Raw genomic sequence first — 118,946 nt, forward strand, 5'->3', positions numbered from 1 at the left:
GTTGGGCATGATTTTTATTTATGGCCAGAAACCATTGGGAAAGAAGGAGTTGGCAATAGCAACCTGAATGGCATTCTACTTCTGACTAAATGTGCAGAGCATAATCTTATTACAAACACACTCTTTCACCAAAAAGATAAATTTAAAACATCATGGAAGCATCCTCGGTTGAAGCACTGGCATCTCCTGGATTATGTAATTGTCCGTGCCAGAGATCATCATGATGTACTCCTCGCTAGGGCCATGACGAGTGCTGATGACTGCTGGACAGATCACCCATTAATTTGATCGACTATGGCCATTAATACTGTTCCTCAATGTAGGCTCCAAGAAAGAAAACCAAGGTGTAAAATGAACATCCACGCCCTTGAAGTTCCTATTAAGCGAGCTTGCTTTCAACAACTCTCAAGAAACATCTACCTACAGAACTCCCTGAAAATGTCGAGGAACACTGGATTACATTGAAGACATCCATTATTGCAGCATGTGAACAAACTATTGGATATCAAATGAAGAAACATCAGGACTGGTTTGATGAGAATTATAGTGAGACTGAACACATCATTGACAAGAAAAGGAAAGCCTTCCAGATATGTCAAAAAGACATTAACTGTGCTGCTAGGAAAAACATCTATGCCAGTGCAAAGGCTGAGGTCCAAAGAAGAACTAGAGAACTTAAGAATGCCTGGTGGATAAAGAAAGCTCAAGAAATCCAGCATTTTGCAGATGCTCATGATGCACGGGCCTTTTTTAATGCCACAAAGGCCATCTACAGGCCAACAAATTATGGTACAAATCCCTTACATTCAATAGATGGTACCAAACTTCTAAAGGATAAAGAATCTATTGCACTGCATTGGAAAGAGTATTACCACAACCTCCTTAATCATAACTCTTACGTGGCTGGTGAGATCTTCTCGCAAATCCCACAACGACAAATTAGAAATGAGCTTGCAGTATCCCCTAATTTGGATGAAGTCAGTAAAGCCATCAATCAAATGAAGAATAACAAAGCTAGTGGACTTGATGGGATTCCTGCTGAAGTATTTAAAGAAGGTGGGCCTGAACTTACACAACAACTTCATAAGCTCATCGAAAAAATCTGGATGAGGGAGGAGATCCTGGAAGACTTTAGGGATGCCATAATTATCACTCTTTTCAAAAAGGGTGATAGAACAGATTGTGGGAACTACCAAGGCATCTCTCTTCTATCTACCACAGGTAAAATCCTTGCAAGGATCCTCGCAAATTGCCTCCTACCTTTCTCAGAAGACATCCTCCCTGAATCCCAAAATGGTTTCCACCCTTCCAGGGGGACAGTGGACATGATCTTCACTGCACGACAGCTTCAAGAAAAATGCAGGGAGCAAAACTGACCTCTGTATATGGCATTTATTGATCTGACTAAAGCCTTTGATACTGTAAATCGAATTGCTCCCTGGACCATCCTTCTGAAAATTGGATGCCCTGATAAATTTGTGAATATTTTGTGACTCCCCCATGACAACATGACAGCGACAATTTTGGAAAACAATGGCTCTCAAAGTGATCCATTCAAAGTGGGATCAGGCATCAAACAGGGATGCAGCATTGCTCTGACCTTATTTGCTATTTTCATTGCCATGATTCTACACCTTGTTGAGGGAAAACTTTCCACTGGTGTGGAAATCACATATCGAACATATGGAAAGCTTTTTAATCTCAGTAGGCTGAAAGCAAAAAGTAAAGTAATTACAACCTCTGTTGTAGAATTTCAATATGTTGATGATGATGTAGTCTCCACACATTCAGAGGAAGATCTGAAGCATATGAAAAGCTTGGCCTCTCAACATCAAAAAAACCAAAATGCTTCATCAGCAAGTGCTAACCAATCCCTCTGTAGCACCATCAATCCAGCTTAATGGTGTGGTGCTGGAGAATGTCGATCACTTTTCTTATCTTGGCAGCCATCTCTCTGTAAAAGCTGACATCGACGCTGAAATTCAGCATTGTCTGAGCTCTGCAAGTGCCTCATTCTCCCAAATGAAGCATAAAGTGTTCAAGGATCGGGATATTTGCAGGGAGACCAAAATGCTTATTTACAAAGCCATTGTACTACCGATCTTACTGTACACCTGTGAAACATGGACCATCTATAAACGCCATTCCCAACTTCTTGAAAGATTCCACCAATGCTGCCTCCAGAAAATTCTGCAAATTACTTTGGAAGATAGGCGGACTAATGTTAGCGTATTGGAAGAAGCAAAGACTACCAGTGATGAAACAATGATCCTCCAACATCAACTTCGCTGGACCGGCCATGTTGTTCAAATGCCTGATCACAGTCTTCCAAAGTAGCTACTTTACTCCAAACTTAAGGATGGAAAACGAAATATCGGTGGACAGCAAAAGAGGCTTAAAGATGTTCTCAAAGCTAATCTAAAAAAATGTAACATGAGCATCGAGAAGTGGGAAGCTTTGGCCCATGAGCATCCCAATTGGAGGTCGGCTATTATCAAAGGTGCTACGGACTTTAAAGAAGCACAAGTACAGGGCAAAAGGGACAAACGAGCTAAGCGGAAGGCACGTCAAGCAAATCCTCATCGTGACCATCTTCGATCTGGAAACCTATGTCCTCACTGTGGGAGGCCGTGTGGATCCAGAATTGGCCTCCACAGTCACTTACAGACCCACCGCTAAAGACCTTACCCTGGAAGACAACCTTACCCGGCCACGAGTGATCGCCAATGAATGAATGAATGAAATGAATGAATGATGTAGTGAAATGGCACCACCTACAAACAAGAGTTGAATCTGGGAGCGTGCAGCTTCCTTTGACTCAGATGCGAATGGCATCCACATTTTAATAATAAACCTACAATGCATAAGAGCCCAGTTAAAAGTACAATAAGACTATTTACAGCCAGAAACTATCTATTGGAAGCGTTCATTAATTGTTATAGTGATTTAACATTGGAAAACAAATCACCATATGGAAACAGCCGCATATCTCAATCGTATGGGGAATGCTACACTTGCAAAAGAACTTATTATCACTCCTGCCAAGGACAGTATATTTATAACAAGATCTGAGGAAGACATTTAGTCGAAATGGATTTGTATCTACCAGTGTGCTGTTATACATGACTACTTTATAATCTGTTACGTATGGACGTCATCGCATTTGCATATTTATATTATCATTACTGAGTTCAATACAGAGCCTTTTGTATATATGGTGGGTCTCTATTATTATTATTATTGTTGTTGTAATCATTAATCAAGTTAGTCAATCTCTGTGAAGTCCCTTTTTACTCATTTTCTGGTGGCAAATCAGAGTCTGCACAAGCATATGCATCCAAAAAGCAATCACCATGTTCCTAGTAGGGTTGGCATGGGTCTTTATTATTATTGTTATTATTGTAAACCATATATTGATGGCACCCAAATCCTAAACACTGAGCAACCTTTTTCAGCAGTTTCATGCTGATAGTAGCAAGGGTTTGTCATCTTTTGTTCTGTCTTAGGCTCTAAGATATCATGCCTGTTGCAGATTATGTCTATTCACAGGGAAATGTGCACAATTCCCTCTTCATGAATGGATTATGGGCACATTCTTCATGAGGCCTGGTGAATATGCAGTAGGGCTAGTTGTTATATGCGAATGCTCAAATGAGATTACCACACATGCAACTGGGAGGGGAAAAGGTGAGCCTAAAGGAATATGAAATGATGAATTTCTGCATTTCATCTCCCTTTGTGTTGACAAAATGCAGCTTGTGAATCATGGGATAAAGACAATATTATTCACTAATAGGCAAAAATCCTTGCAGTTTAAGAACATACTTATAGCCAACAGATATTGCTATCAAACTTTAAAAAGCAGGGAAATAGGGCAGCTATAGTGAATGCACCAGAGAAGCAGGAGATGTGACCTCTCTGAGATATTGTACTACTCTACAAATTTGTAAAAATGCAAACACAATTTGGTCTTTCACATTTGCATGTTTCTTAAGTTCAGTGGGATTTACTCCCGTGCAATCATGCTTAGGATAGGGTAAAACTGACCATGGAGAGGGAGGCCTGGAGTGGGCAGGGGAGGAAGAAGAAAGAAGAGGGGAGGAGAGGAGGGGAAACACAGGTCTGATCATTTGCATGCTTATTGAGTTCAGTGCAATCATGGCTAGGATAGGTAAAACTGACCTTGGGAGAGGAGGACGGGGAGGGGTAAGGAGGAGATTGGAAGGGGAGGGGTGAAGGAAGGGGGAGGGAAGGGGCAAAAGGGAGGTGATGGGAGGAGGAGGGGAGAGCAGGCTTGATCATTTGTATGTTTATTGAGTTCAATGGGATTTACTCCCGCACAATCATGTATGAAAATGAAATGGGTTGTCTTCAAGTTGATTCTGACTTATGGTGACACTATGAATAGAGTTTTCATGGAAAGCAGTATTCAGAGGTGGTTTAGCATTGCCTTCCTCTGAGGCTGAGAGGCAGTGACTGGCCCAAGGTCACCCAGTGATCTTCATGACTGTGTGGGGATTGGAACTCTGGTCTCCCAGGTCTGTAGTCCTAGGACAGGTAAAAATGACCATGGGGAAGGAGGAGGGGGAGGATGGATTTCAGGATTTTCTCACCTTTTTATTCTATAGCAGGCACCTGTAGCCTCCAACCCAAATCTAAACCAAAGCTGTCCCTGGCTACATCCACACCAAACTGTTATTTCACTTGAGGCAATCATGGCTTCTCCCAAAGAATCCTGGGAAGTTTAGCTAGTGAAGGGTGCTGAGAGTTGCTAGGAGATGCCCTGTTCCCGTCACAGAGCTTCAAGCCGAGTTGCTGACTGTTAAACCACTCTGGCCATTGGAGCTCTGTCAGGGGAATAGGAGTCTCAACCCACTGTTTCCCATTCACATAGTTGGCATTCCTAGCAAAAGGTTTAGTTTTGTTGTTTCCTTGTGGCCCCGCCCCCAAATTTGCATGTTTAATCCCTCTGGAGTATTGCTAATGGAGAAGGGGAGGGTTTTTTATTGCATTGTTTCTTGGCAACTGCATGCTAAAGTGGGGAACAGCCCCCCCTTTTTAGTACTTATGAAATGAAATATTTAGTGGAAGTGTATGTGTGTGTGCGCCTTCTGCAGCCTCAAGCGAATGCCAGTTCCTTATTTACTCAACTATTTGATCTGATCTCAGGATTGATGTTGGAGTCTCCCAAACTTTTAATATTGGGAGACTTCAACATTCATGTAGACTCTCCTTCACTGCGATCAGCCCAAGATTTTCTGACCATGATGTCTACTTTGGGTTTACAACAACTAGTGCAGGCCTCAACTCATATTGCAGGCCACACTCTTGATCTTATCTTTCAGTCACACCTAGACATAAATGACTTTCTAATAGATAATATTGTGATCTCTCCATTGTTATGGTTGGACCACCATCTGATCCAATTTAAGTTATCAGCAACGTTCTCTTCTTTTAGGACTATGTCCTCTACCAAACTATATCGCCCTAGAAGATTATTAGACCCAGATACGTTTATAGCCAGGCTTCAGAACCATGTAAGTCCCTCTATGGGAGAGCCAATTGATACCTTGATCAACTCGTGGAATAGTAGGATGACTGAAACAGTGGATGCAATGGCTCCTCTCCACCCATTGAAGATAGCTAGACTTAAATCTGCCCCTTGGTTTTCAGAAGACCTATTAAAAATGAAATGCGCTTATCGGCATTTAGAAAGGCGGTGGCAAAAGACAAAGAGCCCTTTTGACCGAACACATGCCAAGAAATCTGCCAAAATCTATGCTTCTGCTAGACTTGCAGCTCAAAGATCCTTCTATTCGATGGCAATTGCCTCAGCAGGAAACCAACCGAAAGAACTTTTTCGTATAGTGAATGGTCTTTTGCATCCATCCCAACCGACTTCCCATTCAGTCTATTCCCAGGCTCGCTGCCAAGAATTTGCTACCTTCTTCGAAGACAAGGTGGATCAGGTTCGTTCTTCCTTAGATCATACTGAAGTAACAGAGGTAACTAACATCATATCAGATACGTTCTGCCCCCTTTCATATTCTACCTTTCGACCTGTTCTCCCAGATGATATTCCTCAGCTTTTAAGTAGAATGAATCCAATGACCTGTTTACTCGATCCATGTCCATCTTGGCTTATAAAAACATCCAAAGCAGAATTAGCAAGTTGGCTCAGCATAATTGTTAACTCTTCCCTTCAACAAGGCCGCTTACCTGAATGCTTGAAAGAAGCCATTGTTACACCATTATTGAAAAAACCTTCTCTTGATCCCACATTGTTAAACAATTTTCGCCCAGTATCCAACCTGCCTTTCCTGAGCAAAGTCATCGAAAGAGTTGTAGCTACACAGATTCAAATGTTTATTGATACCACCGATTGCTACGACGCTTTTCAATCAGGTTTTAGGCCAAATCATGGGACAGAAACGGCCTTAGTCGCACTAGTTGATGATCTTCGGCTAGAACTAGATAGGGGCAATTTGTCCCTACTAGTTCTATTAGATCTATCAGCCGCTTTCGATACTATCAATCATGACATCCTTTTGGATCGTCTCTTTGAAATAGGACTAAATGGCACGATTTTACAGTGGCTTCGCTCCATCTTGGAAGGCAGGCTTCAGAAAGTTGCCCTCGGGGATTATTTTTCAGAGCCCTGGCCACTATGATATGGCGTCCCGCAGGGCTCTGTCCTATCCCTGATGTTATTTAACATTTATATGCGACCTTTAGGTAAGATCATTCAAAAATTTGGGATTCATTACCATCAGTATGCGGACGATACACAGCTCTACTGCTCTTTCCCTCCAAATGCTAAAGAAGCTGTTCGTCCCCTTAAGCAATGCCTCACGGCAGTGCAGAATTGGATGACCAGAAACAAACTGAAGTTCAATCCAGAAAAGACAGAGGTCATCTTTATTGGAAAAAGTCCCCCCCAAGAAGTCGGAACTCTGCCATCATTGGATGGAGTATTACTCCCTCTGAAAATGCAAGTCCGCAGCTTGGGCATAATTTTGGACTCAACCCTGACCTTAGAACCTCAGATTGCAGCTGTCTCCAAAGCTGCATTTACCAAACTAAAGCTAGTCCGTCAACTTCGACCGTTCTTAGGAATGTCTGATTTAAGAAAAGTAACTCAGGCCCTAGTAACTTCGCGGTTAGATTACTGTAACTCCTTGTATGTTGGACTTCCAGCTAGATCACTTCGACCGCTTAAGTTGGTACAAAGAGCAACAGCAAGGATGATCATGAGAACTGGCCCTCGGGTCCATACTACGCCTCTTCTCTATCACCTACATTGGCTCCCCATAGGATTTCGTCACCAGTTTAAGATATTGGTTCTAACATTTAAAGTTCTACATGGTCTGGCACCTGTATATTTAGCGAATCGTCTTTCTAAATTTAAATCTTCTCATCCTGTGAGATCGGCTACCGAATTTACCCTTAATGTTCCATCAACTTTCACCATCTGCCAAACGGCCACTAGAAAGAAAGCTTTTTCAGTTGTAGCTCCCACTTTTTGGAACAATTTACCGCTTGAGATACGGCTCTCTCCCTCTCTCATGGACTTTCGCCGTCGGACCAAAACTTTTTTATTTCAACAAGCTTTTAATGTTTAAATTGATTTCCTAGTAGTAACTTTGTTTTAATGTATTATATTTTTGTGTATGGTTGTATTGGTTATATCTATTGTTTACCGCTCTGAATTTGGATTTTTCCGAACTAGAGCGGGATATAAATCTGCAAATAAATAAATAAATAAATTTACTCAGAAGTAAGCTTCAACAGGGCTTCCCTTCCTCTCAGGGCTCATCACTGATAACCATAGAGAGGTTCCTCCCAACAGATAGAGCATCGAAGTTGTTAGTTTTTATGCACTCCGGGCTAGCCCTTGCTACTAAACATCAGCATGAAATTGCTGAAAAAGGTTGCTCAGGGTTTAGGATTTTGGTGCTGTCAATATGTGATTTACAATAATAATAATAATACAGACCCATGCCAACCCTACTAGGAACATGGTGATTTTTAGAACTTTTTTTTAGAACTTTTTCTACTCATCTTTTGTTGTACCTTGTGGAATGTCAAAATAAGGGTCAAGAACTCACAAAGTCCTTCCTCTTTTTTGGTTGACACATGGATAGATGAGATCTGCGTGTGCCCAGAGGCCATCCTCAAGGGAGGGTACCAGGGTAAGGATTGGCATAAAGGGGTCACAAGGTCCAATGTATATATTCACTAACAGGCAAAAAACCTTGCGGTTTAAGAATGTACCTATAGCCCACAGCTATTTCTATCAAACTTTAAAAAGCAGGGAAATTGGGCAGCTATAGTGAATGCACCAGGGGAGCAGGAGACCTGACCTCCTCTCCGAGATATTAGACTGCCCTACAAATTGGTCAAAATGCAAACGCCATTTGGGTTGGTCTTTCACAGTCCAATCCACTTGCTGTGTAGTTTGGAAGGATTTGGTAACATGTGCCTCTGAGCATATGGTGAGTGGTGGCAACACCTACAATCAGCCCAAATAACAGAAACAAGAGATTTGCTGTGCTGATCTTGTTTTAGCAGGGATGAAGCAACAATATTAAGAAAGTTGATATAGTTCAGATAGTCACTTTAAATAGTCACTTTATGAATCGGTGGGAACAGAGAGGAAGAGACTATTGGCGACAAAAACTTAAGAAGAACATGACTGGGTACTTTGCATTGTTAAAGACATTTATTTCAGTACCTGAAGTACCTTAAGGGCTGTCACATGTTCCGGTTCCGGTTGGATCAGGCGAGACTTTCTTTTGGCTCAGTTTGTATCTTACTTATCTATTTTCCTATTCATTCCTCCTACCTAACTACTCCAGTTTTAGTTTCATTTCTAGTTCTGGAGCTCTTTTTTTAAATTGAAGACAAAGAGCCAAAGGATAAAGGAACAGCAATTACAAAGCGGTCTTCTGCCGACGAGTGTTTGTCTCCGGCAGCTTGAATCAACTCACTTAACTATATTTTTTCCTGTGCTTAAACATCATTGCCAAGAATGGTGCTTACAAGGAATGAGAGGAAAGCTTTAGGTCTTCCTCCCCCTTCTGAGAGCTTGCCAGGAAAAGATAAGTTAAAGATGAAATGAAAAGAAACACGGCCGGGTCTCTCTCCCTCCTCACAACAACTTGATACATCTCATCCTATGTTAAAGGGGCAGCAGAAAATAACAGACTTTTTTACTCCTGCCCCTTCTTCTTCTCCTGAAAAGGACAGTTGGCTAGCCCCTTCTACACCTACTGACTGGCACCTGCCACTTAAAGGAGTGTTTTATAACCCTAAGCACGATCAGCCAGCCATGAATCTGGCTGATGAACTAGCGCTGGCTGAAAACTCTACTTCAATTGAAGACCTGGCATCATATAAAAGAACAAATAGCCTTGGAAGACCTCCAGATATCCCCATACAAAATTATGCTGGCGGCACTTGCCATCATGAAGATACAGCTATTCCGTACTCTCCACATTTACAAATCCCTTCTCTCAACTGAGGAGGGAAAGCCTAGCAGTAATACACAGATTCAGTGTGAGGTTACAACCTCTAGTCATCTTCTCTCAGTGGATGAATTAAAGGACTTCCCCCTAAAAGGCTGGCTGCTCATGCTGACAACGGACTTGGAGTGTCTAAAGGCCTATATGAATGAATGTAACTCCTTATTAACCACATTAGTCACTTCCTGCGGCATTACACAGAATTCTGACTCAGTTACCCTACAGGGGAACCAGGCAAAGTCTGGTGCTATTACGAAGCGTAACCAACAAAAAACCTCCAAGAAAAAAAAGAGACGCCCGGTTTTCCATCTAAAAAAAAGTAAAAATATGAAGACTCAAAAATCTTCCCAGAAATCTGGGATGAATTTTAAGAGACTCTTTAACTTGTTAGAAATTCCATCTGAGACGAGAGTCTCTAAAGCAAATATACCCCATGCAAAACATCCAAATAAAAAGCACTCAAAAGTACTCAAAGAAGCAGAAACAATTGATGATACAAGTTCACATGAGGGGGAGAAATCGCCGGATACTCTCTCACCAATTCACTCGTTGTACATTCCTCAACAGGACCCATGGCAAGACACTTTACGAATCTCGCAGACAAAACAAAAAATAATGGCTTCATCCCTACATCCCCGATGGAATCTTGTACTAATAAGGAATAAGCTAGTCTTTGAAAATTATCCCAAACCGTGGGGCTATATTACTCCTTCGCAGAGGAAACATCATCTGATAGACATCTTAGATAAGACAATAATACCAATTTCAAATATGAAAATATTTACTCACGACATCAAGCAAATAGATTCCTTCATTTCGACAACATAAGGGCTCGGGCAGTGGTTACCTTTTTATCCCATGAAACAGCGAAGTATATTTGGCTTAATAAAGATCTATTATCCAGAATGGATATAAATATCCTCCGTTTTTTTGAAAATACAGTGCCGCCACCGGCCCTAAAAATAAAATATTTGGATAATGCTCATAGGAGCCAAACTACACACGCTCGACAAGAAGCGACACCCTTGATTGACCTGGATTTCCAAGAAGTGGGAACTACTTCTAATCCTCATACACAGCCAAATCATCAATTGAACATACCTAATTTATATGAAGAGTACGCATCTCCGATGATATCCCCGACACTAAATGGCATGATGGTTCCGATGTTCGATTTGGGTCTGGGACCTCTATATCAGGAGACTGAGGTGGTGGTGGAGAACGGCGCTAACACTCGTCCATCATTACGTGGCTGCCATCCACTGGAGGTCCCTATGCGGCTGGAGGGTCCGCTCGACGGCTCCCTGGAGGAGGAAGAACAGTCTTTATTACAGTCTTTTGGCCTTTTACCCGGGAATGAATGGAATAAAATACTAGACAGATTAGTCCAACTCTCATTACAACTCTCAACTATCCATGAATGTGCAGAGGCGGCCTCGTCCCCTAATGCAGGAAATTCCTTGGGAGGAAAAGATGTCTCTAAAAAACACCTTATAAAAGGTCATCATACAAACCCCACACACATCTGGCCCCCCATATCATCGGCACAGACAGAATCATTGGGGACAGACTGACAACTTCAAATCCTCTCCTGGAACATCAAGGGCTGGAAAAATAAAGACAGTAAAGAGGATTTATACTCTTTTTTACATCAATTTAAGATCATCTGCCTCCAAGAAACCTGGATAACAAATGATACACCGATCCTTCTACCGGGTTTTTGGACTTTTTCTATTCCTGCGGTTAAACAAAATATGTATGGCAGAGGCAGCGGTGGTTTATGTATGTTTATTTCAGATGATTTTCCGGTAGATATTCAAACCTTAGCACCTCCATGTGATCACTGTATCCAAGGCCTGAGGTTTACTAGCCCCGTTTTGGGTGCTTTCATTATTATAAACGTTTACTTTCCTCCACAAGTGGCTAGGACTCTAATACCTAACAATATCTGGGACCAATTATCAGAGTTTCTAACCCTATTGGAACATCAATATCCCACTTCTAAGGTGATCCTCTATTGGGATTTCAATGCCCGGTTAGGTTCTGGCTGTCCGGATGGCCCTTCTACAAATCACGGTCCAACCAGCCCTTTCCTTTTAGGGGCCAGGATCTCCCAAGATCAGATATTAAATAATCAAGGTTTGAGGCTGATGGAGTTAATCTTCGCACACCAGTTATTTTGCCTACACGGGTCATACTTAGATCAAACCAATGGCCCCATTACATATTTCTCTAATCATGGAGCCAGCGTGATAGATTTCACGCTGGTCTCAAACTCAGTAATCTCAAGGGTCCACAGTTTTCTGGTATTAGATAGAATCAAGAGCGACCATTTTCCATCGTTAACAATTTTAAAATTGAGCCATTCGCTGAACCTCCCGGCTTTACCGTCCTTGGTAGACCTTCAGGTAGCGGACCGCAGAGTACGCTGGTCTCCAAATTTACAACTTTCTACTCTACAATTACTTGAGAACACCAGTTTAACTGAAGTTAGACAAGCAGTAATTGACTCGAAAATAGACCCTATTAAGGCCTATCAACAGATAACAGCTCTGCTCAAACCTACGCTAACTAAAAAAGCTTCTCTCAATACCGTGTGCTCTAGGAGGGAGACTTGGTTTGACAACGAATGCAAAGTAGCTAAACGTCAACTTATCAAATTTTCACGTAACACGATAAGGGTCCCAAACACCCTCAGACATAACCAACTTATCAAGATGCGCTCTTCATATAAAACACTAATCAGACAAAAAAAGGCATTACATGCGACAACCCAATGGCAGCGACTCCACCAAGCTTGGTTGGAGGGCAACGACCGTCTGTTCTGGTCTATGATTGCTTCCGGGTCCGAGTCGTACACCCAATTCACATCTAGCCAAATCTCTCCCTCAGTGTGGCAGGAACATTTTTCAAAACTATACGCCGTTACGGGTGAATCTAACATCTTACTCTCAATAGACACCGAGATCAATGATCCTTACTGGCCTCCGGTAACATCATCAAATGTCAGAACTCTCATTTCCTCACTAAAAAAGGGAAAGGCCCCGGGAGAAGATATGCTCCCACCTGAACTCTTTTTAGATCTCCCTGACTGGTGGGTCCCTATTCTGGCTAAACTTTTTACCAAGATCAATAATACAGGTATAATGCCAGAAGGCTGGAAACAAAGTATAGTTATCCCCATTTATAAAAAAGGGAAGAAAGACGATCCAAATAACTACCGGCCCATCAGTCTGTTAGATATAGGGGCAAAGCTATATAGCAAGTACCTTCTCCTAAAACTGGAAGAATGGGAAGCAGAAAACTCTATCATTTTTCCAGAACAAGTAGGATTTCGGAAAGGCCAATCGACCATAGACCACTGCGCTACTCTTTACGTTCTGGCTAGACAGTCTGTGATGGGCCCTACTAAACATCTTTACGCCGCTTTTGTAGATTTAGCTGCAGCGTTTGACTCAATTGACAGAGACCATCTATGGTCCAAGTTGGCTCGAACTAACATCGACAAACGTCTTCTTTACCTAATTAAGGAAATGTATTCTAACAACACTCTTAAAATTAGAGTAGGTATCTACTTGACTGACCCGATAAAAGTCAAAAAAGGAGTCAAACAAGGTTGCCTATTGGCGCCCATTTTATTTAACCTATATTTGAATGATATAATACCCGAACTGCAAGGCCCAAAATTTTTTCCTCCATCTGCTGGAAATAAGATTTCCATGTTACTTTACGCAGATGACATGACCCTCCTTTCTCTCACTCCTATTGGTCTAAGAAGGCTATTGGTAAATCTAAACTCCTTTTGTAAAAATGAAGGCCTTCAAATCAACTACAGGAAAACAAAGATAATGGTTTTCGGTAAAAATTTTCGAAAACACAAATGGTCCATGGGATCCCAGCCGATAGAGCAATGTCGCTCTTTCAAGTATCTGGGAATTCACTTCCAAGACACTTTAGCTTGGAAAAGTCACATCTCTGCTATCAAATTAACGGCAGCTAGTGCGATAGGGACACTACTCAAATTTTACAGGACGGCAGGGGGATATTTGGTGGCTCCCGCCCTAAAAATCCATCAAAGCAAGATCTTACCACAGATCATTTATGGGGCGGCAGTTTGGGGATGGTCAAGTTATACACTTTCCTCACTAGAAGTTATCCAAAATAACTTCCTTAGATGCCTTTTACATCTGCCCCCCGGCACACCTGCAGCACATTTGAGAGCCGAAACTGGCTTACCTCCAGTTTTGGCCCGAACACATGTACTCTTACTACGATATTGGGCAACCCTGGCACACTCGCCCTCAAGGAGTTTGGCAAGAAGCTGCCTTGAAGCGGTATTAACAGACCCCCATTGGATCCAAAAATTCCAGACGGTTTATTCGTATTATCATATTCCGACACACTCAGTCTCGGCTCTTTATAGGTTTAATATCCAAGACCATATTGTGAGACACAGCACGTGGTTAGACAGAATGACAATTTCAAACTCCAAATTTTCCAGGTGGTATCGCCTTTTTAAATACGATCATAAAATGGCAAATTATTTAATGAGTCAATTCCCGCTACAGTTACGATATGCCTTAACAGCACTGAGATTTCAAACAATGCTAAATGCTATGCTAACCGGACGTTATCAACAGTCCCTGTATGAACAGCGTCTCTGCATTTGTCGAACTGGAAAAGTGGAAGATCTCCCCCACTATCTATTTGAATGCCCGATATATATGCATCCTAGAACTAAGTTCCTGGACATATTAATAAATCGCTCAGGCCCCGGTAATGATGAGCAGCTTATTACTTTTCTCTTAGCAGATAATGATTATTGGATTTCATACTATGTGGCACATTATGCCATCGCAGCACAAAAACTGAGGGCTAAATATTTAAATACACAGCCATCCTAGAATTTTAAGCATTTTAATTATGGCCTGTCTATGACCTTTTGATAGGCTTTTATTCTAAAAGTTTATTGTTATATCTCTGTAACAAATACAAATTTTATATCTGTGTACCATAATAGATGTTCTTCTTTTTCTTAATATTTTAATTCTCGATTTTGTATGTATGTATGTTGCGATGGCCTAAGGCTGGCAATAAATGATGATGATGATGATGAAGGGCTGTCACATAGAGGAGGGTACAGATTTGTTCTCTGCTGCCCCAGAGGGTAGGACTAGGTCTAATGGTTTTAAGTTGCAGGAGCGTAGATTCAGATTGGACATTAGAAGGAACTTCTTGACAGTAAGGGCAGTTCGGCAATGGAACCGACTGCCTAGGGAGGTGGTGGGATCCCCTTCCCTGGATGTCTTCAAGCAGAGGCTGGACAGCTATCTGCGGGAGATGCTCTAGCTGTGGATTTCCTGCTGTGAGTGGGGGGTTGGACTTGATGGCCTACAAGGCCCCTTCCAACTCTAGGATTCTATGATTCTATGATTCATGCTAGCATATACAGATGACAGTAGGTATTTTGAATGAGTAGGTTTCTTCTCCTTTTTAGGTTCTGGGATGTTGCTAACAATCGGCCAAGACACAAAGGTGCTGCAGGAAAAGACACTCCAAACTGCGTTATGACATCCAGGAGATGTACACACGCAACAGAGTGTTGGTCCGACATTTTTTGCCATGACAGAAAACGGTGCATTTGCAAGTTGAAGCCTGAGGAAAAGTGGATGAAATGATTGGACATCAACTCGTCAATCTTACTTCCCTGAGGCTGGCAAAGAGATAGTGCTTCACAACCGCAAAGACTTAGATGGACACCAAAATAAAGTGTGGAAGAGTTCAGTCATAGCCCACTTTCTTACTGTATCTACCTGCTAACATTATTATTATTATTATTAACATCGCCTGCCCTTCACCCATAGGTCCCAGGACGGGTTAAAGAAATTTAAAATACAGTATTAAAAACAGTTAAAATACATTACATTCACAAGAATAGGGTAGGTCCTAGAATCGTAGAATATGAGCGGTGGAAGGGGCCTATAAGGCCATGTGGTCCAACCCCCTGCTCAATGGAGGAATCCAAATTAAAGCATCCCTGACAGATGGCTGCCCAGCTGCCTCTTGAATGCCTCCAGTGTTGGAGAACCCACCACCTCCCTAGGTCATTGGTTCCATTGTCAGATTGCTATAACAGTTAGGGCATTTTTCCTGATGTTCAGCTGAAATCAGGCTTCCTACAAAGAACTGCAATGACACATAACAACAACAACATTCCATGTCCTGCACTCTGGGACAATCGAGAAGAGATCCCAGCCCTCCTCTGCATGGCAACCTTTCAAGTATTTGAAGAGTGCTATCATGTCTCCCCTCAGTCTTCTCTTCTCAAGGCTAACTTGCCCAGTTCTTTCAGTCTCTCCTCACAGGGCTTTGTTTCCAGTCCTCTGATCATCCTCATTGCCCTCCTCTGAAGCCGTTCCAGTTTGTCTGCATCCTTCTTAAAGTGTAGTGTCCAGAACTGGACACAGTACTCAAATGAGGCCTAGCCAGTGCCAAATAGAGAAGAACTAGTAGTTCATGCAATTTGGAGATGTTAATTCAGCCTAAATGCTGCTTATTATGCATACATTTCTTGCATGATTGGCCAAAAAAAAATATTCCAAAGTGTTCACATTGTGGACAAAAAGGAGGATGTTATAGATGCAAGTGTAAAGACTCATGAAATAATCTGCACGCTGCCTAATGTAGGCTGCTCAGAAGTGTAAGACAGAGCTTTCCAGAAAGACAGTACAGAAATGTCTATAAAGGGGTTAAATCTGTGTCCAGGACTGCCAAGGTCAGCTCAGAGCAGATGCGGCTGGCGAAGGGCAGTGCCATGTATATATCCTTGAAACCGAAAGCGCAAGAGTGTGGGGGTGTTGAGGTGTTGTTAGGAGTAAGGAGAAGCCAGGAGTGCGTTTATGTCTGTTACCTTCAAGTCAGTAAAAGACTCTTAAACCTATACCGGACTTTGTCTATTTGTCTTGGGCACACTGCTGGTCTGGGCACAACTGGGTACAACCGGTGCTGGGCATACGCTGGAATCACCGCCACGACAGGGGTTATGGGCCCAGCCTAGCCCAGCATAGAGGCCAGATTAAGCCCAGAATAGTTCTGAAGAGAACTCAGGAGTCCGGAGCAAAGAAGCAAGCAGGCCAGAAGCTTGGGAGAAGCGGTAACATGGCTGAGTGCTTGAGCAAGAGAGAGGACGGAGAAGTGTGCTGTGGAGGATGGCAGTTTCACTTTCGGCCGGCATGCCTCTGGAGAGGCTCACTGAATGTAATTATTCAAGCTGGAGACTTAGAATGCAGGCTTTCCTAACAAAAGAAGATTTATGGCAAGTAATCGAAGAAGACCCACCGGGAGCTCCGCAGCAAGCGTGGATACGCATGGATGAAAAGGCAAGAGCTTTTATTATATTGGCTTTGGATGACTCTCAATTGTTACACGTGAAAGAACGACCAACAGCAAAACTCATGTGGACAGCTTTGAATGAAGTTCATGTGAAACAGACAGCCAGTAGCAAAATATACTTAGCGCGTAAACTTTATCAAATGCAACTGGCAAAAGGCAAAACAATGTCTGAGCATTTATTGGAATTACAAAGACTGTTTGCAGAGCTGCAGGAGGGGAATGTAGAGCACACACAGTTGCAAAGAGTTTATATCATCTTATCAACATTGGACTCAACTTGGGATCCATTAGTAAGTTCTTTAGAAGCGATACAAGATGCACATCTGACAACAGATTATGTTTCAGGCAAACTTCTCCAGGAATGGGAGAGGAGAAATGAAGACAAGAAAACAGAGACAAAAGGAAAGAAGACTTCAAACTTCAAGGAAACAGAAGCAAGATCGTTTGGACTTAAAGCTTGTTATTATTGTGGTTCGAAAACACATCTACAGAGAGACTGTGCAGCGAAGCGGAGAGAACGAGGCTGGAAGCCTAAAAGTGTGAAGCTGGTGAGTGCTGGGACAAGGAAGCCGGAAAGCTGTGAGAACAGAGACAGTGATTTATGGGTGGTGGATTCGGGGGCTACCCATAGCTTAATAAAGGACAGAACTTTGTTCAGAACGTCAAATTCCGTGAAAGAAGTTATTGTGTTGGCGGATGGCACACACAGAGAGGTGTTGGGCAAAGGTACAGTGAAACTCAGTGTATTAAATACAATTATGACAGATGTATTGTATGTACCTGGTTTGGAGTGTAACATAATGTCTGTAAAGAAACTAAACGAAATGGGATATACTGTAACATTTAAACAAGGCATGTGTGAGATACAGAAAGGAGACAAAATCTGTATGCAGGGGTTTATGAAAGATTCACTGTTCTGTGTTCAGTTCAAACACGCAGGTTGTGCTGCTATGAGTGCTAACAGAAAGCCTCATGACAACTGCGTTCATCTATGGCACAGAAAGTTGGGACATGCTAATTTTGGGACAATAATGAAAACTCCCAGTAATAGTATAGATGTGACACTGAAGGAGTGTGACAAACATGTTGATTGTGATGTGTGCAAACAAACCAAAGCCACAGTGGCTCCTATAAACAAAGAAGCAGAGTGTAAAACAAACGCACCATACCAGATGATTCATGTCGATTTAGCAGGTCCGTTTCAGAGTTCACAAGGAGGTGCAAAGTATTTTATGGTGATTGTGGATGACTTTACTAGGTATTGCACCATATATCTGCTTAAGAATAAAGATGAAGCAGAGGGGAAACTAAAGCAGTTTGTGCAAAAGGTGGAAGTGCAACATGGTGTCACAATACAAAGAATACGCTCTGATCAAGGGGGAGAGTTTACTGGAAAGTCCCTAGAACAATATTTAACAAAGAAGGGAATAGAACAAAATTTCACTGCACCATTTTCACCATTTCAAAATGGAATTGCAGAGAGGAAAAACAGGTCACTTCAAGATGCGACGAGAGCCATGTTGAGAGATTCAGAATTGTCAAATGCGTTTTGGGGAGAGTGCATGTTGTATGCCACATACATTGAGAACAGGCTATACCACAGAGCACTGAACATGACACCTTATGAGAAGCTAACAGGGAAGAAACTGAGACTTAGGCACATTGCAAGGTTTGGGGCCAGGTGCTGGGTTCACATACCCAAAGGGAAAAGACACGGCAAACTAGCTCAAAGGGCACACAGAGGAAATGTGCTCGGATTTCAGAACGCATACTACAGAGTGTGGATACCAAGTCAGAGAAAGGTGGTAATGAGTAGAAGCATTGACGTACATGAGCAAGACTGGGATCAAAACACATATGTTGAGCTAAACAATTCACATGAGACAACCACAGAACATGAGTTAGAGCAGGAGGTAAAAGAAGAAGAACCTGTTACTGAAGTGGATAGGGAAAACACTGAGGCAGCTGTGACATTGAGACGCTCTGAAAGAGCAAACTTGGGGAAACCACCGGAGAGGTTTCAAATTGGCACAATCAGAAATAAAGAAACAAATAAATACACAGAAATGTATGATGAGGACACGTTGTATCTGGATTGTGTGAAACCTAAAAGTCTGTAATGATTGTAACTCTGTAAAGCAATGTATAATCATGTATTGTTAGTGCCAATGACTGTCTTTATGGAAAAGGTGGGAGCTATAGGCTGCTCAGAAGTGTAAGACAGAGTTTTCCAGAAAGACAGTACAGAAATGTCTATAAAAGGGTTAAATCTGTGTCCAGGACTGCCAAGGTCAGCTCACAGCAGATGCGGCTGGCGAAGGGCAGTGCCATGTATATATCCTTGAAACCGAAAGCGCAAGAGTGTGGGGGTGTTGAGGTGTTGTTAGGAGTAAGGAGAAGCCAGGAGTGCGTTTATGTCTGTTACCTTCAAGTCAGTAAAAGACTCTTAAACCTATACCGGACTTTGTCTATTTGTCTTGGGCACACTGCTGGTCTGGGCACAACTGGGTACAACCGGTGCTGGGCATACGCTGGAATCACTGCCACTACACCTAATTATATCTCCCCCGCTGCATTTCTGCTTCATGAATAATGGATGCTCCACAGTGGGAAGGAGAGCCTGGCTGGGAGTCCAGAGTATATGAGTTCAAATCCCTGCTTGTGTCTCCTCGGTGTCAAGGGCCAGCTAAAGATCACCCCCACAAGGAGTGGCTCAGGGGCAGGGCCAGCTCCAGGAATGCCGGGGCCCTTCGGCATCAGCCTGCCCCAGGCCCCTCCGCTCCCCTTCCGTGATCCGTGGTAGGAGCCGTGCTGCAGATCGCAAGACAGTCCAGAGCTTTCGAGCCACCCGCCGAGCCACCTGCCATGCCTGCCATCCCCCCTTCACCTACCTTGCTCTGCTGTTCTTTGTGGCTGCGCGCGCTGCGTGCGCAGGGTTGCCATCAAACAAGATGGCAACTGAGGTTTTTGTAAGGGACTGAAGCCTCTGCCCCATCTTGGTTGATGGCACACAGCGCACGCATTGCTGCCATCAACCAAGATGGCGGTAGAGGCTTCAGTCCTTTACTGAAACCTCGGCTGCCATCTTAATTGATGGCAACCCTGCGCGTGCAATATGCACAGCTGCAAAGAACAGCAGAGCAAGGTATGTGAAGCGGGGGCATGGCAGGCAGCTCGGCGGGCAGCTCCTATCCTGCAATCCGCGGCATGGAAGGGGAGCAGAGGGCCCCTCAGGAGCTCCTGTAGCTCCAGGGCCCTCGGGCCAGTGCCCAACCTGGCCGCCCTTTAGAACTGGCCATGCTCAGGGGTTACGTGCCCTGTCACCTGTGCAGCCGTGGGCAAGCTGCAGAGTCCCAAGGAGCCCAGTTGCCCCTCAGCTGGCACTTGCGGACAAGGAAGGGGTTGGCTTGTGCAGCTGTGGCAAGCTGAGCAGGCCCTAGCCAGCTGGGGAGGACTAGCCTCAGAGGGAGGCAATGGTAAACCCCCTCTGGATACCGCTTACCATGAAATCCCTGTTCATAGGGTCGCCGTAAGTCGGGATCGACTTGAAGGCAGTCCATTTCATTTTCAACCATAATTGCACAGAAATAAATCCCATTGAACTCAAAAAGTATGCAAATGATCAAACCCACCTTCCCTCCTCCCCCCTCATATCCCCTCCCTCTTGTCTCTTCCCTCCCCCTTCCTTCACCCCTCCCTTCCCCTCCCCATCCCTCTGCAATCCCCTCCTTCCGCCTCCTCCTCCTCTCCTCCCTCCCCCTCCTCCACCCTCATGGTCAATTTTACCTGTCCTAGGACTATGACCTGTGAGACCAGGGTTCAAATCCCCACACAGCCGTGAAGCTCACTGGGTGACCTTGGGCCAGTCACTGCCTCTCAGCCTCAGAGGGAGGCAATGGCAAACCACCTCTGAATACCACTTACCATGAACACCCTATTCGTAGGGTCGCCGTAAGTCAGAATCAACTTGAAGGCAGTCCATTTCCTTTTTCCATTTACACAAAGTCACAAGTGTGCCAAGAGACTAATTGGCAGATGAAACGTGCAGGCTTGGAACCCTGCAGCTTACACAGGGAACAGCATGCAAGGGCACCACTGGAAAACAGCTGCCACCCCCACTAGGAAAAAGCCCCTCCGGGGAAGCTGGGGAAAGTACAGGAACACCGGAAGCAGCCTTCTACTGAGCCAGGCCATCTGAGCTAGGCCATCTCTCCCAGTGTCTATTCTATGATTCTATTGTTTATGAAGCAGCTCTTCAGGGGTTAAGACTCAAGGTTCTCTCCCTGTCCTTATTGGAGATGCCAGGGATTGAAACGGGCCTTCTGCGTGCAAAGCTGGGGCTCTAGCACTGGACTGGAGCCCTTCTGAGGAGAAAGTGAATGCTTACTTCCAGTGGTGTCAAGAATCACACGCCCATCTCCACCCTCAAGGCGGCTGTGGAAGGAAAAATGTTCCAGAGCAATAGATTGTGCTCCAAAGGACAGAGTTTATTGATCAATAATAACAAAGGCCAGTAGCCCTAGTGGGAGAGCCAGTTCTCATGAACTTCACTCTGCCAGCACCAGGTAATACACAGACTTTTATAATGATACATACGTCATTATACAGCCATGAGAGTGGCTGTATACTATAGCCAGTAGGGATTTTTCGCGTTCTACCATGTTAAACGAAAATACCCCACACAGACCTTTCTGGTGTTTTGTATAGTCCCAATTCAAAATAAAAACTTACAAGTCTTATACGGTTGGATTCAGAATCGCTTGCTCTACAACTCTGAAAGTTTTCTGGTGATACACAACCCCCCCCCACGGAGAATTCCAAGGTTAAAGTCAAAAACAGGAGAGAAAAAAACAAGAAGCCGCATTCCAAGTGCTGAAGGCCAGGGTAAAGAGGTGCTGTGATGCCCCTGTAATGTTTGTTTAATATGTATGGTAAGTGTTGGTTTTGTAGGTTAAATACAGAAAGTAGAGTGAGTTGGGGGGGGAGTACATGTGATGGAATGTTGAGGAATGCTGTGTTGTGATTCGTTGAGGGTCTGGGTGGTTGAAGGGATATATGGGAGAATGACAGTTGGTCCAGACAGTTCGGTTCTGGTTTTAGGTTGAAGAGGGTGAGGGGTGGATGTGTACTTAGACGGGTAGTGAGGCAGGTTTAGGACTAAAGTATATGAAGTTAGAGAAACTATAATATGTTGAAGATCATTTATATGTAACCACACACATGACAACTGAATTCAAAGTAATCTTGCTTATTCCCAGTGTTATTTAATAAATCTGTTAGGTTAAACAACACGCCTGATCCTTGGCTGGGTTCATTCAGAGGAGAAGGGTGGGCAGAGCAAAAACCAAAGCTGGAACCAGTATCTATGGTGGCAGCGCTGTATGGTTAGTGTATCAGTAGCAGGTATCCAAAGGCAACCCAGGGCTGTAGTCTTTAAAGACAGAAAGATAAGGGGGGAGGCGTTGTGGCCTGAAAGTTACCTAGACACTTAATAGCAATCTGTTAAAAGAGGAGACTAAGGCAAAGTCTCAGGGCAGCATTGCTTTACAGGATGTCAGGCAGTGATGCCTAGTGGTGGGTTTGTGGGAGATCCATGCCGGGGGCAGTGCAAGAGAGGAGGTCTTCAGAGCTTGGAAAAGTTACTTTTTTGAACTACAAGTCCCATCAGCCCAATCCAGTGGCCATGCTGGCTGGGGCTGATGGGAGTTGTAGTTCAAAAAAGTAACTTTTCCAAGCTGACAGGTGCATCTTTAGCATTCACCAAAAACTGTTTAGCAAAGGTGCCCAACAGACCTATGTAGGGAGGGAATTCTACAACTTAAGCCACCGTTCCCCAAAACTCTGAGGGTGACGGAACTACCAAGAAGGCCCTCTCTGCTGATCTTAACCTCTGAGATGGTCTGTAGGCAAGGAGGCGGTCTTTCAGATCTTTGAGGCCTAAGTCATTTAGGGCTTTAAATATTAACATGAGCATCTTGAACTGGGCCTGGAAACAAGCTGGCAACCAATGCAGCTGTTTAAAAACAGGGTTTATATGCGTTCAAAAAGGAACCCTCAGCAGTAATCTGACTGCTGCATTTCCGACCAGCTGAAATTTGCATGTTGTTTTCTTCAAGGGCTGCCTCACATAGAGTGCATTGCAGTCATCCAGTCTGGAAGTTACCAGAGCATGGAGTACTGTGGCCAAATCATCCGAAAGGGGCAGAAGCTGGCAAACCAGCTGTAGCTGGAAATAGGCACTCCCACTCACCAAAGCCACCTGAGCCTCTAGTGACAATGCTGAATCCAGCAATACTCCCAAGCTGTAAACCTGCTCCTTCTAGGGGAATGCAGCCTCATCCAGAACAGGCCATTTTCACATCTCCTGGACTTGAGAACTTGGAACACATAACACCTCTGTCTTTTCAGGATTCAGTTTCAGTTTCTTGGCCCACATCCAAGGCCAGTTCTAAAGGGCGGCCAGGTGGGGCACTGGCCCAAGGGCCCCGCAGCTACAGGAGCCCGTGAGGGGCCCCTGAAGGCCCCTCTGGTCCCCTTCTGTGATCCGCGTCAGGAGCTGCAGATCGCAGGACAGGAGGAGCTTCCCAGCCACCTGCCATCCCCCCCACTTCACCTACCTTTCTCTACTGTTCTTTGCGGCTGCGCGCACTGCATGCACAGGGTTGCCATCAATAAAGATGGCGGCCGAGGTTTCCGTAAGGGACTGAAGCCTCTGCCGCCATCTTGGTTGATGGCAGCAATGCACGCGCTGTGTGCCATCAACCAAGATGGGGCAGAGGCTTCAGTCCTTTACGGAAACCTTGGCTGTCATCTTTATTGATGGCAACACTGCGCGAACAGCAGAGCAAGGTAGGTGAAGCGGGGGAGATGGTGGATGGCTCGGAAGCTCCTGTCTTGCCATCCGCAGCATGGCTCGTGCCACGGATTGTGGAAGGGGAGCGGAGGGGCCTGGGGCAGGCTGATGCCCAAGGGCCCAGCATTCCTGGAGCTGGCCCTGCCCACATCCACCCCATCCACCCCTGTCTAGCACCTCAGTTGCCTCTCCCAATTGAGATGTAACAGAGAGACAGAGCTGAGTGCCATCTGCATATTGGCAATTCCTCACTTCAAAACTCCTAATGACTGCATTTGTTTCCTTACTCTGGACTTCTTGTTTCTAGATTGTCCTTCTGATTTTGATGGTATATGTTACAAGGTCTGAAAAAGACTTTCCAGTTAGGAACACAGCTGTCTCCTTCCTGAAGCTTTCAGGGCAGCAATGTCTTCTTAGTCTGTGGGCAGCAGTTAAATCTACTAGTTAAACTATAGGCAGCAAAATAGCTAAGAGAAACTACTTTTATTTAGTTGAATTACAGCTACTACATGAAAAGGAGCTCAAACCCCATAGTAGGGGCCTATGTGTGTGCCCACATACTTTGGAACTTGCTTTAATTTCCCAACCTTTGGGACCCCAGAAGTTGCTGAACTACAATTCCCATAATTCCTGACCATTGGCTATGTTGGCTGGGGCTGATGTACATCACCCCAGAGTAATCATAATCAGACTCACCTCTGAGATTAGGAAGAATATCCTGCAGGTTTGGGAGGGGATGCGGGTCAGTGCAATATCCAGATGGCCCAATTTAGAAATTCACTGACAAAATTCACAAAAAGCAATCTCTATAAATAATACCAGCATTTTTATCCATTCCTCTGAATTAAAGATATTCTGGGCTTAAGATAGAGAAGGGGCTTTAGAAGCAGATCCACACTCCTGTTTTGGAAATACTCTGAACAATACTCTGGAATTACCTGTGGCTCTGATCAACCTGCCCTATCCTCCCCTCTCAGCAGCCGCTGCTCCTTTTAATGACCGAATGCAAGGAAATGGACAATACAGAGTTTGTTGCAAGACATACACCAGTCATCCACCATTTCTTGTCCCAGTCCAGTTCACAAAAATAAATGCAAAATGATTAAATAAAAAATAGATATTTATTATAAAAAGAGACCTACACTGTGTCCATTCTTGCTTGCTTGCTCTCTCTAGCAAGGCCACAAAATAAATACCAAGCAAAACGCAACAAAAACTTTCAAAGTAAGAAACACTCTCTGTTGCTTCTCTGATTACCAAAACATGCTAAAAGCTATGTGAACACCTGGCCTTTAAGGAAACAGCTCTGAGTATGGTCAGAACAGATGCATGATCACAAGCTGAACATGAGCCAACAGTGTGATAAAGAAAGGGGATCCCAGAGAATGCAGTAATTATTGAACTATTGCCTTAATATCCCATGCAAGTAAAGTAATGCTCAAGATTCTACAACAAAGGCTCTTGCCATATATGGAGCAAGAAATGCCAGACATGCAAGCTGGATTTAAAAAGGGAAGAGGCACCAGAGATCATATCGCAAACATACGTTGGATAATGGAACAGACCAAGGAATTTCAGAAGAAAATCACCCTTTGCTTTATAGACTACAGCAAAGCCTTTGACTGTGTAGATCATGAAAAACTATGGAATGCTTTAAAAGAAATGGGGGTGCCACAGCATCTGATTGTCCTGATGCGCAACCTATACTCTGGACAAGAGGCTACTGTAAGGACAGACTATGGAGAAACCGATGGGTTCCCCATCGGAAAGGGTGTGAGATGGGTGTATTTTATCACCCTATTTATTTAATCTATACGCAGAACATATCATACAGAAAGCAGGATTGGACCAGGAAGAAGGAGGTGTGAAAATTGGAGGGAGAAACATCAATAATTTAAGATATGCAGACAATACCATACTCTTAGCAGAAACCAGTAATGATTTGAAATGAATGCTGATGAAAGTTAAAGAGGAAAGCACAAAAGCAGGACTACAGCTGAATGTCAAAAAGACTAAAGTAATGACAACAGAAGATTTATGTAACTTTACAGTTGACAATGAGGACATTGAACTTGTCAAGGATTATCAATACCTTGGCACAGTCATTAACCAAAATGGAGACAATAGTCAAGAAATCAGAAGAAGGCTAGGACTGGGTAGGGTAGCTGTGAGAGAACTAGGAAAGGTCCTCAAATGCAATGATGTATCACTGAACACCAAAGTCAGGATCATTCAGACCGTGGTATTCCCGCTCTCCATGTATGGATGGGAAAGTTGGACAGTGAAAAAGGAGGATAGGAGAAAAATCAACTCATTTGAAATGTGGTGTTGGAGGAGAGCTTTGCGGATACCATGGACTGTGAAAAAGACAAATAATTGGGTGTTAGAACAAATTAAACCAGAACTGTCACTAGAAGCTGAAATGATGAAACTGAGGTTATCATACTTTGGACACATCATGAGAAGACAGGATTCACTAGAAAAGACAATCATGCTGGGAAAAACAGCAGGGAGTAGAAAAAGAGGAAGGCCAAACAAGAGATGGATTGATTCCATAAAGGAAGCCACAGACCTGAACGTACAAGATCTGAACAGGGTGGTTCATGACAGATGCTCTTGGAGGTCGCCGATTCATAGGGTCGCCACAAGTCGTAGTCGACTTGGAGGCACATAACAACAACAAACAGAACTATAGTTTCCAAATTGTGTGAAGTATTGGTTCCCCTCTATTCAACACTGGTTAGACCTCATCTTGAGTACTGTGTCCAGTTGTGGACACTGCACTTTAAGAAGGGTGCAGATAAACTGGAACTCATTCAGAGGAGGGCAACACCTCTGGACCCATTGGTTTGTGACAACTACTGACTGGTTGCAAATACCCCCTTTTTAGGGAAGGTGATTGTGAGGGTTGTGGTGCAGCAATTGCAAGTACTCTTGGATGAAACAGATTATTTTGACCCATCCCAGTCTGGGTTCAGGCCCGATTATGGGACTGAATCAGCCTTGGTTGCCCTGATGGATGACCTTTATCGGGACGATCCTGATGAAAATTGTCTCTGATGCTGCTATTGAGATTAGGGGAAAAGTACATTGGTATGTTGAGGTTTGATTAGCGATACAGTTTAAGCTGGTGAAAGACGCTACAAATCCATCCCCCCCCATCAAACAGTGGAGTCCAGCAAATAATGAGATGGAGTCCACAACCTGACCTTAGGAAATAACAGCTGCAGCTGCAGACACCTCAGCTCTACCCCTCCACCAGCAAGAAGAGAAGGTCATCTAGGGCAAGCATCTGGGTGATGCATCTGAGAATCTGGGTGGTGGCTACTTCTGCTTCTGGAGCAGTGCACCCTCCCCTGCCTTTCTGTTATCTGGAACTGTGTTGGCAGTAGGGGTGGAAAGATCTGACAGTTTTGCTTCTCTCTGTTTTTCATTTTTCCAATCTTAAATTCAATTTCTCCACATTTCTTATTTATTTCTTATTTGATATATATCCCACCCTTCCTCCCAGCAGGGGCCCAGCAGCATTTTGTGATTTTTTTTTAAAAAAAGATCCTCATGAAAATTCCTCAGCATTTTGATCCTGATTTCTTCTAACAAACTCATATTTGTAGGCAGTTTGGAAAAATTTACACATTTTTGCAAGCAATTTCTCCCAAGGTAATACACTTATTACATTCCACAACATTGAATTAAAAATACCCCTCTACCATTCTGATGCTTCCCATAAGCTCATTTCAACACCAAAACCTTACAAAACTTATAGTCCTGAACTCAGAACAACCTTCTAAGTTTTCATGGCGATACACAAAACAGTCAGAGAGAATCGAAAGTTCAAAGTGTAAAACAAGAGAGAAAAAGCATTCCTCTGTTGGACTTTTTTCTGCCAGAGTTCTCATAATTTCTTGAAATTAATTAAACATCAGCCACGTTCACAGAGTACCTATAATGTAATACATACCGTCTTCTTCTGCAGTTTAAAAGTAAAAAAAAAAAAAATGCCTGGCTGATTTTTAATTAATTTAAGAAATTTTGCATTGACCTGAATGATAATGTCGGGCATGCTCAGTAAGAACCAACTGTCAGTGTTCTAAAAGCCAGGCTCCCAGCTGCTTGGCTTGCCTAATCAGGGGGCCACACCCACACCCGACCTTTATTTCACTTTAGACAGTCCTGGCTTTCCCCAAAGAATCCTGGGAAGTATAGTTTGTGAAGGGTGCTGAGAGTTGTTAGGAGACTTCTATTCCCCTGACAGAGACACTCACCATATTCTCAGAGGCACATGTTACCAAATTCTTTCAAGCTACACAGGAAGTGGATTGGACTGTGAAACATCCACCCAAATTGTGTTTGCATTTTGACTAATTTGTAGGGCAGTCCAGTATCTCAGAGAGGAGGTCAGGTCTCCTGCTCCCCTGGTGCATTCACTATAGCTGCCCATTTCCCCTGCTTTTTAGATGGAAATATCTGTTGGCTATAGGTATGTTCGGAAACCGCAAGAGTTTTTTACCTAGTAGTGAATTAAAAAATAAAACTGTAATAACTTTCTTTTTGCAGGGCTGGGGGAAGCAATATAGTAGATTTGGACTAAAGATTTTCCTGGGTTGATGCTTTCTGTGGTATGCTGATTGGGCATGGCAGGCAGCCAATCAGGACATAGCATGTGTTGAACGGGAGGAGTTCCTAGAATGTAGAATGCTCTACATCACAAGGAAGGCAGTTCCTGCCATCGGGAGGATGAAACAACCGCAAAAAGAAACTGAGGCAGAGAGGAGGTATCAGACACCAAGGTATCCAAACAAGGGCAAGACTGTTGGATGGAATACTGTCCCTATGTGGAAAGGCTATTGTATCTGGGGATTTTTAGTTCAGAAAATGGGCACTTAAGGCTGTGGTCCTATGGCCCCTGGGGGAGCATCAGTTTTCCATGTCCAAAGTAAAAGACAGAGGCCCAACCTCAGAGAGGGAAATTTGATATTGCATCCCTGCTGCTGCCATCAAAGATTCAATGTTGCTAGGCCTAAAAATGCAACACTGTTTGGGAGAGGTTGTGCAGCGGGGGGGAACCACTAGAAGGCTTGGATCCAAATGATCCAATCCCTTCTCAATCTCCCGACACACTCCCAATCCTGGAATAAATTTATGCCAGCTCAAGAGTTGGTGTAAATCCATCCCATTCATTTCCCTACCATTATTTCCGACATGAAGGAAATAGCTTGGAAAACAAAAAAAATCAAATGGAAAAAAAATCAAATGGTGGAGGGGTGCAAGAATCTGGAGGACAGTTCAGGAGAGCTCGAGGATGATCAGGGGACTGGAAACAAAACCCTCTGAGGAGAGACTAAAAGAACTGGGCACGTTTAGCCTGGAGAAGATTGAGGGGAGATATGATAGCACTCTTCAAGGATATGAAAGGTTGTCACACAGTGGGGGGCTGGGGTCTCTTCTCGATCATCCCAGAGGGCAGGACACAGAATAATGGGCTCAAGTTGCAGGAAGCCAGATTTGGAGTCAACATCAGGAAAAACATCATGTTAGAGCCATACGACAATGGAGCCAATGACCTAGGGAGGTGGTGGGCTCTCCAACACTGGAGCCATTCAAGAGGCAGCTGGACAGCCACCTGTCGGGTACGCTTTCATTTGGATTCGTGCATTGAGCAGGGGGTTGGACTGGATGGCCTTATAGTCCCTTTCCAACTCTACTATTCTGTCAGTGGCATACAGTGCCAGAACCACCCTTGGGGGATGAAAAGCACAGGAAATTCCTCTCATGTGAGCATCCTTGTGCAGCTGTAGCAATGGGTAAGAGCTGCTGCAATCGCCCTACTGTATTTTGGTGAAATCCACGCTGCCCATTATGGAATTGGTTGCACAGCACATGCTAATGGGCACTAGCTCAAATGGCATTGAGCTGTAACCCAGAAGACTCCAGGTGGCACATTAGCAGAGCTTGGAAAAGTTACTTTTTTGAACTACAACTCCCATCAGCCCCAGCCAGTGCAATGCTGGCTGGGGCTGATGGGAGTTGTAGTTCAAAAAAAGTAACTTTTCCAAGCTCTGAGACAGTAGAAAGTTTCTCTGCATCTCTAGTTTGGATACAAGATGGGTTCATACCCAATAGTGCACTCATGTAAGGATGTCTGTGCAAGGGGAGTTCCTGCCCTCTGCTCACCTCTGCAACCACCAATGTCCCCCAGGAAAGCTTCCCCTGTGGGTCAAAAGGTGATTAAGAAAGGCCTAGTATGTCGGACAGATGGCAGCAGGGAGAACTGCAAAGCAAGGACAATTGGTTGGAGGCAAATTGCCTTTCTCAGACCTTGCCTGAGGGTCCACTCACGCCAACCGGAGGCTTCTTCAGGGTGCTACTGTGGAGACAAAAGGCACAGGAAATTCCCCTCATGTGGGCACCCTTGTACAACTGCAGCAGTGGATTAGAGCTCATCTATTCTAATTGCCCTGCTCTTTTGGGGGCAAAAGTTTCAAAGAGGCAGGCATTATTTTGAGGGGGAGGGTGAAATCCATATGTAGTTTGTGCTATATGAAGTAGCCCATCCATCTTCTCTCTCAGTGGGGATGATGCCATGCCATGGTGGCATCACTGGAGAATAAGATGGATGCCCCTACCAACTGCCCCCAGAAATGGCCCTGCAAAGTGAGGGAGGCTGAAGTTTCTCTCAATCCTACATTCAACCCACTGTGTTTTTAAATAAGGCACATCTTGGATGTTAAGTACTGCAGTTGAAGAACCCACCGCACTTCTCTTTAAACACCAGACCTTCAGAAGACCAGATGAGATGAGGCCCCAATAAAACAAACTCATAAAATGGCGAAGGAAGGTAAGTGGCTTCATGCTTTTATTTCCTCTTCAGAGGAATACAGAGGATTGTGGCCACAGTTCATGCGTGGGGGTGAGGTGGGGTGGAGGTGCTGTGTGGCTCCCTACTTCTCCTTCCTTCCTTCCTTCCTTCCTTCCTTCCTTCCTTCCTTCCTTCCTTCCTTCCTTCCTTCCTTCCTTCCTTCCTTCCCTTTTGTCCAGGAAGTGGGAGAGTGAGGCACATGTCAGAGAGTTAATCCTGGGCTGCTCTACTCCATTTCCCTGTGAAGAATGTGGCAGGGGATTTCACCAGTCTTCGAGCTGTCTTCCCTCTCTTCTAGAGATGGGAGAGAATTCCATGGAAGATTGGACCTGGCGCTGGATTCTTCTCCAGTTTGTATCTTCACTAGCTTTGCAGAGCATTCTGGTTTGCTGCAAACTTTAGTGGCTGTTCCCCAATACTGGATTTTTTTTTTTTTTTAAATGTATGAATGAATGAATGAATGAATTTATTTCGGTCATGGACCAGCCCCCCAAAATGTATGCAGTTTTCACTACTGTACAATTTTCTGCAATCAGAAAATATAATGCATTTTTGTATGTTATTTTCACAGCCAACTTGGTCCTCTACTGGGAGGAAGGGTGGGATATAACAACAACAACAACCATTTTTAGAAACACTTTCTCCTAATATACATGTTTGTAAACATGGTTTGGTTGGAAAACTGCAGCACAAAATTCAGACAAGTGCAAATTTTGAAGAATGTCTCTGTTTTGGTTCTCACATTGTTTTGCAAAGTGTGAATCTGAGATTCAGCTTTAAATGCAAACTGAATTGAATTTCTCCCCTATCTCTAGCTGAGGAGACTCCTGGGTAGCATTCAGCAGGGCTCAGGCACCAGAATACAAGAGCAACTCACCAACACAACCACCACAAAGTAGGAGGCAATATCAGATTGTGTGTTTAACTGCCCCTTCACTCTGAGTGCTCTGCAGGGATGTCTGGTAATCTTGCTCCCTGCCTGCAGAAGAAAATCATGACATGGATGTCAGGGACTTGGAGTTGGATTCCTCTTCTTCAGGTGGGGGAGGCGATGACTCTGAACCAGAAGGGGAAGGGTACACAGGGACAGCCTCAGAGGTGCTGTCCCCAGGTGAACCTGTGGGGTGAGTGCCCCCCAGCCCAAGGATGTGGCATTGACACCCTCTGGCTCCACTGTAGAAGACTGCGGAAGACTGGAGGCTTGCCCACTCCATCACTGTAGGAGGCTACCAGAGAAGGCTGAGTCCCTTTAAGTAGAACAGCTGTTTTGTAGCACAGGTGATGATAGTCATTACGGACCACCACCAAGGGCTACTGTTATAACATGTTTTAGAGTGCTTTTGGTGTTTGCTGCCTTCGGCTCCTTTTGGGAGGAAGGGCAGGATATAAATTTAATAAGCAAACAAACAAATGAAAGAGATATGAAAGGGCTTGTGGTTTTACCTTGTACCTTGCTGGAGCAACTTCAGAGGCTGATGCTTCCCAGAGCCTAGCCTTGTGTCCAGCCTGAAATTCACTGTCCTGCATCCCGGCTGAACCTTGTCCCACTGCAGAGCAGGACAATAGCCAAATAAGTATGCACCTAGCCTTAGAAAGGAGAGCAGTGTGAAGTAGGCAAAATATAAAAATATAAAATAAAAGACGCCCGCAAGGCCAATCATGGCTTGCCCACAAAATGAACAGTCAGCCCCCAGAAACAACAACCTGCTCGTGCCACATCGCTGGTAGGTGAGCTGCTGCGCTGACAGAAAGAGACCATGTGGAAGTTGTGCCAGCCAATAAATAGGGGCACACACACACCCTGGCTAGTCAGTGCAAAAGAACCTGCCCCCCTACCCCATGAGGAAGTCTCACCACTCCATCCCTATTTGCCTGTGAGGATATTTGATTGTTGGCGTGTTGTTTTTCTTTGTCCATTTTTTGTATTATTTAGTTTTTGCTGCTTTGGGCTCCTTTGGCAGGGAGAGCAGGTTCCCAATCTATAAATAAATATACTGTACATTGCTTTGCATGGATTATCATGTTTGCTGGGATAAGCAAGCTTGCATGTCCCTTTGATAGGGAGATGTCCCTTCTAGCTAGAATTGGGGGACATCTCTATGCTTGATGTAACTTCCTTCCATGATGTAACTTCCTTCCTTTGGAGGCCCACTGTGGATTGTTTGCAAGGCACTTTGAGGGTAAAGTTGCTCGCCTCTCGAGCAGTCTTGATGCCCATCCACATCTTCTGTAGTCCCCAATGAGGTGTCCAGTGCAACATCTGCTGCAACTTCTTGGGAACGGTTTCAGTTGATGCGGCCTGATGATGTGGACAAGGTGCTTGTGATGATGCGACCAGCAACGTGTCCTCTTGACCCTTGCCCTTCTTGGCTTATTATAGCTTGCCGAGGGGGGTTGACCGAGTGGATCCAGGGTGTGGTCAACGCATCATTGTGGGAGGGAGTGGTTCCAGCCACCTTGAAAGAGGCGGTGATCCGACCACTCCTGAAAAAGCCCACCCTGGACCCATTGGTTTGTGAGAACTACTGACTGGTTGCAAATACCCCCTTCTTAGGGAAGGTGATTGAGAGGGTGAAACAGATTATTTTGACCCATCCCAGTCTGGGTTCAGGCCTGGTTATGGGACTGAACTGGCCTTGTTCTCCCTGATGGATGACCTTTATCGGGAGAAGGACAGGGGGAGTGCAACCCTGTTATTCTTACTTGATCTCTCAGTGGCTTTTGGTACCATTGACCATCGTATCCTTCTGGGCCGACTTGGTGAGATGGGTATTGGGGGCACTGTTTTACAGTGGTTCCGATCCTATCTCCAAGGTTGCTCTCAGAGAATAGCATTGGGTGTGTAATATTTACAAGTCTTGAAATGAACCACAAATGCAGGTTAGAAGGAACAAACTTTACTTAACAGTGTGTGCAGCATAACCAAGAGCTCTGCTTTCATTTTCCAACTGGTCCCATCCCCAACTGATTCCCCATACAACTGTATCTAATTCTCTTGAGTTCCTACTCAGATTACATCTCCCTTTTTTTTATAAAGACAAAAAAAATAGAAACTACTATCTATATCGAATTGGTTTTCTGATCACTCTGCCTCTTGATGTAGTAATAGGTAACTCAGAGTCCAAAATCTTTTCTGGCATATCACTGGCACTTTGTGCTACAGCTGTTCCACTTTTGTCTGGAGACTCTGATAGGTCTACCTCTGATGGAGGTGCAGTTGCAGTCTCAGTAGTCTCATTCATTTTTGGTTCACAACTTGGAGTGCTTTGAAGATCTCTTCTGTTCCTTCAGTAGACAGCTAAATCATTAGTCTGAACTGAATACGATCTTGGAGTCATGTTTTGTCCAGACACTCTCGCTGGTTTCCACACTCCATTTTGCCGAACATTAACAGAATCACCAACCTGCAAAGGTGGTAAAGGCTTTGAACCTTTGCCAAAGTAAAGTTTCTGTTTTTCTTGTCTTCTCTTCAGATGTGTCTGTATGTCACCTTTTACCTGCTGAGGTAGTAACAATGGTGCTGAGGTAGGCAACCTGGTTCTTAAACGTCTCCCCATTAAAAGTTGTGCAGGTGAGGCTGTATCTACTGTAGGCATATTTCTGCAATCCAATAAACTAAGATAAGGATCTGTGTTATTCAGACTAGATTTCTTAAGAATCCTCTTTACTGTTTGGATCGCTCTTTCTGCCATTCCATTTCATTGAGGAAATAGTGGGCTGGATGTTGTGTGAACAAAGTCCCAATCTTTGGCAAACATTTTAAAGTCTCTAGAGCAAAATTGAGGGCCATTATCACTGACAACCTTTTCAGGTATACCATGTCTTGCAAATATAGATTTGCAGTGTAAAATTACTGACCTACTTGTAGTGTCCTCAAGCAAACATATTTCCATATATTTTGAATAATAATAAACCAAAAGTAGATAGTCACTTTTTTGAAATTCAAACAAGTCCATTCCTAGCTTCTGCCAAGGTCTTCTTGGAATTTCATGAGGTAACATTGATTCTTTTTGGTTTTTATTTCCAAAGGTTTGACATGTGGTACATGACAGTACCAATTCTTCAATTTGGGCACACATACCTGGCCAATATACAGCTTCTCGTGCCCGCTTTTTACATAATTCTACATCCAGATGACTCTCATGTATAATATTCAATATCTCTTTCCTCAAATCTTGTGGTACTATGATTCTGTCACTTTTAAAAATGAGTCCATCATGAACACTTAATTCCTCTCTGTAATTCCAATAAACATGTATACACTCTGGAACTTCTACTCTTCTTTCTGGCCACCCCTGCAAAATGGCATTTTTCAGGATTTGCAAAATGCTATCATTTTCAGTAGCCACCTGACATTCTTTCAGTTTTGATTTGGAGATTGGTAAATAAGATAACATGAGGTTAACAGAACCTCAGCTTCTTCAGAACTTATTCCTTCACCCTGTTCAAGATATGCCCTGGGCAGGGTATCAGCAATTATTAATTCTTTGCCTGGTCTATAGTGCACTTGTAATTGATATTTCTGCAGTGTTAACTGCCATCTTTGGATTCTTGGAGGTGCATTATGCAAAAGTTTTCTGAAAATTGCCTCCAATTGTTTGTGGTCTGTTTCCACAGTCACTTTTTTGCCATAGAGAAATTGATGGAATCTTGTGCATCCAAACACTATTGCCAACATTTCCTTTTCTATTTGAGCATAGTTCTGTTGGGCCGCAGTCATTGCTTTCGAAGCATATGCAACAAGTGCACCTCTTTGCAACAGTACACCCCCTAAGCCTGTAGAACTAGTGTACACTGACAGAGTTACAGGTTCTTTCACATTATAATATTTCAAAACAGGAGTTTTTGTTAATAGTTCTTTCAAATGTGTGAATGCTGTTTCATGAACTGACATCCAGCAAAATTCAACATCTTGGGCCAACAGCTGTCTTAAAGGGGTTGTTACTGTTGACAAATTTGGGATAAACTTTGCTAGGTAAGTCACCATTCCTAGAAATCTGTGAAGATCGGCTTTGTTACTTGGGCTGGGCATTTCAGTGATGGCCTCTATTTTAGATGAATCAGGTTTTAGCCCTTCTTTGGTTAAGATGTGTCCTAGATATTTTATTTCAGTCATGGCAAATTTGCATTTCACTTTGTTCAATTTCAGATTCCTCTCTCAGAACCTGTCCAGAACTCTCTTCAGTCTCTTATTATGTTCCTGTTTGGTCTTCCCCCCAAACCAGGATATCATCTATGTAGCATGTGACTCCATCAATACCCTCAAATGTCTGTTGGATCATCCTCTGATAGACCTCAGGAGCTGAAGACATACCAAATGGCATTATTGAAATCGGTACCTGCCAAAAGGTGTATTAAATGCACATAGCCTGAAACTGTTGTCATCTAGCTGAATTTGCCAGAATCCACTACTGGCATCAAGAACAGTAAACAATTCTGCTTCTGCTAGCTTACTGGTAATTTCTTCTACAGTAGGCAATTGAAAATGTTCTCTTAAAATTGCTTTGTTCATATCTCTTGGATCTAAACATATTCTTATCTGGTCCCGGCCATGCTTGTCTACAACCACAATTGAATTTACCTACTCTGTAGGTTCTTTTACCTTAATTATGACTTTTAATTGCTCCATACGAGTCAGTTCCTTTTGGACTTTATCCCTTAGTGCCACTGGAACCTTCCGAGGTGCATGAATTACAGGTGGAACCTGTGAGTTGATTTTGATTTTTTAAGCCTTCAAATACATCTTTGTATTCAACTGCAATATCCCATTGATCTACTGGAACTCTTTTCATTAAATTAACTCTTTGCACCAAATTTAAATTAGTCACAGCCCAGAAACCGAGTACAGCTTGTGCATCAAAGTCTACTCTCTGAAATTCCAACTCAGCTCTTTGATCTTTATATTTGCAATCCAGGTTACATTTACGAGACACATGTAGTCTTTCTCCAGAGTAGGTTATTAATCTGGCATTTGAATGCTGAAGTGGTTCAGCTTGCAAGGCTTTGTATGTTTTTAGCCTGTGCTCCTGTGTCAGTCTTAAAGGTCACATACTTGTGATCATTTATGAGAAGATCCATACACCATTCATCTTTCAGAGCTGTAGAATTCAATGTGCCAATGAAGAAATCATGAGCATTTTTAGTTGTATCTGCTACTGAGAACATTTGTCTGCCTTGCAGTTTTCTGTCTCTAGTTTTACACATTTTAGCAAAATGATTAAGTTTGCCCCATCTTCTGCATTCTTTCCCATATGCAGGACAAACATTTATGTCATGATGACTGATACCACACTTGTAGCAGGCCTTTGCTGCTGCTACAGGCCTCTGTGGCATTTCCTTTTCTTGGGGGCTGGTAGTCGTGCCAGGGCTCCATTTGCTCTGAGGCTGGCTTACTTTTGGGTTTTCAAAGGTACATTTGCCCTGTAAGGCATCCATTTGTTTTTCTGGTCCCCCAAAATCTTTCATCTGTTTTGCAGTCACTTCTTCTGCCCTGCATATATTCACTGCACACTCAAGGGTTAAATCACTCTTTCTCAGTAACGTGGCTCTCAATCTGTCTTTCTGAATGCCACACACTATGCGATCCTTAATGAGAGAATCACACAGCTCCCCAAATTCACAGGTCTGAGCCAAAAGCTTCAGATCAGTCACATATTGGTCTATCTTTTCTCCTTCACTCTGTATTCTAGTGAAGAACCTGTGCCTTTCATAAGTAACATTTCTTCTGGGCACACAATAAGCTTCAAATTTATTCATCAAAACTTGAATTTTATTTTTATCTGCATCATCATCAAACTGGAAAGTATTAAATACCTCTCTTGCTTCTTCACCTGCCACATGCAGAAATAATGCTGACTGGAGTCTCTCATCTTTCTTATCTGCTCCACTTGCAATGCAGTACTATTCAAACCCTTGCTTCCATCTTATCCAGTTCTCTGCTGCATTTCCTTCGAACACCAGCGGAGGCTTCAACTGGTCCATTTTTCACTGTCTTATGTTTTTAGGTAGTCTTCTGACACCATGTAATATTTGCATGAGTTGAAATGAACCACAAATGCAGGTTAGAAGGAACAAACTTTATTTCACAGTGTGTTGCTGCATAACCAAAAGCTCTGTTTTCATTTTCCAACTGGTCCCATCCCCAACTGATTCCCCATACAACCGTATCTAATTCTCTTGAGTTCCTACTCACATTACAGGGTGACTGTCTTTCAGCCCCCTGGCAGCTGTACTGTGGTGTGCTGCAGGATGCCATCTTGTCCCCCATGCTGTTTAACATCTATATGAAGCCCTTGGGAGCAGTCATCAGGAGCTTTGGGGCGAGGTGTCAGCAGTATGCTTTTTTTTTTCAATAATTTTTATTCAGATTTTCATAAAACATACAAGACAAAATCATAAAACATTCAAAGACAAAAAACAAAATCAAAAATAGTTAAACAAAAAGAAAAAAAAATAAAAAATAAAAAATAAAGAGTAAAATATTGACTTCCCATTTGTCAAAGATCAAATCAGTTATAAGTCTATAATATATAACAATCCTGTCTCTTAAGTCATATTATAAAATCACTTTCCTCCAGTAGTTATCTTACTTAATCATCAAATCTCATAAACATTACTTTATTCTTTCCACAAAAAGTCAAAGAGAGGTTTCAATTCTTTAAGAAATATATCTATCAATTTTTTTTTCCAGATAAGCATATCGATTAATCCATCTCATTACTAATTATGATAATCTTGTTGTCATAACCATAGTCAAAATAAACATTTCAATTAATCCATCACATCAGAATCTGTTAGGTTCAGTAATTTCAGTAGCCATTGTTCTATTATCCCTATTAGTTCCATTTTCCATCTTCCATCTTCAGTAGTTTTGTTAAGTCCAGTAATTTCAGTATCCAATCTTCCATTATCAGTATTCCATAATAATCTTGCTGTCAAAGCCATAGTCATATAGTAAGAGTCTGATGGGAATTACCTCTATCCCAAATATTTTCTTGCCATCCATTCTGAATAGGTTGCTGAAATACTGCTGTAAAATCATATCTCTGTTCTTTTTTTCAAAATACACTGGGTCATCTCTTGAAAGTTTTTCCATTGTCACATGGCTGCAGTTAATTCCATAGATTTTCTCTATATTGGGCTCCATCACATCATTCCAGTCCAGAAGATTATCCATGCCATTGATAACTTTATCTCTAGAATCTTCATTAATTTCTTCAGAGATAACATTGAGTTCCAAACAATAGATTTTATTTCTAAAGTCCATAGACTCCAAATCTTGTTCCTGTTCCACGTTTGTTCCAATCTCCGGGATCTCCTCTCTCACAGGGACCCCTGTTCCAGTCTCCAGGGTCTCCTCTCTCACAGGGACCCCTGTTCCAGTCTCCAGGGTCTCCTCTCTCACAAGGACCCCTATGTCTTTAATCTCCTGTGTCTCCAAACAATAAATTTTGTTTCTAAAGTCCATAGACTCCAAATCTTTTTCCTGTTCCACGTTTGTTCCAATCTCCGGGGTCTCCTCTCTCACAGGGACCCCTTCCAGGGTCACCTCTCTCACAGGGACCCCTATATCTTTAATCTCCTGCTTCATTTTACTCAATTCAATTTTCAGCTCCTTACAACCCTGTCGCAGGTTTTGTTTCGTTATCTCAATCTCATCCATTATTTTCTGAAACATAGTTATTTCCAGCTTCTCAGTCACTTTCTTAATTGCCATTTTAAAAGAAAAATATAGGAAAACCACTTCTTATTTCAGCAACAATTGGGTTAATACTCCAAACTTGGTGACATCACAGTATAAACAGAGCAGACAGCCTTATCTCTCCATGCTTAAGTAAACAAAATGCAGTTCCCAGGATCGAAACAATTAATGGCGGTCGTCAGAAAACAGATTCGTCAAAATAAAATAGACCAAAAAGAGAGTAGTCTCAGACAATATAATATTCTTCAAAATAAAAATCTGGAATAGAAATCCCTCTTCTGTGTATATCTTTAGAATGCAAATCCAGGACAGCTTTTTGCAACAAAAACAGAGATAAGCTATTAATTAGTGAGTAGCAGAGAGAAGTTATGGCTCCCCAGTGAGATGTCAAAAACCGATCAATCTGGCAAATCTCTTTTAAACAGCAACAATTTAAGTCAAGTAAAAGAAAAATATAGAAAGAAGGGTGCTTGCCTGTTAGTGCGTTCTCTCTTAAAAGATAAGATGAACGTTCGCTTTTCCAGATAGAGCTTGTTGTTAAAAATCCGTCCCACCTTCGTCGGCTGGACCTCGTCCCATAAATTAATGAGATCTGGTCGTCCCAACAAAAATAGGCTTTGAGGTTAATCTCTTCGTTTCTCCCTACCCGGGAGAAGTTTAATCAGTCAAAAAAAGAAAAAATCTGACTGATATATCTGAATAAGCTTCTTTTGAGGCAGGAGCCCGTCTCAAAAGCAGGCACAGGCTAAGTCACCCTTCCCGGAAGTCTGGTGTCAGCAGTATGCTGATGATACCCAGCTCTATTTCTCCGTAACATCTGAATCGGGAGAGGTCGTGCAAGCCCTGGACCGCTGCCTGGACTCGGTGGTGGGCTGGATGAGGGTCAATAAACTGAGTCTGAATTCTAGCAAGACGGAGGCACTGTGGGTTGGTGGTTCCTGAGTTCGGATAATTGGTCAGTTGTCTGCTTTGGATGGGGTCATACTCCCTCTGAAAGAGCAGGTCCGTAGCCTGGGGGTGCTCCTGGATCCATCTTTGTCGCTAGAGGCCCAGGTGACCTCAGTGGCTAGGAGTGCCTTTTACCAGCTTTGGCTGATAAGACAGCTGCAGCCGTTTCAGGACCGAGATAGCCTGACCACTGTTGTCCAAGCACTGGTAACCTCCAGGTTGGATTACTGTAATGTGCTCTATGTGGTGCTGCCCTTGAGGTTGGTCCAGAAGCTGCAGCTGGTGCAAAATGCAGTGGCAAGACTGCTCACTGGGGCAGGGTATCACCAACATGTCACCCTGCTGCTGAAAGAATTGCACTGGCTGCCCATTTGCTACCAGGTGAAGTTCAAGGTTCTAGTTTTGGTGTACAAAGCCCTATACAGCTCAGGACCAGTATACCTGAAAGACCGTCTTACCCCTTATATGCCCAGTCAATCTCTGCACTCTGCAGGTGAGGGCATCCTGCAGATACCATCTTATCAGGAGGTTCGTTCTGCACAATATAAGAAACGGACCTTTAGTGTGGTGGCACCTACCCTGTGGAATTCCGTCCCCTTAAATATTAGGCAGGCGCCATCTCTGCTATCTTTTTGGCGCCCTTTGAAGACTTTCCTCTTTCAACAAGCCTTTTAGGTTGAGACCTATCCCAGTCTGTGTCTGTCTTAGAATTGCTTAATATGTTTTTAATAATGTTTTTAACCCTTTTTAAAGTTGTTTTTTAAAAATGTTTTTAACGCTATTTTGTTTTAATGTATTTTAAGATCTGTTTTTATGATGTTTTAAAGTGTTTTTAGCATCTTTGTTTGCCGCCCTGGGCTCCTCCTGGGAGGAAGGGCAGGATACAAATAAATAAATAAATAAAGGGTGGGGTTATTTTGTTCTCTTCCTCTTTCTTTGTTAAGGGATATTGATCTCTTTTGCATAATTCTCCATTAAGCTCAGGAGAGAGAAGCATAGGCTTCTCTCAAGATGACTATAACCATGGACTAAGACTACTACCTATGTCTACCTAAGCATCCTGAACATATGAAAGGTCATGAGTAAACATTCTTTATACTTTTTTATCTAAGAAGACTGTCTCTGTTGTTTATTTCATTTAACTAGTGTGCATGAGAGGAAGGTGGGACTGTTTATTCTCAATTCTGTTGTTGCATATATACTTTACTAAGGAATAGGACTATAAACTGTTTCTATTCTATTTGAACCAAACAGTGTTTGTGTTATTTACGCTGCTTTTTTTTCCTGCTCAGTGAAAAAAGGAGCTGAAAAAGTGCCAGCAAAGGGAACTGGAACAGCAACAGTGAAGGAACTGGAAAAACCTGCAAAAGTAGTTCGAATCCAGAGGTTCTTCTGGCGGAGGAAAATTGCCCCAAACCCAGCAGAGCCGGGAGCAGGAGCCCCGTTAAGTGTGGAGGGTCTGTAGGCTGAACAGCCATAATTTATTTTTGTATACAGGGGAAAAGCAGAGAAAAGGGAAGTTGATGGAGAGGCAGAGATATGATGGGGATGGGCAGACTAAGGTGAAAGGCTAGCAAAGCTATTTGGGCCCAGACATTGAATGAAGCCCGATGGAGGGATCTGGACTGGTGAAATGGGACCTTGGGGTCTTGATAGATACTTCAGTGAAGAGGTCAACCCGGTGGGCAGCAGCTGTGAAAAAGGCAAATCCCATGCTAGGGATCATTAGGAAAGGGTTTGGAAATGAAATTGCCAATATTATCATGCCGTTGTATAAATCTATGTGGCACCCACATTTGGAACATTGTGTATGGTTCTGGTCATGTCACCTGATTCTGTTTCCTGACTCCTAACTGAGCAGAGCAGAGGGAGCTGTCTCAGCTGGTCCACAGGAGAGGAGATACAAGCAAACTAGCTTTCAGAGCGAGCAAACAGAGAGAGCAAACAGGAATTTGACAAAGGAGCTGTAGCAAGGAAAAGAAAAAGGCCAAGAGGGCTCTGAAGCTGTGTGCTCTGAAGCCATGTGCTCTAAGCCATGTGCTCTGAAGGGCTCCATAGCAGCTTGATTGGAAGGGGTGTGGCCTGATAGCTATTGGCTTAAGGGCATGGCCTGAGAACTGCTGAGGGCAACAAGCAGTAGCTGTGTGTGCTGGGACTTTCATTCTGTTTCCTGACTCCTAACTGAGCAGAGGAGAGAGAGCTATCTCAGCTGGTTCACAGAAGAGGAGATATAAGGAAGCCAGCTTTCAGAGAGCAAGTGCACAGAGTGAGCGAACAGGGAGAGCAAACAGGAGTTTGGCAAAGGAGTTTGACAGGGAAGGTCCCTAAAAAAAAAATTAATTCTTCTTGTACAGTGCACCACATACCAGTGGCACTCTCAAGTTTACCCTGAAGTAGGACAAAGCACAGGCCACTCCAAAACAAGTAGTTAGAAAGAAACAAAAGGTAGAAGAGAATATGAACGGGAAGGATACTCCAGTGGTTGTGACCTACAAGGTGTGTGCCATGTTTGTTTTCTTGCCTGAGACCAACATGGCGTACACGTGCAACAAGTAACTGTTGGAAGAAAAAGTGAGAGGCCTGGAACGGTGGGTGGCCACACTGAGGACTATAAGAGAAGATGAAGAGTTCTTAGACAGAATGCTGCAACAACAGCAGCAAAGAGAAGTGGAGGTGGAAGAACAACAGCATGAGGTAGCAAAAGAGGAGACTACTTTGGAGAGGAACAACAAAGTAGAGGAAACACCATGGGAAAGGGTGACAGTTATGAGCAGAAGAGCTAGAAGACACCCTTCACCAGTGGAACTATGGAACCACTTTCAACCACTCGAGGATGAGACTAGAGAACAGCCTGTGGTGGAAGAATTACAGGAGACCCCATGTGACAATGAGCAAGAGGCTGAAGCTGAATCAAGCAGGGACAATGAAGCCACACCCCACAACAAGAAGAGAAGAGTACTAATAGTGGGAGACTCTCTATACGTGGGATTGAAACCCAAGTATGCTGAGATGATGCGTGGACTCGCCAGGTATTATGTCTACCACGAGGACTGATTAGAGATGTGACGGAAGGGTTGCCATCACTCATCAAGCCCACCGACAGATATCCCTTTCTCCTCATCCATGTGGGAACAAATGATACTGCCAAAAGGAGATATGAATAAATCACATCAGACCTTGAAGCTCTGGGAAGGAAACTCAAGAACTTTGGGGCCCAGATAGTTTTTTTCATCCATCCTTCCAGTACTTAGAAGAGGAGTAGAAAGGGAAAGGGTAATACATCGTGTGAATGAATGGCTACAAAGGTGGTGGAAATGTGAGAAATTTGAATTCTGGGACCATGGGCTATACTTCCTGGAAGATGGACTGCTGGCAAGTGATGGGTTGCATCTCACAAGGACTGAGAAGAATGTGTTTGGCCACAGCATGGAGAAGTTCAGCAGGAGGGCTTTAAACTGAATCCTAAGGGGGAGGGAGACGTAAACTTGGTGGTAACGACTGATGAAGGCTTGTGCACAGTAATGGGAACAGAGAGATCGGCTCTAATAGGGCCTAGTAACAGTCCTCAGAAAAAAGTAGTAAGGAAGCCAAGCCATAATTCACATGGTCTTCGATGTCTGTATACTAATGTGCAGAGCATGGGAAACAAGCAGGACGAACTTGAACTCTTAATACAGGAGGGAAATTACAACTTGATAGGTATAACTGAAACTTGGTGGGAAGACTTCCATGACTGAAATACAGCAACTGAAGCATATAACTTGTTCAAAAAGAACAGAAAGAATAAAAAGGGAGGTGGAGTCACGCTATATGTTAAAAATATATATCCCTGCACAGAAATACAGGTAGATGAGCTTGCTACCTCCACCGAGAGTATCTGGATTAAAATTAATGGGGCAAGCAATAAAAGGGATGTGGTGCTTGGAGTATACTACCGACCACCCAATCAAGGAGAAGACGAGAATGTAACTTTTGAAAAGCAAATTGCCAATGTTTCAAGGAGGAATGATGTAGTAGTAATGGGGTAGTTTAATTATCTAAATATCTGTTGGGAGACAAATTCTGCCAAACATGGACCCTCCAAGAAATTTCTGACTTGTGTTGGAGATAACTTCCTTCTACAGAAAGTCAAGGAAAAAACCAGAGGATCAGCTATCCTGGACTTGATTCTAACCAATAAAGATGATTTGGTGGATGATGTGGCAGTTACGGGAACTCTGAGGGAAAATGATTACACCATACTTGAATTATTGATTTTAACAGAAGAAAAAACTGAGAATAGCCATACGTGCACCCTGGACTTCAGGAAAGCTGATTTTAATAAACTCAGAACAATTGTAAGTACAGTTCTATGGCAAGTGACCCTAATGAGAAAAGGAGTCCAAGATGGGTGGGAGTTGCTAAAAGAAGGAAATTCTAAAAGTGCAATGGCAAGCAATTCCAACAAGGAAAAAAGGGGGAAAACAGAAGAAGAAGCCAGTGTGGCTTCATAAGAAGCTTCGAGATGACCTGAAAACAAAAAAGGACACATACAGGAAGTGGAAAGAAGGCCAGGCCACGAAGGAAGAGTACAGGCAGGTATCACGGAATTGCAGGGATGGCGTCAGGAAGGCTAAAGCTGAGAATGAGCTGAGGCTAGTGAGGGATGCTAAAAGCAACAAAAAAGCTTTCTTCAGGTATGTCTATAGTAAAAAAAGAGAAAAGAAATGGCACAGCTATTCAATGAGGATGGCAAAATGATAACAGATGACAAGGAAAAGGCAGAAATCCTCAATTCCTACTTTGGCTCAGTCTTCTTCCAAAAAAGGGAGCTTGAGACTGATAGGCAAACAGTCAAGGAATACCTAATCACTTTGAAAGAGTTCAGATCGGCAGGGCCCGATAAACTGCATCCTAGAGTATTGAAGGAATCGGCTGAAGAACTCTCAGAACCGCTGTCTATTATCTTTGCGAAATCATGGAGGACTGGTGAAGTGCCGGTTGATTGGAGGAGAGCTAATGTTGTCTCTATCTTCAAAAAGGGCAAGAAGGAGGAACTGGGGAACTATAGACCAGTCAGCCTAACATCAATCCTGGAAAAACTCTGGAGCAGATGATAAAGTAGTCAATCTGCAAGCACCTTGAAAACAATACAGTGATTACTAGGAGCCAACATGGATTTATGAAGAACAAATCCTGCCAAACTAATCTTATCTCATTTTTTGATTGGGTAACCTCTCTGGTATACTGTGGGAATCCTGTGGGCATAATATATCTCAGCTTCAGCAAAGCTTTTGACAAAGTGCCCCATGATATTCTGATTAGCAAGCTAGCTAAATGTGGGCTGGATGGAACAACTATCAGGTGGATCCACAGTTGGCTCCAGAATCGTACTCAAAGAGTGCTTATCAATGGTTCCTTCTCACAGTAATGTGAGGGGTACCACAGGGCTTGGTCCTGGGCGCAGTGCTCTTCAACATTTTTATTAATGACTTGGATGACGAGATACAGAGCATGCTTATCAAATTTGCAGATGATAGAAAATTGGGGGGGGGGCATAGCTAATACCGTGGAAGACAGAAACAAAATTGAAAGGGACCTTGATAGGCTGGAGCATTGGGCTGAAAACAACAGAATGAAATTCAACAGGGATAAATGCAAAGTTCTACACTGAGGGAAAAGAAACCAAATGCACAGTTATAAGATGGGGGATACTTGGCTCAGCAATACGACATGTGAGAAGGATCTTGGAATTGTCGTTGATCACAAGCTGAATATGAGCCAACAGTGCGATATGGCTGCAAAAAAGGCAAAAGCTATATTAGGCTGCATTAACAGAAGTACAGTTTCCAAATCGTGTGAAGTATTAGTTCCTCTCTATTCAGCACTGGTTAGGTCTCCTCTTGAGTGCTGCATCCAGTTCTGATCTCCACACTTCAAGAAGGATGCAGACAAACTGGAACAGGTTCAGAGGAGGGCAACAAGGATGATCAGGGGATTGGAAACAAAGCCCTATGAGGAGAGACTGAAAGAACTGGGCATATTTAGCTTGGAGAAGAGAAGACTGAGGGGAGATATGATAGCACTGTTCAAGTACTTGAAAGGTTGTTACACAGAGGAGGGCCGGGATCTCTTCTCGGTCGTCCGAGAGTGCAGGACCCGGAATAATGGGCTCAAGTTGCAGGAAGCCAGGTTTCGACCGAACATCAGGAAAAAACTTTCTAAATGTTAGAGCCATATGACAATGGAACCAATTACCTAGAGAGGTAGTGGGCTCTCTGACACTGGAGGCATTTAAGAGGCAGCTGGACAGCCATCTGTCGGGAAAGCTTTGATTTGGATTCCTGCATTGAGCAGGGGGTTGGACTTGATGGCCTTATAGTCCCCTTCCAACTCTACTATTCTATGATTCTATGATTTTATGAAAAGGAATATTGTAGAGCTGGAAAGTGTTCAGCAAAGGGCAACCAGAATGATCGAGAGGATGGAGCAACTCCTCCATGAGGAAAGATTGCAGCATTTGGGGCTTTTTAGTTTGGAGTAAGGGCGAGTCAGAGGTGATGTGATGGAAGTGTATAAAATTATGCAGGACATGGAGAAAGTGGATAGAGAAAAGCCTTTACCCCTTTCTCATGACACTAGAACTCATGGACATCCAAAGAAGCTGAATGTTGGGATTCAGGACAGACAAAAGAAAGTCCTTCTTCACACAGCATGCAATTAAGCTATGGAAGTAGCTCCCAAAGGAGGCCATGATGACCACCAACTTGGATGGCTTTAAAAGGGGGTTGGACAAAGACTTGGAGGATAAATATGTCAGCGGCTACTAAACCTCCACTGTCAGAGCCACTTTGCTTCTGAATGCAAGTTGCTTAGAATCACAGGTGGGGAGAGCTGCTGTTGCTCCCAGGCCATGCTTGTGGGCTTCTCATCGGGACATCTGGCTGGCCACTGTGAGAACAGGAAAATGGACTGCCTTCAAGTCGATCCTGACTTATGGCTTCCCTATGAATAGGGTGTTCATGGTAAGTGGTATTCAGAGAGGGTTTAGCATTGCCTCCCTCTGAGGCTAGTCCTCCCCAGCTGGCTAGGACCTGCTCAGCTTGCCACAGCTGCACAAGCCAGCCCCTTCCTTGTCCGCCACTGCCAGCTGGGGGTCAACTGGGCTCCTTGGGACTATGCCGCTTACCCACGGCTGCACAGGTGGCAGGGCACGTCACCCCTGAGCCACTCCCTGTGGGGTGATCTTTAGCTGGCCCTTGACACCCAGGAGACATGAGCGGGGATTTGAACTCACAGACTCTGGACTCCCAGCCTTTGGCCTGATCCAGCAGTCAGGCTCTTCTAAATTTTTAGGAGCAAAGACCTGGGCTTTGACACAGACGGTGTGAAATCCACACTGCTAGTTTTAGTACTCCAGGCATTCCTCAGGTTGTGATTTCTCCTGAAGATCCAGACTCTGCACTATCAAGCACGGCTAAGGATTTGTAAGACGGGGTCTTCTCTCTCTCTTGTGACCAGACAGGGAGCATTGGCAGATAAGTGCCAGCAACATACAATGGTTTCATGCCAGTTTTCTCTATCCCCTTAACCTCCCAAGGGTCCAGCCCCATAGCAGTTGATAGGGGAGAGTTCAACAACCCCTCAAGCGGAGGAGGTTGGCTATTGCTTGTTGATCTAAGTAGGTTGCCATAATATGTGAAAGTGTAATTTACTGGGATGACAGTGGGATGTTGGCTATTGATGGTTAATTTTTTTTTCTTTCCTCTTCTCTTTCAAGCAAGGGCCTTTAATCAGGGAGAAGGAATCCTCTCTTTTCCATTTGCTCTCTATGTTGCCATGATGGTGCTTGCGGCCTGCATTTTGGTCGCAGTTGCTATGGTCTTTATGTGTAAGTAACATTTTCTGCAACTACAACAACAGCAGCCTTCAGACTTAGTTTGCTCTACTTCAGTCTAGGGGTGGTATCTGTTGGCCAGTGCTAATTCAGGCAGGCCTATGGGATTCTTGGGGCGGGCTAGGTTTTTATACTGTACTAATTGAAAGATGGTTTTAGATGAATTGATGTTTATGTTTGATTGTTGATTGTCTATTGTGTTATATTGTATATTACATTGTTGTAAGTTGCCCAGAGTGTCCGTTAAGTCGGACAGATGGGCGACTAACAAATAAAATTTTATTATTATTATTATTATTAATTCAGAAACATTCTGTCCACCTAACAGACTGGTATCCATTTGTTCTTTGTCCGCTAGTCACTGCTTTTACTGTTCTGTTTTTTCCCCTCACAAAAAATATTGATATTAATATTGATCTTTTTTAAAGGAAATATTGATAAAATTATAATTCTTAGGTTGCATTCAGACAGCAGTTTGTTCCATTTTCTCAGTGTATCCTTACCTGATAATTTCCACATTTTATTTGCTCTTTCACGTTATGTTAAAGGCACTTCTGGAAATCTAGTGAAATCTAGTGGAAGTTTTGTGCTCATTTCCATATCAGTGGCATCTGGAAAAAAATTGTTTGCAACCCTATTAACCCCCAAAATCATGCATGCCATCAACCAAGATGGTGGCAGAGGCTTCAGCGCCTTACGGAAACCTCAGCTGCCATCTTGATTGATGGCGACCCTGCGTGCGCAGTGCACGCAGCCACAAAAAACAGCAGAGAAAGGTAGGTGAAGCGGGGGGATAGCGGGGGGATGGCAGGCAGCTCAGAAGCTCCTGTCCTGGGACCCGGCATGCCTGGAGCCAGCCCTGGGAGGGGATAGGAGGGAAGAGGAAGGGAAGGTTTGATCATTTGCATGCTTTTTGAGTTCAGTGGGCTTTACTCCTGTGCAATCATGCTTAGGATAGGTAAAAGTGACCTGGGGGGAGGGGCAGGGAGGGGAGCAGAAGGGCAGGAAGTGGAGAGGAGTGGAGTGGAGGGGGAGGGGAAGAGTTTGGGTGGGTGGGCACTGGGCAGAGGGGAAGTCCCTTTCCTTTCCAAAAAGAAAACACTGTGAACAGTATCATTCTTTTTCAGGGTTTCCCCCAACTTTTTGTTCTACAGCAGGTAGATGCAGTCTCCCACCCAAATTCAAACCAAAGCTGTCCCTGGCCACATCCACACCAGACTTTGATTTCACTTGAGACAGACATGGCTTCTCCCAAAAAAATCCTGGGAAGCGTAGTTAGTGAAGGGTGCTGAGAGTTGCTAGAAGATGCCCTGTTCCCCTCACAGACCTTAAATCAGATCAGCTGACTGTTAAACCACTCTGGCCACTGGAGCTCTGTCAGAGGAATAGGAATCTCCTCTCAGGAGACTTTCCCTATCTTGGCAGCCATCTCTCTGTAGAAACTGACATCAATGCTGAAATTCAACATCATCTGAGCTCTGTGAGTGCCACATTCTCCCAAATGAAGCACAGAGTGCTTGTGGATCAGGATATTTTCAGAGAGACAAAAATGCTTATTTACAAAGCCATTGTACTACCAACTTTACTGTACGCCTGTGAAACGTGGACCATTTATAAACACCACTCCCAACTTCTTGAAAGATTCCACCAATGCTGCCTTCGGAAAATTCTGCAAATTACTTGGGAAGACAGACGGACTAATGTTAGCATTTTGGAAGAAGCAAAGACCACCAGTGTTGAAACATGATCCTCCAACATCAACTTCGCTGGATTGCCTACCGGCCATGCTGTTTGAATGCCTGACCACCATCTTCCAAAGCAGCTACTTTACTCCCAACTTAAGGATGGAAAATGAAATATCGGTGGACAGCAAAAGAGGTTTAAAGATGTTCTTAAAGCTAATCTAAAAAAATATAACATGAGCATTGAGAACTGGGAAGTCTTGGCCCATGAGCGTCCCAAATGGAGGTCGGCTATTATCAAAGGTGCTATGGATTTTGAAGAAGCACAAGTACAGGGCAAACGGGACAAACGAGCTCAGCGGAAGGCACACCAAACAAATCCTCATCGCGACCACCTTCCATCTGGAAACCTATGTCCTCACTGTGGGAGGCTGTGTGGATCCAGAATTGGCCTCTACAGTCACTTATGGACGCACTGTTAAAGACCTTATCTTGGAAGACAATCTTACTCAGCCACGAGTGATTGCCTATGAAAAATGATGACTACCAACAACTACTCTGTGTGTGTGTGCATGTGTGAGTGTGTGTGAGAGAGAGAGTTACCACTGTTAAATAAATTACTATTGCTGTCTGCCCTCAATTTACTTTATACCACCACCACCCATAATACATTTGTTAGTATTTAAGGTGCCACAGGACTCTTAGTTGTTTTGGCTGCAACAGATTAACATTACTACCACCCCTCCCACTCTCCAGAAATAACAATCTGAAGAAGGAGAAGGTGGCATGCATTCTCTTCTTTGACTCTGAGCCATCCCACTGAAGCTCAATGCAGGACTTTGGCTGGTCCATGACCGAAATAAATTCATTCATTCATTCAATGCAGGGCTAATGCTTGGGGGAGGCCCTTGATTCAAACTCCACACTAGTGCTTGCTGTGGGGCAGGGTGTGTCTGTGCGCGCAACAGGCTTGTCATGACTAATACCAGAACATTTCTTTTTTAATTTATTTTTTCTCTTGCTTCTCCATTAGATAACCATGAAATTACAAAAAGAAACGTATTTCAAGCGGGAGTGAATGACATTTCAGACTATGTGGCCAGGCTATATCCAGAATTCCAGAAATTGGGCGGTAAGCAATGCATTACAGTCAGAGTGCTCAGCGTGCCCCACACCCCCTGCCCACCAATTTGTCAGAATTCCCTGATGTCCCTATCCCTATCTCTATTCAACCATGGCCATGCATGCAATAATAATAATAATAAATCTTTAAAATCCTTCCAGGAAGTGACTGTACCTATGGGGGCAGACATATTTTTCTTGCATACAATGACCTCTACACTGGAGGTGGGCAGAAGGTAGATATGAATCTTCAGATAGATTCTCTGGGTATTTTGCAGTAGATCAGCAAGGGTTTCCTGACTCCCAATTATTTAACAATAGCAACAACACAAAGAACCCATTCCCATCCCAAATTATACTGAAAAAAATGAAGAAAGCTGGGAGTGGGGGTAAGCAAGAGTAGATTTAAGGGGTGGTACACCATGCTAGTCCTACTCAGAATAGACCCTTTGAAGTTAATTGTCACATCTTAGGTTCATTATTTTAATGGGTCTACTCTGAGTAGACTTAGATGACTGCAATGATTTCAGTTCTCATACTAAGACAAACAAATTCTTAGCTTCAGTAGTATATGTCTCTTTCACTTGGCTCTGGTTGATAGATCTCTGGATTCTACCCATCAGTACAATTGTTCCACAGTGTCTTTGCCATTGTTGTGGAGCACAAAAAAAGCCTGCTGGATCAGGCCAATGGGCCATCTAGTCCAGCATCCCACTCTCACAGGGGCCAGCCAGATACCCAAGGGAAGTCTGAAAGCAGGACCTGAGAACAAAACTACTCTCCCCTCCTGCGGCTTCCAACAACTGACATTTAGAAAAATGCTGCCTCTGACCAGGGGGCAGAGCACAACCATCATGGCTAACAGCCATTGATAGAATTATCCTCCATGAATTTGTCTAATACTCTTCTAAAGCCACCCACGTTGGTGGTGATCACTGGCTTTTGTGGGAGTGAATTCCATAGTTTAACTATGTGCTGTGTGAAGGAGGACTTTCTTTTGTCTCTCCTGAATCTTCCAGTATTCAGCTTCATTGGATGTCCATGAGTTGTAGTGTTATGAGAGAGGGAGAAAAGCTTTTCTCTATCCACTTTCTCGATGCCATGCATAATTTTAGACACTTCTACCATGTCACCTCTTAGTAGGGATGGGATCCATTGGTTGGTGCCAGTTCATATGCATTTCATCAACAGGCTGGTATTGAATCATAGAATCATAGAATAGTAGAGTTGGAAGGGGCCTACAAGGCCATCAAGCCCAACCCCCTGCTCAATGCAGGAGTCCAAATCAAAGCATTCCTGACAGATGGCTGTCCAGCTGCCTTTTGAATGCTTCCAGTGTAGGAGAGCCCACCACCACCTCTCTAGGTCATTGGTTCCATTGTTGTATGGCTCTAACAGTTAGGAAGTTTTTCCTGATGTCCAGTCAAAATCTGGCTTCCTGCAACTTGAGCCCATTATTCCGGGTCCTGCACTCTGGGATGATTGAGAAGAGATCCCGGCCCTCCTCTGTGTGACAACCTTTCATGTACTTGAAGAGTGCTATCATCATATCTCTCCTCATTCTTCTCTTCTCAAGGCTAAACATGACCAGTTCTTACAGTCTCTCCTCATAGGGCTTTGTTTCCAGTCCCCTGATCATCCTTGTTGCCCTCCTCTGAACCTGTTCCAGTTTGTCTGCATCCTTCTTGAAGTGTGGAGATCAGAACTGGATGCAGCATTCAAGATAAGGCCTAAACAGTGCTGAATAGAGGGAAACTAATACTTCATGCGATTTGGAAACTATACTTCTGTTAATGCAGCCTAATATAGTATTTGCCTTTTCTGCAGCCACATTGCACTGTTGGTTCATATTCAGCTTGTGATCAACGACAATTCCAAGATCCTGTCACATGTCGTATTGCTGAGCCAAGTATCCCCCATCTTATAACTGCATTTGGTTTCTTCTTCCTACATGTAGAACTTTGCATTTATCCCTGTTGAATTTTATTCTGTTATTTTCAGCCCAATGCTCCAGCCTATCAAGGTCCCTTTCAATTTTGTTTCTCTCTTCCACGGTATTAGCTGTGCCCCTCAATTCTGTATCATCTGCAAATTTGATAAGCATGCTCTGTACTTCCTCATCCAAATCGTTAATAAAAATGTTGAAGAGCACTGGGCCCAGGACCAAGCCCTGTGGTACCCCACTCGTTACTTCCATCCAGTTTGAGAAGGAACGATTGATAAGCACTCATTGAGTACGATTCTGGAGCCAACTGTACAATATCCTTTTTGAGGTGAGGCAACCACAACTGTACATAGTAGTCCAAATGCGGTGACGCCATTGATTTGTGTAATGGAACTAAGATATCGGCCTTTCCTAATGATCCCTAGCATGGAATTTGCATTCCTTTTCAAGCACGGATTCAGCAGATTAAGGCAAATAATCAAGTCAGTGTCTTCCCCCTGCTGCTTACAATCAACACCCCATTCCCCTGCTTCAGTTGCAATTGACATCAGTGAAAGGGTATACACATTTGAAGAGCTCACAAAGTAGATTGATAAAAGTATCACCCACATTATTGATGATTTGAAAGTGAATTTTTTTAAAAAAGTATCAGAAAAAAAGAAGAATGAATCAGAAACCAGGCGCGGAGAGTTGCTACTTCAAAATTCTCTCTGCAAAGATAGGGACTATTAGAAATAATAATTAATCCAATGTCATATTTGATTATTGCAGAAACAGAGCCCATTACTAGTTCAGACCCCATGAGCATATATGTGAAATTAAGATTTTTTGGCTCAATATGCATAACTTTACACTTGCTTACATTGAGTTGCATTTGCCATTTTACCATCCATTCAGTCTGGAGAGGTCCTTTTGAAACACTTAGCAATCCCTTTTTGTTTTAACAAGCCGGAACAATTTAATATCATCAGCAAACTTGGCCACCTCACTGCTCAGCCTAACTCCAGATCATTGATGAACAAAAGCACAGGATAGCCCAATACCGATCCTTGGGGGACTCCACTTTCTACATCCCTCCATTGGGAGAATTGTCCATTTTTTCCTACTCTCTGTTTCCTAGCCAATACCTGATCCACAAGAGGGCCTCTCCTCTTATTCCATGATTGCTAAACTTAATCTGGAGTCTTTTGTGAGATACTTTATCAATTTTTTTTGAACGTTTAAGTACACAGTATCAACTGAATCACCCCCATCTGAATGCTTATTGAGGCTCTCAAAGAACTGCAATAGATTAGTGAGACAGGACTTACCCTTGCAGAAACCATGCTGGTTCTGTTTCAGCAATGCTGGTTCTTCTATATGCTTGATTATATAGTCTTTAACAATACTTTCCACCAATTTTCCCCATAACAGATCTTAAGCTAACCAGCCTGTAATTTCTGGGATCCCCCTGGAAATTTTTTTAAAGGTTGGTGTTACGTTACCCAGTTTTCAGTACTCAGAAATGTAGGCTGATCTTAGAGATAAGTTACATATCACAAATTTTATATTTGAGTTCTTTGAGAACTCTCATGTGAATGCCATCAGGACTCCGCAACAAGTCAATTTTTATTTCATTTATTAGACCTAGAACTTCATACTTTGTCGCTATTATCTGCCTCAGTTCCTCAGACTTCATTCCAGCAAAGGGTAGTTCAGGCACAGGCATTTGCCTTTTGTCTTTCACTGTAAATACTTATTCAAAGAATTCATTCAGCTTCTTTGTAATCTCCTTATCCTCCTTTAGCACACCGTTGACTCCCCAGTCATCAGAGGGTGCAACTGCCTTCCTAGACAGTCTGCTAACTATTAATATATTTAAATATTTTGTTGTTGGTGGTGGTCTTTATGGTTTTGGCAATGTGCTCCTCAAATTTGTTTTTAAGCATTCCGTGTTGTCTGCTTGCATTTCGTTTGACAGATTTTGTGTTCCTTTTTGTTTTTCTCATTTTGACAAGAGTTCTACATTTTGAAGGAAGCCTTCTTGTCTCTAATAGCATCTTTGACTCTACTCATGCACCATACTGGCATCACCTTTCCTGGTCTGTGGTATCCACTCCAGTTGAGCTTCTAATACTGTGTTTTTAAACAACTCCCAAAGTAGTTTGGAGTGATTTGACCCTCTTGACTTCCTTTTTACCAGTCCCCTCATTTTGGGGAAGTTTCTTCGTTTGAAGTCAAATGTGATTGTGTTGGATTTTCTTGGCAATTGACCATTTGCATACATGTTTAATAGCTCTATGGTCACTTCTCCCAGTTGGTTCAATAACACTTATCTCTTGTGCAGGGTCATTGTCCCTTTGGTCGGTTCCATGACCAATGGTTCTTCTAGGGCAGTCGTTTAGGGTATCTAGAAATTTTGCTTCTTTGTTATTTATTTATTATTTATTTTATTATTTCAATTTATATACCGCCCTTAGCAAAATAGCAAAATTGTGACTGGAACACATGTGTAGCCAGTCTCCGTCAGGGTAGTTTAAGTCACCCATTACCGCAACATTTCCTAGCTTGGTTGCTTTCTCGTTTTCATTTTTTTATCTCAAATCTCCCTCAGCATTTTGGTCAGGGGGAACAATAGAATGTCCCCAGTACAAAATTACTGTTTGGGCCCAGTATCACCACCCACAAAGATTCTGTGGAGGAGTCTGCCAATTTGGAGGTTTCTAGCTTGCTGGATTCAATGTACTCTTTCACATATGGAACAACAACACCTCCAATACATCTTTCCCTGTCCTTCCGATATAGCTTATATCCAGGGATAACGGTGACCCGCGGATTTCTGCATTCCACCCGGTTTCCTTAAGCTCACTACATCAGTGCTGTCCTCTAAGACCAAGCACTCCAGTTCTCCCATCTTGACTCAGAGGCTTCTAGCATCAGCATGTAAACACTCGTACACAGTGTCTTCGGCACTTCTGGACTGGCCTGCGGTACTTTTGCCTCTCAGAATTAGTATCCTGTGCCCCAGCACTCACAATGCCTAGTTTTATTACTACCCCATTTAAATTTCCATCATTTTTTTTGTCTTTATCCTGGGGGGAGATTTGTTCTGAACCAGCCCCCTCCTTAGCTCTTGTTGGTTTCTCCCCCCAATCAGTTTAAAAGCTGCTCTGCCACCCTTTTTTATTTTAACTGCCAGCAGTTTGGTTCCGTCCTGGTTTAAATAGAGGCCATCCCTTTTGTACAGGCCTGGCTTGTACCAAAATGTTCCCCAGGAGCTAACAAATCCATACCCCACCCTCCCACACCATTGTTTCATCCACACATTGAGGCTACAAAGCTGTGCCTGTCTAGCTGGTCCTGACTGCAGAACCAGAAGCATATCAGAGAAAGCTACTGTGGAGGTCCTGGTTTTCAGCACCCTACCTAGCAACCTAAATGTTGCTTCCAGGACTTCACAACTACATTTCCCCATGCCAATGGTGCCAACCTGCACCACGACCACTGACTCCTCCCTAGCACTATCTACCAGGCTATCTAGACAACGGGTGACATCTGCAACTTTGGCACCGGGCAGGCAAATCACCCTGCAGTCTGCACGCCCATCACATACCCCACCCACTATCTGTGTTCCTAATGATCACCCACTATCAGGATCCTTCCACATACACCCCCAAGAAGTATCCTCAACATGAGAGGATAGCTGCTTATCCTTCAAAGATTGGGTCCCTTCTAAGGGATTGTTTCCCTCTTCCTCACAGCAATACTTTCCTTCCCCAAGTCCCTCATTTTCCATGATAGCAGGGGAGCTATTGTCCTGGGAGTGGGACACAGCTATAATGTCCCTGAAGGCCTCATCTGCCAACCTCTCTGCCTCTCTCAGCTTTTCTAGGTCAGCTACCTTGGCCTCAAGGAAACAGACATCCCAGACATCCAGGCGCTCACTACACCAAGAACACACCTCTGACTTCTGTCCAATAGGCAGATAACTGTGCATGTGACAGACAGTGCAAAACACTGTAGAGGGTCTTGCTACCCTAGTGACCTGCCTGAGATGAAACAGGAGAGTTGGCCGCTAGAGTGCAGGTGGCGTAAATCTCAGGCTGAACTAGGGATGGGCGAGAAATTTGATTCAGTTCACATTTCAAGCCGGATCTATCGAATTTGTACGTTCCAAAACAAAATGAGAACCAAAAAAACCAGCCGTCCTTTGGAATTTGCACTAATCGGAATTTGGAATGTAGTCTGCCAACCAAGCAATGTTTGCAAGCACGCATATGTAAGGGGAAAGTATGCATAAAAATGAACATGACTGCAAATAAGATATAAAAAAGGATTGCATGATGATAAATTGCTTGCAAAAATGTGTTTATTAGGAGAAATTCACACTAATATGCTGGGGAATTTTCATGAGGATTTAAAAAAAAACTGCAAATTGCTGCCAAAATGTGAACAACTGAATTTAAGATTGGAAAAATGAGAAACTCCTTCCATCCCTAGTCTGAACCTGACCAAACATGTGAGGGCACATTGTCATGCCTACCACATGGCAGTGGCAAGAGAGCTTACTTCTCTGCCACCGCTGTGTCCCACAGAACTTTTCTGAGTAATGAATGGCCTTTTGTCACCTGGGCAGGACACTGTTTCTCTGACATCCTTGGCAGCGTGTTGTAACAACTTTAGGGACACAGTCACTCAGATCTGGACAGTGTTGGAAGCCACAGTTAGAGCATGTCCAGTGGACACATCATGTGTGCTCCCTGTTTCATCTGTACTGGATTAGTTTCGATTATTGAGGCCTGAGGATAAGTTGCTTAAAGAAGTGAGGCTGCCCATCTTCCCACTTGGTCCTTGCCCATTTGGGCTTCTTAGAGCTCTCTGTGGGGGGTTGACTAGGAGTGTCCAGGGAGTGATCAATGCTTCACTGGAAGAGGGCAAGGTGCCTTTCACTTTAAAGGAGGTCATGGTGTGCCCTCTCCTTAAGAGGAGCCCTCTGCACCCAGAAGTGTTGAACAACTAATGCCCAGTGGCAAATGTCCCCCCCCTTTGGGGGCATGTGCTTGAGAAGGTGGTGGTAGTCCAAGAATGTCCTCAATGGCAGAACAGGCAGAGGATAACAATGTGTATGTTACAACAGCTGTGAAGGCGGATGAAGGCTACAGCAGATAAAATACTTCCAATTGTTGTGGTATCCCATGCCATTGGATCAAAGCCTTTTTCTGTCAAGATTGTGTGTTGATCGTCATGCACCGATCTCCCCACACAAAACAAATTCATGCACAGGTATCTTCCAAGCAATCTTGGAAGACAATCTTACTTGGCCACAAGTGATCACCAACCAACCAACCAACCAGTCCAGCTTCAGGCATGCTTAGCAGCTTGGAGGAAACTAATTACTTGAATGTGGTCTGGTATCGCTTTGAGCCCCATCATGGCACTGAAATTGCCTTGTCAGATGGGGGGGAGCATGGCCCTGCTCAGTTGTTCTTGATCTCTCAGTGGCTTTTGATATTGTTGACCACAGTATCATTCTGGAACATCTCAGGGAGGTGCAGATTGGGGCAATGTGCTTTGTTGGTTCTGCCCCTGCCGTCAGGGCCATTTCAAGAAAGAAGCTGCTAGGGCTGCACACTAGATTCTGGGAAACTGGGACAATTTGGACATTTTGGGGCTCAGAGGATCTGGGTTCAGACAGCCATGGATCACTATGGGTCAGATTGGATGACCCAGAGCAATCCGGAACAGAGGGTGGGGCATCAGGCAGGAAGGGGAAGCATCCATGGCTCTCCTTCATGCCTGAGTGTTGCCCCATAAGATCACTGCTTCCACTCATCAGTTGATGAGTTGAGGGAGTGATTGTACAGGGTGGTGCTTTGCAAGGCGATGTTGATTTGCAATATGCTTTCCTGCAGGAGAGTGCCTTGCAAACCACCATCCCACACAACTCCACTCTGAGTCGTGGCACCCCTCCCAGCCATATGTTTAATCACTCCAAGTTGAATGGCTCCAAGCTGGAGCAGCTGGTCCCCGGGTTAACCCAGGGTGGGTTGGCCTGATGCCCCTGTGACGCCCTTCCCTGGCTCTCCCTGTCAGGTTCCTACCTGCGCGTGGCTACTGCCTGTCACTAGGCACCACCAGGGACTCCACCAGTCCGGACTGTCATTTATTTTATTTTTTCTCTCCCCGCTCTAGCACAGATCTCAACAGATCCCCCTGCTAGGCAACCACCAGTCACATCCTAATACTAGTATTCCCAGAGACTCTGAATACTGGTATTGTTATTCTCTTCACCGCTGCCACCATTTGTTACAGTTCCCCTTCAGCCTTGGTCATTACCTTACCCTCCCTTCTGGTCTGTGAAACCCCAGCCAAGGATCAGGCCTTTGGTAAACCAAATTAAGTATTTATTAAAGATAACAAAGCTAACAAGATTAACAAGATTTCTTCTTAAGGCACATAAGCATATGGTTTTACTCAATACTAATCCGAACTCCACCCCCCTCCTTCTCCACTCTCTCCTGGCAAACCACTCTCTCAAACCCACCAAACAACCCACTCTTTCTCTTCTCCCCCCAGATTCCACTCTCACTCTTCCTTTTATACGTTCAGCCATTTTAAACACTCAGCCAATCATCTCGCATTCTACTGCCCATTCACTCCCCCTCCTCTTTCACTCCACTTACCATGTATCTTCTAAACAACCAACACTTACCATATATACATTAATATAGGAACATCACAGCCCCCACCAGATTGGAGCCATGGGGTGGAATGGAGGGGTGTCTTTGCACAGCCCGAGAAGCTGCTCTTTTATTGTGGGTCCACCTTGTATCTATTTTATGTCTTATATTGTAAACCACATGGGAATATATTTGTTCTGAAGACTGGCACAGATTTTTTTTAAAAAAATTATCATGGGACAGAAATGGCTTTTTAATATATGTCATTGGCTGTTGGAGATTTCCCTGGCTTGAATTGTTGCAATCTTTTTAGATATTCACAGACTGGAGGCAGCTATGAATTTATCATTAAAGGTCGCTGAAGCAGAGCAAGCCAATAAAGAACTGCAAGAAGCAATTGGTAAGTTACTCTTAGACTGGAAGTAGGAGTATGCAGGGGGAGCCCACCCCGAGTCTGCAGCACCTATGGAAAAGCCCCTCCCACTAGGGATGGAAAGATGTATCAGTTTTCGCTTTCTCCGTTTCTCATTTTTTCAATCTTAAATTCAGTTCTCCACATTTCTGCAGCAATTTGTGAAAATTCTGCATTTTAGTGTGAATTTCTTCTAATCAACACATTTTTGTAGGTAGTTCTGACTAATGTACACATTCTTGCAAACAGTTTCTCATCATGTAATGCAGTTTTGGGTGTCATTTTCACTCATATATTCATTTTTATGCACGCTTTCCCTTAACATATGTATTTTTGTAAACATGGTTTAGTTGGTGAACTGCGTTGCAAAATTTGAGTAAGTTGAATTCCGAAGGATGGCTGTGTTTTGGTTTCTTTTTTAAATCTTTATTAGGAAATTAATAATATAAGACAAAGAAGAATCCTTACTAGGATAGAGAAAGGCAAGATTATAGCCAGCAAACCAGTACAGGGTTATAATTGTATCATTGATTTTAAAAATCCACTAGTGTAGTGGTTAGAGTGTTGGACTACGACCTGGGAGACCAGGGTTCGAATCCCCACACACCCATGAAGCTCACTGGGTGACCTTGGGCCAGTCACTGCCTCTCAGCCTCAGAGGAAGGCAATGGCAAACCCCCTCTGAATACCGCTTACCATGAAAACCCTATTCATAGGGTTGCCGTAAGTCGGGATCGACTTGAAGGCAGTCCATTTCAATTTTCATTAAAAAAAGTGCAGTTATCATTTATTTCATAACAGTAAATATAGAGATACCAAAATCACATTAAAGGGAAAATGAGAGAGGGAATATCTATAGAGAAATAAATTATAAAAATTACAAACACAGTCATGATGTTAGGTATAAGAGCATTATACGGTTCTCTGGTATATAAGAATTAAATGTCCACCATATAACAACAAGGTCCTCAGGGACAGCTTTACCCCTTTGCATTTTCAGGTAACTTTTCTGAGACTGCAAAAAAATGTTTATTATACCTTGTTTCTATGCTCAAATTATGTGCTTCCAGTACTGAAATATCACTAACCGCAACAAACATAAAAAATGTTAAATCCTTCGGCTGTAACTCCTGAGGTGGCTCAGAAAATATAAAAAGAAGAGAGAAATCCAGATCTTATGGAATACTGACTTGCAGAATAGACCCAATTTCATGAATAACCTTTTCTATTTGTTTGTCCATTTGTTCGGTTTATTTATTTATTTATTTATTTATTTATTTATATCCTGCCCTTCCTCCCAGCAGCAGCCCAGGGTGGTAATTCTGGACCATTGGGCAGGACCACCAAAGATGGAAATACGTGCCTCATTCTCCACAACATCTCCAACAAAAGGAGTTAGTAGATTGAGTAATATTATTTATTTATTTATTTATTTATTTATTTATTTATTTATTTATTACATTTTTAGACCGCCCTATAGCAATAAGCTCCCAGGGCGGTGTACAGCATAATAAAACAGGTTAAAATACAAGTGGATGTAAATACAATACACAATAAAACATAATTAAAAATTTTCAATTTTCAATTTTCAATTCAAATTTTAATTTTTTTTTTAAATGCCTGGGCAAAGAGGTAGGACTTTACCTGGCGCCGAAAAGATAACAAAGAAGGCGCCAGGCATATCTCGTCAGGGAGGGCGTTCCATAGTTCGGGGGCCACCACTGAGAAGGCCCTAGCTCTAGTTATCATTCTCCGTGCCTCCCTATGCATTGGGACACGGAGAAGGGCCTTTGACGTCGAGCGCAGCGACCGGGTAGGTACATAGCGGGAGAGGCGTTCCGCCAGGTATTGCGGTCCGATGCCATTAAGGGCTTTATAGGTAAGAACCAACACTTTGAATCTGGCCCAGAAACATATTGGTAGCCAGTGCAGCTGGGCCAGGACAGGAGTTATATGGTCAGATGTTTTAGTCCCAGTAAAAACTCTGGATGCAGCATTCTGCACCAGCTGAAGTTTCCGAACCGTCTTCAGAGGTAACCCTACGTAGAGTGCATTACAGTAGTCCAATCTAGAGGTTACCAGAGCATGGATAACTGGCGAGGTTCTCCCTATCCAGATAGGGTCGTAGTTGGGCTACCAGCCAAAGCTGGTAGAATGCATTCTGTGCCACCGAGGCTACTTGAGCCTCCAGTGACAGGAACGGATCTAATAAGACCCCCAAACTACGGACTTGCTCCTTTAGGGGGAGTGTAACCCCATCTAGGGCAGGTCGGACGTCAACCATCTGGACAGAGAGCCCCTCCACCAACAGCATCTCAGTCTTGTCAGGATTGAGTCTCAGTTTATTAGCTCTCATCCAGTCCATTATCGCGGCCAGGCAGTGGTTTAGTACATTAACAGCCTCACCTGAAGAAGATGAAAAGGAGAAGTAGAGCTGTGTATCATCAGCATATTGCTGGAAACGCACTCCAAATCTCCTAATGACCTCGCCCAGCGGCTTCATATAGATATTAAAGAGCATGGGGGACAGAACTGAACCCTGTGGGACCCCATATTGGAGTATTCAGGGACTCGAGTAATGCTCCCCAAGCACCAACTTCTGGAGACGATTCTCGAGGTAGGAGCACAGCCACTGCCAAGCAGTGCCTCCAACTCCTAAGTCCGCAAGACGTCCCAGAAGGATACCATGGTCGATGGTATCAAAAGCCGCTGAGAGATCAAGGAGAACCAACAGAGTTACACTCCCTCTGTCTTTCTCCCGACAGAGGTCATCATACAGGGCGACCAAGGCTGTTTCTGTACCAAACCCAATCTAACCAGAGTATAATACCATTGGTGAAATTTTTTAAGGGAGTTCTTTCTAAGATCGGCAGAATAGGGACAAATGTCTGGTTGTCCAAACACGGCTCCAAGAATGTTGATCAATCTCCGTCCTTATATCAAATTCCCATTGTGATCTTAAAGCTGAGGTGGGGGAGAATGTCAGTCCCAACAAGATGTAATAAATGTTTGACCCTAAGCCCTTGTAAGGTTTGTTGGACCATCACCACCACCACCATCAGCATTCAAATGCTGTTAAGGATCAGAATGCTTGATCCATGTGAGCTTTGTCAGAAGTCAAATAGTCAATTTTGGGGGGCAGTCCTTTAATTTTTCTCTTAATTGCATGGGATTTCCATGATGAAAATCATCTCCCAATCTAAGTAAGGTTCTTACTTTCTAAAAACTTCTATCCATAAAACAAACCTCTATCCATAAAACAAAATGAAGGACAGTGCATTATAGGGAGGAGTGGGGAAATTGCAGGAGAGAAATGTTTTTGCCACCGCTTCCACACTAGAAGACTGCAATGCAAAAAAGGATTATCTAGATTCATTAAGAGACAGTGAGGGATGAGAAGAGGCAGAACAGCTCTAAATTCCACCTTTCCTCATCCCTCCATCTTCATCCTGGCTTAAGGCTTTCAAGTGTCAAACCTACGTATGTGGGCTGGATGGAACAACTATCAGGTGGATCCACAGTTGGCTTCAGTATTGTACTCAAAGAGTGCTTATCAATGGTTCCTTCTCAAACTGGGTGGACGTAACGAGTAGGGTACCACAGGGCTTGGTCCTGGGCCCAGTGCTCTTCAACATTTTTATTAACGACTTGGATGAGCAGGTACAGAGCATGCTTATCAAATTTGCCAATGATACAGAATTGGGGGGCACAGCTAATACCGTGGAAGATGGAAACAAAATTCAAAGGGAAATGTAATGGGAAAAACCACAAGGTGGAATTCTCCCTTCCCTCTGCACAACTTTTAATGATACAGAAGACCTCTTGGTTGCCACGCCCAGCCTCCAAAAGGTCTTCTGTTGCAAAAGGTCACAGTGTTGCAAGAACACCTGCACTTGGCTGACTTCTGTTCTCCTAAAGATACAGGATCAGTCTTAGGCCATGAACCTGGCAACCCTAGCTCGGACTGATTATCCCAGGCTAGAAATTCCACATTCCACAAGTGCCTGGAATTACCCATCTCCAGCATGTCCTAAGGTATGTTTATGGGCCTCAGCTCTGGGGAAGAGGGAGGCCAGGCGGTGTCAGTGGAGGTGAGTCAAGAGCTTGAGGTCAGGAGGAGGCTATCCCCCTAAATCCTGTTTGCAAGCATTCAAGCAGTGGGAATCCCGTATGCAAGCCTCGCTTTTTAAATGTTGAGGGCATCTTCTTTTGTATATGTTAGCACTGGAGTTATATGCTGGCAAAAATGGAAGGGTAGCAGAATCCCTTTAAGAAAACAATAAACTGGCCTTTGTTAAAGGAAATGCATGTTTGATAGGAAAGATCCCTAGTTCTAGCTAACTAAGGTGAAGATTAGGGATGGGTGAGAAATTCAATTCAGTTTGCATTTCAAGCTGAAACTATTAATTATTAATTCATTCATTTATATCCCACTCTTCCTCCCAGTAGGAGGAATCAAATTTACATTTCCAAAACAATGTGAAAATGGAAACACAGCCATCCTTTAAAATGTGCAGATATCCAAATTATGCAATGCAATTTTGCCAACCAAATAATATTTACAAAAATGCATTTACAAAAATGAATAAAAATGAACATATGTTATTTATTTATTTATTGTATTTCTATACTGCCCCATAACCGAAGCTCTCTGGGCGGTTTACAGTACCTAAAAACACAAAAAAAACACATATACAAATTTAAAACACATCTTTTAAAAACAATTTAAAACACAATTTAAACATTTAAAACAATTTTAAAAACACATGCTAAAATGCCTGGGAGAAAAGGAAAGTTTTGACCTGGCACCAAAAAGGTAACAGTGATGGCGCCAGGCACACCTTGTCAAGAAGAACATTCCATAATTTGGGGGCCACCACTGAGAAGGCCCTCTCCCTTGTTGCCACCCTCCGAGCTTCCCTTGGAGTAGGCACCCGGAGGAGGGCCTTAGATGTTGAGCAGAGTGTATGGGTTGGTTTGTATCGGGAAAGGTGTTCCATCAGGTATTGTGGTCCCAAGCCGTGTAAGGCTTTATAGGTTAAAACCAGCACCTTGAATCGAGCTTGGAAACATACAGGCAGCCAATGCAAGCAGGCCAGAATTGGTTTTATATGTTCGGACCGTCTGGTCCCTGTTACCAATCTGGCTGCTGGATTTTGCACAAGCTGCAGTTTCCGAACCGTCTTCAAAGGCAGCCCCACGTAGAGTGCATTGCAGTAATCTAACTTGGAGGTTACCAGAGCATGGACAACTAAAGCCAGGTTATCCCTGTCCAGATAGGGGTGCAGCTGGGCCACCAACCAAAGCTGGTAGAAGGCACTCCGTGCCACCGAGGCTACCTGAGCCTCAAGTGACAGAGATGGTCCTAGGAGAACCCCCAAGCTATGAACCTGCTCCTTCGGGGGAGTGCAACCCCATCCAGGACAGGTTGGACATCCACCATCCGGTCAGAAGAACCACCCACTAGCAGCATCTCAGTCTTCTCTGGATTGAGCCTCAGTTTATTAGTCCTCATCCAGTCCATTGTCGCAGCCAGGCACCGGTTCAGCACATTGACAGCCTTACCTGAAGAAGATGAAAAGGAGAAATAGAGCTGCGTGTCATCAGCATACTGATGGCAATGCACTCCAAAGCTCTGGATGACCGCACCCAACAGTTTCATGTAGATGTTGAACAGCATGGGGGACAGAACTGACCCCTGTGGAACCCCATAGTGGAGAGTCCAGGGTGCTGAGCAATGTTCCCCAAGCACCACCTTCTGGAGGTGACCTGCCAAGTAGGAATGGAACCACTGCCATGCAATCCCTCCCACTCCCAACTCCCCCTGTCTCCCCAGAAGGATACCATGGTCGATGGTATCGAAAGCCGCTGAGAGATCAAGGAGAATCAACAGAGTCACACTCCCCCTGTCTCTCTCCCGACAAAGGCACAGGGCGACCAAGGCTGTTTCCGTGCCAAAACCAAATTATATTAGTGAAAATAACATGCAAACTCCATTTTATGTTGGGAAATTTATTATTTTATTTATTTATTTATTTATTTATTTCATACCCTGCCTTTCTTTTCATGATAGAAACCCGAGGCGGCTTACAAATGGTTCCCAGGTGGTTTCCCATCCAGGCACTGACCAGACCTGACCCTGCTTAGTTTCATCAGGGTATGGCCTCATGTGCCTTCAGACCATAGCCTGGGGCCAAATGGCTTGCAAAAATGTGTACATTAGTCAAAACTGACTACAAAAATGTGTTTATTAGGAGAAAATCACACTAAAATGCTGGGGGGGGGAATTGAGATTTTTTTTTTAAAAAAAAATAGCAAATAGCTGCAGAAATGTGGAAAAATGAATTTAAGACGGGAAAAATGAGAAACTGAGAACTGAAACTGACAGATCTTTCTATCCCTAGTGGAGATGTGACAAGGCATGCTTGTTCCTGCATTTCAGGAGAAGAGAGATTCAAAAGGTCTCCTCTCCAAGGGGAGGAGTGAAACAAGAGAGAGAGATGGAGTAGGAAGTGAGGCCAGCAATTCTAAAAGAATCAGTCTAGCACTGGAAGGTAGAACACACAGGTTAGAAGGGGGAGGACAATCTAGGAAGCATGGAGGTTCCTCCCTCTGTCTACCCTGTCCCATGCAGACCCTTCAGTGCAAGCTGAGGTGCAGCACAACACTTCCAATGTAATAGGCCCCAACATTCCAAATCAGTTTGCAAGCCTTTCTTAAAAGAATTAGCCATGGACAGGTCTAGGGTTGCCAGGTTCAAGACCTGAGACTGATCCTGTATCTTTAGGAGAAAAGAAAGTCAGCCAAGTACAGGTGTTCTTGCAACCCTGTAATGGGAAAAACCACAAGGTGGAATTCTCCCTTCCCCCTCCACAACTTTTAAAAGTACAGAAGACATCTTGGTTGCCAAGCCCAGCCTCCCAGAGGTCTTCTGCATCTTTAAAAGTTGTGCAGGGAGAAGGGAGAATTCCACCTTGTGGTTTTTCCCATTACAGCATTGCCAGAACACCTGCACTTGGCTGACTTTCTTTTCTCCTAAAGATACAGGATCAGCCTCAGGGATTGAACCTGGCAACCCTAGCCAGGTCTAGTTTTACTGCAGACCTGGCAGAGCTAACGTGTACCTCAATTTGTGCTTGGTACTTTTTGTTAGCGGAGAACCAGTCAGAACCAGTAAAGAAAGTAATACCAGATGCCTTCGGCAACTTCTGTTAGGAAGAACTTTATTTGCAGCACACAAATAAGTCCTTGGAATAAGCTGATAAACAAACGTATGCAACAACACCACATCGACATAGACTCCTTCACCCCCACACATACTGCTGCCTGCTTCCCACATTTATAGGCCCCTAATTGGTTCAGACAATCTTCTGCAGCTGTGTGACATTTACAACCTGAGCCTTTGCTTTAGGCTCTGCGGTAACCCTTTCTTCCCCTGCTTTCCTTGGGGATCGAAAACTGCAAGTCATTCTACTTGTAACATTCCCCCACCTTTTGATTCGTGAGGAATGCAGATCTTACATATTTTGTAATAGTTATACAATGACTATGTTACATACATACACATATTTACATTTCAGTGTAATCCCAGGTCAGATATGATCTTTCTGTGCCTGTCCTCTGGCAGAGGTTTCGTTAGTACATCAGCTAACATATCATTAGTATCACAATGTTTCATTGTGATTAATCCTTGTTTGACACAGTCTTGCACGTGATGAAACCGAGTACTTATGTGCTTTCTGCGTTTCGTGTGGTTTTCTGACTGTGCTAAATAAATACATGCTTGATTGTCTTCAAACATCACATATGTTTTTTTCAACAGACACAGACACGTCTTTGAACAGCAGTTCATACCATAGCAGTTCTGTACATGCACTTGAGAGGCTGATGTATTCAGCCTCTGTGCTGGAGATAGCGACCATGGTTTGTTTTCTTCTTACTGTGCAGTCCTTACGCAGATGTTTGTCAGAACCGCATCTGTAGCATTTCTTTAACGTGCTGTCTTTCATGTCGCCCTTCCCTTTTCCCGGACCTGCAGCGGCGGCTTGCATGGTGCTTGCTTCTGTCCTTCTCTGCCACTCTTGCAGAAGTTTCTTGGAAACATATGCCATTGTCAGTTCTTTATCTGGCATGGCTTCTAGCGCAGAAACCACGGCTTCATATGAGTTATTTAACTAAGAAAGCAGTACATATACTTGTTGTTGATCAGAGTAATTAACATCTCTGTCTTGTAATTGAGCAAACAAGTTACGTACAGTCTGTAAGTGATCGTGCATGCTCACACCTTCCTGCAAACGGGTTTGGAACAGTCTCCTTGCTAGCAATACTTTGCTGCCTGCAGTAGTTGTTACATGCACTTTCTGGAGCGCTTCCCAGACATCCCAGGCTGTTTCTTTGTCTCTTACATTTAACAGTTGAGCGTCTTGCACTCCCAATATTATAGTGGTTTTTGCCCTTTGATCTTGGCGTTGCCACTCCTCCGTGGGGTTAAGTGGAGCATCTGCCTCAACGACATGCCATAAATCTTCTCGGAGTAGAAGCATATGCATTTTTACCTTCCAGCTTGCGTAGTTGGAGTCATTGAGACGCTCCAGAGGCATTCCAGATGCGTAGGGAATCGCCATCCTTGCCTCTCTCACCAGGAGCTTGATGGTGTCTTACTTTTCAGCTTGCTGGCTTACTGGTTGTTCTGGTTCAGGCGTTTAGTAAGTCTGGGCCCATAACCCTTTGTTAGCGGAGAACCAGTCAGAACCAGTAAAGAAAGTAATACCAGACGCCTTTGGCAACTTCTGTTAGGAAGAACTTTATTTGCAGCACACAAATAAGTCCTTGGAATAAGCTGATAAACAAACGTACGCAACAACACCACATAGACTCCTTCACCCCCACACATACTGCTGCCTGCTTCCCACATTTATAGGCCCCTAATTGGTTCAGACAGTCTCCTGCAGCTGTGTGACATTTACAACCTGAGCCTTTGCTTTAGGCTCTGCGTTAACCCTTTCTTCCCCTGTTTTCCTTGGGGATCGAAAACTGCAAGTCATTCTACTTGTAACACTTTTGGCTATCTGTATAAATTTATTAGAAAACTGGCTCCAAAGCTTTCAATGGATGCAAAAAACTAGAAACAATGAAGGAAATGACTGCTACTCAGAGAAAACTAAATATGTTCATTATTAGCAGAAACAATTTGGAGAATTGGATAATATTGCAAACTTTCTTTCTTCTCGACATATCCTGTTATTGGGATACGCTGGAATATAACGTAACCTCAGTATGTCATACCTTTCACTTTATAAATAATGTTTCCAACTCTGCATACAGACTAGCTTCTACTAACTGCCCTCTTTTGCTTTGTCTCTTTTATTCCTGGCGTGGCTGAAAGACGACATTTTGCAAAGGCTTAAGGAGCACTGGTCGTTGAATAATCAGATGTTATACTTATTTGATAACATGAAACTACCACGGACTTGGCACGAATGTGTGGATTACTGTGTGATGAAAACCAGTGAATTGATTAGTATTGAAAGTAAAGAAGAGGAGGTGGGTTGAACGCCGGAATTCATAAAAGGCAGAGTTAACCCTTCACAGTGTGATGGCCTGATAGCCTTTGGGTGTCTACAGTGGCCAATATTGCAGAAGGGAGATAGTTAAATCTAGCCCTGGAGAAGACTTGGTGATACTTAGGGGATGGTCAAATTATCCAAATATCTAGCATATCTAGGATACTCAAAAGTCAAGCCAAAATGGATTGGGGAACAAATTCTACGAGCATTTGATATAGAATATTGAAATTCCATATGCTTAATGGGGTGATCTAAAATAAATTTAGCACCACTATAATCTTGGTGCAGAAATAATCCATGGATATGGTTAATGAATGCCTTGCACTAATAAAAGAGCCCTGCAGCAATCTCTCCATCGCTTGTCAGTTGATACTGGATGGCTCTTGTCCTCCGTGAGCATCAGGCAGTCAGTCACAGGGTCACATGTACAAGGCGAGAGAGGTACAAAGACTTAGGATGTTTTCCAGCATATCTGTTATGACAGAGGAGAGGCAGGACTAGTCCCAAAGTAGCATTGGTTCCCACAAAACGGCACACACACCCCATGCTCCCCTGACTGCACATTGCCTCCCACTTGAAAATGGAATATTCTGTTTCTTTCTCTGGACAAGTTCACAAATTAAGGTCAAGACTCTTTATTTACCTCTCTTGGGGTGTGTGTGTGCAGGATAAAATGCTCCCTAAAATTTGGAGTGAGGATGTGAAAGTCTGTGTGTGGTGGAGAGGGACCTCCTTTTTGATATGGTGATCTGAGGAGGGCTTCATTGTCTTTCTTACTTAAAAGCAAAAAAAAATGGCTAGGCTGCTCTGCAACTGAGTGCCTTGAAAATGGAGCCCAGAATTAGACTACAATGCTATGCACCCCTCCGAAGTTTGCCCCCCCCATGAAGACAGAGGGCATTTCAGGACTTTCTGGGGAAAGACCAGACTGGTGCCAGGCATGACTGGTTTACATCTCAACAGCCCCTCCTGGTACAGATGGTGTGGGGCTTAAATAGGCCCGCCTCCCCACTTACCTCCTGTAGCAGTTGCCACACCTTAGGCACTGTGTGCATATGCTTGCCATCACCCAAGATGGTGGCAGGGGTGTCAACCCCTTAGCGATGCCCCCACCATCATTTTTGGTGATGGCAGGCACGCTTGCACAGCACACTGGACATGTGCGTTGATGTGTTAACGCGACAGGTAGGTGAGGCGGCCTCCCACACTCTCTATTGGGGTGTGCCTGGGAGCTCCAGCTCTGCGAGAGCTTGGCCACGTAGCCCAACACGGATTGCAGAACGGGAGGTCCACCCTCCCACCCGAAGGAGGACCTCCCGCTGGGCCACAGTGGCTCTCAGCCAAGGCCCAATCTGGCCACCCACTGGTGCTGGGCCTTCAAAAGACAACAGTTATACGACTTAAAGGTCAGGGATGTCGGTGCTAGGGAGTCTGGGGGCTTTGCCTTCTTTTAAAAACACACACAAACAGCCTGCATAAGTGGCAGCCACAACCCTGAGCACTTTGTTAATGTTGCTATAAAGGCACTTAGGATCAATGCTCAGTCGTTCCCAAACCTTTCCCCCCACGGTCATGGACCACTTGAAAATTGCTCAAGGTCCTGGTGGACCACTTAATGATTTTTCTGTCTGTTGTAGCAATTGTCATGCGATGTGCTAGATTACAGATGTGAAGGCATGGAACAATCCCAGAAAAACTCAGGAAAAAGACTTTTTTCCCCCCATTCCCCATCCTCATTCCCCCCCCCCCGGGCCTTCACATCTCTATACTAGACACTGTATAATTTTTGTATTACAATTTGAATTCCAAGAATTCAAACTATAATAAAACAATAAAATATAATGAATAAAATGACATTATTGCAGAGCATGAGCAGAGTACCTTTCCTTAATGACTGGAAATGGACTGCCTTCAAGTCGATCCCGACTTATGGCAACCCTATGAATAGGGTGTTCATGGTAAGCAGTATTCAGAGGTGGTTTCCCATTGCCTCCCTCTGAGGCTGAGAGGCAGTGACTGGCCCAAGGTCTTCCAGTGAGCTTCATCACTATGTGGGTATCCGGGGAGGGTTAATCGATATAATTGTAATGCCTCCTACCCAGTTTTAATATTGTTGTTGTAGATCTATTGTTTTTATTGTATTACTGTATTTTATTAATTGTATTTTAATAATTTTGTAAGTCGCCTAGAGTGGCCATTGGCCAGATAGGCGACGAAGAAATTGAATTTATTATTATTATTATTATGTGGGGATTTGAACCCTAGTCTCCCAGGCTGCAGTCCAACACTCTAACCACATCTTAAAAAGCAATTTCAACAAAGATGCAGACTGGGATAAAGTCTCTACTTAAGAGGCTTGTTGAAAGAGGAAGGTCTTCAGTAGGCGCCGAAAAGATAACAGAGATGGAGCCTGTCGAACATTTAAGGAGAGCAAATTCCAAAGAGTAGATACCACTACACTAAAGGTCCATTTCCTACGTTGAGTGGAACGGACTCCTGATAAGATGGTATGTGCAGCAGGCTCTCACCTGCAGAGCATAGTGATTGACTAGGTATATTAAGGGTAAGATGATCTTTTAGGTATCCTGGTCCCAAGCTGTATAGGGCTTTGTACACCAAAACCAGAAACTTGAACTTAGTTTGGTAGCTAATAGGCAATGAATTCCATAGTTTAACTATGTGCTGCTGTTAGAAAACTTTTAGTTATCCTGAATCTTCCAATTCCCTGCCCATCATGGCTGGTAAAATCTAGTAAAAGGGGACTGACTGGATGGGTCCAAGGAGTGGTCAATATCTTGATGCGGGAGGGGGTTATGGCCAACATCTTGAAAGAAGAGGTGGTGCATCCCCTCTTGAAGACGTCCTCCCTGGATTCAGAGGTTTTAGAAAACTACTGTCCATTCTCTAACATTCCTTTCCTTGGCCAGGTGATTGAGAGGGTGGAGGCCAGACAGCGGAAGGTAAGAGGAAGCAGATGATCTAGATCTATTCCATTCTGTTTTCAGGCCCATTTTTGGCACCAAAACAGACTTGGTTGCCCTGATTGATGAGGTTTAACAGGAGAGAGAGAGAGGAGGGGGAGTATGACCCTATTTATTTTCCTTGATCTCTTAGCAGCTTTTGACACCATTGGCTATGGTCTTTTTCTAGAGTGGAGTGACTCAAGGAGGTGACCGTTGGAAGTATTGCATTCTCACTTCCGGGAAGGGTGACTTCGCTTGTGCCTGCTTTTGAGACGGGCTCCCGCCTCAAAAGAAGCTTATTCAGATATAAATCAGTCAGAACATTTTTTATTTTGACTGATGAAATTTCTCCCGGGCAGGGAGAAACGTAGAGATCAACCTCAAAAGCCTGTTTTTGTTGGGAGGACTGGATTTCATTAATTTATGAGAAAAGGTCCAGCCAGCAATGCCGGACGGACTTCCGAACAAGCTCTATCTGTTTAATGCGATACGTTTATCTTTTCTTCAAAGAGAAAACAGACTAACAGGCAAGCACCCTTCTTTCTATTATTTTTTTTACTTGGTTTAAATTGTTGCAGCAAAAAGAGATTTGTCAAATTAATCAGCTTTAAAGAGCTTCTGGGTGAGCTATAACTCTTCTCTGTTATTCACGAAATTAACAGCTTATCTCTGTTTCTATTGCAAAAAGCTGTCCTGGAAGTGCATTCTAAAGATATAAACAGAAGAGGGATTTCTATTCCGAGGAACATTGTATTGTCTGGGACTATTCTCTTTTTGGTCTATTTTATTTTGACGAATCTGCTTCTTCACGACGCCACTAACTGTTTTGATGCTGGGAACTAAATTTGTTTTGTATTCTTGAACATAGAGAGATAAGGCAGGCTGCTCTGTTTATACTGTGATGTCATCAAGCCTGGAATATTAACCCAATTGTTGCTGAAATAAGAAGTGGTTCTTCTTTATTTTTGTTTTGTTTTGTTTTCGTGGTTTTAAAAATGGCAATCAAGAAAGTGGCTGAGAATCTGGAAGTAATTATGTTTCAGAAAATAATGGATGAGATTGAGATAACGAAACAAACCCTGCGACAGGGCAGTAAGGAGCTGAAAATTGAACTGAGCAAAATGACGCAGGAGCTTAAAGAAATAGGGGATCCTGTGAGAGAGGAGAATGAGATCAGAGATGAGAAAAGAAAAAATAAAGGGAAGATACAAGCCCTGGAGATTGGAACAAATGTGGAATTGGAAAAAGATCTGGAGTTTATGGATATTAGAAATAAAATCTACTGTTTGGAATTTAACGTTATCTCTGAAGAAATTAATGAAGATATTAGAGATAAAGTTATCAATGGCTTGGATAATCTTCTGGACTGGAATGACGTGATGGAGCTTGATATAGAGAAAATCTATGGAATTAACAGCAGCCATGTGACAATGGAAAAACTCTCAAGAGATGAGCCAGTGCATTTTGTAAAAAAGAAGAACACAGATATGACTTTACAACAATATTTCAGCAACTTATTCAGAATTGATGGCAAGAAAATATTTGGGATAGAGGAAATTCCCATCAGACTCTTATTATATGACTATGGCTATGACAGCAAGATTATTATGGAATACTGATAATGGAAGATTGGACACTGAAATTACTGGACTTAACAGGACTATTGAAGATGGAAGATGGAATTAATAGGGATAATGGAATAATGGCTATTGAAATTATTGGACCTAACAGATTTTGATGAGATGGATTAATCGATATGTTTATTTGGACTATGGTTATGACAATAAGATTATTATTATTATTAACGAGATGGATTAATCGACATGTTTATTTGGAGAAAAATTGATAGATATATTTCTTAAAGAATTGAAACCTCTCTTTGACTTTTTGTGGAAAGAATAAAGTAATGTTTATGAGATTTGATGATTAATTAAGATAACTACTGGAGGAAAGTGATTTTATAATATAATTTAAGAGACAGGATTGTTATATATTGTAGACCTATAACTGATTTGATCTGCGACAAATGGGAAGTCAACATTTTATTTTTTTGTTTAATCATTTTTGTTTTGTTTTGTTTTTTGTCTTTGAATGTTTTATGATTTTGTTTTGTATGTTTTATGAAAATTTGAATAAAAATTATTGTAAAAAAAAAAAAAAGGAAGTATTGCATTCTACTGGTTCCACTCCTACCTGAAAGGTTACTACCAGAAAGTAGTACTAGGAGATAGTTTCTCAGCTCCATGGCTTTGGGCTGTGGGGTCCCACAAGGGTCCATTCTGTTTCCTGTGCTGTTTGACATAAGACACTAATATATCCTGGTAGGAAGCACAGGAGTGAGGAGAGAGGCTTCTATGTTTCTGTATGACTTCCCCTGCCCCTTTGGTTCTGTGAGTGCTTACCAGTTGGAGCTCTACCTGCTAGCAGAATATCTGGGCAGGGGTGCGTGTGCATGTGTGTGTTTGTTTCCCCAAGCCGCTGAGTCCTTAACACCTCTGGCTTGAGGAAGCCATTCCAAGAATTGTGTGGGAGGTGCTGGCTAGTCCAAGGTCTTCATGGGAAGAGCTGCAGTTGCTGGTATTGTTTGATTGTTGGCATTGTTTTTTTGCCCATGTTTGCATGTTGGTGGTCCCAGGACTGGTCAAGGTGTGAGGCTGGCTCAGTCCTGGGGGTTTGTTGCCCCTGAGTGAGAGACTCAGGGCAGAGTTTGGTTGTTTCCCAGGTGAGAGGTGGATAATCACTTGAGCAAATTGATATCATTGTTGGCAACTGTCCCCTTCTTATTGCCTGTGCTGTGATTGTTGTGAGAGCCTGGAGTGGTTGTGTTTTGGGGTAGGGAGTGCTGAAAGAGGTGTGTGGAAGGAAACAGAACAAGGAGGGTATATGGAAAGTAGTTATCCCAGTCATTGGGGCCTTGGAGGCATGACAACACTAAATTGTTCAGGGTCATTAAAACAAAAAGGGATTGTGAAGAGCTCCAAAAAGATCTCTCCAAACTGAGTGAATGGGCGGAAAAATGGCAAATGCAATTCAATATAAACAAGTATAAAATTATGCATATTGGAGCAAAAAATCTTAATTTCACATATACGCTCATGGGGTCTGAACTGGCGGTGACCGACCAGGAGAGAGACCTCGGGGTTGTAGTGGGCAGCACGATGAAAATGTCGACCCAGTGTGCGGCAGGTGTGAAAAAGGCAAATTCCATGCTAGCGATAATTAGGAAAGGTATTGAAAATAAAACAGTCGATATCATAATGCCGTTGTATAAATCTATGGTGCGGCTGCATTTGGAATACTGTGTACAGTTCTGGTCGCCTCATCTCAAAAAGGATATTCTAGAGTTGGAAAAGGTTCAGAAGAGGGCAACCAGAATGATCAAGGGGATGGATCGACTCCCTTACGAGGAAAGGTTGCAGCATTTGGGGCTTTTTAGTTTAGAGAAAAGGCGGGTCAGAGGAGACATGATAGAAGTGTATAAAATTATGCATGGCATTGAGAAAGTGGATAGAGAAAAGTTTTTCTCCCTCTCTCATAATACTAGAACTCGTGGACATTCAAAGAAGCTGAATGTTGGAAGATTCAGGACAGACAAAAGGAAGTACTTCTTTACTCAGCGCATAGTTAAACTATGGAATTTGCTCCCACAAGATGCAGTAATGGCCACCAGCTTGGACGGCTTTAAAAGAAGATTAGACCAATTCATGGAGGACAGGGCTATCAATGGCTACTAGCCATGATGGCTGTGCTCTGCCACCCTAGTCAGAGGCAGCATGCTTCTGAAAACCAGTTGCCGGAAGCCTCAGGAGGGGAGAGTGTTCTTGCTCTCGGGTCCTGCTTGCGGGCTTCCCCCAGGCACCTGGTTGGCCACTGTGAGAACAGGATGCTGGACTAGATGGGCCACTGGCCTGATCCAGCAGGCTCTTCTTATGCTCTTATGTTCTTAAGGGGGTGTTACAGACACTTTCCCATGGATCAGATGCACTGAATGCACCAGCAGCTGTGCATTCAGCATAGTAGTCCCAAGCCTGTGGAACTTCCTCCCAGTTGAGATTAGACAGGCTCCCTGCTTGTTGAACTTCAGTCACATCGCTAAGACTTTCTTCTTCCAGAAGGTATTTTACGTAATCTTTGGTTTCATGATGATTTTATTCTTCTTCTTTTTGGATGTATGGCTTGTTTTATGTATACAGCTTAGAAATGCAAATGTTTAAGGGGTATATAAATGTTTTAAATAAATAAACCATGAACAAAATCGATATAAAAATCATCCAAACTGTACTATTTAACATCTATATGAAACCATTGCCATCTAGAGATCTGGCGCATGGTGTCATCAGCATGCTAGTGCAGAATGTGGCCTGCTAGGCTGGTAAGTGGGCCAGTTCAGTGGGTCCATGTGTCGCAGGTCCTAAAAGTGCTGCATTGGCTGCCAGTGAGCTACTGGGCCCACAGCAAGGTGTTGGTAAAGGTAAAGGTGTCCCCGCACTTGTAGTGCGAGTCGTTTCCGACTCTTAGGGTGACGTCTTGCGACGTTTACTAGGCAGACCGTACATATGGGGTGGGATTGCCAGTTCCGTCCCCGGCCTTTCTTTACCCCCCAGCATATGCCGGGTACTCATTTTACCGACCACGGATGGATGGAAGGCTGAGTGGACCTCGACCCCTTTTACCGGAGATTCGACTTCCTCCTTCCGTTGGAATCGAACTCTGGCCGCGAGCAGAGCTTCGGCTGCGTTAGCGCCGCTTGCCACTCTGCGCCACGGAGCATATAAAGCCCTAAAAAGCTTGGGACTCAAGTGCCAAAAGACCACCTTTCTCAGTGACAACCATCTCGGAGCTGACAACCAATGAGTGAGGCCTTGGTAGCATCACCATTGAGGGCTGCCTGGTGAGCATCAACCTGTGACAAGGCCTTTTTAGCGGCATTTCCTGCAGGTGCATCTGCCTCCCTCATTATTGACTTCTAGGAGAAATTTAAAAACATTCCTGTTCACCCAGGCATTTGATGGCTGAAAGACAGTGTTCCTGGCCACCCGGCAATCACTGGTTGAAACAATTTTTTAAACTGTTTTAGAATATTGTAACAGCTTTTAGAATATTACTGATGTGTTTGCTGCTGTGTGGTGTTTTGGGGAACAGCAACAACACTCAGCTTTATTGGATGGCCCCAAGTCCATAATTTCCACACCTCTATCATGTCCCCCCGACTCACTTTTTTCTGAACTAAAAAGCCTCAGACTTTTGAAGGCTCAAGTACACAATGTCTATTGGATTACGCCTATCCACTTGCTTACTGACACTCTAAAAAAAACTATGTTAGTGGGTCATAGCTCAGTGGTACAGCACTAGCAAGTGATTTCCTGCATCCCCCTGTATCCCTTAAAAAAAACCCTGGTGTTCAATTGGCCATTTTGCAGTTCTCAGGTAGAGATGTCAACCTTAAGGACAAGTTCCATGTTTTTGTTAGAAGTTCATTAAGAACTCCATGTGAATACGTACTCAGTTCAGTCAGTTTTAAATGTGCCAATAAGTCACAGAATTATATCTTATTTGAATACAAACCTTGTGAACACAAACCTTTGGAAAAGAGATGCCAGCAGACAAGAAGAGATGTTAAAAAAGAATTTGAGGAGGACATTGCTAAAAATATAAAGACCAACAATAACTAAATACTTAAATACATTAATAGAAGGAGACTAGCTAGGGAGCTGGTTGGACCCTTGGGTGACCATGGTGTGCTGCAGAGGATAAGGAGATTGCAGAGAAGCTAAATAAATTACTTGCATTTGTCTTCACAGTGGAAGACACAGGGCAGACCCTTGTGCTCGAAACTTTCACAGGAAAGGAGTCTGATGTGCTAGGGCCAATGCTGGTGACAAGATGAAGTCCTAGGCCTAACAGAGAAATTAAAAACAGACAAATCACCAGGCCTGGATAATATCCACCTGGGCATTCTTAAAGAATTCTAATACAAAATTGCTGATGTTGTAACAATAATATGTAACTTGAGCCTTCATATCTGAAAACTTGAAAGTCCCATTGTAACACCATTTTTTTTTTTTTACAGGGACCCAGGGATCTTAGAAAGTACAGACTGGGTAGCTCTGTTCTGGGAAAACTGTTGGAAAGCATTGTTAAAGATAAAATAACCAAGCATATCAAAGAACAAGCCTTGCTGAACCTTGAGATAATAGCTTGATTAAGATGTTGATCCAGTGTGTGTCATCAGCTGTGAAAAGGGCAAATTTCATGCTAAGGATCTTTGGGGAAAGGGATTGAAAAGAAAACTGGCAATATCATAATGCCTTTATACCTATCGATGATGCAACCACACTTAGAATACTGTGCACAGTTCTGTCATCTCACCTCAAAAGAGATACAGTAGAAGTGGGAAAGGTTCAGAAAGGGGCAGCCAAGTTAGGTCTTTTTAGTTTATAGAAAATGCAAGTAAGAAGGGGCGTGACAGAGGTGTGTAAGATTATGCATAGTGTGGAGAAAGTGGACAGAGAGAAGTTTTTCTCCCTCTCTCATAATATTAGAACTTGTGGGCACCAATGAAGCTGAATGTTGGAAGATTCAGGGCAGAGATAAGAAATGACTTATTCACACATTGCTTCTACGAGAGGTGGTGATGGCCAGCCACCTGAATGGCTTTAAAAGATGTTTAAAGAAATTCATGGAGGATAAGGCTACTAGCCATTATGGCTATGTTCTGCCTCCACTGTTGGAGGCAATGTGCTTCTGAAGACCAGTTGCTGGGAACTGCAGGTGGAGAAAGTGCTCTTGTGCTCATATCCTGCTTGTGGGCCTCCCATAGGCATTTGGTGGCCACTGTGAGAACAAAGTGCTGGACTAGATGGGCCTTTCCTGTTTTAACAGCCATTGTCTCCTACAGCACAAGGAAGATCATGATCCCACTGGAAACTCCACGCTGGAGTCTTCAGAACCAGAGGACAGCAACGTGAACTTAGGCTGGGGGGGGGTGCTAGCAAAATGGGCTTCTCTGGTGTGAGTGGTGCATAGGGCTGTGCATGGACACATGAAGGTGGTTTTCCCAGGGTGAGGCTCATCCATTGCTCTGTGGATGTGCTGTTGTTGTTGTTATGTGCCTTCAAGTCGACTGCGACTTATGGCAACCCTATGAATCAGCAACCTCCAACAGCACCTGTCGTAAACCTCCCAGTCTTGTAAGTTCAGGTCTGTGGCTTCCTTTATGGAATCAATCCATCTCTTGTTTGGCCTTCCTCTTTTTCTACTCCCTTCTGGTTTTCCCAGCATTATTGTCTCTTCACTGTCCAACTTTCACATCCATGCATAGAGATTGGGAATACCATGGTCTGAATGATCCTGACTTTATTGTTCAGTGACACATCTTTGCATTTGAGGACCTTTTCTAATTCTCTCATAGCTGCCCTCCCCAGTCCTAGCCTTCTTCTGATTTCTTGACTATTGTCTCCATTTTGGTTAATGACTGTGCCGAGGTATTGATAATCCTTGACAAGTTCAATGTACTCATTGTCAACTATAAAGTTACATAAATCTTCTGTTGTCATTACTTTAGTCTTCTTGACGTTCAGCTGTAGTCCTGCTTTTGTGCTTTCCTCTTTAACTTTCATCAGCATTCATTTCAAATCATTACTGGTTTCTGCTAAGAGTATGGTATCATCTGCATATCTTAAATTATTGATATTTCTCCCTCCAATTTTCACACCTCCTTCATCTTGGTCCAATCCCGCTTTCCATATGATATGTTCTGTGGATAGATTAAACAATAGGGTGATAAAATGCATCCCTATCTCACACCCTTTCCAAGTGGGAACCAATCAGTTTCTCCATATTCTGTCCTTACAGTAGCCTCTTGTCCAGAGTATAGGTTGCACATCAAGACAATCAGATGCTGTGGCACCCCCATTTCTTTAAAAGCATTCCATAGTTTTTCATGATCTACACAGTCAAAGGCTTTGCTGTAATCTATAAAACACAGGGTGATTTTCTTCTGAAATTCCTTGGTCCATTCCATTATCCAACATATGTTTGCGATATGATCTCTGGTGGCTCTTCCCTTTCTAAATCCAGCTTGGACGTCTGGCATTTCTCACTCCATATATGGTAAGAGCCTTTGTTGTAGAATCTTGAGCATTATTTTACTTGCATGGGATATTAAGGCAGTAGTTCTATAATTACTGCATTCCCTGGGATCCCCTTTCTTTGCAATTGGGATGTATATGGAACACTTCCAGTGTGTGGGCCATTGTTTAGTTTTCCATATTTCTTGACAAATATTTGTCAAAATTTGGACAGATTCAGTCTCAGTAGCTTGTAGCAACTCTATTGGTATGCCATCTATTCCTGGTGATTTGTTTCTTCCAAGTATTTTAAGAGCAGCTTTACCTCACATTCTAAAATTTCTGGATCTTCATCATACAGTTCCTCCGTGAATGAATCTGTCATCCTTGCATCTCTTTTATAGAGTTCTTCTGTGTATTGCTTCATATCTAAAATGGCGGCTTGAGAGGACGCAAGAGCTGGAGCTCTGTAAGTCAAGCTCCATAAGCCAAGGTTTTTAACAGTTTTAACATCTTTTAAATTGTTCCATCACCTTTTGCATCTTTTACATCTGTTGGGGGCCACATGTGTGAAGTGGAGCAGCCCTCACCCCCCTTTTTTTAAATCGCTGAAGTATCTTCTCTACCTGCAGCGTCGGGACGGGTGTGACGGCGGGGCAATGGAGGAGTGCTGTGGAGGTGGGTGCTGTGGGGAGAGGCCGGAGTTGGTGTGGCCGGCCCCCTGTGGTGGCTGGAGAGTGGTTGGAGAGTGCGGTGAGGAGTGGCCCGGTGGTGGTAGGAAGGGTGCCGTGGAGGAGCGGTCCAGCGGCTGTGAGAGAGCCGCGGGGGACGACCGAGCCGAGAGAACATCAATCTGACGGCAGTTGGGGAGTGGCGGTGAGAGAGCCGCGAGAAACAGCCGATGGCGGTGGCGGTGGCGGCGGAGTTGTGAAAGCGCCACCGAGGAGTGACCCAAGGAGTGGAGCCGCCGAGGAGGAGCAGCCCAGCAGCGACGGTGGTGGCGGCAATGAGAGAACGCCGCCGAGGAGTGGCCCAGTGATGGCGAGAGATCGCCGAAGAGGAGCGGCCCGGCGGCGACGAGAGAGCGCCGCGGAGAAACGGCCCGGCGGTGGCGGGAAAACGTGGATGTCGACTGGGGCCGGAGAGGCCGTGGGAAGTGCCAGACCGGCGGCAGTTAGGAGGTGCTGTGGGAGGGTGGCTGGCATTTGGGTGTGGCCTGCCTCCCCGCCCAGGTGCAGGACAGTGGGCCCAGTGATAGTGGGGGCGCTGTGGGATGAGGTTGAGGTGTGGGCAAGGCCCTGGGCCATTGAGGGTGATCTTGTGAAGGCATTTTGGCTTGGCGGGCCTTGTCCTGCACCTCCCAGCAGCAGTGGTTGATCTGCCGCCGGATTGCTATTGCCTGCTGGCCCTCTGGGGCTTGTGTGAGGGGAAGCTGAGGGAAGGAGAGCTGCCGGTGCGCTCAACTGGAGCGCCTGGTGGAATGGAGTTGGAAGGGGAGGGGTTAATAACAGTTTTAGAATTCTGTGTGGGCCGTTAGGGCTGGGTGATTCTGTTGAGGCCTGGACGGGAGGGGGCTATGTGCATAGCAGAGAGAGTTCCGGTGGGGAGGGTGGGAGGCCACGACATTCAGAGGCTAGGCGGCAGATGCCGGAAAGGTGCTAGGGGCAGGCCAGGCCAGTTTTGGGGAACAAGAGATAGATGCATAATATCCATCCCCTGTTCCAGGCCTGCTCATGACCCGAAGATAACTGGGGGATGTACAGCTCCAGCCAATCTTCGACTGCTGTTGTGTAATGCCAGGTCTGTGGTACAGAAAACATCTCTCATCCATGACATGATCATGGATGAGAACGCAGACCTGATATGCATTACAGAGACATGGCTGGACGAGGCCTCAGCTCCTGCGCTTGGGGCCATGTGTCCAGCCGGTTTCCAGTACGCGCAGCAGCCGAGGATTGGTAGGCGGGGAGGGGGAGTGGCAGTTATCTATCGGGGGTCCTTGATTTTTGCCAGACCCCCCCTCCACGAGACCAAGTTTGTTGATTGCATGTACTGGAGGTTGGGCCCTAAGGGCAGTCTAGGGATTCTCCTTGTGTACCGCCCGCCCCGCTGCACAGCTGACTCCCTGACCGAGGTGCTGGAGGTGATCTCGGCTGTGCGGGTTCTTTCCCCCAACCTTTTGGTTCTGGGGGATTTTAACCTGCATGCCGAGACGGATCTCATAGGAGCCCCTCGGGGTTTCATGGAAACCATGACTTCCTGGGAACTGCACCTTAGTAATTGTGGGCCCACCCATGTAGCTGGTCATGCTCTCGACCTTGTGTTTGTCTCTGGAGGGGGTGGTAGTGCTCTGAAAATGGGGGCTATTTCTTCAAACCCCGTGTCATGGTCAGATCACTATCTGGTGAAAATGGACCTCTTATTGCCACACACCCTCCGCAGGGGACAGGAACCGATTCGGATGGTCCGCCCCAGATGCCTGATGGAGCCAATTGGATTCCTGAATGCGCTGGGAGATTTGGAGCTGTCTGAAGGCCGCCCAGTCGAAACCTTGGTGACAGAGTGGAATAGGGAGCTCATCGGGGCAATAGACCGGGTGGCTCCGAAACGTCCTCTCCCCCTGAATAGAACTCAGACAGCACCATGGTATACACCACGGTTGCGGGGGCTGAGGCAGAAGGTGAGACGACTAGAATGCCGGTGGCGGAAGTCTCGCTCCGAGGACGATCGGACACTGGTTAGAGCAGCAATAGCAGCCTACCAAGTGGCAACAAAGGCAGCAAAGAAGGGCTTCTTTGCTGCCTCTATTGCATCCGCAGAATGTTGTCCCAGGAGGTTGTTCCAAGTGGTCCGAAGCCTGGTCGGTCCAGCTGCCCAGGAACCCATGGAGCACTCTAAAGCCTCCTGTGACGCATTTGCAAAACATTTTGCTGATAAAATCGATTGCCTGAAGAGCATAATTCCACACGCCGTGGACACAGGAAGCGGGCCAGAGGCGATCAGTTGCGATCCGGTCCAGTGCGATCGGTTTCAGCCTCTTCCCTCTGAGGAAGTGGACAAGGTGCTCTCTACTGTGAGACCGACCACTTGTTTGTTTGACCCTTGCCCCACGTGGCTCATTGTGGGCTGCAAAGAGAGACTGAGCGAAGGGATCATGGCGGTGGTAAATGCTTCCTTGGAAGAAGGTGCATTGCCATCTGCCCTCAAGGAGGCGGTAATAAAGCCCATCTTGAAAAAACCCTCCTTGGATCCCCAAGATTTAAACAACTTTCGCCCAGTCTCCAATTTACCATTCTTGGGCAAGGTGATCGAACGTGTAGTGGCCAAACAGCTACAGACACACTTGGAGGAAACAGATTACTTAGATCCATTCCAATCGGGCTTCAGGACTGGATATGGAACTGAAACAGCCTTGGTCGCTCTGGTGGATGATTTAAGGAGGGCGTTGGATAGGGGGGAACACTCCTTCCTCATCCTCCTGGATCTCTCAGCGGCTTTCGATACCGTTGACCACGGTATCCTCCTGGATCGCCTGGAGGGAATGGGAATTGGGGGGACTGTTTTACGGTGGTTCCGTTCTTATCTCTCTGACAGGCACCAGAGGGTGGCATTGGGAGAGGAGGTTTCAGACCCTTGGCCTCTCAATTGTGGTGTGCCACAGGGTTCTATCCTCTCTCCCATGCTGTTTAACATCTATGTAAAGCCGCTGGGAGCTATCATCAGGAGATTTGGGTTGCAGTGTCACCAATATGCGGATGACACTCAGCTCTATCTCTCATTTAAGTTCTCACCGGAGTTGGCTGTGGAGACTATTTCCAAGTGCCTGGAGTCTGTAAGTGAATGGATGGGAGGAAACAGGCTGAAACTGAACCCTGACAAGACCGAGGTACTGCTTGTGGGAGATAAGAGAAGGATAGGAGATATTGACCTGACGCTGAACGGGGTTAGATTGCCCCTGAAGGACCAGGTTCGCAGCCTCGGGGTCATTTTTGACTCTCAGCTGTCCATGGAGGCTCAGGTGTCAGTGGTGAGCCGGGCAGCTTGGTATCAATTACGTCTGATACAGAGGCTGCGACCCTACCTTCCGGTCCATCTGCTCCCATGGTTGGTGCATGCCCTGGTCTCCTCTCGCTTAGACTACTGTAATGCGCTCTACATGGGGCTACCCTTGAAGACGGTCCGGAAATTACAACTGGTACAGAATGCGGCGGCACGGTTGATTAAAAACAGCCGCCGCCGGTATCATATCACCCCAGTGCTGGAAGATCTGCACTGGCTACCAGTTGTGTACCGAGCCCAATTCAAGGTGTTGGTGTTAACCTTTAAAGCCCTATACGGTGTCGGTCCAGTTTATCTGAAGGAGCGCCTCCAGCATCACCAAATATGCCACCTGACGAGATCAGCCTCACAAGACCTTCTCTCAGTCCCACCAGTTAAGACAGCTAGGCTGGTGCGGACCAGAGAGAGGGCAACCTCAGTTGTGGCCCCCACCCTCTGGAATTCTCTGCCATACGACCTTCGCCAGGCCCCCTCCTTGGTAGGTTTCCGCCAAGGATTGAAAACTTGGTTGTTTCAGCGGGCATACAAGTCTCCTAGATAATTTTAGTTTACAGTGTATAGATGTAGGTTGGTGGATTATAATTGTTTTATATGTTAAAACTGTATTATATGTTGTATTTTTAATTATGTACGCCGCCTAGAGTGGCCGTTCATTCGGCCAGATAGGCGGCCTAAAAATAAATTTTTATTATTGTTATTATTATCTTTCTTTTATTTCATCTTGGTCATTCAGTATGTTCCCCTGTTGATTATTCAACATCCCTACTTGTGGTTTAAATTTCCATTTCAGTTGTCTAATCTTTTGGAATAGGGCTCTTGTTCTTCCCTTTTTGTTGTCCTCTTCTATTTCGATACAACAGCTATTGTCATAGTTGTTTGGCTCTATGTCCCGAACCAACAGGCCACTCGATGCTTGTTGCTCGGAGAACACAGAGATGTACGTTTTCCCAGCGAGCCTGGCTAGTAGGACAGCAAGAAATCACTCCAGCACACTTCGGCTTTGTGCAAACAAAACAAACTTTATCTGAGCGCCAAACAAAGCAGTCACCAACGTTTACTTCTTTCTTTCTTTCCCCCCCCCACAGTCTGAACTCTGTGCTTGTGCTTTATAGCCAAGCCCTTTGATGCAGTACAGCTGTGTGACCTTCACACATTTACAGTGCGTAATCAACCCATTCCCAACACGGGGAATGACTCAGCATCTCGAGCCAACAATAGTTCTCTTTGTCCCTACATACTAGCAGAGCTTGGAAGATTAGTTTTAAAAAGTAATGAATTACAGTTACGGTTACATGGCCCTCCAAAAGTAGTAATTACCATTACAATTACAATTGCTCTGAAAGTAACTGATTACTTTACTTTTACTCAAAAGTAATCGCTACAATTACATTTCAGTTACTTTTTAAAAAAATACGCCTACAAGGTGCTGGCCTTGGCTGCTGCACATCTAAGTAGTCTAAAACAACATTAAAAATAAGCACACACACAGAGGGTAGTAGAATTTTTTCCCATAAGATTAACAGAATGGCATAACAGAATCTCACATCCCCTCACCCCACCCCCAGCAATGATGATACCCCAACACACATATTTTTTGTATATATATATTGCCTCCTGCTCTTTTCTCCTGCCACTCCTGTCAATTTTTAAACAATTGTTTTCTCCACCTAGTCTCGCTCTCCACCTCCTCCCTCATCGCCTCCTAAGCACCCACAAAGCATGAAGGAAGAGCAATGCTGCACAGAAGCCCAATTTGAAGCACATGATTTTTATTCACAAATCAGAGGAGCAGAAGACTTCCCCTGCTCCCCCCCCCCCAAGTAATGTGCAAAAGTAATGCTGGAAACATTATAATTACTCCTCAAAAGTAATGAAGTTACTACTCATTCTATTACCAGGAAAATGTAATGAAGTTACCCACTCATTACTCAAAAAAGTAATAAATTACAAGTAATTCATTACTTGTAACTAGTTACTTCCAAGCTCTGCGTACTAGTCATTGTATAGTTGCATTTAGGGTTCTGACCGTGTTTCTATCTCCTTTTGCTTTTGCTTTCCTTCTCTCTTTAACCATTTTAAGAGTTTCTTCAGACATCCATTGAGGTCTTTCTCTCTTTTTAACAAGAGGTATTGTCTTTTTGCATTCTTCCCTGATAATGTCTTCTTCTGGTTCCCTGTCAATAAAGCCTCAAATCTGTTCCTTATTTGATCTTATTTCTTCTGGGATGTTATTTAAATTGTATTTTGGTGTTGTGATTGCTTTGTTCTTCTTTGTTCTTCTTCTTTAGCTTTACTCTGATTTTAGATATGACCAGTTTATGATCTGTACCGCAGTCTGCTCCTGGTCTTGTTTTCGCAGAAAGTATGGAACTTCTCCATCTTCTGCTACCAATTATGTAATCAATTTGATTCCTATATTGACCATTTGGTGATGTCCACATGCACAGTCGTATTTTCAGTTGCTCAAAAAATGTGTTCACAAGAAACAAATTATTGGCTTCACAGAATTCAATGTCTTTCTCCTGCTTCGTTTCTGTCTCCTAGGCCCCCTTTCCCCACAATTCCTAATTCTTCTCTGTTCCCTACTTTTGCATTCCAGTCCCCCATGATTATCAGCACATCTTGTTTTGGTGTGGGATCAATTTCTTCCTGTACTTCTGCATAAAATCTCTCCAATTTCTCTTCTTCTGCATTTGCTGTTGGAGCATAGACTTGGATGATGGTTATGTTAATAGGTTTCCCGTTAAATCTCATTGATATCACTCGCTCAGACCTTGCGTTGTAGCTCCTAATTGCTTTTGCTACATCACTTCTCACTGTTAAAGCAATCCCGTTTCTTCTCAATTTCTCATTTCCTGCTTGACTGCATAATTTGTGGACCCAGTCTGTAACTCTGGATCAGAAACCAATTATGTCTGGACCACCCCAGATCTGTGGAAAATACAAATTTTTCAAAATCCCATTGACTTGCTTTGGGAAACCGAAATGACAATAACTTTATTGTCCTTCCGTCGGCAGGCAAAGACTTTTTTATCCCAACAGGCTTTTAGAATAAAAGGTGGTTAGGACACTTCATTGCTGCATTGTCTATTGCTTAATTGCACTATTTTAATTTCTTTTATTTATTTTAAGTGGATGTTAAATGTTTTAATCTTGCTAATGGTTTAATCTTATTTTAATGTAGAATTTTGAATGTTTTAATCATATATATTTATGTTTGTTGTAAGCCGCCCTGAGTTCCACTTGGAAAAAGGGCGGGGTATAAATAAAGATAATAAATAAAATAAATAAATAAACTTTCTTGTTTTTTCACATAGGGCCCATGATATTTGCAGACATGCTAGCCTTTAGCGATGGGGGTTAACCCCGTCAAGTTGCAGACATGTAGCTCTGAGGGGCCCTTTGTGCTACACCCCTTCAAAGTTTGCTTTTATAAAACAGATTTTTTAAAAACTGCACTGATGTATGGAGGAAAACTAAGATACAAAGAACAAACATTTTTTTAAAAAAATAAGGATGGGATTGGGATTGATTAAGAATGGAAAACAGACAGGTATAAGTCTGGATAGGATACTGTGAAGAAAACAAAGCACAAGCTGAACAAATGCCGCCAAACTCTTAGAGACATAATTTACCAAAGAATTCTGCGTGTTCAGACTTCACCATTCCTCCCTCCTGCCCCCAAGCACCATCCCTTGGTGTAGAGCAGCCTTTCCCAACCAGTGTGCCTCCAGATGTTGTTGGACCACAACTCCCATCAGCCTCAGCCAGCATTGCCAATGGTCAGGAAAGATGGGAATTGTGGTCCAACAACATCTGGAGACACACTGGTTGGGAAAGGCTGGTGTAGAGTGTTGGGTGGAGTGAGATTCTAGCCCCGAGGCTCTCCATGAACAAATCCAGCCCCTCTGTCTCCACCCTGGTGTTCTCCTTATATGATGTTATGATTAATCATTGCAACAGTTTGGAGACAGTCCGTCTGGCTTTCTGAGAGACTGAGCTACAGATTGGCACAAATCACTCTGTAGCAATTTATAGCTGCCTCACCCTGGTCCAGGCAGAACCCAAATCAACCTGATTCAATTTGGGATTTGGCTGAATCTCGTGCACAGCCATACTGGTAGGTCCTATCACCTTCCATGATTTGTGTGTGTACAGGAGCCTTTCTTCAGACAGTTTAATGAAAGATGCATACTTCAGGGGCAATGTCTGCGACTGTGATGTACACACACACATTATATCCTCATTAAATGTTTGTAGGGACTATTGTCTCCTTGGGGAAGGGAGATTATCTGGAAAACCTTTAAGAGGAAAATACAGTAACTATTTTCTGATTGTCCTCTACAGATGTATGTGGAATCGGAACTCATAGGCGAAGGGAATGATTACTGGATTGGATTATATAAGAAGAGCAAGAGCTGGTTATGGATTGATATAAACAATCCTCTGAACATTTTGTAAGTCTGTGCACAAATTTCTTCTAGGTCCCAGATATAGGACTTTCTTATACATTTCATGTTGTTCTTTTCTAAGAGCTGCTTGTGTTCTTTTGTGTACTATGAATCTAAGATCCACTACTGGATTTGGTTTCCAGAAAATCTGGGCTTTCATTTTGAACGTTAAAAAGAGCTTGTAGAAGACTAGGATTGTGTTGTACAACTACACTTGTCTGTTCTCAGGGCATGAATTGCAATCCTTCTCAGAAGCAGAGTCGGGAGAGGAGGAGGCAGTGCCTTAAGAGACATTACCACTGCTCCTGGACCATCCAGGCCAAAATATATGACCTTGCCCAACCCCACTAGCTCAGAGGACACCCCTTCTATGCAGGCCTCACTACCTCCACAGCATAGGAGTCAGTGACTGCAGAATAGGCCAATGGCCCTTCAAACAACAGATAGTTCCTATAAGCCCTATCCCCTCCTAACAAGTCATCAGGACAGTTAGCCTTCAGAAGGCTGAAGCTTGCTGCATGAAGCAACAGCTCACTCTAGAAGAGTTCTTTGCCAATCTTCACACAGGGAACTCTCCAGGGTTATGAGCAGTAGTTTATTTTTTGCCCTGCTCTGCCCTTTGTTGATTTGTCCCTACACCCGGGAAGAAGACTCTGGTCACAAGCACTGGAATGATGTTATATTTATTTAAATATAACACACTTTTTTTTTGGAGAACTTGCAGGCCAAAACAACCAAATTAAGCAAATGCAAACCATCCAGGCAGGTGAGGCCTTTAACTAACTCTGATGGGGGAACGAGCCCCCCCCCAGCTCCCGGGGGATGTAACCAGCCACCAGCTCAGGCTCCCCAGCCAAGAATGAGGAGGAAAGCCTCCCTGCTTGCTAGGTGCACCCAACCTACGCAACTGGACCCCACTCTACTGGCATTCACCCCAATGCACAAGCCAGTCCACAAGGGGCACCCCAAGTCTAACCCAGGCAACAAACATCAAGTGATTCCTAGAGGGTGCCCAAACCCAAAATGCCTCAGTACACCAATTTTTTACACACACCCCAACCTCATCACCTGTCTGGACTCCATGCCATAAGCAAGGCACCACACCCTCATTACAGCCAATTCAATTAAGCCCCACAGTATGGGGTAGGCAAAACAAAGGGGAGGCTAAGCACACCTCCCCCCCAAATTCCTACTCAGCCCCTAAACGGTGACTAGACAAGCTCATACGGAAAAGGTGGGAGGGTGTGCTCATCCAACAAGTGAAGAGGCAGGGCTGGCTTTTAAGCCTTCTCCCTGCCCCACCCAGGATTGGCCAGCAGGCCCCACGTGACCTCCCTCCCCTCCTGGGGAAAAACCACCCAAGTCCTCTTTCAAAAGGAGGTGGTTGGAGGCAAACACCCTCCTGCATAAACGGGAATGTTATTAGTTTAGACTCAGTGGCTTTGTATGCAGAAAGTCTCAGGTTCAGTCTTCAGGTATAGTGTTGGGAGCTCAGAGAGAACCCAGTCTGAAGTCCTGGGGAGTTGCTGTCAGTCAGTGCAAGCAATACTGTGCTAGAAGGATCAATGCTCTGACTCAGTACACGGCATGCTTCTAAGGATCCAGTCGTTGCTTTTCCTTACCTTGCCAATTCACAGCTCATGTGCCAGTAGGGTTGCCAGGTCCATGGCCTGAGACTGATTCTGTATCTCTAGGAGAAGAGAAAGTCAGCCAAGTGCAGGTGTTCTTGCAACCCTGTAATGGGAAAAACCACAAGGTGGAAATCTCCCTCCCCCCTGCACAACTTTTAAAGAAACAGAAGACCTCTTAATTGCCAGGCCCGGCCTTCTAGAGGTCTTCTGTATCCTTAAAAGTTGTGCAGGGGGAAGGGAGAATTCCACCTTGTGGTTTTTCCCATTACAGTGTTGAAAGAACGCCTGCATTTGGCTGACTTTCTCTTCTCCTAAAGATACAGGATCAGTCTCAGGCCATGGACCTGGCAACCCTATGTGCCAGTGTTAAGTGGGTGTTCTTGAATTAGTCTTTGGATTTTCTCCTTAGCAAGGTGACGGCATTATGAATTCTGAAGAAAACAAAGCAAAACCAAGTAAAATGGCAATATAGCACCTGCTCTTTGTGGGCAATGGCTGGCTGCTGGATCACTGTGTAGGTCTTGCAAAGCAGTTCCCACCTGACAGCTAGCTGCCCACCCTGAGCACAGAGCTAGTGAAAACCTTTGTGCTGAGGTTCCTAAGTGCATTTGGCAAGTGGATGGGACAATATGCCTGTCAATCATCTGACTTCATGTGATTGACATGTGGTTTGTCCCATCCACCTTGGGGTGGGGTCAGGTAAGGTTCTGGCCCGTGGAAGCCAAAAAGGTTCCCCTCTTGTGTTCGACTGTGTCTTTGAAGTTTGCTATAGTTGATGGTTCTGCAGGCATACCAGGCCCCAGATTAACAGCATGCCCACCCCTGGGAACCCTTACTTAGACATGACTTCTGGACTCGCCTTACCTGAGCCTTACTTTTCATGGCATAACAACTCTGTTCCAACTGTAAGCAGGACTCCATCTGCCCCTGCCCCCTGAAGGACCCCAGCTGAAGGGAAGACAGGACAACATCAGCAGCAGATGACACAGAAAGACATTTAGTATTTGATAATCATGGGGTCACTTTTTATGTGTAGTGCATATGGTAATGGCCACCAAGATGACCACCACTGCAAAAATGATAATACTCATTGTTTTGCTATCTATCGGACTGATTTTATTGTGTAAGGTCTCATTGTATCATCCCTCATCATAGTCTAGCAACATATGGAGGGCCACAGGTTCCCTTCCCTGATCTATAGGAGACTGCAAGCTAAACATGAGTGAGTAGTATGATGCCATGGCTACAAAGACTAATGCAGTTCTAGGATGTCTCAACAGTAGTGTCCAGATCACAAGAGGTGATGGAACAACTCTATTCCACTTTGGTCAGACCTCACTGTGCAGTATTGTGTCCAGTTTATAAAGGTTATTGACAAACTGGCATGCTCCAGAGCAGGCCAGCAAAGATGATGAAGGGCCTGGAGACCACATTATAAGAGGAAATGCGAAGAAGTTGGGTATGATTAGCTTGAAGAAGAGATGGATAAGAGGTGATAAAATAATCGTCTTCAAATACATGGTGGTGTGTCCTGTAGATGGTGGAACAAATTTGTTTTCTGTGGCTCAAGAGTATAAGACCTGAACCAATAACTTCAAATCATGAGAAAAAGTATTGACATTAAACATTAGGAAGAGGACTTCCTGGTTGTATGATCTGTTCAACAGTGGAACAGACTGCCTTGGAAGATGGACCCTTTTTTGTTAATCGTTTTTAAGTAGAGGCTGGAAACTGCAGGAGGGGAGAGTGCTCTTGTGCTCAGGTCCTGCTTGTGAGCTTCCCTTTGGGGCACCTGGTTGGCCACCATGAGAACAGGATGCGGCACTAGGTGTGGCACTGGCCTGATCCAGCAGGCTCTTCTGATGTTCTTATAGCTAGCTATCAGGGATGCTGTGCCGGTGGCTTTCCTGCATTTTCAGGTGATTCAACTAGATGACAGGAGTTTATGGTATTATATGTAAGTTAGTGTTGTAGACTAGGAGCAGATATGGTTATGTGAACCCTCTGAAAGTGATGCTTGAAGAAATTGATATACTTTTGCACATAATAAACAGCAAAGGGGACCCAGAGACATCGTCTCAAATGAAAGAAGACTTTCACAGGTAAAGTGAAACATACAGACTGCCCAAAACAAAATTAGAATGTTAAAAACATTTCCTTAAAATTTTCCTGGGAACCAGATTTGATGGGTTGTACCTGGTGATTGTCAGGCCCAGGATGAGATTCAGGAACCAGACCAGAGGTTGTAAGTAATTCGTGTTTTATTAGGGTAATGTCCAAGCATAGACTGTGTCTTCTCATGAAGCGATACAGGGATACAGGTCCTGCGGCATTGGGAGAAAGTTGACAGAGCAAGGGACTTCTTCCCGCCTGTTCTTTAAGAAGGGGCCAAACGGGCACGCAATCTTTCGCTCCTCCTTAACTGCCCCTCAGGTACTGCCCGCCTTCCCCCCCTTCTCTCCTGTCTTTTCAGCTGTCTGCGTGTGCGCGGTGAGGGGGGAAGCATCACCCCCTCCTCTTCTGAAGTTTCCGATTCCAGGATGGGGGATAGGGGAGGGGCTGATGGTAAACTGCCTCCCCGCTTTTCTGCTGTGGGCAGCCCTCCCTCTTCCCCCTCTTGCTCTGAGCTTCGCAGAAGGGGAGGCGTGAGAATGTCCAGGGAGGATTCCGAAACTTCAAAGCCCTCAGGCTCCCCGTTGCTAGGCGACCCTATCACTGGCATTTCCTCTGTTTCGTCTTCACTCCAAAGGGGGGAAGTTCCTCCCCCTCCCCTCTGCCATCCATAGGAATCCTCTTGTTCCAACTCCCCGGGACCCCAGCTCGGCCTCCTGACACCATCCCCTCTCCCAAGCTGTGCCCCCTCCCCCTATCTGGCTTGGGACGGTGGGGAAAACGTTGATGGAAAAGTTTTACCAAATCTGGAGCATGCACATCAGCTGCATCTTCCCATGATCTGTCAGCCACTCCATAGCCTTTCCAGTGAATTAAGTACTGCAGCTTGTGGCGTCTGATCCTGGAATCTAAGATTTCCTCCACTTCAAACTCAAGTTGCTCATTTACCAGGAGTGGGGCTCCGGGAGGCTCCTCTGGCCGCAACTCACTGGGAGGGGCGGCTTTCGTTAAAAGGGATCGATGAAACACAGGATGTATTTTAAACGTGTCGGGAAGCTTCAGTCGGTACGCCACGGGATTAATTTGAGTTTCTATTTCGAAAGGACCCACCCTCTTGTCTTGTAATTTTCTACATTTGCCCGGCATCTCGAGGAAGCGGGTGGACAGCCATACCTGGTCTCCCGGTTGAAGGGGGGGGGGCTCCTTCCTGTGCAGGTCAGCAACTCGCTTGTACTCCGTTTTGGCTTCGTTTAACTGCTGTTTCAGTGTCTGTTGCGCCGCTTGCAATTCTTTAAGGAAGTTCTCAGCTGCCGGTACCAGCATTCCTTCTGAGCTGCTTGGAAAGACCTTAGGATGGAACCCATAATTAGCGAAGAACGGGGTTTGTTGAGTGCTGGAGTGCAGAGAATTGTTGTAGGCAAACTCTGCAAAATGCAAATATGATACCCAGTCAGTCTGTTGATAGGACACATAACCTCGTAAATATCTTTCCAAAACGGCGTTCAAGCGTTCCGTCTGCCCATCTGTCTGGGGGTGATGGGCGGAGGAGAGTTTTAGTTCCGTCTGCAACTGTTTCCACATTGCTCTCCAAAATTTAGCTGTGAACTGAGTTCCTCGGTCTGAGATTACGCTGTTTGGCAATCCATGCAGCCGGTAGACTTCTTTGATGAATAACTTGGCCATTTCTTTAGCTTCTAAGGCCCCTGCACAAGGAAGAAAGTGTGCCATTTTGGTAAGTAGATCTACCACTACTAAGATGGCTGTCATTCCTTGGGACTTGGGTAGATCAGTTATAAAATCCATGGAGAGGTCCTTCCAGGGTTCGTGTGGGACAGGTAACGGTTCTAACAGTCCTGCTGGTTTCCCTGTTTGTGTTTTTGTCCACAGACAGACAGAGCAGGACTTTACATAGCTCTCAATATCCCGACGCATTTTAGGCCACCAGAAGTCCTTGGCCACGTTCTGAATGGTCTTGTAAATCCCAAAGTGTCCCACTGTGATGGAATCATGGCACTGGCGTAGGATTCTGAGTCTTAATTCCCCTTCTGGCACATAACCATAAGAGTCCATTTCTCCAGTGAAAGGTTACTTCTGAGTCTTGGCCTTGTCCCGTCTCCTGCCGATATTTTAGCATGTCTGCATCTTCTTGTTGTGCCTTTTTGAGTTCCTCTTCCCATGAAGGCTGGCATGCTCCCAACTTTAATTTCTCTGGCGGGATCACGTACTGAGGCTGGTCCTCGGGTTCACTTTCTTTGTATTGTGGCTGTCTGGATAAGGCATCCGCTCTCTGGTTTTTGGCTTGGGCATGGTACGTAATCTTGAAGTTAAACCTAGTGAAGAACTGGGACCATCTTATCTGTCTCTGGTTCAGCTTTCTGGCTGTTTGGAGGCTTTCAAGATTCTTGTGGTCGGAGCGCACTTCAATCTGATGAGAGGCCCCCTCTAGGTATTGTCTCCAGTTTTCAAAAGAATGCTTGAGGGCCAACAGTTCCTTCTCCCAAACTGTGTAGTTCTTCTCTGCAGGCTTTAACTTCCAAGAGAAGTACGCACAGGGGTGCAGCTCCTTCCCTTCTTGGTCTAATTGCAGAAGTACCCCCCCGATGGCAAAATCCAAAGCGTCTGCTTCCATGACGAAAGGGCGGTTCGGATCAGCAAAGCGCAGAATGGGCTCAGTAGCAAACCTTCTCTTCAGCTCTTCAAAGGCCTCGGTGGCGTTCTCTATCCATTGAAACTTCTTCTTCCCCCTTAAACAGTCAGTCAGAGGAGCTGTTAATTTGGAAAACCCTGGAATGAACTTTCTGTAATAATTGGCAAACCCTAAAAACCATTGTACATCCTTTTTGGTGACAGGTTGGCCCCAGTCCAATATACAGCTTACTTTCCCTGGGTCCATCTCCACACCTTCCGCTGAGATTCGATACCCAAGGAAGTCTAGAGACTTGAGGTCAAATCCACATTTCTCTAACTTAGCATACAGGTGATTGTCTCTCAGTCTCTTCAACACCATTTTCACATGCTGGTCGTGGTCTTCCTGGTTCTTTGAGAACACCAGAATATCATCCAAGTAACAGATTACATACGTGTCCAACAGGTCCCTAAACACATCGTTCATGAACTTTTGAAAAACTCCTGGACTTCCACAAAACCCGAACTGCATGACCAGGTACTCAAACTGACCATAAGCGGTCAAGAATCCCGTTTTCCATTCATCTCCCTCCTTCATTCTGATCAGATTGTATGCTCCTCTCAAATCCAGCTTTGTGAAGATTTTTGCGGAGCGCAGTCGATCCAGCAACTCTGAGATCAGGGGCAGCGGGTAGCTGTTAGGGATGGTGATCTGGTTCAATGCACGATAGTCATTACAAGGCCTGAGTTCCCCCCCTTCTTTTTCACAAACAATAGTGGCGCTCCAGCAGGGGACTGTGAGGGGCGTATGAATCCTCGCCTCAGGTTTTTATCCAGGAATTCCTTCAGGGCCTCCCTCTCAATCTCTGTGAGAGAGTAGATTCTCCCCGATGGGATGCTGGCTCCTGGCACGAGATCAATCGCACAATCGTAAGGGCGGTGGGGGGTTAAAGTCTCTGCCTCTTTTTCATCAAACACATCTTTGAATTCTTCATACTTCGGCGTCATGGTCACTTGCTCGATCTCTTGCACTGCCCCCGCTAAGGTGTTCTTGATTCCTTCAGGTTGACAGTTCTCCTGGCAATACTGTGAGGTGAACCACACCACCGCCTCCTTCCAACTTATTTTGGGTTCATGCTTTGCTAGCCAGGGCATTCCCAGAATCACCTCAAAGTTCGAGAGATCTGACACGTATAGCGAAATGAACTCTTCATGCCCAGGGATTTGAAGTTTCACTTCCTCCGTGGCTTGTGTCACCCCTCCTGACTTCAGGGGTCTCCCATCGATGGTCTCCACAGCTAGGGGAGCGTCCAGTTTCCACCGGGAAATTCCATGATGCTTGACTAGCTTTGCATCAATAAAATTTGTGGAGGCTCCACTGTCAATTAAGGCAGTGGAATTAAACACCACTCCTCTGGAAGTTGTAATCCAAATAGGCAAGACCAACACCCCTTTTGAGGGAGGTTGGATCATTGGGGGGCCTTTATACAACGCTGCCCCCAGTCCACCGGCCTGCACGTGGACTGGGTGTTCTAGTTTCCCGATGGCTCGGCTTTCCCCCCTTTCAGTCCACAGTCTCTGGCCACATGGCCCGGCTTTGAACAATAAAAGCATAAACGTTCCCGGCGTCGTCTTTCCTTTTCTTCTTCCGACAGTCTTGGCCTAGCCCCTCCCTGTCCCTCAGTTGCATTACCTGTCATTCCTGCAGTGGGAAGGGTCTTGCTGCGGGATGCCGAGGCTGAGTATCTCGGGACCTCCTGCTTCCTTTCCAGGCGCCTTCCTTCCATCCGGTGATCTATCTGTAGGCATAGCCGGATGAGCCCTGGTAGGTCAGTGGGGGGGGAGGTCCTGGCCAACTCATCCAGGATTTCAGCATTTAATCCACTCCGGTACATAAACATCAGGGTGGCGTCATTGTAACCCATTTCCTGGGACAGAATTTTAAAAGCGTTAGTGTACTCAGAAACCGTCCCTTTAGCTTGCTTCAGAGCGCCTAGCTGTCGCGCTACTGTTTCAGCTCTTTGCGGGTCTTGAAACATCTCGGTCATCTCCTGTATAAATCCTCTGTACCTTCTTAAAACAGTATCCTTTCTCACGAGATACGGAGTCACCCATTTTGCAGCTTCTCCCTCCAGGAGGCTAATCACAAAAGCTACTTTAGCCCCATCGTCTGGAAATTCCGTGTGCCTGACATCCAGATATAACTCACATTGAGCCACAAAGGTTGCCAACTGATCACTTTGTCCCGCGTATTTTGGGGGCAGTCCAATGGGAACCTTTACTGCTGCAGCTGGAGGGGCTGTTCGCATCTGGTCTATCGTGGCCTTCAAGGTTTCATTATCTGTCTTCAGCACCTTGACTGCTGCTAGCAGGGCTTGAACATCCGTCTGCAAATCAGCTACCCTAGTCCTCAAGAGTTTCACTTCTTCCGTCTCAGAAGTGGGGTTCGTCCCCCCCGCTGCTCCCTTTGACATCTTGTCCCAGTCAAGTGAAGAGAGCGTTGAGGGTGATTTAGGTGGCTCTGTCAAGCTGTCAGGCCCAGGATGAGACTCAGGAACCAGACCAGAGGTTGTAAGTAATTCGTGTTTTATTAGGGTAATGTCAAAGCATAGACTGAGTCTTCTCATGAAGCGATACAGGGATACAGGTCCTGCGGCATTGGGAGAAAGTTGACAGAGCAAGGGACTTCTTCCCGCCTGTTCTTTAAGAAGGGGCTAAACGGGCGCGTAATCTTTTGCTCCTCCTTAACTGCTCCTCAGGTACTGCCCACCTTCCCCCCTTCTCTCCTGTCTTTTCAGCTGTCTGCGTGTGCGCGGTGAGGGGGGAAGCATCACCCCCTCCTCTTCTGAAGTTTCCGATTCCAGGATGGGGGATAGGGGAGGGGCTGATGGTAAACTGCCTCCCCGCTTTTCTGCTGTGGGCAGCCCTCCCTCTTCCCCCTCTTGCTCTGAGCTTCGCAGAAGGGGAGGCGTGAGAATGTCCAGGGAGGATTCCGAAACTTCAAAGCCCTCAGGCTCCCCGTTGCTAGGCAACCCTATCACTGGCATTTCCTCTGTTTCGTCTTCACTCCAAAGGGGGGAAGTTCCTCCCCCTCCCCTCTGCCATCCATAGGAATCCTCTTGTTCCAACTCCCCGGGACCCCAGCTCGGCCTCCCGACAGTGATAGACAAAACAGGAACCCTGTTCACGTACCACCCACCCCACTGCCAAAAACCCTCACTGGACAAGGTGGTCCCAGCTTTGGTGTTGGAGAACACCCAAGTGATTGTATTGGGGGCTTTCAGCATTCACACTGAGGCTGCCTTGTCATGTTCAGTTTGGGATTTCAAGGCTTCCACAGCACTCGGGTCCTGCTTGCGGGCTTCCCCCAGGCACCTGGTTGGCTACTGTGAGAACAGGATGCTGGACTAGATGGGCCACTGGCCTGATCCAGCAAGCTCTTCTTATGTTCTTATGTTCTTAACCATGGAGCTGTCTCAATCCACCCACTGGCCCTGTTCAGGCTCCAGGTCACACTTTATAGTTCGCTTTTGCCAGAGAGCAAACTGAATGCTGGCATGTGAATATCATGTTCTACTTCATATATTGTCTTGATCTTTTTTGAGGTTAGACACCATCAGTTTGAAAAAAAATGTTTGTGCTAGATTCATCACTATTAAATGTACCTCTACATAGGAACATGCTTTGTTTCTCAGATGTTTTAAAATGTTTTTAGTGGTATGTTTCTTATTTGCCACCCTGGGCTCCTTCTGGGAGGGAGGGCGGCATATAAATGTAATTAACTAATTGATAATAATGATAATAATAACTCAGACCATTGGCCCATCTAGCTCAGCATCCTCTACACTGACTGGCAGCCATTCTACGAAGTTCCAGGCAGGGTTCTCTCTCAGCTCTATCTGGAGATTTTGGGGACTGAACTTAGGTTCTCCTGCACATACAACAGGTGCTCTGCCAGTGAGCTATGGCCCCTCCCCCTGCATTTCCCCCTATCTATTTCCAGAAATCATCATCCAAATCTCTCTCTTCCATTTATGCCAATAAGCTGTAAACCTCTATTCTAGGAGTAGCCAACATGGTGTCCCCCAGATGTTATTGGAGGACAATAACATCAGCCTCAGCCAGCAAGGTGAGCAATCAGGAATGATGGGAACTGAAGTCCATGTTGACTTACCCTTGTTGTACTCTATTTCTGATTAACACAGAAATTCAAAGTTTTTTTTATTTTATTTTATTTTTTAAAAAACCACTCCTCATTCAATATCAGAGTTAGGGCTATCTCATGCTGGCTCAAACTCCACCAACTCTGGGAATGAAAAGCTAAGGCTGATGCTCTGACAGACATGCTCCATGATCAGCAATTATGCAATGGCACAAATTGTAGCAGCTTAGAACTTTCCAAACATCCACACTTTTCCTGGGTCTTTCAGACTCAAATCCTGATGGAGAGGATGGAGTGCCTGGGACAAGTAAAGAGGCCCCATGTCCTCAAACTCAGTCCTATTGCCTTATGAAGCATCTGAGCCTAACTGTATCGTTAGAGGAATCCTCCCGCTAACCGGCCCATGCCTGTTCGTTGCATACATCAGTAGCTGACAGGATGGGTTAAAAAGTAGGATATGAGGTGTAGGGTCAACAGTGGTGCTAATGCCAGTGACTGGGGGGAGGTTGCTGATTTTCCTAGTACCATTATGATCTGATGGTGCAAGTCATGAGGAATGGCAAAGCAACTTTTGAGATTAGTCCGCCTCTTGCACAGTGGGGAGGAGAGCCTGGCTAGGAGTCCAGAGTCTGTGAGTTCAAATCCCTGCTCATGTCTCCTGGGTGTCAAGGGCCAGCTAAAGATCACCCCCACAGGGAGTGGCTCAGGGGTGACTTGGCCTGCCCCCTGTGCAGCCGTGGGCAAGCCGCATAGTCCCAAGGAGCCCAGTTGCCCCCTGGCTGGCACTTGCGGACAAGGAAGGGGCTGGCTTGTGCAGCTGTGGCAAGCTGAGCAGGCCCTCATCAGCTGGGGAGGACTAGCCTCAGAGGGAGGCAATGGGAAACCCCCTCTGGATACCGCTTACCATGAAATCCCTGTTCATAGGGTCGCCGTAAGTCGGGATCGACTTGAAGGCAGTCCATTTCCATTTTTCATAGATTTGAAAGACAAGATGCATCTTGACAGTGTATGGGAGTGGTGGATGCATTGGTCTGGAGCAGAACTGGGTTGCAAAGGAAGTGGTGTTCTGGAAGATGGGTGTTTAACCCACTTCTCACTGCTTCAACAGCAGCACAGTACCACCCAGCCCATTTCTTCCCAGTAAGCATCTCAAGTCCCAAAGATGTCTTATAGCATGCACTGTGGTGGAAACCTCAACATGGTAGTTTTTCTCTTGTTCATCATGTTGCAGTTATAAATCCAAAACGCTAGAACTCTCGTGTCATTCAGTCTTGCTGTAGTACTACACAAAATCTTCCTCTGCAGTGAACTAGTATAACAATACTGAAAGGAGCTTATAGAGCACACATGCTCATTCTTGGCAAAAACCAAGCTTTTGAGGGCATCTAGGGACATTTAGAAATTTGTCGTACACAACATTACAAAATGGTTGCCATGATTGAGCTGAGCTAGTCACAAAATGACTGTCATAGCAGAGGATGGGGTAATACCACAATCCCCCCAACTCTACCCATTAGACTTAAATGAGCTAGGGAAACAATAACTTTTGAATTGCTGCTCAGACTTTTATGAATCCAATAAAAGTGTATGTCCCTTAATAAAGGAGATCTGTAGTTTTCACAAAAAACGGAAGAAGTATATGCCTGGATAAAAAAGGGAGGTAAGAAGGCAATTATCCATTTTCAGCCATTTTAAATGTTCCACACTTGTGGCATCTGATATTGGATTGGTTTGAAATTTGGTTCGTTCGTAGACCTCATCAGGTACCTCAAGAATGCCCAATTTCAAGTTGTTAGCTCAGCAGGAACCATTTTCATAACCTATAGAAGTTTGAGGCTTATCGTGGCAGAACCTTTGATTTGCTCCTCACCTTAACTATTGGGCAGTTCTGTGCCCCAGTAATCTTAGCTATCGGACTTTTACTGTTCATAGGCATATAGGATTCCTCTATTAATTTGCTCATTTTAATTGCAAGATGTTAGAACTGACAAACAAAGAGCTAATTCTGCTCCACAATAACTGCTTGCACTGCTTGTTTTCCATATCTTGTTTAAAAAAATAAATTAAAGCAAAGCACATGTTTTAAAGATGGGCATTTATTTCTCATTAATTTCATAATATTAATTTCGTTTCTGTACCTATACCATTAAATCAGAAACGGGGAATCTCAGGCTGGGGAGGGGAAATGTTCACTGTCTGACCCTTGGCACACTTGCCTTGTGTTTGATCTGAGATAATGTCTCTTGTTCACCCGGATAGAAGATGGAGGTGTGTGTATAAATCCTTGACTTTTGCGTAGCTGGAACGTACTTATTGCACAAAAGTAAGAGTCGCGCAGTTGGCTTCATTCACATTTGCTCCTAGCCTCACTCACTCACTCTCTGCTGCTGGCCGCACCCACCACTGGCAGGCGGCCCTGGAAGGGTGAAAAAAATGCAGCCCACCCCTGCATTAAACCACTCCCAACTATTTGCCAGTGTACATGCTTCATAATATCTTGGGCTAATTACTAAAGTAACTCCTCCTCTTGTCCAAGGCAACTCCATTGTTGAAGGGATTTTTGGCCTCTTTCCTTCCCGACTAAACTTATTACATATATCTAGTCATTCTTTTATTATTATTATTGTTTATTATTATTTTTGTTTATTTCTACCCCGCCTTTCAGCCAAAAGGCCCTCAAGGTGGCTTATAAAAAAACACAAATATAAAAATACATCAATAAAATACATCAACACATCAATAAAACAATACAATTTACAATCTACAGTAGCCAGTACATAAATAAATAAATGTGGGTGAGAAGAAGGATGGGCACAGGAGAAGTCCAAAGGTTCATTAATTTCAGTGAATCTATTTTGAGTAGGGCTTAGTTGAATGCAACTCGTGGTGTTTAATTAACAGTTAAACAGATTCACAATAGTGTTATAGGTTTAGGGGTTTGAGCTGGATTATGTATTTGGGTCACCTCCAAGCCTATGATTCTGTCCCTGTAAGGTTGGAAACTGGAGCAGGAGGAACCTGCTAAGCTTATCAAACCAGTGTCTTTGTTAAGGCGATGGCTCTGGCCAAGTTTGACAAGCATCCTATCTGCATGACCAAAGAGATGCCCATGTTGCCATAGGAACTGGCTGGTGATGCTCTTTCAGAAGGGGGTAGACTTCTCTGCCCTCACCTAGATGGAAGTCATTTTGTAGGCAGGAGAACAATAGCCCAGGAGCTGATCTGGACCTGGGAGCTGGAAAGAGACAGGACTGACTCTGTGCTGAATCCAAAGCTATGGCTCTGGGGACTCCCCTGGAAACCGAATGAAGAAACACGGTCTGTTGGAGTGTTAATGTCCTTTTCATCTTATGCTCAGGCTGTATATATGTGTAAATAAAACCATGTATCCTAAAGACACCACAGTCTCCACTTGCCAGTGACCTTCATTCCAAGGAAATTGAACCCTGAGTAAGCGCTTGAAACCCTGAAATCTTTTACTCAGAGAGTAGGGTGTGTGCAACAATAGGTTTTCTATTTCTTAGCAACAGAGCCCCCAAATGTAAACAATCCATCCAAAGTATAAATGGGTTTAGATGTGTGAAAGAGAGAAGCTCTGTTCAGGCTTTCCGTGCAAGGGGAGGGATGAGCAAGCTATCTCTGCCCATCATCCTCTGTGATTTCAGTGGCGACTATCTGAAGTGGGGAAACCTCTTATATATGTGAAGGATTTTGTGTGATGCTGACACATGGAGAAGCAGAGTTCTCTGTCAAGGAGGGAGCCAACAGAAGAAGAAGCAGGTTCTTCACTTCAGACAGTTGCCTTTGAACTTGCAATGGGGATGGGAGACAGAGCTGGCAGGCTTATTCCCACACCACCTGCCTCATGCATGGAGTTTCTAGTTTCCAATAACACCTGAGTAGGGAGGGAGGTTAGTTAATGCTAAGTACAAAAGGAAGTAGACATCTAGGTTAATTAATGCTGCCTTTTCTTTTCAGATACTGGGATACAACAACGTCACAGCCAAATAATAAAGGGTATGCAGGTCCAGGAACTAAGAACTGTGTTGCAATAAGAGCAAATTGTGGAAATCAGTTGAAATGTTGGTATGATAGCTTCTGCAATTCACAAAAAAGGTGTATTTGTAAGATGAAACCTGAATCAAGGTGGATTAAATGAAACTGGATTCCATGATCTCTGCAAAAAAATTTTTTGATGGAACAAGCCCCTCCCCCCTTTTTAAATGCAGAAGCCACTAAAAAAAGTACAGCTATGGAACTGGAATAGAGAAGGGCTCGACGCTGACATCAGGACTCAACAACACTGTCAATTCTGCTTCCTCAGCATTAAAGAGTTCATATTTGGCAACTGCAAAGTCTTAGATGGCCACAAAAAGAAAGCATGGAAGAATTCAATCATAGTCCCTTTGCTATCGCAATTAATTAACTGAGGTTGCAGTCCTACGGTAGGTATGGAGAGAGAACTGATGGTGGTTGAATCATCCATCCAAAGCTGTGCTGGGTTCACACCAACAGGGTAAAAGTAAGGAATGAGCAAGGCTGTTAGGCTTCTCCACCATTGTTGTCTTTTCCAAAAGAAAAGAAAACTCCCATTTTGGGCTGGCGTTGTTCTCTTCCTGGTTTGGGGGCATGTTAAGAGATGGAAGTGTGTTGGATACCTTAGATCTAAGTCTTTTCCTGGGCCGCTGCTGCTGCCGTGCCCCTCTTTTGATCCTACTAATGTCGGAGCGCTTATGTCAGCCAGGCAATAAGATCTAAGTTCTCCCTCTCTGAGGTAAGAGAGCTCTCTCTCTCTCTCTCTCTGGTCTCAGAGAGGCCCCCAGCTGCTTCCTATGGCTCCTGGGACCCTTAAGGGCCATAGGATTTCTGGGTTAGTATATCAAACAGCATTTGCTTCTTTACTTATGTACTTCTGATTTCCATCTTGCCGCTCTCATCCTGATTAACTACATCAGCCTTCACCAACCTGGTGCCTTCCAGAAGTTTTGGGTTATAATTCCCATCAGCCCCCCCCCCCATTTCACATGGCTGAGCCTGATGGGAGTTGTAGTCCAAAACATCTGGAAGGCACCAGGTTGGTGAAAGCTAAACTCTACAAGGTTTAACAAGACTATTGTGATGTTAAATCAGCCTTCCCCAAGCTGGGTGGACCTGATTGGATTATAGGCACCAAGCTGGGGGAAGCTGTCTTAGATCAACATTTCCCAAATGCTGCAACAAGAGTCTCTCTTCTAAGGGGTTGAGGGCAGCAAGGCCTTTCTATTAGCCTGTCGTTAAACTACCAATTAAACAACATTTAGGGTGCAATCCAACTCCTATTTACGCCAGACTGAGGTGAGTTGGATACTGCAGACCTCCAGCTCAGCTGGGTGGGTCCCACTCAGCAGGGCTATGCTGGCATAAGCCCCTCATCCCTGCTCAGCTGGAGGTCCACCGTGGAAGCCTAGACAGAAGCCGGCAGAAGTTGGCAAAAGGTCTGCAAAAGGGGTGTTCTGTGAGTGTGTTGGAGGAGGTGCCGAGGTGGGAGGACTTACATGATATCCAGGTCCTTTCGGCTCTGTCATGTGGGCCTTCACTGTGGCAGCCGGTACACCCAGAAAAGGGATGATGGAAGGAAACATGTATTTCCTTTCCATCCACCAGGTCCTGCTGGCACAGCCAGCGTTCTCCTCTTCATGAGGCCTCCAAGAGGCAGCTTGATGCGGCGGCCCCTTCCACTCGCATTGCCCCCACTGGCCTCCAACAAGTTGGACTGCTCTGCCCAGCAGTTTAATAGCAATCACTAAAACTGGCATTGTGAATGTGCACCACTGAGGGAGAGGTGACCAGATGCTGAGATCACTTAGAAAAATTCATATAAAAGTCATGAGCCACAAAGGAATTTCATTTCATGACAGGGGAAGGCATAACCTGCAAAGAATATGAAAGGAGAATCAATTGTACATTATACATAAATTACTCTCAGGAAAAAGAAAACATAAGCAACAGCGTATGCAGAAGGAAAATAAAGTGAAACAGTATTTGTTAAAGCAGCATGTAAAGTGGTCATTACATGCAAGGACTGCATTCAGGGATTACAGTGGGCAAGATTAAAATTACCTACAATTGAACCATAGCTAAAGCCTGCATTGGCCAACCTGCATTCCACCAGCCCTCTAGTTTAAAGAGTAATCTCCACAACAGGACTTACTTCTGAGAAAATATGCACTATGAATCTCTGGTTTTCCTAACTGTAAAGCCTTTTAGTTCAGGAAAAGAACATAGCTACCATTCCTGAGGGGAATTCCAGGAAACAGGCTCCTGTGGTCTTAGATGCAAGTTATAGAGCTCAGTCTGGTGTCCCGGAACATCCAGAAAGAAGCATAGTGAGAAATTCAGAAGTGCAGGGTCCCTTCATGATAGTCACTGCCTCACCTCCTTCTCAGATTATAGAATAATCTGGCTCATTTTGAATACCACTTTCTGCCTCTCTATCACTGCCACCATTTGACTGTCCTTTCTCACCGTGAGAGATATTGACTTATTGAATTAAGCGTTTGCATGTTCATCTCCAGGGTTGGCTCTAGGATAAACAGCACCCTGCGTGAGGAGTCCCTTTGGCACACACACCCTCACTCCGCGGCTACCTGTTCAGGGTTACCCAGAGAGTTTATGGGGCCTGGTGCAGGTGTGAAGTTTGGGGCCCTACTGCTGCCCCCGACAAGGACCCATGCACAGATGTACAAAACTTGAGAGCCACATGCGAGTATGATTGCATGCGCAGACTGCATGTGCGAATTCTCGCTTGCAGGTCCTCCTTGCCCTGGGGTCACGCAGAATGATGGATGTGCTTCATGTTTTCTGTCACTGCCAAGAGGTGTTGGAGTGCAGAAGTGCTGTAGTTCAGTGGGCAGCGCATGTGCTTTCCATGCAGCAGGTCCCAGATTCAGTCCCTGACATCTGCAGGCAGGGGTGGGAACGATTCCCTGGCTGCAACCCTGCCGCTCAGTGTCGGCAGTACTGTGTAAATGGATCAATGGTTTGATTTCCATATAAGAAACCTTCCTGTGCCCCTAACTTGTATTAATGTACAATGTCTAGTATACTTTAAGTGGTTTTGTACGTGATGATGAAGAGGCTGCAAGAGTGTGAAAGAGGAATATTCTAAATATTTGCAGACACTTCAAACAAGAATCCTAACACCAATTGCTGTTACACCAATTAGGTCAGTTCTTTTTGTGGGGAAGGGAGAATGAGTGAGTGACCATCATCTAAAACTAAATGAGTAGCTTTCAATGAAACACCACATTCTAGTTTACAGTTGGCAAGAAGAGTGCCTGAAACTGGAAAGGCTTTGTCTGTGAAAACTCCCAGCTCAGGTGTGTCAACTATTATGAAGAGTTACAGCCCGTGCAGAGTTATGAGGGCAAATTAGGACCCCATAAAACAGGCTCTGCAAAAACTCACAGCTCTCATGGGCAAAGGGCACTTGTGGGATGTTCTCAGGAGAGCCAGGAGCTGGGGGTCTACAAGCATGTGCCCTGATGTCAAATCGCTTGAGCCAATTTTTAAAAAGCCAGTGAACAAACAGCTCCACCTCGGATAGTCCATTTTTCTGCCATCGCTGTTAAGATTACTGAGTCCCCAAACCCTGAGATCCAGCTCTTGTGACCAGATGGCTGCTACCAACTTATCAGGGCCAAAACCAACCCTGCAAGGTAGAACACTGCCACCACCAGTTTGGGACAGGAGACTCTCAAACCTTCAACGGACATCCCTAGGTTTCCAAATAAGCAAGCGCTAAAGACCAGGCTTTCTGCTTGCTGGAGTCCCGGGGAAGCTAGATACACAGTAGAAGCAGCCAAGTTTGGCCAAAAATCTGGATTCAGTACTGAGGCTTACCTGAAAGAACATACACCCATAAAGATGAGATAGCTTTATTAAAAATATAATTATGAATAGCAGCATAAAAAATCATAACTGACACATAAGCTAGAATTGTTATACAGTCTCTGGATTCTGCTTAGTAGCCTGCGGCCTATGTTCAAAAGGGCCAATTTGTTCCGAAGGCAGCGACAGGATATAAAATCAAAGGCTGCCTGGAAGTCTACAAAGGTGGTATAGAGCGTGTTGTATGGACATGAGCTTTTTGTCCTCAAGTGTGAATTTTTGCTAACAGAAAACAATGATATTGTTTCATGGGTCCATGGGTCTTCTCGGCATTCTTGGGTTTCAGTCCCATGAGGTAGGGAATCTCTCACTACTGCTACAAACCGCCCTGGGCTCCTGCTGCGAGGAAGGGCGGGATATAAACCAAATAATAAATAAATAAGTAAATGCAAACCACATTGTGGGGCATGTTTTCACTGTCTCTGCGTGGCTGAGCATCAGCCTCTTGCTTGCTGTCATTCTTCCTCTGCAGGCTGTCCTCCAGCCTCAACCTCAAGTGCCTGAAAGCAGTTCCATAATTCCACGGGTGTCTTCCAGCTCTTCTGCTCCTCTCACCCTTTTTCATGGAGTTTCCTCCACTTCGTGGTTCCTCTCCTCAGCACTCTCCTCTTCTGCTTCAACTTGCTGTTGTTCTTCCACCTCCTGTACTTCTCTTTGCTGCTGTTGTTCCAGTGTTCTTTCTAAGAAGTGTTTGTCTCCTTTTATAGTCTTGAGTACGGCCACCTGCTGCTCCAGGTTTCTCACTTCTTCTTCCAATAGCACCACCAGCTTGCACTTCTTGCACGTGCAAGCCACGTTGTCCTCAGTCAAGAAAACAAACATTGCACATACCTTGCAGGTCACCACCACTGGAGTGTCTTTCCTGTCCATAGTCTCTATTACCTATTCCTTCCTTCCTTCCTTCCTTGTTGGAGAATTTTGTATTTCTCCTTGAGTTCTTTTGCTGGGGGTCCTTGAATAAAATATTTTGAAGACACAGGCTTGGAGCAAACAGGTAGGCCTTTATCGGTTGACAAGTGTACACTTGGTCAGTCTCCCTCTGAGTGAGTGGAGAACTGCAACATGGCACTGGTTGCCTGGGGTTTTTATACATTTCAGGACAAAGACTTTAGCATCTACCAATCAGGATTTAACACATCAGAATGACATAGACACGATACTATTACACAGGCATTTTGCATAGGTACATTGTACTTTAACACATCAGAATGACATAGACATGACAGTATTACACAGGCATTTGCACAGGTACTTTGTACTTTCTGCATCATGGTCTAGTGAATTTGGTGTTCTAATGAATTTGGCAATGTTCAGTACTTCACATGAAAGTACATTTTCACTATGAGCTAAGCATTTTAGTTAATGCAATCCTTTCTACGTCTTGGAGAGTACAGGGATGTTCAGTATTTGTTCAGTGTTATCAGTTGTTCAGAGTACAAATACAAACCAGCATAGTCAGGGGAGATAGCTCCAAAGAGAAAAAGATCTGGCTTCCTGCTAAACTATTAAATTGTCATAAACCTTTATAGCTTTGTAAAAGAATATATTTTGCTCATTGTTTATGTATATTGAATTCCCCATTAGCTATACATGTATGTATATATAAAATTCCCCGTCATCCTTCCTTCCTTCCTTCCTTCCTTCCTTCCTTCCTTCCTTCCTTCCTTCCTTCCTTCCTTCCTTCCTTCCTTCCTTCCTTCCTTCCTTCCTTCCTTCCTTCCTTCCTTCCTTCCTTCCTTCCTTCCTTCCCACATGTACTGCTTTGTGCTGTCTTCCTTGAAGATTAACAGGAGAGTCCCACTGGTCTGTGATGCATGCTACCAAATTGTTTTGTTAGGGACCTCCCCCTTGACCTCCTCCGTCGAACTTGGATGAGGAGGTGCAGAGAAACCTCATCAGATTTGCAGATGATACACAATTGGGAGGGATAGCTAATACCCTGGAAGACAGAAACAAAGATCAAAGTGATCTTGATAGGTTAAGAACATAAGAACATAAGAAAAGCCTGCTGGATCAGGCCAGTGGCCCATCTAGTCCAGCATCCTGTTCTCACAGTGGCCAACCAGGTGCCTGGGGGAAGCCCGCGAGCAGGACCCGAGTGCAAGAACACTCTCCCCTCCTGAGGCTTCCGGCAACTGGTTTTCAGAAGCATGCTGCCTCTGACTAGGGTGGCAGAGCACAGCCATCATGGCTAGTAGCCATTGATAGCCCTGTCCTCCATGAATTTGTCTAATCTTCTTTTAAAGCCATCCAAGCTGGTGGCCATTACTGCATCTTGTGGGAGCAAATTCCATAGTTTAACTATGCGCTGAGTAAAGAAGTACTTCCTTTTGTCTGTCCTGAATCTTCCAACATTCAGCTTCTATGAATGTCCATGAGTTCTAGTATTATGAGAGAGGGAGAAGAACTTTTCTCTATCCACTTTCTCAATGCCATGCATAATTTTATACACTTCTATCATGTCTCCTCTGACCCGCCTTTTCTCTAAACTAAAAAGCCCCAAATGCTGCAACCTTTCCTCGTAAGGGAGTCGCTCCATCCCCTTGATCATTCTGGTTGCCCTCTTCTGAACCTTTTCCAACTCTATAATATCCTTTCTGAGATGAGGCGACCAGAACTGTACACAGTATTCCAAATGCGGCTGCACCATAGATTTATACAACGGCATTATGATATCGGCTGTTTTATTTTCAATACCTTTCCTAATTATTGCTAGCACAGAATTTGCCTTTTTCACAGCTGCCGCACACTGGGTCGACATTTTCATAGTGCTGTCCACTACAACCCCGAGGTCTCTCTCCTGGTCGGTCACCGCCAGTTCAGACCCCATGAGCGTATATGTGAAATTAAGATTTTTTGCTCCAATATACATAATTTTACACTTGTTTACACTGAATTTCATTTGCCATTTTTCCGCCCATTCACTCAGTTTGGAGAGGTCTTTTTGGAGCTCTTCGCAATCCCTTTTTGTTTTATCAACCCTGAACAATTTAGTGTCATCAGCAAACTTGGCCACTTCACTGCTCACTCCTAATTCTAGGTCATTAATGAACAAGTTGAAAAGTACAGGTCCCAATACTGATCCTTGAGGGACTCCACTTTCTACAGCCCTCCATTGGGAGAACTGTCCATTTATTCCTACTCTCTGCTTTCTGCTTCTTAACCGATTCCTTATCCACAAGAGGACCTCTCCTCTTATTCCATGACTGCTAAGCTTCCTCAGAAGTCTTTGGTGAGGTACCTTGTCAAAAGCTTTTTGAAAGTCTAAGTACACTATGTCCACTGGATCACCTCTATCTATATGCTTGTTGACACTCTCAAAGAATTCTAATAGGTTACTGAGACAGGACTTTCCCTTGCAGAAGCCATGCTGGCTCTGCTTCAGCAAAGCTTGTTCTTCTATGTGCTTAGTTAATCTAGCTTTAATAATACTTTCTACCAGTTTTCCAGGGACAGAAGTTAAGCTAACTGGCCTGTAATTTCCGGGATCCCCTCTGGATCCCTTTTTGAAGATTGGCGTTACATTTGCCACTTTCCAGTCCTCAGGCATGGAGAAGGACCTGAGGGACAAGTTACATATTTTAGTTAGCAGATCCGCAATTTCACATTTCAGTTCTTTGAGAACTCTCGGGTGGATGCCATCCGGGCCCGGTGATTTGTCAGTTTTTATATTGTCCATAAAGCCTAGAACTTCCTCTCTCGTTACCACTATTTGTCTCAGTTCCTCAGAATCCCTTCCTGCAAATGTTAGTTCAGGTTCAGGGATCTGCCCTATATCTTCCACTGTGAAGACAGATGCAAAGAATTCATTTAGCTTCTCTGCAATCTCCTTATCATTCTTTAGTACACCTTTGACTCCCTTATCATCCAAGGGTCCAATCGCCTCCCTAGATGGTCTCCTGCTTTGAATGTATTTATAGAATTTTTATGTTCTTAGCAATGTGCTCCTCAAATTCTTTTTTAGCATCCCTTATTGTCTTCTTGCATTTCGTTTGCCAGAGTTTGTGTTCTTTTTTATTTTCTTCATTCGGACAAGACTTCCATTTTCTGAAGGAAGACTTTTTGCCTCTAAGAGCTTCCTTGACTTTGCTCATTAACCATGCTGGCATCTTCTTGGCCCTGGCAGTACCTTTTCTGATCTGTGGTATGCACTCCAGTTGAGCTTCTAATATTGTGTTTTTAAATAACTTCCAAGCATTTTCAAGTGATGTGACCCTCTGGACTTTGTTTTTCAGCTTTCTTTTTACCAATCCCCTCATTTTTGTGAAGTTTCCTCTTTTGACGTCAAATGTGACCATGTTGGATTTTCTTGGCAATTGGCCATTTACATGTATGTTTAATTTAATAGCACTATGGTCACTGCTCCCAATCGGTTCAACAACACTTACATCTCGCACCAGGTCCCGGTCCCCACTGAGGATTAAGTCCAGAGTTGCTGTCCCTCTGGTCGGTTCCATGACCAACTGGTATAGGGCATAGTCATTTAGAATTTCTAGAAATTTTGCTTCTTTGTCATGACTGGAACACATATGCGGCCAGTCTATGTCTGGGTAGTTGAAGTCACCCATTACTACCACATTTCCTAGTTTGGATGCTTCCTCAATTTCATATCTCATCTCAAGGTCTCCCTGAGCATTTTGATCAGGGGGACGATAGATCGTTCCCAGTATTAAGTCCCTCCTGGGGCACGGTATCACCACCCACAACGATTCTGTGGAGGAGTCTGCCTCTTTTGGGGTTTCGAGCTTGCTGGATTCAATGCCTTCTTTCATGTATAGAGCGACTCCACCACCAATACGTCCTTCCCTGTCCTTCCGATATAGTTTATATCCAGGGATAACCGTATCCCACTGGTTTTCTCCATTCCACCAGTTCTCTGTTATGCTCACTATATCAATGCTCTTCTCTAAGACCAAGCACTCCAGTTCTCCCATCTTGGTTCGGAGGCTCCTAGCATTAGCGTACAGGCACTTGTAAGCAGTGTCTCTCTTCAAATGTCTTTGGCACTTGTGGTTTGGCCTGTGGTAATTTTGCCCTTCTGAATTTATATCCTGTGCCCCTGCTCTCACAATGCATACTTCTAGGCCTACCCCTTTTAACATTTCATCATTTCTTTGGTCTTTATCCCAGGGGGGAGGTTTATTCCGAACCGGACCTTTCTCAGCTCCTGTCGGGTTTCCCCCCTCAGTCAGTTTAAAAGCTGCTCTACCACCTTTTTAATTTTAAGTGCCAGCAGTCTGGTTCCATTCTGGTTCAAGTGGAGCCCGTCCCTTTTGTACAGGCCCGGCTTGTCCCAAAATGTTCCCCAGTGCCTAACAAATCCAAACCCTTCCACCCGATGCCATCGTCTCATCCATGCATTGAGACTGCAAAGCTGTGCCTGTCTGGCTGGTCCTGCGTGTGGAACCAGTAGCATTTCAGAGAAAGCCACCTTGGAGGTCCTGGCTTTCAGCATCCTACCTAGCAACCTAAATTTTGCTTCCAGGACCTCACGGATGCATTTCCCCATGTCGTTGGTGCCAACGTGCACCACGACCACTGACTCCTCCCCAGCACTGTCTACCAAACTATCCAAATGACGGGCGATATCCGCAACCTTTGCACCAGGCAGGCAAAACACTTTGCAGTCTACACGCCCATCACACACCCCACTGTCTATGTTCCTAATGATCAAATCACCCACTACAAGGATCCTTCCACCCCCCAGAGATATATCCTCAGCACAAGAGGATAGCTGCTCATCCCCCAAGGAATGGGTCCCTTCTAAGGGATCGTTTCCCTCTTCCTCAGCTGGATGCTCTCCTTCCCTGAGACCATCATTCTCCATGATAGCAGAAGAGCTATCATCCTTGGAGTGGGACAAAGCTATAACGTCCCTGAAGGCCTCCTCCACACACCTCTCTGCCTCTCTCAGCTTTTCCAGGTCAGCCACCTTGGCCTCAAGGAAATGGAGTCATTTCTGGAGAGCCAGGAGCTCATTGCACCGAGAGCACACCTACAACTTCTGTCCAACAGGCAGATAGTCGTACATGCTGCAGGCAGTGCAAAACACTGGAAAGCCCCCACACCCCTGCTGGCTTCTTACCTGCATAGTTTTGTTTAAGGTTTATTACGTCAATGGGTTGGAAACTGCAGTTTAGTTGAGGTCAGGGAACAGACGGGCAGAGTGGAGGGCCCTGGCCTCCTCACCCTGCTGCTGAACTCACTCTGCTGCTGAACTCGACTTGACGCTTTGTCAGCTGGGGCTCTGCTGCTTAACTCGCCTTGACGCTCTGTCAGCTGGGGCTCTGCTGCTTAACTCGCCTTGATGCTCTGTCAGCTGGGGCTCTGCTGCTTACCTCGCCGTGACGCTTTGTCAGCTGGGGCTCTGCTGCTTAACTCGCCTTGATGCTTTGTCAGCTGGGGCTCTGCTGCTTAACTCGCCTTGACGCTTTGTCAGCTGGGGCCTTGATGCTTTGTCAGCTGGGGCTCCCTCTAGCTCGTGGAGCAGGTTCCCTCGATAGGGTGCTCTGAATTTATATGTGTGGCTGGTCCCTCCCAGCTACTGCTGCCAGCCAATGATGTGTTAATTGAGGCTGATGGCTCAACTATCAGCTGGGGCTTAACTCCTTAGGTTGGAGCATTGGGCTGAAAACAACAGAATGCCTTTCTCTGAAATAGACCCTGGAGATAGGATCAGAACCACTGTAAAACAGTGCCTCCAATACCCATCTCACCAAGTTGGCTCAGAAGGACACCATGGTCAATGATACCAAAAGCCGCCGAGAGATCAAGTAAGAATAACGTAATCACACTCCCGGTGTCCTTTTCCCAATACAGGTCATCCATCACGGTGTCCAAGGCTAATTCAGTCCCATAATGAGGCCTGAATCAAGATTGAAATGGATCAACATAATTGGTTTCATCCAAGAGCACTTCTTATGTTCTTCGATATTAAATTCTGATCCACTGTCAAGGGAAATAATTTCAGCTGTTTAAAGCAACCAAGTTGGTTGCTAATCTTAAACGGTCAGCTCCCTGACTATGTCAAATAAAACTCACTTAATCCACATGCTATTGCTATCACTGCCTGGACTCTATTAACAAAACAATTCTGTTAGCATCTTCACATCTACATCTGTTAAAGTATTTGTTTTTGCCATAATTTTCAGAGTAGGCATGGTCTTTACCAGGCTTAAGGACAACAGAAATATACAAATACATTGAAGTTGGTGGACTACCTAATTCAAGTGTGTTCTTTTTTGCTACATTTGTTATAAAAATAATTTTGAAAAAAAAGTAATATAGAAGATCTAAAATAAACATTTTCCTGGGTTTGTGCTTTCTGGGGAAGGCTGATTGGGCAAGGCAGGCAGCCAATCAGGAAATAGGATAAGCTGAATGGGTGGAGTTCTGGAATGTTTGACATCACAAAAGGGGGTCTTAGCCATTGGAAGGAGAAATCATCCTCAAGAAGAAATTGAGGCCAGGATAATTTGATGGAAACACCAAGGTATCTGCACTGGGAAAGTTCTGGTAGATGGAATGTTTTCCTTACAAGGAAAAATTACAATATTTGCAGGGTTTCATTCTTGGAGGAAATGTTCACCAAGGGAGGAAATTATAAGAAAGTTTATAAAAAGAGATAAGTTGTTCAGCCTTCAAATATTCGTGTTTTTATTCTTTGATTTGCCCACCCATCACCAAAAGTTCCCAGGACGGATCACAACAACATGAAATTAAAATATTTTTTAAAAGTTTAAAAAAATTAAAATCACAACTAGAGAAGATCATATATGCATGCATGTATAGTAAGAGTCATTCAGACTCATTCAAAGTGATTAGGTATTCCTTGACCCTCTGTCTGTCTGTCTATTTTTCTGTCTGTCTGTCTCCCGCCTTTCCTCCCAGGAGCATTATCTATCAATCTCAAGGTGCAATCCTGCCGCTTCAGCTTGTACTTCACTTTTGCCAGGACCCTCTTTTGGGAGAAGATTCAGCCAAAGTAGGAATTGAGCACTTCTGCCTTTTCTTCGTCATCTATTATCATTTTGACATCATCACTGAGAAGCTGAACCACCATTTCTTTTCTCTGTCTTCTATTATGAACGTACCGGAATAATTTTTTGTTGCTTTTAGCATCCCTCACTAACCTCAGCTTTAGTCATCCTGGTGCCATCCCTGCAATTCTGAGCTACCTGCCTGTACTCTTCCTTTGTGGCCTGGCCTTCATTCCATTTCCTGTATGTGTCCTCTTTTGTTTTCAGGTCATCTCTAAGCTTGTTGTGAAGCCACATTAGCTTCTTCTGCTGTCTTTCTTTCTTGTTAGAATAGTTTGCAGGAATTCATGCTTTCTTTCTAAACGCCTAAAAGCTTTGATGGCTTCAAACCTTCATTTGCTAGTGTCTTGCAAACACTGAGGTATTGATATGCTCTTTTTATTTCAATACAAGTGAACACATATTTCATGTGTTTTTGGTCAGCTATTCAGACTTTTTTAGCAGTTGTGTTCTCTTACTTTCTGGGGGGTTTCTTTACAGTGAAGCCTGCCTTTGATACTGAGGAAGAGGACAAGATATCATCTTCATTAGCTTTGGGTTTCCTTAGCAAAAAAAGGATGGCATCCAAAAGGATTCAACTCTGCCTTGTCCTCTGAATCTCCACTTGCATTGTATTACGTTTGCCACCTCCTTTCCTTCTCTCACCTGCATTAGGAACTTGACAACTGTACAGAGAGACCCATAAATGGATTCTCCTCTTTGCTCAGCAAGGAACGTTTCCCTTGACCCAGCCCTATGTCAGGTTGCAGGGAGTGGGGGCTGAGGATGATGTGGCATCCCCGCTCCCATCATCTCTCACTTCCTGCAGCCTCCAGACTTCTGAGCTCACTGCCTGAGCCCTCGGCTGCTGCCATGGTGGCAACCTCTGGTAAACTGAGCTATCCCACCACAGCTGACACTTTGGCGTTCTAGCCCCCAGCACACTTCTATTCTGGAAGAAGTCTAGAAAGCCCAGGAAATAGACTGGAAAGTGAACAGAGTGCCCTTACTGCACATAGAGCTTCCTCCCTAGAGGCATCACTGCAGGAAGATGGGGCATAGGGTTGGCCAGAAATATGTAGCTTACTGAAAATGGTGCATTCCTTTCTCCTGCTACGTTACAGCACTCATGGAAATGGATGAAATGGATGAGTCATCAGAATAACGCATCCTAGTCCAGACACTACATGTTGTGCTCCTTTGGTCTGATCAGCCTCAGCTGGAGTCCCAACAAAGAGGAAACAGCTTTGCTGTGACCCACCTGGACTGGCCTTGTCACCCATCTGTGGGTCCCAACCCACTGGTTGAAAACCCATGGTAGACAATGACCCTCCATTTCTTCTTAAGCCACACCATCCAGGTGTGGGCGGCGTCTTTGCTAAAAAGGAAAGAAAATAAAAGTTCATATGTTCAGAGCTTTCCATCCTGACATTTTTATGAGTTGGCAGTATATAAATACCTGTATTTTCAAAAAATGAATTAATGAATAACCCTCCTCCTGTGCTTCTTTTCCAGGTCAATTTTACTGGGATTCAGACGGATTTGACTGTGACTGGATCTAGCACACCATCTTTTCTGATGACCAGAACATAAGCCATTATGTATGTACCTTACATCAGAGATGGTGAACATGTGCCCCTCCATATGTTGCTGGACTATAACTCCCATCATCCCTCACCATTGGCCACGAGGCCTGAGATGGATGGGAGAGCCCACAAAGCCTCCACCTTCTAGCAAATGGCTTAGATTTGGAGTTATTCTTTTTGCTTTCAACCTCTTTTGGCCTGAGGCCTGGAATCTAAGCAAAAGCAGCTGTGATACTGCATAACGCGGGGGGGGGGACTGCCAAATTGAAAGGCATTTGGTTTTTTCACACAGGATTTTGGCACAGTAACTACAATTGACATCACATAGCACCCCAGAGGCCAGAGGTTCTCCACCCCCACTGCTTTCTAGGGATTTTTGTGATCAAAGAACAAGAGAGGAGCTTGACTAGGGCCTATCCCATCTAGTATCCTGTCCTTCCAGTGGCCAACCAGATCCCTCCTGGAAGATCCCTGCAGCAGTTTAGGAGATGCTGAAGTACTCAGAGCAGATGGCCCATAAATAATAACCAATAGGTGTTGTAATTGGAGATATTGCCAGATTTTGAACTTAGAGAGGAGCAGAATAGGAAGTTAGAATGTGCTGCCCAACCTAAATAATGGAAAGCTATCTTAGAACCTTTATGGAATGTCTCATTAGGCTTAAAATTGGGAGTGATCCAGCAAAAATTGATGTTTTGGGAATACTGAACTCCACAATAGCTTTATAGAAAGGTATTGGCTAATACTGATAGATGGTGGAACTGGAATGTTGGAAATGCCTCATTGAAACATAAGATGTGGGCATCTCCAGTGATAGACCCTTTTTGGTCTGAAGTTATTGTCCATATCCATTTTGTATTGGCAAAATCCTTTATATTTGCATATGTTCAAGTACTTTAAATTATATTCCTGTAGTATGAGAATAAATGGCAGCACAACTAAAGCCAATTTTGTGAATTTTCATGTTTCCCAGGAGATTTATGTTTCAAGTCTGGAAGGAAAAATACCCACCATCTATTACTAAATGTCCTGATGACATTACTACCCTTCCTACATTTGAATACGTTTGTTATTAACATCAACTTCATGTGGATCCATATTGGGACATTTGGTTGGCATATATCAATTTATATGTTTAATTTATGATGGATGCATTGATGGTTGTTGTGAACTGATGAGTTAATGGTCATAATAATCTTTAAGAAGCAGATGCTCATAGGAAGCACACAAGGAGGGCCTAAGTGCAACCGCACTCTCCCCACTTCACAGTAACTGGTATTCAGAGGAATATTGCATCCAGCAGTGAACATAGGTATGGGGGCTAGTAGCCATCCATAGCCTTGTCCTCCATATTACACGTTACATAGTACACATATTACGCTTGCTGTTTTACAGAGAAAACTGATACAATGGGGAAGAAAGAACCAGCAGCGGCGAAAGCTCCCGCAGCTAAAGCTCCAGCACCGGCTCCAACGAAGCCTGGAGAAAAGCCACCAGAAGAAGGTGATGGTCTACATATGACACAGTTATATTACAAGTGGTTCCTCATAGAAAAGAGGAAGGCACAACAGAGGGAAGTTGATGGAGAGACAGGAACCACTCATGACTGGGAGGAGTGGAATGAAGAGAAAATAAAGAGCCCTTTGGGTCCAGGGGAATCATAAAGTCCAACAAAGATGTCACATTTGAAACCACTCTTTGTCGTTGGCTGTGGAGTTAACTGACTGGTTGCCATCAGGCCGGCCCTACTATTAGGCAGAGTGGAGCAGCTTCTTCTTCAAGTGGCAGATGCTAGGGAATAA

The 118,946-nt window shown here is 44.4% G+C and overlaps 1 protein-coding gene across 1 annotated transcript; it reads left to right on the forward strand.

Moving 5' to 3' along the window:
* The first annotated feature begins 30,551 nt into the window (after positions 1-30,551).
* On the forward strand, positions 30,552-108,299 carry LOC133363694 (uncharacterized). The gene is made up of 9 exons (XM_061582961.1): positions 30,552-30,607; positions 41,570-41,734; positions 48,037-48,147; positions 50,869-50,967; positions 59,875-59,961; positions 69,359-69,516; positions 88,978-89,087; positions 103,590-103,697; positions 108,248-108,299. Exons 1-9 carry the CDS (start codon positions 30,595-30,597, stop codon positions 108,297-108,299), a joined length of 903 nt encoding a protein of 300 aa, XP_061438945.1. The 5' UTR covers positions 30,552-30,594.
* Positions 108,300-118,946: the final 10,647 nt, after the last annotated feature.

The sequence above is a fragment of the Rhineura floridana genome, chromosome 9 (assembly GCF_030035675.1).
Source record: "Rhineura floridana isolate rRhiFlo1 chromosome 9, rRhiFlo1.hap2, whole genome shotgun sequence".
NCBI lineage: Eukaryota > Metazoa > Chordata > Lepidosauria > Squamata > Rhineuridae > Rhineura > Rhineura floridana.

Coding starts and splice junctions, on each gene's coding strand:
- LOC133363694 (XM_061582961.1), top strand. Junction 59,962..69,358: donor AGAACTGCAAGAAGCAATTG/GTAAGTTACTCT, acceptor CGTGGCTGAAAG/ACGACATTTTGCAAAGGCTT. Junction 69,517..88,977: donor TTGAAAGTAAAGAAGAGGAG/GTGGGTTGAACG, acceptor TGTCCTCTACAG/ATGTATGTGGAATCGGAACT.